We start from the raw sequence: 140,129 nt of genomic DNA on the forward strand, positions 1-140,129 counted from the left end.
ACTCTCAATTATTTAGGTAAAATTTTAGCTAATTATTTATTCATAATTATAATAAAATAAACAATATGACTGAACATTAAAAAATAAAAGATATTTTCAACTTTTTTTTTTTTTTTTTTTTTTTTTTTTTGAATAGAGATATTTTCAACTTCAATAAACGAAATTGATGGGGAAACCATAAAAACGTACACACTCCTATTTCCCCTCCAAACTTCATCTCTAACCCTAATCTAACTAATATTACATTACCACTTGGCAAGGAATTAATCAAACTAAATACCACATTATTATCAAAATATAATTGAAATAATTTTAGATCTTCCAATTCTTAATTTTCCTTGAAATATGGATCTTACATCAACAATTTAGCACCATTTGTAAAGAGCACATTGCACAAAAGTATCAACCACTCACTCAATCATCAAACATAACTATAAATACACTCCTGTTCTGAAAAAACAAATCATCAACACTCGAGTTTTTCACAAGTAACAAATCAAGAAAATCTTTATCTTCTCAAAAACAAAACATAGAAAATGGACTCACAAAACATTAACTACCACGCTGGTCAGGCCAAGGCCCAAACCGAGGTAAGAACATATGTTAAACTCTTCAACGTTGTGTTACGCCTCTAATTCTTTGAATTCCACTTATCTTAGGTTTTCTTTGAAGATGTATTAAACACCCATATTTGATAATACTATGATTAAATATATTTTTTTATTCTTTGTTACTATCACGCCGTGTCTTAATATTCACGTTTCAATTTTTAAACATGTACGTACTAGGGCTAATTCTTGTTGCGTGTTGTTGTCTCACAGGAGAAGGCTAGCAACTTGACAGACAAGGCTAGCTCCGCTGCCCAATCAACCAAGGAATCCATTCAAGAGGTCCGTTGCTATCTTTTTCTTATTTTAAATTAGGTTTTGTGTGAGACGGTTGTATAATAAGACATGTGCTTTGATTATGAAAATTACTCGTAAATAATACTTTTAAAGGTGGCATTTTATTTTTTAATACGAGCCATAATTTGGTTACATGTAGGCTGGAGCACAAATGCAAGCTAAGGCACGAGACACAATGGATTCAGTGAAGGAAGCCACCGGAATGAACAAATGAAGCACCTAACTTTATTTGAAGTCTTGGCTACTTTTTATGAATCTAGCTTTTTTAATAAGTGGGGTGAAGCTTGAGCTTCTAAGCCATTTTTTTTCTAGTACTGTGTTTTGGTGTTTTTAGGGTTTATTTTAATTTCATCCTAAAAAGAGATGATTTTTATCCTCTAGATGTCCAATGTAATATCGTACTACTACTAGTTCTTCGAACTTTTCATATAATATGAAGTGAAATATTATTTGCCTCAATTATGTCGATTTCTTTTGGCACTTTATGTTTTGTTTATTTTCACTAACATCTTGTCTTATTATACTCCGAACATATAAATAAATAATGAGAATTAAATATTGTATGCTCGTATTATTTCTTCCTTCTCAATGAATAAAATTAAACTTATAAAAGTATACAACATTATTCCTTTAATTTCACTAGCTTAAGAAGTCGTGATGGGTTGAGGTTCATTTATGAGTATCCTCCTTATCATAGAAGAGAAGTTAATAAATATAATACTCGTAGTATGTAAATGAAAAAAATACTTATATTGATTCTTCAAATAAGGTAATAACATAGTTTGCGCCATTAAGACTGACATTCAAATATTTTAGTTTATATCGATAATCTTCACTTAAGAGTTGTTTTCATTAAAAATGAAAGAAAACAAAACATATATGTTGGATGGATCATTTGCATGTATTCAAAAATGAACAAATGAGACGTATATTTAACAATGCAAAGATTGAACCATTAGCACATTCCTCAAATTATTTGGGTTCCATAAAATACTTCGATGTTGTCACCCTCCGTAAAATTGAACCTAATTTAACAATGCAAAGATTGAACCATTAGCACATTCCATAAAGAAGAATTTGGGACTAATTATAAACCTAATTTAAGTTTTATATTGGCTAGGTATGAAGAGTGAGAACAGATAATTTTTTGGGTTTTTAAAGAGATAGAGTTTCAACTAGACTAGTTTTAGTTTTTGTTCCGAAGACTCTACTAGACTAGTTTGTACTTCATATCTATTACGGAGTACCCCTAGAAACTTTTATAATGTATTGATGGATGAGAAAAACCAATTTAATGTTTTCTTGGCCTAGTGTAAATAAAATATTTCTCAATTTGTTAAAGTACAAATATCAATTAATAATACTCGTACTACTTTTTACACATTATTAAAGATGTGCTAAACAAGGAATGGGAAATGTATATTATAGTGTAATGAAATGTGCATGCAATGTTTGGTTTTTAATATTGCACTTACATGTTCAACCGTGTATGTCTTTAAATATTAACTCATAGTTGATTATGTTTACCAGTTCTTTAATTAAAATTTTGATAATTTAAAAAATACATTAAACAAATCCAACAAAATTAGAAGTTAATATTGTCTTTCACTAATCCACTAAATGTAACTCGATCGCACCAATTACTAAATCTATGAAACAGTCAAAGTATAGATTAAAAAATTATGGATGTTCTGAAATTATGGATCATACAACAACCTTTTAATACTCAATTTGTGAGGAGAGCATTTCACAAAAGTATCAACCACTCATTTAATTTACAAACATACCTATAAATTCATTCCTTTTCTATTCAATAAATCATTCATACTTGAGTTTTTCACAAGGGTTAGAAACAAACCAAAATATAAAAATATTTTCCATTCTCAAATACTTAATATAAAATGGACTCACAAAACGCTAGCTATCAAGCCGGTCAGGCCAAGGCCCAAACCGAGGTGAGTATATTTTTTTTTCCCAAACATTTTGTATTTTTGATTTTAATTTTCATCTTATTTTTCATTTTTAATTTTCTTATTATGTACTTCGTATTTAATATTCTACCTCCGTTACACATTATATGCAATGATTTGACATAATAAAGTAGAGAAGGAAAATGTCTAATCGTTGCAAATAATATGTAACGGAGGTAATATTTTGATCATAATAATCGGGTTTCTTATAAAATGTTGTGATTTCATAGGAGAAGGCAAGTAACATGGCGGACAAGGCTTGTTGTGCCGGCCAAGCAGCTAAGGAAACCGTTAAGGAGGTGATTTCCATTTGCCCTCTACGTACTTTTTATTTGATTTTACATTTCATTTATACTTCTGAAATCATCTCATGAATAAATTTAAATTACACCGCTTATAATAAATTATCACATAGTTCTCGTTATTAATTTATGATCACTAGGAAATACGACTACTTTATCCTAAGATGTATGCAACAATATCGATCTGTTTAATTTGTCGTGTATTTATAGTTTGTGGTATTATTATGGATGCGTAGGGTGGATCACAAATGCAAGCCAAGGCAACTAGCGCTATGGATTCAGTGAAGGAAGCCACCGGGATGAACAAATGAAGAACTTAATAGTTAACTTTGAATCATGAATTATTTTGTTAATAAGTGGGTAAAGCTCGCATAATGCATATACACATATATATATATGCATGTATGGCAGTGCTAAGCTTTCCTAGTACGTAGTATCACATTTTGATAATTTTTAGGTTTTTTTTTTAAATTTTTATTTTTTATTTTTTTCATCTTTAAAAGAGGCTTCAATCCTCAAGATGCTCAATGTAAAATGCTATGGAGTGATTCTCCACTCATTGCAGCTTATATGAAGTCAAATAGTAATTTTATTGGCCTTGATAAATTGATTATCTATCTCGAGCAAATCTCTATTGATCAAATATCAATTTTATTGGTCTTGTTAAGTTGATTACCTCAATGTAAATTATGAGTTTTGTTTGATTAGAGTGGCTTAGCCAAATAAACACAATATGATTCATCAAAAAAAAAAAAATTCTTAGGATTCAAATGTGCGCATTTAAATTAAAGTATCGTGATTAAGCTATCCATAATAAGAATGTGTCAAAGTGGTATGTAAAAATGCAAAAGTCAAATTTGTATTTTTTGGTTTTTCTTAAGTAGATGAAGTATTATATACAAAGTATCAACTTAGGTTTAAATGTTGATCTAAGTAAAAAAAAACCGATAAGGATTGTCAAAGTTCAAACTATAACTAAACTAAGGTTTAATAAAATCAAGGTCGTTCAAATTTTATCAATTGAATTAAGACAAATTTAAATAAGTGAAATTAAGCAAAGTAATAAACCTAATAAAGATAACTAAATGAGTAAACATAATCCCTATTTACGAAATTACGACACGTTACCCATTCACTCACATTTTAATTTCAAGCCCAATATCAATTACTAGCGCGAACCCTAAAAAAAATTGAAACTAGTTTTAGAAAAAAGCCCATTATATATTGGCCAATTGATCCGAGAAATAAGCCAGTCCATAAAAATTAATTGAATTTAAAATTCACACGTATACACAGAATAGAATCAATTCCAATTTCCATGGCTTCCCACTTTAGAAAAATAAAGTGAAACAATTTCTCATAAGATTTGATTTAAGTTAAGGTTCTTCACAATCTGAGCTTTAGTTTTGTAGTTTCGATTTTAAAGATTATATTTTTACTGGTAAGTTTGGATTTCAATACATCAAGTCTTAATTTTGTTGTTCATTTTTGGAAATTTTGTCTTTGAAATAGACATTGTGGATTAATATTGATAATTAGATTATTTTGTTCTGTTTCTAGGATCTGATGTTTGATTAATTCGATCGTTTTTAATGGGTTTGATGGAATTTGGATTAATGATGGAAAATTGAGACTTTCTGATTGTGATTGTGGTAATTGTAACTGGGTTTTGCCATTTTCCTGAAAAATTATAATCATTATGTGATTTTTGACTTGAATTCTGGAATTGTTGAAGAATTTTCTAGTTTTAATTCGTGCATGCAGATCCTAATCGAATATAATTTGAGAATTTTCTTGTATAGGGTTTAATTTTGAGTTGCATAGTTATGGAACAGTGTATCCGTATTGGATTTAGTTGTCGCGTTACTAGTTCAAATTATACTATCAATGCGACTATTGTTATCTACTAGAAGGGATGGAGGGAGTATGTTTTGGGGTGTTGGTATATTGTGAACTTGGTTAATATTAGCATTTTGTTTAGTTGAATAGTGTAAGATGATTAGCTTAATCTTGATACTCTTTTGCTGGAAATTAGAATATAAATGAAACCCTATAGTTAATTAGTTCGGTGTGATTGATCATATGTTCAGGGACTTTTAAAAGAGATAACCTGAGATAGAAGTATGGCTCCAGCTGAGAATCCTAAGAGAAGAGTAGCATTTGTGCTGACTGATGGCTTAGGTGATGTATCTATCCCAAAATTCGGGTTTAAGACCCCGTTAGAAGTGGCTAGAGTGCCCAATCTGGATGCCTTGGCTTCAGCTGGAGTTAATGGGCTTATGGACCCTGTTGAACCTGGCTTAGGTTGTGGGAGTGACACTGCCCATCTTTCTTTGTTGGGTTATAATCCAAGGGTGTATTACCGCGGACGAGGTGCATTTGAGTCCATGGGTGCTGGGTTGGCCATGTCACCAGGGGATATTGCATTTAAGGTAGTAATCCTCTTATTTTATTTAAATTTTGTCGCTATGCTCACATTTTATTAAGTTGTTTCTGTCACAGTTTGATAAGATTATAGGAGTAATCGCCAATGTTCTGTTGTAAAATTACTGAATTGTCTGAATACTGTACTTGATGTGGAGTATATGCATGGCATGGGCATATTTATACTTTCTATGTGTATTGGTGTTTTTGTAATGCCATTTTGTTTTGATTCAGTCAAATTTTGCAACCTTGGATGAGAAAACTGGCATCGTAATTAGTAGAAGGGCTGATCGGCATTTTGAAGAAGAGGGGCCTATTCTCTGTGCTTCTCTAGATGGGATGAAATTGCCATCCTATCCTGAGTATGAAGTTAGAGTCAGGTGCATATGCTTCTCATTCAGTTCAATCTTATATTAGTCTCAGGGTTTCATCCGCTTTGTGAATGATATCATTTTATGGACCTATACTGCATGAAATCATAAATCAGTTGATCAACTATGTGAAGCCATGTTATTCACTGAACATTTACTGTTTTAGCTACTTGATTTTAAAACTTGAAAATTCCCATGTATTGCTGTGATTAATATTCACAGTTGTAGTATATCATGTTGACGGTATATAAACTTTGCAATATTCGGTGTTGTTTTGTGTAGGTATGCCACAGAGCATAGATGTGGAGTGGTAGTGAAGGGACCTAAGTTAAGCGGGAATATTTCAGGAACTGACCCCTTAAAGGATAACCGCTTACTTCTACAAGCCAAGCCCTTGGATGATACCGAAGAAGCAAAACACACAGCTGCAGTTGTGAATGAATTATCCAAGGAGATATCACGTATACTTGTGTCACACCCTGTGAATGAAAAGAGAGTAGCGCAGGGAAAGAGCATTGCTAATCTTGTCCTGTTACGAGGTTGTGGTATCCGAATCGAGGTCTGTTCTTCCTTAATCCACATCCTAGACTATCATTTTGTTCATGTGTGCCTCATAGAGAAAAGGTTGATGTGATTATTTTTATATGGACCGGACTTATTTTGTGATCCTTGGGAAATGGGTTCCTCTCCCTACTTGAGTTACCAATCTTGGACAGTTAAACCTTGTTTAATTAGCTAATTGCATGATCAATTTATTGCTTTATGCCATATCTGGTTTTAACTATGATCCATGCCTTTTCAGTAATTTGTCATGTTAGTCTGTGAGGTATAAGCCATCTGCCATATAACCTGTCATGTGGTGTGATCTAGTTTTGTAGTTTATTGAAATTTAAATTCAAACTACTAGAAGAAAAGAAATGTAGAATTTAAAAAAAGTTCAAAAATTGCCTCATCGAAAAAGATGATATTAGTCGATTTCTTTAGTGAGTTGGATATTTTGGCTTTGGATGTTATTTTGTTCGTTTTTTTGTTTATTGTTTCTGTTTTTATCCATTGTCTTTTCTTAGACATCGCTTATTGCAGGTGCCACCATTTGAAAAGCAACACAACCTACGACCATGCATGGTTGCTCCTACTAAGATCATTGCTGGTCTTGGGATGTCTCTTGGCATTGATATCCTTGAAGCTCCTGGAGCAACAGGAGACTATCGAACCTTGCTAACTTCCAAAGCGACTGCAATAGCCAGGGCCCTTTCAGCTCCTTTAAACTCTTGCCCGAATGTTTTTGTTCCTGGGGAGGATGAGCACAAGCCTGGTCATTCTGATGGATACGATTTTGGGTTTCTGCACATCAAGGTATTCAACTTTCCTCTATTTAACCGTTGATATATTCCCTACTTTGATACTTAGTACCTTTAATTTCTACCAAACCTGGTTCCCTCACTTGGACACCTGGATACAATGTAAACTTTGGACTCTTTGGACACTTCAAACTGGAGCAAGGGCAAGAGGAACTCCTTGTATTCAGTTCTTTTGAATCAGTTCCACCATTTGAGATAGTATAATGTATTTGATGGTTTGATCATATTCATGACAACTTTTTCCAAGTCCATTTTTCATATTCTCTTGTGATGTCAAATTGATTTATTCTTGCAGGCAATAGATGATGCAGGCCATGATAAAGCAAGTATTTTAAAAGTCAAAGGATTAGAAGCTGTTGATAGAGCAGTAAGGCAGCTAGCTAAACTCCTTTGGCAAGCTGAATCGACAGGAAAGTTTGAATACTTCCTCTGTCTAACGGGCGACCACTCTACACCAGTTGAATATGGGGACCACAGCTTTGAACCTGTTCCTTTTGCACTATGTCGATTGAGAGACTTTGTGGGTGCAATAGGCGGCGAATCAATCCTGATGGAAACTTCCCTTGAACCTTTTCCTCTTCCAACTGTGACTGCTGGGGAAGATCTAGCGGAAGAGTGCATATGTGATGATGAAATTAGAGCCTCAGTGAAGGCTTTCTGTGGTGATTCGGTTTCTGAATTGAGTGAGATTGCTGCTGCAAGGGGTTGTCTGGGCCGTTTTCCAGGGAGTGAGATGATGGGAATCATTAAAACATTTCTCAAGCTGAAATTTTAATCTTCTCACAGGAAAAGGAAGGTAACTGACTGATTTCAGGGCACTGATTGAATTCACTGACTCTCATGATTTTGGCTGAATTACTCTCAGTATAAACTTTATGATATCATGTTCTGCTATCAAATTTCTTGCTGCTGATGTTGTTGTATCTACTGCATTCACATTCTGATGGTTCAGATACTGACCGAAGTTTTGATATGTACATACTGCATTCACTTTCTGAGAATTAAGATACTTTTATCATTCCAGAAGATTTTGTCATTAGAATCTGATTCTCTTGTACCTCTTTTATAAAAGAGTGAAGACTTCATGTTATTACTTTCTTAGTTTTTAATAATTACAAGTAATACATGTTTCTCAAAATGGCATTACATCGGAATTTTTCGCCTGCTAGCCCTTCTTCATTAGCATGTGTTACATCTTTAACACTTCTACTTTCAGCCAGAGTTCGAGGTGTTATTATAAAGTAAAATCCTACCCCCTCTATCTAGAATTAATTGTCATGTTATCTTAACGGCTTAAGCAATGAATACTAAAACCAAAGAAATTTAACGATTAAAGTCAAATGTGGCTAATTATTTTAAAATTTTTAATTTCAGCTTTTTTCGAGGAAGAAACTAATTGGTCACTACAGGATATGCATGCAGATTTTTGGGTTTGTCTTATTTTGCTTTCTTTACACCACTCTATATCAAAGCTTAGTACTAAAATATAGTATGACCCACTAAGGTACATAAAAGAAAAAACAATGACTGCTTTCAGCTTTAAAGATGCACTATCTTTATATCTTCATTTGTAAGGAATAATACTTCATTCACCTAAAATTTTAACAAATTCAATAATTGAAATCACTTTGCATGAAAAACAGAGTAAAGCTCCACATCATTCTACATTAAAGCACTAAAAAACCACCACTCAATTTAAAGTTGATATGACACTTAAAAAATGTGGACTATACTTGTATATATATATGCATAAACCCATATACAATAATATTAAGAATCATTTTCACAACTCACAAAGAAATCAAAGTTGTTAAGAGTATATTTGATCATAGCAAAGATAATGTATGTTACAAGGGGTCTGTCATTATACAGGAAAGACCCAAGCTCCTTGTCAATTAGGCCACCAGATTATGCACCAAATACTGGTGTGTTAGTTATTACTGATGATTTAACAGATGAGCAGGATACTTACTGTTGGGGTGCTTGTGATTATAAGAGGGTTAAGACTTTACCCTTTCCTCAGAACAAGATGCTGTCGATTGTTCATTCGTCAGACATCAGAGATCCTACTGTCACTAAGGTTTGGTTCCTCCCGGTTGTTGGTGAGCCACTGTCTGCTCATAGGTACTACATTATACGTGCTAAAGGCCATCACAAAGGGTACTCTCTCTAACTCTTTCTTTTTGAGGCTAAGTTATATGATATTGAATTTGAATTGGATTATACATAGTTTATCTTATAAAAGCATCAATGATTCCCTAAGTTATTAAACTATTTGATCATGTTATAGTACAAAGTTGAACTTAAATCATGTGAAGGTGATCCTATATTGGTACTTTGGAGCAAATCCTTGTATATTCTTTCTTCTAATATAATAATTTTCCTAATTCCTTCATTGTTTATTAGGAAAGCATGCACAAGTTCAAAAAAGTCAGACATATGCTCATGCTGCTGCTACTCTGACTTTATAAACGATATAAAACCGAGGCCATTTGATTACAGAGACATCTACCAACAGTTTGAGATACGCCGTTACCATGGTGGTGGTTTCTATGCTAAGTCTGTTGCTTATGATGGAGTTCCTCCACGATTCTTACGAAAGAAAGGGTGGGAGGTAAGAGTTTATCGTTCTATTCGAGGAAAAATACACGATGCATTAGGCCTTGATGAGTCTGTCCAAGCATCTCTTCCTCCACCTCCATCTTATCCTCTTCCGCCTCAGAATCAACATGCTGCAGTCATTGTAGGACGATGGTATAGCCCCTTCTTGTTTCTTAGGTAAGCAACAAACACTAAGCTTATTTTGGGTCTTTATAGTTTTGGACCTCATTTTTATGTTTAAAGTAATGTTGTACATGTTATTGTCACTTTAATGTAGGGAAGAGGCAAAGTTGTGGCGACATATGAAGAAATCGATGTTCTATGAGATCACCCTCGAGCAATATTGGGAAGAGATATACTCGCGACCAAATAGGGGCAATGAAGAGGATGACACCATTGTCATTGACGCGATGGTTAAAAGAGAAGAGGCATTAGTCTATGGCTCGGAAGCCACGATAGAAGTGAAACCTATGCTAGGATTTGTGTGTTTCACCGTGCCTAACAATTCGGGCAATGGAAATAAGGTGAGGTTGGGGATGGGATTGGCGGTGTTCGAGGCCATGAGAGGAATACAAATGGAAAGAGGATGGATGGAAAATCAAGAAGATGATGTGAGAGTGGAGAGAGTTGAAGAGATTGGAAGGAGGAGAAGAGAGAATATGAAATGGAAAAGATTTGGGTGTTATGTTTTGGTGGAGAGCTTCTTGGTTAGGAGGATTGATGGGATTTTGATAATGAAGTATAACTTCAAGCATACACATAAGATTCAATGCAAATGGGATTGACTTGTAATCTTTTGTACTGTAAAAATGTCAAAACTGTGCATAAAGTTTGGTTAATAATTTATACACAAACATGTACGTGTGATGTTATAAACTATCTCTCATACTTTGTTACTTTTCAGCTCATAATAAACTTTATTTTACCTTCGATACTAAAACTTATTTTCCAATATAAATTTGACTTATCATCAAAATAAAATTTAAAAGTATTTAACCCTCTAAATCCGCAAATTATACTTCGTATTAAAATAGAGGTGATTAAAAATCGTGAGAATTCTAGTGAAGGCAAAGAGTATCACTAGAACCAACTAACAAGGCGTCACACCGGTATCTTAAACCCAACAATTCATTTATGATGTGGGCACATTTCATTATGGGCTGCACTTAAATATTGTATTGCATTTGTAGTTATCTACCAAGACCACATGAATGAATCATTTAAAAGTCCAACAATTCTTATTTAATGCAAACGAATCGACTTAGATTTCTTTCCTTTATTGTTTATAATAATGTGGATTAATTGATTTTATATTATAAACTTGTACAAACTTTATTTCAAGTTTTACTGCTTTCAGTAAACTCAACTAAAATTATGGCAACTCAAGCTCTTCTTTCTTCTTCTTTGACTGTTTGCCCAAGCTTCAACTTCAAGGGTAATTTAATCTTGCTTCTTTCTTGTATTTTTACTAATTTTCTAATATATTTAGTGCTATCTTTATGTTCACTGATTGTTTTTGGGGTTTTCTGGGTTTGGATCATTTACTACCATTTTTGTTTTTACTGTGTTAGTTGAAGTTTTCTGATAGGCCTAATAGTACTCCCTTAGTCTCTAAAAGTTATTCCTACTTTGACGGTGATTGTTTCAAAAAGTTAGAACAACATTTAGAGACGGAAGAAGTATCACACAACATGATGTTGGATCAAATTATCTAGATTTGGGCAATTTAATCTTACTGTTAATGTTAGTTTGCACCATTACAATAAGAAAGTCAAACTATTGGATGGTTTTCATACTTAAATGGTTTGTTTTTTATGGGCCATGGGGTAGGCCTAACCCTTTCCTCTTGTGATCTTGGTTAATTGTAGAAATTTCTAGATCATAAATGTTACAATACCCTATTAAATTGAAAATAAATTGAAGTAAGAGACTTTTTTTTTTTTTTTTTTTTTTTTTTTCTGGGTTGAATCTAGATCATTATTGTGGTTTTGAATATAAAATTTGATAGTTTGTAGCAATAATTGAAAACCATTTCATGCAGAATTGTTTTAGTTAGATTCTGACATTATACTGTTCTAGGCAGTAAGGACTAAATTAAACTGAATACATTTTGTTTAGGTGATGTGAATGGCTTAAGGTATTCATCATTACATACTAAGCAATTACAAATTGGGAAAATTTCTACTGGGTTTAAAGTAAGAGCACAAGCTGCTGCCTTTGCTGATTCGAGAGGAATCGAAATCCCAAAACATTGGTACAATATAACTGCTGATCTTTCTGTTAAACCCGCCCCACCCCTGAATCCTCGGACTTTTGAGCCTGTCAAACCGGAAGATTTGGAACCTCTTTTCCCTGAAGAGTTGATCAAACAGGAAGTGAGCAATGAAAGATACATTGAAATACCTGATGAGGTTATTGATGTTTATAGTCTATGGAGACCAACTCCTCTGATCAGGTTCTGATTGTTCTTAGTAATATGTTTCTATTGCATAAAAGTTTTCAAGTCTTATTAATGCAAAAGTAAAACTTGTTTTAATGCTTGTAAGAAGGGATGTTAAATTAAGTTTATACATGTATATAGAGCCAAGAGATTGGAGAAGCTCCTTGGAACTCCTGCAAGGATTTATTACAAGTATGAAGGTGTTAGCCCTGCAGGATCACATAAACCTAACAGTTCCGTACCACAAGCTTGGTACAACGCGCAGGCAGGTGTCAAAAAGATTGTGACTGAAACTGGAGCTGGGCAATGGGGTAGTGCCCTTGCCTTTGCTTGCAGCATATTCAACCTAGATTGCGAAGTAAGAGTTATTTGATTGTGCATTATTTCGATTTATATTTCACATATTTGGTCTGATCTCTTTGATTGAGCTTTCTTTTACCAAGAAGAACCAATAATTATTTGCATAATTTAGGTCATTCTCAGCATTTATATAACAGGCTGCACATTTTTTTCTTGAAAATCATCTAGGGTCTCATTGCCTTTTGAGAGCTTTGTTACTTTCTTTTTCATGACATGAACCTCAGTTTTGGTGCATATGAGTTATTTCAGTCAGAGCTTTGTTAAAGCTAAAGATATGCACCCAGAGATACTAGGACTGGCTTTAATGTACAAGTGTTTCTTGATGGTGTTCATTGATTTCGTTGTAAGCCTTTCGTGATTTCTACTGAACTATACATAATGCAGAGAACTTGAGTTAAATGCATTGATGAATGGGCGTATACAGTAAACAAAAGGGCCTAAGTGTAAAGCTTTCCCTGCATACAAGTACTTTGCATGTTTCTTATTCATGTGTGTATTTTCACTGAACTATACATAAAGCAGAAAACTTGGGCAAATAGAGAAAACAAGAGGGCCCAAGTGTAAAGATTTTCCTGCATATGACTATATGAGTACCTTTTCCGGTTTGCATATGACTAATGTGTATTATTTCACAATGATTCTATTCTGTGCTGAATGCTGATAATTTTGCAGGTGTGGCAAGTTCGTGCCTCATATGATCAGAAACCTTATAGGAAACTGATGATGCAGACTTGGGGTGCCAAGGTTCATCCATCACCATCTGATTTAACTGAGGCAGGCCGGAAAATCCTTCAATTAGATCCATTGAGCCCCGGCAGTCTAGGAATTGCAATTTCAGAAGCCGTAGAGATTGCTGCAACAAATCCTGATACAAAATACTGTCTAGGAAGTGTGCTTAATCATGTCCTGTTACATCAGACTATTATAGGCGAGGAATGTATAAAACAGATGGAAGCATTTGGTGAGACCCCTGACGTGATAATTGGGTGTACTGGTGGAGGGTCCAATTTTGGAGGACTATGTTTCCCTTTTATCAGGGAAAAACTGAGTGGTAAAATGAATCCTCTCATAAGAGCTGTTGAGCCTGCCGCTTGCCCTTCCTTGACCAAAGGGGTGTTCACTTATGATTACGGTGATACTGCTGGGATGACTCCGTTGCTGAAGATGCACACTCTTGGTCATGACTTCATTCCAGACCCTATCCATTCCGGTATTCTCTCATTGTTCCTTATCTATATACTTCAGAAATCCCATGTTAACCACGGCATTGTTATGATGTTGGTATGATTGTGTAGGTGGGCTGCGTTACCATGGTATGGCACCATTGATTTCACATGCATATGAATTGGGTTTGATGGAAGCAGTGGCTATTCCACAAACAGAATGTTTCCAAGGTAATCTTCAAGCTTCTACTTCTGATAATCTTCCTGTTAATTTGCTAACATACAATGGCTTAGCAAGAAGCCATGATTGTGAATTTGTTTGGCTCAACTGAATGAAACTTTAGTATGATCTGAACCTACTTTGATATACATCAGGTGCTATACAATTTGCGAGGTCTGAAGGACTGATCCCTGCACCAGAGCCAACCCATGCCTTAGCCGCTGTTATCAGGGAGGCTCTCCAATGCAAAGAAACGGGAGAATCTAAAGTGATTCTAATGGCAATGTGTGGACATGGCCACTTTGACTTGCCAGCCTATGACAGCTTTTTGCAAGGAAATTTGGTCGATCTGTCCTTTTCCGAGGAGAAGATACGGGAGTCACTTGCCAAAATCCCCCAACGTGTGTCTTGAAGAGCTGAACCCTAAAATGGTATGCATGCTCCGGGCTTTTTTCCTTTCAGTAATATATTTTCGGGAAGATTTTGTTGCTTTGGGAGCTTAAAAGAATGTTATTATTAGCCTATTTGGTGTTTGTGATCAATGTTTTCAGATTGAAGTAAATCATCTTAAGAAATTCTTATCAGTTCATCAATTTTTAGGTAGGAGTTGTATGAGTGTGATTAAATTATTAAGGAGGAAGGTAACCTCATACATGTCATGGTTTATGAAACCAAATTTTCTACAAAATAACATTCTTTCATTTGGCTTCTAGACTTGTGTAAAACTCCCCTTGCTCTGTGATGTTCATGCAAGATTTGCGTAATCTGAGATGATGGATTGATATTTGATAATCTTGAATTTCTGTTTGTTTTGATTATGCATTTGCGCTGAGAAAATCTGAACATGTAATGCCATAATATTGTGGATTTTGTTTTTGACATTACTTACCAAAAATGGGTTAAATAGGAGTTTGTCATTAAATAGAATAAACAATTATGTTATTGCTAAATACAGAATTCTATTTTACAGCCTATTTTTTCAATGGGGCAGGGTTGGTTGAGTGTTGTCATTACATTAACTAAATTCGGATGGCTACTATATTGTTATCCCTAAAACAAATTAACAAGGAAATATGCGAATTCATTGCTTAAATTCATGAATTTGTAATGAAAACATCTAATATTCCATGCAATGACAGATTCCTTCCTAGCTTAATATACATTTCTCCAGCTCCAGCTTGAACATAATAAAGGTACCGCCTTTTTTTTTTTTGCTAAACATCTACAAAACCTCGATTTCCTTCCCCAAACCTTTTTAACTTCCATTTCTTTCCGGCCATTGGATTTTTTTATTCAAGAGATCCCTTGAAATGGCACGTCAAAGCAATGGCATCACAGCCTGCATAAATTTGATAACTCTCCTGATTGGATTCTTTCTTCTATTCCTTCGGATATTCTTGGCCACCCATGAGGACATGACCTGCTTTGCTCTCATAAGTTCGCCTTGCCTTAGAATAGGTATCCTGCTTGTGGTCATATCATTCTTAGGACTAATTGGGAGTTGCTGCCGCTCCCCTTTCATTATGTGGCTCTACTTGCTCGTCTATTTGGTCCTCATTTTGGTGGTGGCGATTACTGTTCTGCTTTGGATTGTTGTTATCGCCAAAGGTGCTGTCCGTCTTGATGTTGGGAAGCCTCACAAGCTTAATGACTTCACTTTCTGGTTCCAAGATCAGGCTATGGGTATAGCTGACTGGTCCGTAGTCAGGAAGTGCTTGATCCGCAAGGATATTTGTTGTCATGGCCTAAAGGATAACTTCTTCTTTTCAAACAATCTTAAGGTTTGTTACACTATATTTTTAACGTTCATAGGATGTGAAAACAATATGAACTTATTTTTACCCTGCCCCTAAATATTGTAGTACTTCGTAGTTGATTAAAAAAAAATCTTGTTTGATAACGTATGTATAAACTTAAGCATATAAAAACTCTTGTCTCAGACCTTTTGCATTAGGATCCTTTGGTGTGTGTTGGTAACATTCATGATTATAACACATCTACATCATTGTCGTTTGTGACTCCTTATAACAAACCTGACAAAATTTTGTTTATGTATTTCACAGCAAGGTTGCTGCCGCCAACCTGCCAACTGCACTGTGAACTTTTTGACGAAACATGACTGTGATGTTTGGAATAGGGACACCAAAACAATGTGCTACTACTGCAGTACTTGTGCAGAGGGGTTTGTTAGCCAACTCGCCGTATTGTGGAAAAGGTTGTTTCCGGGGATTGTTGTACTGCTCGTTGTCCTCGTTATTGTTTTTAGTATTGGATGCCGGGCTTTCAGGCAGAATAAGGCTGATCATTATAGAAGACTCCATCAAAGTGATCAAACTGCTGCTAGGACTTGAGCTTCAACTCAGATAATTGTAGAGTTGTAGGATACCTTTGGATACTCTCATTTGGAAGTGCATTTTACCTTAGAATTTAGAAACACAATGTAATTTTGGGTGTTTAAAATTGCCCCTTTCAGGTGTTATAATTATATTGGCTGCTAGCAGCAATGTTTTACATCTATGTGTATTTTGTATTGATGAAATCCTTCTTCAAAAACGAAAAATGTCTTATAATTTGCATATTTGAGCTTTGAGGTTTAAGTAAAAATTAAAAATGTTGCGCTAGAAGGAGGGGTCGAACCTCCGACCTTGTGGTTAACAGCCACACGCTCTAACCAACTGAGCTATTCCAGCTTGGTTGTTTAATTTTAGAAAAAAAATTATTAGTATTAAGATTCTCACCTATAAATTAGATCAAGAAGTTAAAATTATGGTGAAGTACATATGGTCTTTGACACTTAACTATTTGCTGAATTTGCTCTAACTATTGAATTTGCAAAAGAGTGAAGGATTAATCGCGACACAGCAATGAGCAAATGCCATGATCAAGGGATTCAGGGAAATTCTGCATTTGCAGATACTTCATATCCATGTGTATGTGTAAAATTGCGGGTAATCTTGCTCTTAAGCAGTTTATTAAATTTGGCTTCATATGATCTCGAAATAAAAAAAAAAAAAAAAAATCTTTTAACTTGTTTACAAATTTGGCTTCATTCAACCTCGAAATAAACATTTGTCAACCATTGTTCTCTGATTACTAAGCTTGAGACTAGTAATTGTTCAATAGCAGGCAACATGGTATAACTTGAATGAACATCAAAAACGTTAAAAAAATAACAAGTCGCTAGAAGGAGGGTTCGAACCTCCGACCTTGTGGTTAACAGCCACACGCTCTAACCAGCTGAGCTATTCCAGCTTTGTTGTTCTTTCATTAATACTTTGTAAATATAATCTTTCCATACATGTAGATTGTTGCTTTAACCTTGCATTCTAGTTGCTGAAAAATGAAAATACCCAAATTCATGAAAAAACGAGACAAATTTACCAAGTTTCTTCACTAGAATATTAGTACATAGAAATTAGATTTAACAACCTATTCAAAAGTCAATACACTATCCGCTACCACCAAACAAGGCCATAGCCTAAAATGGCTTAGTGGTAGCAAAAACTAATACAAGAGCTCAATAGACTTAAACAAGCAAAGACTAACAAGAGCTCAACCCAACTTGTACTTACAAAAAACCAAGAGTACCTTACGGCATTAAATTAAGCCGCTAATTACCAAACAAGACCATACATAGTCTAAAAAGGTTTGGTAACAAAAACTAGTACTAGAGCTCAATAAACTAAACAAGCAAAGAACACTACAAGAGCTCAAGCAACTAACATTGCACAAAACTAGGGAAGTTCAGCATTAAGCCATTAACAACGACTTGAAATCAGCAGCAACAGGTGCAAAACCAACAATCCTTCGCTTCCTTCTTACACCAAGAACACACATTCTTCTTCCCAAGTCTACTATGAACCCACCACAACATATTCGAAAGCGAATTTCCTTCATGAAAACCTTTCAAATCCCTTATCTTTTTCAATGCACTCTTGTGATCATAAATTGCTTCCAATGCATAAACAAAACCCTTCCAATTATCAGTAGCTTCCTTCCTCGCCAAAGACGGCGACGCCCACTCAACAACATCCCTAACAACCCAACATCAGAAAATAAAATCTCTGATAACACAGGCATTATAGGAAGAACCTGAATGCCAACCCTACACTCCTTATTCTCAGCTGCAGTAAACCACAGCTTAACTTCTCTCTTATACTCCCAGCATATACCAACCATCTTATTTTTCTTACAAAACTCCCCATTGTACACACCACCCTCCTTAACATGCAACCAGGTCTTAGCAGCCTCGATCTCGAACGAGGCTAGTGTCGATCCAACACTCACTAGATGACCATCACCATACACCAAACCCAAAAGCGAAGCCGAGTAATAAGCATTGATTGAAGCACTCGGATTCTCGGAATTCCGAGTATGCTCATCATGTAAATGATTAGTCCATGAATGTAACTTATAAGGATCAAATGACCTAAGTTTTGTATACTTAGATTTCTCCTTATTCTTCCCTAAACTCATATAAGATGCAACCAATGCATATGCATGACCTTTGAACTTCATACCCCATTCATCATCAAATTTTGCCAAAACAGCAATACTAAACACAAAATAACCCAATGTAAAATGATGATTATTGTACCTACCAAACCCGTAATCGGCTAACGGGTCCGAACAACCCGATTTACAAACAATACCACCCCATTTTTCATCATACAAAAACCCATTTTTCTCAAAATTACCCACTAACCAAGGTTCAATATATTCCCTTAAAAACATCTTAATTGCTGGGATTAACTCCTTGCAATTAATTTCCTCCGCAATTAAACCCAATCTAGCAATTTTAGCAACCTGCATTGCATAATGATAAGAATGGGTGGTTGAAATTGGGGATGAATTTAAACCACCAACATCTTTCCAAAGTGCACTAACAATTTCTGGGTAATTTTCTTCAGAAATTCCGCGATTAGAGTGCCATGAAATTGGAACATTGTTAGCCCTAAAACTCCATTGATTTCCAATTACAGCAACTAAATCTCCATCAATTGAATTATACATAAAATTATCAAGAACCCTAATCCCAGAATTATAAGCAGAAATCAGCTTAAGATGTAATGGATGAGCTAGCATCAACAATTGATCTCCCCACCCTTTTTTCTCCCATTTATACTCCAACTTAAATGGGGTTTCAAAAATTGCTTCGCCATTAACAGGGTAACAAGTATTGTAAAAATCGAGAATTTCTTCATTTTTCTGGGTTTTTTCATCTGGTAAAATCGCAATTCTAACAACCCCAGAAAACAATTCTGAACTAACAAAATGGGTATCATCTTTTTTCTCAAGATTCAAATCAGAAGAAGAGTAAATTACCCAGATTTGCTTGTTTTGAAGCTCGACTCTCTGTTTTCTGGGGGTTGAAGAAGAGAGAGAATTAATGGCGGATTTGGTGGAAAAAGAGAGGGGTAAAGTTCTAGAAACTTCTAAAGTAATGTAGGGACAACCTCTAGCTAAGATGAATCGAAAATCAGAAGAGGGGAAATCTAGGGTTACAGTGAGGTCATTGAAGGAAGAGACAAAATGGCGGGAAGATTGAGGGGTTGAGATGGTGAGATCAGGGGAGAAAGAGTGGGAGATAGAAGAGGGAGATAAGTTAATTGATGGGTAGGAGAGAGAAAATGAGGAGGGAGAGAGTTTTATAAGATATGGATGGATTAGCGACGGTTGATCGCCGTTTCCGACGATGAAGTTAGTGAAAAATGATGTGGTCGGAAGTGGTGAGGATAGGAGGGGTGTAGAGAAGTATTTAGATGGGTCGGGAATGTGGTTTGAGTTTGATGTTGGGAATAGAAATTGCGATGTTGTTGTTGTCGTCGTCGTCGTCGTTGTTGTTGTTGTTGAGTTTTCGAGTTTGACTATGGTCATTGTTGTTGTTGTTATGGAGTTTGAATGTAGGATGGTGCAACAAAGTTTATGGAAATTTGAGTGATGAAGGAATGTAAGAAGATGGGGAAAGTGGGGAGTTGATTTGGGTTTAAAAGAGTGAATGAAGGGTTTAAGCATGATGATGATTATGGGTGTTGGGAAGATAAATATGCGACATTTTTTAGATAAATGGTGGTAATTTGGGGGTTCATGCATGCTGAGCTTGGTTCCATGCAAAAAGAAGGTACTCCGTATAACAAGTAATTGACACTTGTTAGATTGTGTGTTTTCTTACTTGTTGTGTGTAGTTGAGCACCATCAAAATTGGCAACTCGTATTACAGTTTAGCCGGTATTGTTGTATGGATGGTATTTGTTGTATTTAATGTTTACTACAGAGTAGGAGTACTATGTAATTGATAGTACTCCGTATATTTTAATTTTTTACTACCTCAGCTCCATCTCCGAAAGAACGACACAATTAGCCTAATTTTAGTCCAAAAAAAAAAATATCCATCTGCATTAAAACACCCACCAATTTGCAACAATATTTGTGCAAAATTAGCTTCCCCATATAAAAATTTGATTTTTCATGTAATTTTATTACTTTCTCTCTCTATTTTTTTACAAACCCCATGTAAATTTATCTTTTCAATATACTTTTACTTCTTTTTATTTAATTTTCTTAATACCCGCGTAAACAACCCAAATGGGTTGTTCTTTCGGGGACGGAGAGAGTATTTTTACTTTTTTGAAAGCAAGAAATCACGGGCATAATATTAATTAAAACAAATTAATTTCCGCTAAAGCATTTTTTTTTTTTTAAACCATACCCGTATCCCACCTTGCTACACTATGAGCAACAGTATTACATGATCAAGTTTTACCAAGCTTACAAGCCTAATTGTAGTTGTATGATCAAGTTTAATTTATGTGAGTAAAAGAATAAATATCATTGAAAAAATTCATACTCCGTAGTCCATACTACATACTGTCAAATTAAACAAAACTTGGCTCATATCCGATTTGGTTCCGAATCTTGCTATGTGAAGTTCTTAGGCCATCGGTATTCTAACACAACACCATGTCACCAGACTCACCACATCCAAATTCTCAACTGGACTATGCATTATATAGGCCCAAAGATAAAACCATATAAAAGGCCCAATTTAACTGGTATAGATATTGATCTTCTCCAAAGGGCTATCCGATCCGCATAGGACCCATCATTCATGGAGTATGAATTGACTACTGTACTATATATATTAGAAAACATAATCAAAGTGTTACATGTATTATTTGGTGTTTCATTTAATTTAAATCATCCTTTTATGCCTGCATTAATATTAAACATATACTAGTACAAGTATTAACTCGTCATCATTTTTAATAAGTCATTAAATGAGAAACTAATGTATTTAGTACGTACATTCAACAAGCTATCATGACATCCTATCATATTTAAATCACTAGTCTATTTCAATTATTTAACCTATACGAATATGACTTCACACAAAAAATTGAAATTCGTGATGAGCAAATGACCAAGTGTGTGAACTATAAGTAATACGGAGTAATTGTTAATCTATAAGTACTTAATAGTTCTAGTATATTACGAATTGTTTCCTATATAAGCTAAGTACGGAGTACTAGTGAGATCAATATAAACTTTCCAACAACTATACCAACAAAAGAATTAGTGAAATTGTACCCTTTGTAGTTGTAGGACAACAATATTCATAACGCAATTGTAATGTTTATACTTACTGGCTTATGCTACTTGTCTATGGCTGTATTTGGAATCATTTAGGTAGCTTTTAGTCGTAAATTTTTATCTTCAGATCAATAATACTAGCTAAAAGATAAAAATAGGAAGCTCCTATAAGTTACTACATATATACGTATAATTAAATTATTAGTTAGGTTAAAAGTCACTTTTCTGTTAAAGTCATCAGTAATAAGATAAAAACAAAACTTTGTTCAAGTAGAAACAGAAAGCATGCACAACAAAAACCACAATGCGATCATAATACACAAATTAAACGTTACCATAAAAATTCATAGAAATTGTAGCAATTTTTTTTTTTTTTTTGGAAAAATACAAAGATGATGAAGGTTTATTAAAATTTAAAACCATACATTTAAATTATTAGTACATACTCCTTATAAATTAAATAGCCTCTCTTAGTAGAAAAGCCGGTGTACTCTAGTCTTAATCTTGAATGTGATCATCGAATGAGGTTAAATAATCAACTACACAATTTGATTCCATGTAGATGTTGTGCATGACTATCCCAAATTGTAAATAAACGACCTTGATTTTATGTCAAATGGAAATACTTCTCTTAGTAGGAGAATCGGCAACTTTGAGAGTCTCTTCAATCAACTTTCGTGCTTTTTTACTTCTTATCTCTATTCTCATACTTTCACTCTTCTCAATCTCATCATATTCATAGAGCTTTTTCCCCTTGAAAGACCTAGCCAACTTTGTCTTCAATGTCTCCATCAATCTCTCCAACCCCATTGTCACCATTGTAATCTTTTGGACGACCCTGCAAGATATACATTCAAATGAACATTATCATTCGATAATCAAACCCCAAACATATACATTTTATAACGATTTCATGATGAAAGACTCTACAACTCTTTAAGGGTCGTCGATTAATTTAGGCCCTTGATAGGCGACTAAGAGATTGTTGATCGAGGGATATCCTCGAGAACCCTTAGGATAAAATTTGATCGTGCAGTGTAACCTTAAGATCATGGAAGTGAAAACATATGAACGGAAATAAAATTAGAGTAACATACCTGAGAGAATAATGAGTAATGACTATATTTGTATAAACCTTTAATTGCTATATACAAGCAAGTAGTTGATAATATAATGTATGAAATGGTGAGAAAGAGAGGAAACAAGTATGAGAGATGATGTATATATGAATTGAAATAAGCAGTTGAAAGGTCACGATAAAGACATTTAATAGGAAGGGCAAAAATGGGTTACGTGTAGAAGGACGACCACACAATTGTGGTAACATTTACAATTTACAAATACAATATAGATTATTGCAGGACCATACAATGCATCCTTAACTTGTAGCTTATTTAATTATTCATGATTGTAATGTGCTCGATTATTAGATTTGTTAATGTTAACTACGTAGTATTAATTTCTCAATATGTATATTTATGATGTCAAAATATAATTATTGATCGAATTTATTGCAATTGTATAGAGTACCATGCAACCCTTTCTCATCAAATTGATTTTTCATTTATAAATATTATGAATAGTTTCTTACTTCTAATCAAACAACCACTTAAACATATTTATCGGGTCCCATACTATCAAGCATTTTGTAGTTCTGTAGTTAGTGGGGTTTGAACTCGTTACCTCAAAGTCATTAGGTAGGTTCCCCATCAACTCCATCAAACTTTACTTGATTTCTCATCATATAAATTGGATTATTAAATTAAATTACGTAAGCTAAATACACGTACGCACTAATTAATTAGTTCTCATGCTGTTAAACGCGGGTCTGGGCCGCACCCGCAAACCAAGAGAGAGAGTCCACTTCACAAGATCAAAGGAGGTTCCATCCCAAAACCATATGGCAATAGGAGGAGTAGCCCCTTAGCCTTATAAAGTGTTTAACTCTTTCTTCTTTAATCAATGTGGGACTCTTACATGTGTTACTTGGTGGGATTTACTAGGGGTGAGCAAACCGGGTACCCGGTCAAAATTTTAGGACCCGGACTTGGAATTGGTTGGAACCGGGTCCTAAAATTCGGAACCGGAATTGGAATTGGTTTAACTGGGTCCTAAAGTTTAGGAATTGGAATTGGAACCACCGGGTACCGGTTCCGGTTCCGGGTACCCACTTATGTATGTAATTGTTAAAATATAATACAAATTACAATTCTTATTTTAATTAGGTTCATTTTTAGCATTTGATACTTATATTTATGTATGCATTAAGCTATTTGTATTTATGTTAGGTATTAACAATACTTTTTTATTTTACAAATTATATGCATTCAACATATTTTAATTATTTAAAATTTATTTAGTTTATAATATATTGGGTAACCGGGTACCCAACCGGTTCCGGTTCCAAAAAGTTGAGAATTGGAATTGGTTATAACCGGGTCCTTAATTTACTACCCGGAATTGGAACCACCGGGTCCAATTTCAGTTCCGGACCCGCCAGTTCTTAACCGGTTCCAATTCCAATTCCGGGTACCCGGAATTTTTGCTCACCCCTAGGATTTACTTCAACACTCCCCCTCACATGTAAGGTCCCTTTTTAACTCAAGGATCATTTGATCCAATTCAATTTGGCCCAGAATACTTATGTCATTAAAGGTCCCAAACTTGGGCCTGACAATATACTCAAGCCATTAGAGGTCCCAAACCGTGGGCCTGGCTCTGATACCATGTTAAACGCGGGTCTGGGCCGCACCCGCAAACCAAGAGAGAGAGTCCACTTCACAATATCAAAGGAGGTTCCATCCCAAAACCATGTGGCAATAGGAGGAGTAGCCCCTTAGCCTTATAAAGTGTTTAACTCTCTCTTCATTCTTTAATCAATGTGGGACTCTTACATGTGTTACTAGGTGGGATTTACTTCAACACATGCGACAATTAGAGAGTGTATTACCCCTAATTAAGAAGTGGGCTACACACATTAGATCCCACTAATAATTTAAGGCGTCATTAACAATTACTCCGTATTATTGGCGTATGATGGATGTGACTAAGACTAGAGTCCACTAAACAATTTTCACTCACTTTAATTCTGATGTATATGATTTCCAACTCTAATTCCACTGTATTAAACCACATGTTTTATGACGGTAGAATAGTTACATGACTAAAAGGAAATTAAATTAATCGCAAATAAAATCATGTAAATTTAGGCATTCACCTATCGACTATCTGATTTATAATAAACTAGATGAAACTCGTGCGATACACGGGTTGTTTATTTTATTTATTTATTTATTTGTATTTATGAGCTAAGATTTGTTAGCTATTTAGATAAATTTTCTAATATTAAAAGATAATATTTTATATTTAATTATTTTAAACTTAAAAATTTCATTCGCCAATTTTTCTTACGCATTTGAATTATTTAATTCTAAAAGAAATTAATATTTCTCTTATTTAATTGGCTACTACTAAGATCTATAATCCTACATGGCGAGCTGAGAAAATTAGATCCTACGTGGCTCTCTAAAAACTCGGGAAAAAACTCCCCTTTAAATATATATTAGATTTATTATAAATAGAATTGGATCGTAGTAATGAGTTCAGTAAATAATGAGATGGATGTAAGTAAAGCTCCATATTTCAATCTGAAATAGGTTCTAATTTCGCCCTAATTAGTTGGAACACAAATTAAATTAGAAGGTGATCCCTCTCATGCTAAAGAGTCCAGAGAATCCGACCCCTCCCTAGTTAGACTCTTTACCATTTCAGTTCTATAGGACCACCCATTTATGCCATTTAGTAGGGTTGGGCAGATTAATTATAGATTTTTGTTTTAATTTTTTTGGACATTTTATGGTTGGATTTAATATAGAGATCGAAAATGGGACAATTTTTTCCATTAAATTTAGATTTGTTTTCCTTTTAGTTAATTATTTTAGAATTAGTTTTTCATTTCCATTAAGAAAAAATTATAGTGGACACATTCATAAAAAATAAGTACTAAGTAGTTAGATTAATTAATTCAATGTTAGAGGAAATTAAATAGAAATTATCATACTTATCACTCATACAGTGATACAATATACCAATAATTTAATTTTTCTTGTTCAAAGAGCCATATACATAATAATACTCGTAACTAATATAATGAACGAAACTTAATTGTGCATGTTTTAGATACGTACGTATCGCCTTTAAAGATATAACATGATCTACTTTTATACTCGATCACTAAACCCACTTTTATTTGTACATTTACATACATTTGCTAAGCAAATTATAAAATGTGAAAATGCATGCACAAATCAACACTCATCCCCATACATGCTGCCATGCATCACCCATCCATCCATCTACTCCCCATCTCTCTCGATCGATCTCTCATGTGTTATGTTTAATTTGTGGACCATTACGTACATGGTACTACATGCATGCATATATTTATATAATATGAATTATATGACATAATTAAAAAATAATGTTAAAACAGAATCCAACTTAAAACATCACCTTCTGTTTTAACAGCTTTTCTACAACTGAATGAAATTAAAGAAGATGATGCATGCATATTACAAACTTCCCCAAGTGTTGTTATTTTTGCTCCACTCAAAAAACATGAATTGTCATTTTATATACAAGTATATATTTTTTATATATATTCTAATTAGAGGTCTACAAAAAAAGGATATTTATCTTTTTATTACTTTGGAGAAAGTGACAATCTAATTGATGTCGTATTTCTTTTGAGATTAACATATTTGGTTTTTAGTTCTTGGATATATTATTCATTATTCACTTATTTAGATTCCCATAACAGATACTTGTAATAATATGTGGCAATAGTCGTTATATGTTACCAATCACGACTCTTCACTTATCTGGAAATGCTTTTATATTGTCCTTTCAATTCAAGAATTTTCAAGGGAAAAAAAGCCTAAAAATCTAAGTACTAGTTTTATGATATTGTTACAAAAGTAAAACATACTCAATGTAATTCTCAAGCCATTGTATTTCACCCACAACAACTAGTCCGCGTGGTTCTCTTTGTTACGGAGTAATAAAAATAAATATAGAATACTCAATCTGATATATTGAGTTTGGAAATATCGAATCTTTTAATGTGTAGTTTCTTCATATGACGGGATAAGATATTACTCCGTAATTGGTACTCCCACTGTTTTTTTATATGCATCAGTTTGACCGGCATATTTACCGATATATTACTTTGGCCATTGATATCTTTAATTGTGCATTAGTAAAAATTGTAACTAAATTATATTATGAAACTAGACATTATGACAAATTTAATGATATATTATATAATACAGAGTAACATTTATTTATGTTTTAGAGGTGAAAAAATTAAGTCAGTCATGATATGTGAATAGTGCAATTGTCAAAGTGATGCATATAAAAAAACGAAGGGAGTAATACTTGGAGTACTCTGTATTTAAAATAAAATGGAGTCACAAGTGTAATGTGGGATGGTAGTACACGTTGTTGGCTCAGCATTCCCTGGAAGATTGAGCTTCTATCCACGAATGAATGGTATGATAGAATTGGAGTTGGGCCGTCATTAATCTTAGTCTTCGTGATATGGGCCTTCTCTATTTTTGGCCCACACTTTTGTTGGGCCGATTGCCCTAGCAAGACCCACTGCCTTAAGATCTAAAAGACTAAAATCAACACGCTCGAGTTGAGAATTGTTTTATTGTTTTAGAAAGTTAACTACAATTTCATAGTTGTGGCCATAACAATTAACAAGAACACAAATATGGTTAGTGGAGGTGATGCACATTACAGATTGCAAGAAGCTATTAAAAGATGGAAGATGGTTAGTGGAGGTGATGCATATTTATCGCCAAGGAAATAAAACAGCCGATTGGCTTGCTAATCAAGGAGTTTTACATAACAACAAAGTGGAGTTGGTTCTGTTCCCTATTCCACCTCAGTTTTTTTTTTTATTTATGTGTTTTATTTTTGTAGGCTTAGCCCCTTCGCACACCTAAAAAAAAATAAAAAAAATAAACATAACTCTATACCTGTGATGAATTTAGATGAATGGGTTGTCTGTGGCAAATGGAGTTATTTTCTAAATAAAGTATCAAATTTCAAAGACTCATTTAAATTGTCGAATTTACCCTATGATAAATTTTTTAAATCTCACACAAAATGCTGTCTAGACCGCATTGAGTTTCAATAATCAAATACTCAAAATAAATCTCATATTGAATATCAAATACGCTATGAGTTTCAATGATCAAATACTCAAAATAATGTTGGAAAGACAAAAGAAATCTCATAGCATATAAAATCAAAACACAAGATGATGTTGGAGTGGTTATATTCTCCGAAAGACTGATTGCTGATACCTAATGATGAATGTAACCACGTGATCAAGTACCTAACTTTATTAGACAAATGGTATATCAATACTTAATCAGATTGCTCCAATACAAAAACCATCTAAAATTGCGCATCTAACAAGGAAAGTATGTCAGATGTTTTGCATATTAAAATACGTTTTTATGTACAAAAAAAACCCTTATAAATTAAATCATATTACTAAATTATAATTGAGGTCATACATTAGATCTACCCAATGCAATAATACGAACTACTAGGATATTATATATGTACAAATACTCCGTTATTTACGCATAATATACTTCGATTTGATGACAATTCTGTAATCTATAGTTGACCAATTTGGCACTCTTAAATGCATTATTACAATTTTTTAAACATACCAATATTGCATAGATTAAGAATCATACCAATCGGGAAATGATCAGTATCTGATGATTAAAAATTAAGAGATAAAAATTTTCGTTTTATAACATAATATGCGTATTGATTATTACTGTTTACTGAGTATACAACAGACTACACACTCTATACATGATGTTGCTTGCATATAGTGCTGTCAAATTTCAAACCGAAATCGTTTAATTGCCCGAAACCGACCGACCCAAATGAGAACCGAACCGATTAAAAACCGATTTTTTTGAAACCGACCCGAACCGTATTTTAGTAAACCCGAAACCGAATCGACCCGAATAATGTTAAACCGAATAAAAACCGAACCCGTTATCAAACCGAACCAAATATAAACCGAACTGAAAGAAAACCGAACCGAAAAAGAACCGAACCGTATCTAACTCGAAACCGGTTCCAACCCGAAACCGTTTAAACTGGAAAAAAAACCGCTTACACCGAACTGTTAGCAAACTGCTACCTGTTTGCACCGAACCATTTAAAAACCGTACTGATTGTAAACCAAACTGGTTATAAACCGAACCGTTTATGAACCAAACCGCTTCTAAATCGAACCATTTACAAACTTTTTTATATAATTAAATGGATTTTTTTTTTTTTTTGACGGGAATATAATTAAATCGAACTGTTTACAAACTTTTTTTTTGACGGGAATATAACTAGTAAGATCAGTATGACTAAACTTGAAACAGAACATAATATGTATTTATAAAATCAATGAGAATTTGTTTATAATATGATGCCTAAATATGAAATGATTCGCGACTTTATATAAAACTTTTGAACGCAAAAGGTTAGCAAGTACTATCAAATTTCAAACCAAAACCATTTAACTGCCCGAATCCAAACAACTCGATAAACAATTTATTTTTTGTAACCGAAAACCGACCCGAACCGTAATTTAGTAAACTTGAAATGGAACCGATATGAATAACGTTAAAGTGGTTAAACACTTAAACCATCGAAGAACCGAACCAGTTATAAACTGAACCGAACCAGTTAAAAACTGTACCGAAAAAAAACCGAACCAGTTATAAACTAAACAAAAAAAGAACCGAACTGTTTCTAACCCGAAACCGTTTCCAACCCGAAACTGTTTGAAGCTGGATAAAAACCGTTTACACCGCACCGTTAACAAACCGCAACCCGTCTGCACCGAACCGTTTACTACCCGGACTGTTTACAACCCGAACCGGATTAAAACCGCTTAAGAATAAACCGAAACCGAATCGAACCGATAACTATTTAAACCGAACCAAAACCGACCCGTGAGACAATTAAACCGATTCCAAACCGACCCGATTAAATACCGAACCGATTTCAAACCGAACCGAAACCGAACTGTCAAACCGTTTTGACAGTACTACTTGCATATATTGACTGAATGGATGTCTTTTTTATATGTGTGTGTGTGTGTTAGATTAAGATATACGAATACAGCCAATACTCCATCAAATTAATGATACATGTACACTAATTTGTAAAAGAAAACGATGGCCTTGCCATATGTTAAACATGATTACAGGACGAAGATGCGTTAAGATATATATGACCATAGACCATTCACCATTGCTAATCATTTTGTTATCAGAAAATTTAAAGTACACATTGAGATAAATATAACAAGATCTCATAAATGTGCATCTCGGTGAAAAGTAGAACAAAAAATAAATGTAGGGAGTAGTTATTTACAAATTGTTTAAACTTATTATTTCATTTCATTTCATTCTCAATTAACATTTGTGTGGAAAAAGAATATATAAATTGTATATATATATAAAACACAACGAGGTACCAATGCAAATTTCCAATTCATAATCAACTTAATATAACGTTTTCTTTATTTTCTTTTACACCACGTAATATAGCTAAATTGCTCTTAATTAAAGTGTTATTATAAGTTTATAACCATAAGTACAACTATAACATAATAACAACTACACATAAATGATAGCCCTCTTTTTGAGAAAAAAAAATGATAAAACATTGGGTCATACTCATACTCATATAATACCACCAAATCCAACAATTATTTTAACAACTCCATTCCTTCATCACAAAATCCCAAACAACTCTCTTAGAAACTTTCAAACTTTTCTCATTCACTCACTTTAGCTTATTTTTCTCCTTCTATTTCTTTCTCTTTCTCTCTCATCTATCCCTCTTTCCTCTCACTAATTACACAAAACATGGAAAACTCCTCACCAAAAAACCAAAAACTTAAACTCAACCTAAAACTATTCCTACAAATAGTTTTCCCATTAATCCTATTAACCATTATTCCCCTACAATTAGCCAAGAACATTTATTTTAAGAGTGCACCTAAACCGGTTAGTACTCCTAAACTATACATTAACAATGAAGATGATCATAACCCAATTCGCGCTCCTCCTAAGCATGGATCATTGCCTCCTACAACAAGGAAATGTGATATCTTTTCGGGCGAATGGGTTCCGAATCCGGAGGGTCCATATTACACAAACACAACATGTTGGGCTATACATGAACATCAAAATTGTATGAAGTATGGTAGACCGGATAGTGAGTTCATGAAATGGAAGTGGAAACCGGATGGTTGTGACTTACCAATTTTTAACCCTAGACAATTTTTTGAGATTGTTAGAGGTAAATCTTTGGCTTTTATTGGTGATTCTGTTGCAAGAAATCAAATGCAATCCTTGATATGCCTCTTATCTCGGGTAAGTTTATTTAATTATGTTATTCTTGATTATATATCTAAGTTTTTATATTATATCATAGTTTGAATCTTATATTATAAAGTATTCTGTTATTTTGATGCCTGAAAAAAATGCATGGGTTACGTAGCATATACAAAAGTTGGTTAGTGTTTTGTCTTCTTTTATGGCATGTTTTAGAATTCTTGACAAGTTTGCATATATGGTGTGTGATTCATAACATTTGTCATAAAACTAATTATATATATAAGTAAATTCCTTTTTTTTTTCTTATACGGTAATTAAAAAACATACTACATCCGGTCCAAATTACTCGCAACTTTGGAATATTTTATATCTCACAAATAATATCCCAAAGTTGCGAGTAATTTGAACCTGAGGTACTATATCATGTCAATATGTCATCTATTGAATTTAACGAACTCTTTCCTTACCATGAAAATTCAACACCATAAAATACGAAGTATTATTTAATAAGTATATTACTTATAACGACGTTAGCTTAGCTAGCATAAGCTGTTTGTATCTTACAACGTATAAGAGTAGAGTGCTCGTGGAGTCGTAGCACATAGGAAAGATTCTTTTGGAAACATGTACGTCTGTCCTTTTCAGTTCAATTTACGTTTTAAAATGTTAAATGCTGGCAGTGTTTAAGTTCAAGGATTAAATCTTGGCTATATCACTACAACGTGTGATTGACTATTCATACAAGAAAAAAAAAATGCTTACTAATAAATTAAATCACACTATTATTAGTTTCACACTTTGGATCACATCATATATCAAACTTCAATCTAAAGTTAATTTGATGTGCATTGATGTTATAAGTGAAAAAATAATAAAGGATAGAATTGATAAGATGTTTCAAAAATAATTGCAAATTCTAAGGTGTCAACGTGAATCATTTAAAAAAAGTTAAGTGAGGTCCTACTTAAAGACTTGACTTGTACGTTATGGTAAGATACATAAACTTTTAGAGATTAGTGTGAGTTTTAATTTGTACATCTCGGAGTAAGTATCAATAATAGCGTAAAATAAGATTGATGCAATAATTTGTAGATCTTGGCTAGTCAAAAATACATATAAATAATTTGTAGATCTAAGAAATTTTGGTCCAAGATGATGAGATTAGTTCAACTAATACAAAATTGTAGAAAGTTTAGGTAAAATGTGTCAGAATAAGATATTAAATGCATTGACTGTTAGAAAAATAGTAAGAGTAGAAAAAAGAGTGTTGGGGGGTAAAGAAAATTAAAGGGTGATAAAGCATACATTGCTTTACTGTTAGAGTGTAAGGTATAGTTTGCCGACTCTGCTCTCTAATTTTAATTACAGTATAAAATACTCCATACTCCGTAAAATAATAATCGTACAAAACTACAAATTATTGACCTTCGATTAGTCTATAGTAGATAATAATACAAATAGAATAATATTTTATATTGATTATGGAGTACATTATATTGAAATCGGCTTACTTGGTAGGTTATAGTGTTATACGGAGTATTAGAATTTACTAACTCTAGCAATTACAAAAGTTGGCGGAATTACAATGTGGTTTTTAAAAATTATAAGTATTGTGTCGGTATCTTAAGATAATCATCTAATGATTACTAAATTAAGCTAATTTATCTTTTAAAATAAGTTTAATATTCGGAAAGGTTATGCTGTCACTCTTGGAATAAACTTTTGGAAAGGAAAAAAGCAAGAAAATAGGATTTCATGAGTAATTTTTTTTAATAAAAAGTGGTAACAGTGTTGCTAAAATAAAACATTCGATCATTTTATGCCCCAAAAAAAAAAAAGAAAAGAAAAAACATTCGATGGGCCATTGTTATGTAATATGGGCCTTCAACTTCACAAGCTCGGATTTCATGATAATGCTAATGTCATACATACTCACATGCTCTCCTTAACAATCGTCTCCATATAATTATTTTTTTTGTTGTAATTTTTCCCACTTAATTTGTCACATTCACACACTTCAAGAAAATAGGTTATTGTACTATTTTGGAGTCATGTATGACTGTATCACTGTATGACAGTATGAGTAAGAAACTAAGAGCTCAAAAAAAAAAAAAAAAAAAAACAAATAAATATATAAAAATAAAAAGAAAAAAGAAAAACTCCATAGATAGTTTTTGTGCGGTAATTTTCTATGCACAACCAAGTAAACCATACTACGTACAAGTACAACTTAAGGTTATTAACTTATTTTTATTTTAACAATCACAAATTACTTTATAAAATACATCATAATATCCCTATCTACTAGGAATAATACTCGTAACAATAAGGACCTGTTTACTTTAGCTTAATTTTAGTTCAGTTCAGTTCAGCTCCTAATTTCCTTCTTTCATAAAATATTTATTTCAGCTCTATTTAGTCCAGTTCAGTCCAGTTCAGTTCAGTTCAGTTCAACTTAGTTCAGTAAATGTGAATAGGCCCTAATTGATGACACGTTATTTTGGATACAACAAAACTGTGAGACTACAAGCTAAGAGCATGTTCTCTTCAGTTTAATTTGAGTTATGTTCAATATATTTCTTACTTTTCTTCTTATATAAACAGTTCAATTTAGCTCAACTTAGCTTAATAAATCAGAAAATGTTGTTTAAAATTCCCAAGTCACATGCGGCGTGTTAGTTTATAGTGCACCGTTAAAGTCGAACGCAAAAGGTCTTCAATTTCCAAGGCTAGAAAAGTAGAAAGTATGTGTACTTCCATTAATTTTCCATTTTATCCACCTTATATAGTTATATATGTCATCTAGATATAACCTTATTTTATCCAAAATATTTTTACTTTATATATTGAAAATAATTATATACACCTGAGTAATAGTGCAGCAGTTTATTTACTCATTTGATGATCAAAATGAGTAATAATCAATCCAAATAAACAAAAATACTTTGAACTCTGAACTTTTTGAGTGTATCGTACATCGGGTATTTAGAACAATTTCTACCATATCTCAAAATATTTTAAATAAATATACGAAGTATCTGGTATTAATTTTCAACTAGAGTAAGGTGAATTTCAATATTTAGATTTTTTGAGGTTAACAAAGTCTTTCTATATTTATACCTTATTATGTGTACAAATGGTGTATTGATGGATCTTAAAAGTGTAATATGATTAAATCATATCAAACTACACTTTCTATATTAAGAATTGATTTGAGATCCAAAAGATATGGTTGATTTTTTAAGCATTATTTTTAAATTAGCAAAGCATCTAAATTGATCTTCTTTTTACACATCACCCCTTTCAAAAAATTCTTAATTTTTTTATATATATTTGGGGAGTTGAAATTAAATTAAATCAAATTAAATTAAGTCACATAAAAGATACCTTCTATGTGTATAGATTTGTACATAAACTAGAAACGTTGTAATTTAGTGTATATAGGGGCTAAAGATCTACACACTTCCATGTGGAGTGTTTGGTTAAAATGGTCTTTTTCTCCATAATTTTGTAACTAGGCTCCATTTTTATCTAGTCGTATTACTCGTCGTTTTATGTTTTGTTCATTAGTAGAACTTGTGTTGTTTTCCTCATCTTTCCAACTCATGAATAGCTAGCTATTCACGAGTTTGATATACAAGAGTCCAATCACTAAAATGTCCTCTCTTTGCCATTTGCCAAGTCTTATTCATGATACATAAATGATCGAAAGATAAGACACCGTGAGGTGTCGTGCAATTTCCTCGAATTAGTTTTGTTTTGGTTAGTAGATTCGTAAGTGGATTCAAATGTGATTTTGAAGAAGTGTGTATCAACGCACAAATACATGCAAAACATTATAATTTAGGTCAGTTTATGAGAAACACGGTCTAATGAGTTTTTAAGTAATACGAGTAGTTACATAATCAACAAAGTCTTAGATCAATGTTAAATAGATAAAAAGTTAAGTCTTTTAGTGATTAATGAAGGAAAAAAAAAGAGTACAAACTTATAATGGAAAAAGGCTAACTAGATCGAGTATGACATGATACCAAGAATATAGAAAAGAAGGCAAAATTCTAGATATGATTGTTGCTTGTTACCTAATTTGCGTTATTGACAATTTTAAAATATGACTAGGGTCCTTAATTTGATGATAATCGTGTACAAATAGCAAGTAGCTGATATCCTTTCACATCCTAATTAATTATTAAAAGGATAATTTAGAAAAATTGAGCAATTCAAGTACAATTAGTTGAAACTTATGTCTTAACTAAGCTTAATCATACGAAAATATGGGATTGGAACATTTTGCCACATTTGTGGGACATTTTAGTATATCACACTCTTATTTATTTTTTGCATGGAGTCACATCACTATATTTCTTTGCATATATTCTCCATTATTTGCTTTGATTTGCATTATAGCTGTCTTCTTAACTTTTAGTTGATCAAATTTCAGCTAGCCAATAATGTTTATATAAATTCACAAATACCTTAATTATCTTTGTTTTTAATATTGTTTCTTTTTTTTTTTTTTTTTTTTTTTTCTAATTATATTTTACGCTTTGATCATTTCATAGGTGGAATATCCTTACGATGTCTCCTACACTAAAGATGAACACTTTAAACGTTGGCACTACAATAACTACAATTTTACAGTAGCGATGTTCACGAGTACATTCTTGGTCAAAGCCCAAGAGAACGACCCAAATGGTCCAAATGGAAATGGTTTGTTTGGTCTTTTCCTCGACGAGCCAGATGAGACTTGGACAACCAAAATCGACGAGTTTGATTACATTATCCTATCAGCGGGTCATTGGTTCTTCCGACCCCTTATGTACTACGAGAAAGGTACTCTCACGGGGTGTCGATTTTGCCAACTTCCAAACGTGACAGACTATACCATGGCTTATGGTTATCGGAAGGCATTCCACACCGCGTTTAAGGCCATTTTGGAGAGGGAAAGCTTCAAGGGAGTAGTCTATTTGAGGACCTTTGCCCCTTCACATTTTGAAGGGGGGGAGTGGAACAAAGGTGGGAATTGCTTGAGGCAAAAGCCCTACAAAAGTAGTGAAATTAGTTTGCAAGGGGTTGATTTGGACTTGTATATGGCCCAATTAGGAGAATTCAAAGTGGCCCAAAAGTTGGGCCGACAACGTGGGCTAGGGTTCAGGCTCATGGATATGACACAACCCATATTGATGAGGCCCGATGGGCACCCAAGTAGGTATGGGCATTGGCCCAATGAAAATGTGACTTTATACAATGATTGTGTCCATTGGTGCTTGCCTGGGCCCATTGACACTTGGAATGATTTTCTACTTGAGATGATAAAGAGTGAAGGTGTTAGGGCTAAAGAAGATATGGTTCTTCATTCAAAGGAGAGAAAATTGAAGAGTTAAACAATGATTTGATTAATTTTGGAATTATATATATTTATATAGTTTAATTTATTATTTATGGGGTTTAGCATATGCATTTGTCAAGATATTTGTATTTGTATAGTATGAGGGTTCCCTAATTAAGGGGTCAAATAATTGAGGTTTTTCAATATTTGATACATCATATTCATTTTTCTCAGCTTTTCTACCTCTTGATGTTTTTAGCTCAGCTCCAAAGTCAAAGATAGACAACTGTTGTTCCAAAGAGTAGTTTAGGGAAATCAAAGTACATTTTTTTTTATCCCACTATAAAGCGTCGTTTATAATGAGGGGTTAGACTAATGTGATATCTATTATGTAATATCATGTATTCATGTTGAGTAATATATTTCTATTTGCAATGAAGTTGAGATAGCAAGAATACTTAGGAAGTCGATTAGGATGCTGCAATGAGATTGAATTAGTTATATTAAGGCAAAGTTCAATTGTGTCTAATTAGTTGATGGAAAAACAAAAACTTATTTTGTTTAAATTCCTAGTGTGGACTGCTCGATATCTTACATGTCTTACACAAATACCATTTATTTTTTAAAATGCGTTAAGAAAGCAATTATGCAACCAAGTATGGAGTACAATATTTTAACTTTTAAGTATCTTTTTGTGAAAAAAGAATGCAAATAAAATAGCATAATTGTTACTTTTTCTGTTTGTAACCTTTTATTTTTTAAAGGGATTTGATTAGCTGAATATGCTTCAGTTTTAAGATTAGTAGACTTTTGTTCTGTTTGATTTACAATTACGTCGCATAAAGTCGGTGTTCCCAAATTTTGTAATTTGTCAGTAGTTTTAATTTGATTCTCAAATCTGAATTGAAATTAAAAACAAAAAATGAATCTTTATATCATCATTATTAGCTGGAATATTGGAAGTAAGCAGATATCCCAGAAACTTCATTCGACAATTCTATTCTTAGTAGCTCACATGTAGTGATGTACTACAACTTTTTATATAGGAAAATATTGCCACTAATTTACCATTATTGGCACCGGTTGATATATTCCAAATTGGCAACTATGAAGTATGTATATGTCAACAAATTCAATTATAATTGTAAATTGGATCTCCTATCTTTCAATTATTACGGGACGTGCTATGTTGATAGATTTGAACGTGGTAGTGATAAATAATCATTTAAATCGGCTTTAGTTCAGCTTAATATGAGTTAAATTTAACTGAGGGTATTTTGTCCTACTGGTTAAGATCTAAATACCATGTAAGTCTGAAAGTTTGATGCATTTAATAAAAAGGAAAAAAAAAATTCCTTGATTTTAAAGTTAAGCAAGTTGAATTTTCAAGAACAATTTGTATGAAAGTGATGTGAGACAATTAAAGCTCCACTTTAGTTAAAGTTGCAAAATTGATTTATTTATTTGGCTTTGGTTAAAGTTGCAAAATTGATTTCAATTACTTTAGTTATCAATTCATCATAGTCTAATCTGAATCTGGTTAATTTCAACTACTGAACTACATCAAAATCAAACTAGCACGTTAGTTTTTTACATCATTAATTAATCAAGTAAAAGTCAATTTATTAAATTAGATCATTTAAATATTGCACCACTAATCCGTATTAATCATTTCCATCTCCAATAATATTCTAAATCAAGCTAATTAATTAGTAACATGCTACTAATTATAAATAAACAATTATAAGGACTACTTAGCATGATACTCATTATTTTTTAATTTTGTTGACAAAATTTAACATGCACATTCTTTCCACCCATCACATCAAAACTCCATAGAAACACCCAAAAAACTCAAACTTTTTCTTTCTCTCTCCTCCATGGAAATGCCTATACACAAAATTCCAAAACGTAATTACAAGTCTAAACTTGTGTTACAAATTTCATTACCAATAATCTTATTTACTATAATCACATTACAATTATCCAAGAACATTTCTTTCAAGAAATCTCCTACTAATCGTACTTCATTAGAGTCATTACACACTAATAACGATGAATTATTACAAACTTTACCTCAAAATGAATCATTACCTACTACTAATGATGATGATCAAGTTGTGATCGAATCCAGACACTATGAAGCAAGCCCTAAACCTAGCCCGGTTACAAAATGTGATCTTTTTTCGGGCGAATGGGTCCCGAATATGGAGGCTCCGTATTATACAAATTATACTTGTAGGGTGATCCAAGAACATCAAAATTGTATGAAATATGGTAGACCCGATACCGAGTTTATGAAGTGGAAATGGAAGCCAAACGGGTGTGAATTACCCGTTTTTAACCCGAATGAGTTCTTGGATATTGTTAAGGGCAAGTCTTTGGCTTTTGTTGGTGATTCTGTGGCTAGGAATCATATGCAATCTTTGATTTGCCTCTTATCGCAGGTAATTAATCATTAATTTTTGCTTACTACATAAGATTTTTTAATTTATAATTTGCAATATATGTAAAATTGCATTGTATTAAGTATTACTAAATTAAAATTTACGAGTACGTATTTTTTTTGTTGAATTTAAATTTGAGCAGAGAACGACATCTAGTGGTCAAATAAGGTAAGATAAAAGTGAGAACGCAAAAGTGGAGCATAAAAGTCAACGGAATTTATGTGGTTAGAGTGCAATTAAATTTCCCATATGATTGTTCTTGATGATCAGATTGACTCCATAATGAATAAAAAGTATAATTAGCTTGTAGATATAGAAGAATCCTACATAAAGGTTAATTTAACCTACTTCATTCGAAATTAGTTATTACATTGGATATGATCACCAACTATATTGACTTAATATGCGTAGTGTACTACGAGGTTAGATTGACCATTTGACCTGAAATTCTGGTTCATTAAATATTAATTATAAGTTCAAAGTATACTATGAGGTGGAATAACCTCATTACATCATACATATATATCCACAGATTGCAATATGATATACACTGAATTTTGTATATGTATGTTGGAATGTCTTGACAAAAAGCAAAACAATAGATGCAAAAGTTCTGGTAAAAAGACAAGGTTAGTTGAACTAACACACTCTTCTAATAAAGCATCCAAGGAAATGCATAATTAGGTAATTGTGTCAAAATCATTTAATAATATGATGTACTATATCATAATCTGATTTAGTTTACTATGTTGAGCCAAAAGAATAATGGTGACAATGTTTCAATTAAGGTTGTTTGTTCAATGTTTTGTTTATTTTATTACAGGTAGAACATCCTTTGGATATTTCTCCTACAAAAGATGATAATTTTAAACGTTGGTACTTCCCATCTTCCAACTTCACACTTGCTATATTTTGGAGCCCATTCTTAGTCAAGACCCAAGAAAATGACCAAAATGGCAAACCTGGAAAGACCTTTACTGGGCTCTACCTCGACGAGGCCAATGATGTTTGGACGACCCAAATCGATGAATTTAACTATGTTATCATATCCGCGGGGCATTGGTTTTTCCGGCCCCTTATTTATTATGAGAAGGGTAACTTTATGGGATGTCGTTACTGTGAGATAGATAATCTCAAGGAATATTCCCTCTCCTATGGGTATCGAAACGCGTTTCAAACCTCGTTTCGGGCCATTTTGGAGAGGGAAAATTTTAAAGGAAAGGTGTTTTTGAGAACCTTTGCTCCCTCCCACTTTGAAGGAGCAGATTGGGATCATGGAGGGGACTGCAAAAGGACTAGTCCCATAAAAAGCTATGAATTGCCTTTGGATGGACAAAATATGGAGGTGTATACAGCCCAAATGGAAGCTTTCAAGGAGGCCCAAAGTGTGGCCCAACAACGTGGGCTTAAGTTCGAACTCATCGATATGACCCGGCTCATGTTGGTGAGGCCCGACGGGCACCCGAGTGTGTATGGGCGTCCGGCCAAGATGAATGGAATATGGCCCAGTGATTGTGTCCATTGGTGCTTGCCTGGGCCCATTGATAGTTGGAATGATTTTTTGCTTGAGATGTTAAAGAGTGAAGAGAAGAATCTTCACTAAGATTAGATTAAAAGGGGGTTATATTACTTATATACTGTTAATCATGATGCATGAAGAAGTTTAGCAATTGGTATAATTTGTTTAATTGTATAAAAAGGACCAATTTGTTTCAAAAGAGGTTGATACATGATCAATTCATCATACAAGATTCATTTTTCTTTTCTCCATTTTGTTGCACTATAATCTACTCGTATTCGTTACAAATGAGGTTACATCAAAGAGGAACTGATTTGTTACAAGATAGTATATTATTAAATAGAGTATTATTCACCGACTTGGAAAAAAAAGAACGTTGTCTTGTTTTTCATTTGTTGTAAACAATATTTTCTTCTTTCTATTTTGAATTATGTTTATAATTAGCTTGTATAGATAGACATTTTAATAGCGAGTCTTTGTTTTATCGCCTTTTTCAAAACTAATGCTTTAACTTATTCTTAGAAAATTATCCGGAGCTAGGTGCACTCAAGAGTCAAGACTACGCCTCTAACGGCATAAAACACAAAGAGGCAAAGAAATTTCCACAACATACTCACCATTTCACCATTTGCATTTGCTTCACTTTGTCCCATTTCACTATCACTATCACTATCATAGACTATCCAAAAAAAAGTAAAATCTACTGCCACATGTCAGATGATTAAGGGTGCACTGAATACATCACAGATAAGAGGTAATAAAAAAAAAAAAAAAAAAAAAAAAAAAAACCATATATAAATAAATAAAAAGGGGAAACTAAATCACTCAACTTTCTTAAAAAAAAAAAAAAAATCATGGAACCAATACACTTAACCAAAACTCAATATCGTAGCTTCAACAAAAAAGTAGTATTCCAAATAACACTTCCAATAATTCTTTTTACAATAATAACTTTACAATTAGTCAAAAATATATCAATCAAAACACCTTCAAATCCAATTATTTCATCTTCTTACATAAACAATGAAGAACAAGGAGCTCCACCGACAGAAAGTGGCAATACTATTCAAAAATGTGATCTTTATTCGGGTGATTGGATCCCAAATATGGATGCTCCATATTATACAAATGAAACTTGTTGGGTAATTCAAGAACATCAAAATTGTATGAAGTATGGTAGACCCGATTCCGAGTTTATGAAGTGGAGGTGGAAGCCTAATGATTGTGAGTTACCCGTTTTCGACCCGATTAAGTTTTTTGAAATTGTTAAGAATAAGTCTATGGCTTTTGTTGGTGATTCTGTTGCTAGGAATCAAATGCAATCCTTGATCTGCCTCTTGTCTCGGGTAAGTTTAATTTTGCTCGTGTTCGCCTTTTGTTTTACGAGTAGATGTCAACTAGCTTAGTTTAATTGATAAAGTTTGAATCGAACTTGTTTAGTGTTCTTGGTTAGAAACTTGTTTGAATTCATATGAGATTTTGATGTATTTTTGTCCATGTTAGCTAGTTTAATGGGTAAATTAGAAGATTAGTAATTTTGTATTGTTGATTTAATAATTCGAGTATTAGAATATGTTGCCGACAGTGTTATCAGTGACAAACTATACTTAGACTATTTAAATGGTATTGTACTGAGTAGCATACTTTTCGCTATTTTACCACTTTACTGTCTAATAATGTCTCAATTATTTATATAATTTGACTGCCAGTAACAGACATTCAATGATCACATACATTGGTAAAGTTATTTGATTGTGTAAATATACATCAAAGTATACTACGAGTAGTATCTTTTCTTTAGTTTACATTGTGCATGTATTTCCGTGACAACTAATTTTAAACGAATGGAGTATTTGAGATCATTTATGCTTATAGTAACATTAGATTTAGATTTATATGAGAAATAATCAAGCTAACAACTAAAATCATCGTTCGGGATATAGACATTATCAATCAATGGAATGTTTTACGTAAGTAAAAAGTCATTAATTAAGGGTTTTGACAAATTTATCATATTAGTGGTAGAAGTTGGGTAAGAGTGTCATAATCAGGAGTAATGAAGAATAGAACATGGTCCTTTCCCCAAATTGATGACAATGGTGCATGTAATGTTGTGCAGTTGCACATTTTATTTCACTGTCAGACTGACAGCAAGAATCCTCATTTATCATGTGGTTCGTCACCCACCACTCTTTATCTATTGATAGTTTATTATACCAGTGTAATTTTTGAGAAATTATAGAAAAATACTTACTGTAAATCATTTTTCAACTTGTATGTGTATTTAAAATTTACAGGTTGAACACCCTTTAGATGTCTCGACTAGCAAAGATGATAATTTCAAACGCTGGTACTATCAATCGTACAACTTCACATTAGTTATACTATGGAGTCCATACCTTGTGAAAACGATCGAAAAAGATCCCAATGGGCGAACAGGAAAGACCTTCTGGGGACTTCATCTCGACGAGGCTGATGATGTTTGGAAGGATGAAATTGACAAGTATGAGTATGTTATTGTATCTGCAGGACAATGGTTCTTCCGACCTCTTATATACTACGAAAAAGGACAATTTATGGGTTGTCGTTATTGTGAGATTGATAACCTAACAGAATATTCCCTTTCGTTTGGGTTCCGGAATGCGTTTCGGACAGCATTCAAGGCCATTTTGGAGAGGGAAAGTTTCAAGGGCAAAGTGTACATGAGAACTTTTGTTCCCGGTCACTTTGAAGGGGGTGAGTGGGATCATGGAGGAGATTGCTTGAGGAAAAGACCCTATAAAAGTAATGAGGTCAAGGTAGAAGGAGAGACTTTGGAGCTGTACACGGCCCAAATGGAGGAATTCAGGGAGGGCCAAAGATTGGCCCAGCAGCGCGGGCTGAGTTTACAACTCCTTGATATGACCCAGATTATGTTGTTGCGGCCTGATGGACACCCGAGTACATACGGGCGCCCGGCCAATCTGACCTGGCCCAGTGATTGTGTCCACTGGTGCTTGCCAGGGCCGATTGACAGTTGGAGTGATTTCCTGCTGCAGATGCTAGACTGAAGGGATGATGTTCAGCAGAAAATGAGGGAAACTGTATTTTTATTACTCAAGGTTTTGACAGTTGCTAGAATATTTTTTAGGGAAAATTTGCAGTCAGAGTTCAAGTAATACTATGTATTCTAGCTATCAATATCATTACATTGGTGATACTACAAATCAGGCATATTACTCATACATGGTATTCACTATTCGTCAATTATTCTATGCACAACGTGATCCTCATATTAAAACTCGAATTTCCTAAGAAGTAAGAACAGCATTCTCAAATGAATGAAATTCTGATGAAGACTATTATGTGCAGCAAAAAGACATAAAGCACAAAGGAAGACCTTAAAATCCTGAGCCTCTGCCGGTATTCAGAACGACCACCAGAGTAATACGGGAGGTTGTTTTGACCATCGAGGTCAGCGTCAGTTTCATAACCATAGGTTGGACCACTTTTTGCAAAGCGATTCCTAGCAGCAGTAGCTTCCTTGGTATTCTCAACTCTTCTCCACAATGTGTTCAATCTTTCAAGCTCCTTCTCCTTGATGTGGATCTCATTTATAAGAGCCTCTGCTTGAGCCTAGAAAAACAATCTTAGATCAGACATCAACACAAGTAGAGCAGTAGAACATCAAAGACGAGTGATTTTTTTATTTTTTTAAATTCTCAGATAACATATCAAAACTAATGCCTCAGCTAATACAGACAACTAACCTGCTTTGCAGCCAGTTGCTCCATCAAGCTATGAAGCTGCTTGTCCAATGCCTTTTCTCTCTGAGCTGTAGAACATCAATTTCACCAAAATGTGAGGTACTCAAGGATATGTCGATAGCAAAAACTTAATAATATCAAGTATGTAATTTTATTAAGCTAAGATAAAACGTTAAAGCATCAGCTTTAAAACCTCGGAGAAAATGTTACACAGACAGCAATCAGAGAACTCATGTAGCTGGCTAGCTGGTTAAAGAGTTATAGTTTTAAACTTCTAATGTACAGACCTGGAGAAGGTTGCTTAAGTGCCTTTTCTTGAACATCTGCCCACTTCTTCTCCAACATTTGAATCTTCTCTTCCGTTAATTGCTGTAAGAATTACGAGGTAGGGAAGATAGGAAATTAATAACAGTCAAATGAACATGCAGGAAATGTACATAAAACTGCAATTTGAATCCTTTGTCCTATCTTCCATCAAATAAAAAATGCTTGCCTTTTTCAACCCTTTCTGTAGCTTTGTTCTCTATATTCTAATTTTAGTGGTATAAGTGTTTAGCAATTTAGCATATCGGAAGAAGAAGCAAGCATTACCATTTCTTTCTTCTGGTTCTCCAATTTCTCAAGTAAAGCAGTTCGGGAAGCATCTTCTTCAGCTTCGGTGTCCACTTCTTTTTCATGTTGAACAACAGATTTCTCAGACTGACTGGCACTTGAAGCTGCTTGAACTTTTTGCAACTCAGTTTTCACATTTTCCTCAATTGAGTCCAACTCCTGTCATAACAGCAGAAGGAAAGGATTTAGCAATTAAATTAGCCAATGGAAAGCAGCAGATATGGGTAAAGACTAGTTTGGGTAAACCTTAACTTGGATAAGAGTACCAAACTTTAGATCAATGACCAACTCCAAGACAATTAGAAGAATTTGTATCTTCCAAGTTTTCATCTGATATTATTTATGAAAACATGGTATTCATAATCTTATTGTGACTAATTTTAACAGATCGATGGGCATAACAGGAAACTAGTTGTCAGAAAAATTTACTACTTCAGTCAAGCAATGGTAAATGAAGCTAATTCTCCACATCATATGCTTGCTCACTACCCTTAACAATAGCGTGGGCAGTGACAGGTCAGATAAAGACTCTCACTCTCTCTTGACTTGTTTCCACATAAGCAATATGTATAAAACCATATACTTGAATAATCAAGCCTACCTTCAACTTCTGCTGGAACTGTTCTGCCTCCTGCAACTTCTCTTGAATCTTAGCTTCACATTTTGTGATTTCTTTTTCATAAGCAGCATTTTCTTCCAGCAATTTAGCTTCCCTTTGTTGTGCCTGATCAGCAAAGTCAATCACACAATGAAGCCGTGAAGAAAGCTTCTACGATTACCCATAATTCTTTCATGAAACTTTGCACAGATTACTGGTCATAAGTCATATTTGTCCTTTCGGATATCACATCCCTGATTTAGCAAACAGGAAATCACCATCAAAGACATTTAGTTACTGAAAAGGAAATACCCCCCGATTCCAATAACAAAGATGGATCAGATTATCAAGAACTGTATTAGTGTTTAAATAGCAAAAGGGATGACATGGTACCCCCATATAAACTTAAAATTCCTTCATCAAGCAATCAACTGAATTCAGGAGTTCAATAATGGAAAAAAAATTAAGTACAATCAAACCTAAGATCACAAAGTTGCCAACACAGATCAGATGCACAAGAAGAATGCATGAGTTATTGTAATATTTAAACAAAGCCTACCAAATCGAATCATTTGTATCAAAAAGCTCCAAAATCCTAGAAGCTGATATGAGCAATTTGCGGCGAAGCAGCACATCATAAACTATCAAAATGTACTTAAGGGAGTGTGATGTCTAGGTTCAAAAAAATAAGTTCATGGTTTTAGGTGAGAATAACACAGCCTAAGCATCAAGCTGCAAAGCACCGACTCAATCGACCAAATGACCTCAATCCCCAACATTGAATCAACCATACTCACTAGGAAAAATTCAGACATAAAACCAGATATCAATATGGTCATGCTAATGCAGCATTGAAAAGGGTAAAATTAAAATAACAGTAATAGATTGCAGTAACCATGGAAATTTCAGATACAAAGATGATCAAACTTCAACATTTGAATAGCAGATCAGAAAATTTACAAAATTGCAACAAAACTCACATCCCCAGAAACTCGCGGATAACAATTATAAGCGCAATAACCACAAATCACCGCAAAAATTAAAATGAATACGGCAATTAAACTAAAACCCCTAGGAAAAAAAAAAAAAATTCAAAATTTCCCAAGAAAAAACCCTATTAACAACCAAAAATCAAACACCCAGAAATTAAATCAAACAATTAACCCAAAAATAAGCACCCCCATTTAAAAATTAAGCAATACACCAATTCCAAATCATAAAATAAAGGGAAAAATCGAAGAAATTACCTGCTCACGAGTGAAAGAATGGGAGTTCAATTGAAGAGTAAGAGCAGCATTAGAAGCGAGGGAATGAGCATGAAGATGAGGGAGACGTTGTGCGATGTCAGAGGGAGGGAGTCTAAGCCGTAGATCTTGGATCGAACGGGTAAGAGAAGCTGATTTCTGGTTCAATTCATTGAGATATTGCTGTTGTTGTGGGGTTAGAATGAGGGGAATCGAACTGGGGTCGTCGGAAACATCGGAACCACTTTCATTTGCGCCTACTACATCGGCTGCCCATGCTAGCAGTCCTGCCATCTCTGTGATTCTCACTTTCTGTGTTTGTCTGTTTCTATCGAAGGATGTTGTATTGTTGGTGAAATTCAGTGACAGTTGAGTTTGTTAGGATCTGGATATTTTTGTCCCAGGTTGAGTTGATCACCAATGGCTCGACCCAATTTAGGTAATCTGCTTTTGGTTCGATCGTTTAGGCTATATGGTTCGGCCACTATGTCATTAGACCATTTTAGACTTTAGTTGCTCAAGGCAGCTCAACCCAATATGGCCTAGTTTGATTTTATTCCGTACTATACGAGTTACTGTGTACTCGGTATGTTTTTTTTCTTCTTACAAAATACTGGTATATTAGTTGTACTCATAATATGTTACAATGCTACATCATACTTCCTTTGATTATTTTTAAATGTAGCATTTTACAACAAAATTGATCATTTTGTGAAATTGTGAATGCTTAAACTTTAGTCCTTTGGGTTTTGGCCATTGGGAACTAGGAATCTATGATGACTTAATATTGTAATTGTTTTCATGCTTATATAAAAAGCATGGTTTGCCATTAAAACACATCTTTTTATAATTTAATTTAACTACAATTTTGTACTTATGTAAGTATGAAAACAATTTACTGTATGTATTAAGTCATCATAGTTGTCAATGGCCACAAGGACTAAAGTTTAAGCATTGACAATTTGGCATTGGCTTAAAATATTAGTTGAACAAACCAAATTGCAATGGATTATCAATTACGTATACTTAGTTATAAGGGTTTCCTATATCAAATGTTGGAATATTTCCAAGAAGTTTAATCTAATATTGGGATCTTATTATCATTTTATACGTACAATTTATTATGTTAATCTTACCTACTTGTATTTATTTATGTAAAGTGGGGCAAAAAGTGACATAAAAGTTACAACGCTCTATTTTGAATAGCATCTTGTAAAATTTTAAAAATAGGTAATTTGATTTTCTTTATTGCTAAATTTCCCTTTTTTCAGTAAAATTGCCCCCAAGTCATTGGGCACTTGACTCAATTATACCCTTACCATTGAAAATAAGCATTATCTCCTCTAGTTCTCCCTAATTCCCTCGCTTAGTAGCTAGTAGCTCAATAGCTCAATTAAAGACCACAACCACATTGCCATAGCCATAGCCATTAGCGACATCAAATAATCCAACACAACCACTAAAAGCTACCTACCCTTCACCATCAACCAGTCAACCACCACTACATACAATCCCTCCCTCTCACAAATCTTCATCTATCTCCCTATTGACGATAGACCTTCATACTTTGTTAGCCACCCCAAAGGCCCAACCTTCTCCCATCCCAATAACTGACCGTAATCCTTTCTAATAGGTGGTTGAATATTCAACTTTTCATTATTATTAATAACAATGTAGATATTAAAGATAAAGAATTGCGAAATTTTACATGAGCTATTACTGCAAATATAAGGTAAAAGATCAACGATAAGTCATCATATGAATCCTATGCTAAATGTCAACCTTAACCATACTACAAGAATATCCAATCCCTTAACATTGCTTCCAAGGTATTTCACTTTTTTCCACCATCCCTTGCTTCACACTTTCAAACTCTCAAAAGTAAAACACCCTTTACATGATTCCACAAATACACACACATATCACATCAACATTCCCATAATCAAACTCTATCATTCTCCCCACATACCTTGGAATCCAACCTTCTTTCAATCATGCCATTTTCTTTCTCTCCCTCCACCCCTATAATACAAAGTTAGAAACTTCCCTCAATTGTTGGATCAACTTCCCATTTTTCCATCTCTTACCGCTTAAGTAATACCTAATCATTTACTTTGTATTTTTTATCAATAATCAGAAAACGTCTTATCGGACCGAAACCTATAAACAATTCCCACATGGTACTTAAGAAAGCTTCAAGGAAGATAAAATCAATGATCACCAAACCCTTTAAAAACCCCCCAAAACCATCATTTTCATTTGCACCACCTCCCTTTCTCTTTCCTCCTCAACAACCCGTACAACCTTCATCATCTTCAACAATGGCGATTTTTCACAGAAATCAACCATTTCTATTCCCAAAAACAGAGTCCTCTGTTCTTCCAGACCCTTCCACTTTCTTCTCCTCTGAACTTCTCTCCTCCCCTCTTCCCACAAACTCTTTCTTCCAAAACTTCGTCCTCAAAAATGGCGATCAACCTGAATACATCCATCCTTACCTCATTCGTCTCTCTCTCTCCTCACTTTCTCTCTCATACCCTTCTCGATTCGCCAACAACTCCTTCCTTTACCAGGTTTTCAACGCAGATTTCACAATCTCTGCAGCAAATAACCCAGATTCAAATACCCCACATAAAATTTCATCGTTTAGTGATCTTAGTGTAACTGTGGATTTCCCCTCTTCAAATCTCAGGTTTTTCCTTGTTCGAGGAAGCCCTTTTGTTACTTGTTCTGTTTCAGGAGGTATATCTCTTAAATTCTCCACAATTCATGCGATTTTATCGTTTAATTCGTATAATTCTAATACTAAGTTTGCTGTTAAGCTTAATAATAATCAAACTTGGGTGATTTACTCTTCTTCGCCTATTAATTTAACCCATGATTTGTCTAATATAACATCTGATTCGTTTTCGGGTATTATCCGGTTTGCTGCTTTACCCGATTTGGACCCGAAATTCGAGTCGATTCTTGATAGGTTTAGTTCTTGTTATCCTGTTAGTGGTGATGCTGTGTTGAATGAACCATTTTGTGTGAATTATAGATGGGAAAAAAGAGGGAGGGGTGATTTGTTAATGCTTGCTCATCCTTTGCATCTTAAGTTGTTAAATAGGGATAATGTTGTTGTTTTGGATGATTTGAAGTATAAGAGTATTGATGGAGATCTTGTTGGTGTTGTTGGGGATTCATGGTTGATGAGGACTCAACCGGTATCGGTTACTTGGCATTCGATTAAGGGTGTTAAGGAGGAGTCATATGATGAGATTATCTCAGCTCTTTCCAATGATGTTAGTAGTTTGAATTCGAGCTCAATTTCGACAACTTCCTCGTATTTTTATGGGAAATTGGTTGCTCGAGCTGCTAGGATGGCTTTGATTGCTGAGGAAGTTTGTTATCCTGATGCAATTCCTGTGGTTAGGAAGTACTTGAAGGAAACAATTGAGCCTTGGTTAGAAGGGACTTTTAATGGGAATGGGTTTCTGTATGATGGAAAATGGGGTGGGATGGTTACTAAACAAGGGTCAACTGATTCTGGGGCAGATTTCGGGTTTGGAATTTTTAATGATCATCATTACCATTTGGGGTACTTTATTTATGGAATTGCTGTTCTTGCTAAGATTGATCCTGTTTGGGGGAGGAAGTACCGGCCTCAGGCTTATTCAATGGTGGCTGATTTTATGAATTTGAGTAGACGAGCAAACTCACAATATACTCGCTTGAGATGTTTTGACTTGTATAAGCTGCATTCTTGGGCTGGTGGGCTGACAGAATTTGCTGATGGGAGGAATCAGGAAAGCACAAGTGAGGCAGTGAATGCCTACTATTCTGCAGCTTTGATGGGGTTGGCTTATGGCGATGCCCATCTTGTTTCTGTCGGTTCATCTCTTGTAGCAATGGAGATGCAAGCTGCACAAACATGGTGGCATGTAAGAGAAGGAGAAGGAATATATGAGGACATCTTTTGCAGTGAGAATAAGGTGGTGGGTGTTCTGTGGGCTAATAAGAGGGACAGCGGACTTTGGTTTGCACCACCTGCATGGAAGGAATGTAGACTCGGAATCCAAGTCCTTCCAATATTACCTATTACTGAGGCTTTGTTTCCTGATGTGAGCTTTGTGAAAGATCTTGTGAACTGGACATTGCCAGCTTTGGAAAGGGACGGAGTGGGAGAAGGATGGAAGGGGTTTGTGTATACTTTGGAAGGGCTATACAACAAGGAGAGCGCCTTAGAGAAAATAAGAAATTTGCAAGGTTTCGATGATGGCAACTCCCTCTCCAATCTTCTCTGGTGGATTCACAGCAGGGGTGATGATGAAGATGGGTACCTTGGAATGGGCAGTCATTGTTGGTTTGGCCACTATTATCACTAATTATGTTATATCAGGTCTGTTTAAACTGCATATCTATTAGTTATGATGGATTGCTTCATCTGCTGGTTGTTTACATCTTATATATACTTGAGCAATGGTGATATGTTGGTAGCAATGTAGCATAGTGTTCTGTTGAATCCATAATAATGTATCATTTTAGGCTTGATCACCAGGCATACCGCTCTTGAAACTTGTTGCCGTGTATTTGCTGAGCCTGTGAGCCATTTGCAGTTTCTTATTATCTGTGCTTTGAATGTATTGTACAGTTATACACATTAGAAAATATACGAAGTTTTTTATTGTATCCAATATTTGCACACTGTAATACATGTCCTGGTATTTTTACCCAATTCTCATTGTTTGCTACGGAGTAATTGCTAAGAAAACACAAAATATTGATATTGATACTTTAAAATCTTTCTCATATGCTCGATGAAGACGATGATACTATGAATATTCTGCTAAATTTTTTGCTTCACTTGGGGAATTTTGGAAATGTGCTCTCAGAGCATATTGTACTACAGTCTACAGATATCTGTCTGAGACAAGTTTACTATATGTAGGCCTAAACTGCAGAATCTGAAATGAATTTAGAATCCAAACTTAAATCTTCTCAGCAGAAGGAGATGAATATTAATAACAGAGTTAGTACTTCGTACATATACATATGACTAAAATCAAAGAGAGATCTCTTCGTGACCTAGCATTACGTGATTTGGTTAATAGTAAAACCAAGTAGAGCAAAATCATGACAATATTCATATACATCTAGATGTACCATTCATTTGTATGTAACGTATGCATGGTATCGGCATCTTGATGCATGACCGCAGAGTTATGGACTAAAAAACTACACAAAAAAATAATGTGAATGTAGTGTTGTGTGAGTGGTACGCCTAAATGTATAATAGACCACGTCAGTCAACCTAGGCCAAAACTCATAAGTCATTATACCCTGTAATTGATTTCAAGCGATGACAAACCAAAGTCTTAGAAAATGGGAAGAACAGAGCACATGAACATGGGTGATGAAATTGAGCATCATAATCTTCGTCAACTTGAAGACATTCCTACACCAGCTAACACGGGGTAATGTATATATTTTTCTTATACTATGATTCTGTAATCATATAATTTATCGTCCTAACATTATCTTAATTAATAACTAATTATATTTATATTCTCTCTCCTAACACTCATGAAGTTGCTCCCACGTTTGTTAGCGCTAATTTTGGCTAATCAATTTAATTTCTATCATTCAGAATGCTCCTTTCTATTGGGAATTTTGAAAATATACATCTGTATTTACTCTGCATTTTCTCAATTTAGAAACCCTCTAAATAAAGAACAAGGTAATTATTTCTTTTGTATTTTTTTCTGAGTATCTTAATTTTGTTGTTTGGCCTATTTTTTCAATTAAAGTTGGCTTCTTTTTTTTTTTTGTTTTTGGGAATTTAGTTTCATGCAAATCAAGTTCTGCTGGGAAAATTATAATGTTGGTAACTGGGTGTTGTCCTATGATTATGGTTTGCTATATTTTGGGGTAATATTTCTCTGTTTGGTGATCCGGGTTTTTCTCATTTTGAGCAATTTCTGCTAATATTGGATTTTTGTGTTTTTTCTTTGAAGAAAAAAAAAAGAAAAAAAAGAAAAAAAAGTTGATCTTGTTGATTTTGTATGATTGAATTTGAATTATAAAGGGTTTTTAATTGGTTGAATTGAATTTCTTGCTGCTGAATTTTTTTTTTTTTTTTTCCAGTTTTTGTGGCTGAGTGAATTTTTAAATTTTTTGGGGTTCCTGAGGATCTTGACAATTTGATTAATGCATGAGAATTCTGGGTTTTTGCAGTGCATTAGGTTTCACATAAAATTGGTAATTTTGGTGGGAATTTGAAGGAGAATATTGGAGGTTTGTAAAGTTTGGCAAAATTGGGGATGTTTGTATGAATTTATATGCTTACATGTTGTAGGGAAGGAGTAATCTAGGAAAAGATAGATGGCTTCATCCCCAGATTCTCAACCTGAAAGCCCTCCATCTACTACACTAACTCCTGTCCTTACAAAATTATTACCTCCTGTTGAATCACCTCCGAATGTTGTTCCATCTGCTCCCCCTCCTGTCAATAATCCTCCACCACCATCGCCGCCAACTTCCCCTCCTCCGGTTGCCACTACACCGCCACGCTCACCACCCCCTGCCCCAGGCTCACCGCCTTTGTCTCCACCACCATCTTCTCCCCCGCCCTCATCAGCACCTGTTAACTCTTCTCCACCGGCCTCTTCCCCACCTCCTATTGTAACGCCTGCACAGTCTCCCCCGGTTGCTCTCCAACCACCACCTTCTCCATCCCCCCCAGCTCCTCCTACACCGCCAGACTCTTCTCCACCAGATACTTTTGTTCCTCCTCCTCCTGTGGACTCTTCATCTCCTCCAGTGCCACCCGAGTCCACTCTTTCCCCTCCAGTATCTCCAAGTGACTCTTCTACGCCTTCTAGATCAGTACCAAGACCAGCAACAGAATCTGGAAGTACTGCCTCGATTTCACCCGTGAATTCCTCTGCTAGTCCCTCTCCTGATAATGATGCAACAGTTAAGACAGGAATAGCCATTGGGATTGTGGCAGCTGTTTTCATCATAGGCTTTTTTATGGCCATTGTGTGCTTGCGAAGGCGGAAGAAAAGACACATACGACATAATTCAGTGTACATGTTGCCATCCCCATATGCCTCTTCACAAACATCAGGTAACACTTATGTAGTTATGTTTACCATTGTATTCTGGTTATAATCATAAACTTGGCTGCATAGAATTTTTTAAATTGATAACATTAAGCCAAATATGAATAACTTTTTATAGTTGGTCGCCTGCTCTGGTTTATGCAATTTACCAACTTCATTCATACAGATACTGCATGTAGCAATCCTGATAATGGAGGTCTAAGTTCTGGTATGATTACTGACATACAAATTTAAACCCCCTGCCCAATTACATAACCTGAAAATTGGCGTACTGGGCACTCAAAAAACTCGATTTTATTTGGTGTTTTGTCAATATCGACTGTTCTCATCTAGCCGTAGAGGTGAGGATGAATGATACACTGTGACAGGGCTAAAATTACAGACTAATCCAGACGATGAAGATAAAATGAGGAAAATACAATCAGATAATTTTGTTTCATAACACCATATATGCTAAATTTTAGCCTGCATGTGCATACATAATGAACAGCTTACTTTGTGTTTCCAGGCACCTCTTTTATGAAACCAAGTGATGGTGGTGGTGGTGATTATATAAATTCATCACCAGATACTGGTGGAATAGGCAACTCAAAAACCTGGTTTTCTTACGAGGAATTGCATGCTGCCTCGAATGGCTTTGCTGCACAAAATATTTTGGGGGCTGGTGGATTTGGATGTGTCTATAAAGGTTGTTTGCAAGATGGCACAGAAGTAGCTATAAAGAAGTTGAAAGATAACAGTGGGCAAGGAGATCGTGAGTTTAAAGCAGAGGTTGAGATTATCAGCCGTGTGCACCATCGCTATTTGGTTTCTCTTGTGGGTTATTGCATAACTGATTTTCAAAGATTGCTTGTCTATGAATTTGTTGCAAATGGCACCCTTCATTACCACCTCCACAGTAAGTTTATTATTAAGAATTGTGACGCTTTGCTCTATTAATGTAATACACATGCCAATGTGTCTTGACTGTCACTCATTCCTTGTCTGCCTGTCAAGTATACATTGGTAGTGGGTAAAACGTCACAGAAGCTAATAAGACACTAGAAAATCATGTCTGCAGTTTCATGCTTAACTCCGTCAATCTCTTAAATAAAGACCGTTAATTGAAATCTGCTTGCTTATGACTTTTCCAGATTCTAATAAACCATTCATGCCATGGGGCCTCCGAGTCAGGGTTGCTTGTGGTTCTGCTAAGGGAATTGCATATCTCCATGAAGATTGTAATGCATGGAAATCCTTTTTTGTTTTGACTTGTTCTTATATCTTTATTCTTGATCTTTCTGATGCAATCTCTTACATTTCCCTTGTCTTGTGTCACCAGGTCATCCACGGATCATTCACAGGGATATTAAAACTGCTAACATCCTTATAGACAACAACTTTGATGCTAAGGTACACCCTTTCATGTGTAATGACTGTCTCATTCGAAGACTGTGACTTACAGTTACACTAATGTATTTACTACATATTTAATCAATTAAGATTAACATAGGCTGATATTCTTACATTGAAGGCCTCATCTGATACTCAAATTGTTGGTTCAAATATAATCCTTGACTTTGACAGTGGTTTACTGCTGCAAACAGGTAGCTGATTTTGGGCTGGCAAAAATTGCACAAGAGTTGGAATGCAACACACATGTATCTACACGAGTCATGGGAACTTTTGGGTGGGTAGTTTTTCAGTTTGTTCTGTTTTTGCCATGGTAGCAAGTCAGTAGTTTCCGTAAGACCAGTTTTACTCTATATTCTGCTCTATATATAAGTTGAAACATTGCAATTATCATCTGGCAATATATTAGGGCTTTGTACATGTCTAATTGTTTGTCATATATGGCTTCTTTGCAGCTACATGGCACCTGAATATGCATCGAGTGGCAAGTTGACTGAAAAGTCTGATGTATTCTCATTCGGAGTAGTGCTTCTAGAGATTATAACGGGACGCAAGCCTGTTGATGAAACCAGGCCCCTAGGAGATGAGAGCTTAGTTGAATGGGTGAGTTGGGGTACTAATCTTGTAGTAAGAGTAAGAAATCCCTCTTCGTGTTAGTCTCTGTTCTGATAAATGTTTGACATGCTGTGAATGTGACCATATAGGCTCGACCTTTGATGACTGAGGCGTTGGACAACCAAAACTTTGATGAACTTGCTGACCCAAGATTGCAAGGAAACTATGATAGAGGTGAGATGTTTCGGATGATTGAAGCAGCAGCTGCATGTGTACGGCATTCAGCTGTAAAGAGGCCAAAAATGAGCCAGGTAAAGATTCAAGGAAACATGCCAAAAAGGATACCTTTTTTTTTTTTTTTTTTTCCCCCTTAGATAACTGATTTTGTTTATTTTGCCTTGTTAATAAATAAGGTGGTGAGAGCATTGGATACAATGAACGAACTATCAGATATATCGAATGGCATGAAACCAGGCCAAAGTGGGATATATGATTCACGAGAGCAATCAGCACAAATCAGAATGTTCCAAAGGATGGCATTCGGAAGCCAAGAATTCAGTTCAGAACAGAATAACAGCCACAGTAGCCGTTCAAGTGGAGGGAGAAGTGGAATAGCTAGGGGCAGAAGTGGACAGGTCTAAATTACAAATGTGAGATTGTTTAGTTTTATGAATCATCTCATATCTGGTGGAGATAGGTACTTGATCCATGCTTACAAGGAACAACGAGTCTATCCCCTTGAACTCGATAACATATGGAGAGCGAAAGGATGCTTAAAGATTGCCAAAGGGGCTTGTAGACTTAGTTCTTTGGCTCGGTCGAATAGACTCTATAAAGGCTCAGTAAAGATCTTTTACGTTTCCATACCATAAGTGTAAAGTATCACTCAATTTTTTCCTTATGTGGATAAGCTATGTCTTTGGCTATAATATAATTTGAGGTTGTTTTAGGGCGTGCTAGTTAATACCAATTCTAATTTCACATCTTCCTCTATCTTCTATATCCTTGCTCTTTGGTCAATAATTTTGTACTGTAATTTATACAACTTTAAATATATACTTGTATTAATTAAAGATGTTAGTCCAGGCACACTATTATTAAGGTGAGCAAAGTTTTTTAAATTATAACCTCACAATATAGTATATATTTCTTAATCATTAAATTTGTCACCTTCTAATATTGAGGAAAGAACTCTCATGTTTGTCATTACTATTGTACGGAATATTTTGTATTATATTTAGTTATTGACAAGAACATTACATTACTTTTAACATTAAAATAATTTCATTAATAACACATCATAAAGAGTTTACACATTATCTTGGCCCAAATACAGGGAAATCGAGCCTATGGGTTAGAAATACTAAACTGAAATAACAAGAAATTAAACCACTGACAATTAACCGGATGTCATCAATATCCTTTTTGACATCCATGTTGACACTAGGGAGAGCATAGAAAAGTACAAATCAAGGATAAAAACAATACGAGTACATAATACTAGGGAGATGAAAGAGAGCCAAAGATATTCTGAGTACTATTGATTACTATTGTAACTTAGTAAAGAGTACTATACTACTATGTACTATATACGGAGTAGCTTTCATTGAAAATGGAGTAGCTTTCATTGAAAATATGTAGTGCTATCAATGTTTATGACAATTCAGTTACATCCAATAATTACTTATTGTACTTTGTATAATACTGACAAATATATTGACAAATAACCTTCATTGGATATACATAGCGCTATTGATGTTTTTTTAGTAAAAGGTAGCACGTGCATATTATTAAGTTAATTAAAATACTGTAGTAGTATTAACTTGATGTCCGTCAAAGCTGTGATGATTTGAGAGAACAATCCATTCATACAGAAAAATGAGTAACAGAACGACAAATTTTTATTTTTCTAGTTTTAATAAAGAAATATACATTTTAGTGGAATGATTTAATCAACTAAATAGACCGTATATATCAAATAATACAATACACATGTATGGTTCAAATGTGATTACAATGGCTACATTATTATTGTAGACATTACAAAATTATCCTAAAATGATAGATCTTCATCAATTTGCACATTTTAATTTCTCAAAATTAGTAAATGATTATAAAAATTAGATAGATGATTTATAATTAATTTTGACATTAAAATATGAATCAAAATCATACAATAGAGGATTAGTATAATGATAATTATTTTAATGACAACTACCATAGAATCATCCCATTATAAAGGAGTTTTTATGATGTATCTTGGAGAAATTAAAGTAGAGCGACTCCCAAGAGTCCAACTGCATACAAATGCCAATCACCATCAATGTCTTTCCTTACATATAATGTTGTGGTGTTGACATTAGGAGGGATACGATACAGAGTATAAGAAACAAAGTACGAAATACATATTTTTTTGGATACTCGTAAGAAAGTACGGAGTACATATTGTTGGTTGTAATGTAATGTGCATTTTTGTTGTTGTCAGACAATGAATTACTGATGTGTTCGTTTGAGTAATTATTGATGCTCTACTCTGCAAGCGCTGTGTAAAATTTACAAGCTGATCACCTATTGCAGTTTCATGTGATCCTTACAGTATTGAGAAGAGGGATAGCTCACTTTCAAGAGATTATGATGGGACCGATTCTCACACCCACCCTTTGTGGCTCTCTAAACACCAAGAAATCATGGGATTGATTCTCACCCTCATCCTTTGTGGCTCTCTAAACACCAAAAAAAAGTACTTACAGTATTAGTTATCCTTCTCAACTAATCGCAACATTAGGTTGTGCAAAATAATTTTAGAGAATTTATAGGGAGGACTAAAGTGAATTTTTTATAGTATTATAAAATAGGATAAATAAGAGAGAAATATAGCGTAAATGGGGTTGATATAAAAGATGAAGATAAAATTTTTGTAAAAGTAAAGTTAACGCTTGTTCACATTTACTAAATTGAATGGAATCGAACTGAATTAAAGTAAAGATAAACTTCTCACGTTTCTTTCTTAATTATCAAATTCATTACGGAGTATTATTTACATAATTTCATAATCCTTATTCTTTAAGGACTTTCCTAATCTTAAACATGTAAGATTAATTAATTTATTTTTATTTAAGTATAGAGTAATAATTACTCGTATGATAAATTTTATGGAGTATTTCTTTCTAAATTTCAGTTTCCATCCACGGTTAATCTATTACTCCGTAATATATATTTAGTCAACTAATCAATGTCTATGATATTGCTACATCAGTATGTCACACAATATACTTGCTTAATTTTTTTTTACCTCAACCTCAACCAAAATAATTAGATACTAGTAAATTAAAATAAGCCCTTGTTAAACAGAATTTGTTCATCATTAATTTGCTAACTCTGCTGCAATATCAAAATCTAAACCACACATTTACATGTCATTAGTGACCTTAGACACTAATGCAACATATTACATATGCCATAGAACAATTACTATGATTGCATGTTCCAAGAGAGCACAAGCTAATATATGTGCAGAAATCATTAACGATATCATCTTTCATGCCTTAATTAATGAAAAGCTTTGCTTCACGTCAAAAAAAAAAAAAAAAAAAAAAAAAAAAAAAAAAAAAAAAAGGTCATCATCCAATATTTAGGAAAGAACTCTCATTTATTTGTTGCAGAGTATTTCTTATCCACATTCAATTATTGTTTACTATTGTAAGAACTAAGAAGTACTATCTACTACAGAGTATGACGTATGTACTATATTGACATATAAACAGTATGTAGCTTTCATTGAAACTACATAGTGCTTTTAATGTCTATGACAATTCAGTTTCATCCAAATACTTTATGTACTTAGTACAAGTAGTTTGTACTATACTGAAATATCCAAGTAACTTTCATTGGATATACATAATGCTATTAATGTTCAAAAACACATAATTCATACAAAACAATGAGTAATAGAGTACAACATATTTTTATTTTTCCAGTGTGTACCCCGGGCAATATGATGCCTGGATCGCTAGTTTGTGACTTTGTGTACTTCTTTAATTTAATTATATTGTTCGACTATTTAATTTGTGTATGATAAATTGATAATATATAGGGTTCTTAGAATAACAATCTATTTAGGCTTGTAACAAAATTAGTTACTTATTATCCTAGCTGGCAGTTAGTTGGTAGAACTGAGCTTCTTTGTATATAAATAAATACTCTTCGTTCCCTCTGTAATTTACTCTTGGACTTTCTCATTCAATAAGATGCTATACAAAAAAAAAAAAAAAAAAAAAAAAAAAAAAAAAAAAAAAAACTTAATAAAAATAATTTAATTTTAGCTAAAGATAATTTCAATTTATCAACAATAATAATAATAGAGGGAAGAGATAGAGTAGGGCCTTATGCTATGGTGATCTCCACGTACCCCAAACCTAGAAATCCAAGATTGTCAAAGATATAATATAAAATCAATATGGAGAAATATATTTGTGATATATTTTCTAATAATAAGAAAATAATATATTTCGAATTATTTATGTTAAAATATAATATAGTAATTATATCTTAATGATTTTTTTATTTTATTGACAAATAATAAAAGTTATACATTTTTTATCTTTTTGTTATATAATACGGAGTAAAAGTTTTTATCTTTTTGTTTTTATTATAATAAAAGTTATACTACCTTCAACTTTTCTTAGTTGCAACTTAGGAATATTAATTGGAGGTAGTAATAAAAGTTATATTGTTTTTGCCTTACATAATAGCCGCGTCAATTATGGTTCTTGCCTCTAAAACGTAACACTAAAAAAATACTAACAAAGTTATTACTATTTGATAGTATTTTTTTTTTTTTTTTTAAAGTACTAGGCTACTAGCTGTCTAGCTATTGCAATTTGCAATATGTTTAAAATTTACTAGAAAAACTTCTCACGTTTCTTTCTTAATTAGCTATAATCATCAATACCTGTATAATAATAAATAATATAAAATCAATCGTTTACATAAGTTGAAATATCACAGTCCTTCTTCTCTAAGGACTTTCCTAAGCTTAAACATGTAAGATTAATTTATTTCTATTAAGATGATTTTTTTTCTTTCTTAATTTCAGTTTCCATCACTGCTTATTTATTTATATACTTCGTATATGTATAGTCAACTAATCAATTTCTACTCCACAAATTTGCATTGTTTAGTGAAAGCTTTATTTTAAAGGTTTATTTGGGTTCATATTTGTACGTTTTTTGCCTGCGGGTATAAATCTTGATGTTTTTTTTGGGTTGTTCTTAATTACACAAGTTTCACTAATCAATTCGATTAATTTTGCTTTTACGCAGCAATTTATATGGAGAAAAAAACTTGCTCAGCCTTTAACGCTTCCAATTACCAGGTTTAACTCTTGCTCCTAATTAAGCTAATAATAATATTTACACTGTTTCTTTTATTGGTTACGTTTTGATTTTTTTATATCATCATCTTGCTCCTAATCATGGTTACGTTTTGATTTTTTTTTATATTAATAAAAATATTAATGGTCATATAAAATACATTGTCAAACGTGTAAAAAGGAGCGAACGGAAGTAATAAATTTCTTTTATACGGATTACAATCCCAAATAATTTAGGACTAAGGGCCGGTTCACATTTACTTAATTTCAGTTCAGTTCAGTTCAGTTCAGCTCCAATCAGTTCAGTTCAGCTCCAATCAGTTCAATTCAGTTCAGCTCTTAATTTCCCTCTCACATAAAATATTCATTTCAGCTCAATTCAGTTCAGTTCAGTTCAGTTCCAATCAGTTCAGTTCAGTTCAGCTCCAATCAGTTCAGTTCAGTTCAGCTCAGTTCAGTAAATATGAACAGGCCCTAAGGCTTGTTGTTTGAATTTTATTTATTGACACTGCTTAATTAGGGTGATGATGCGGCAAGGGGTGATGATGAAGTGAATGATAGATTGATGGAATTACTTAACGATGACATATTACTGTCAATATTATCCCTTTTCACTACGAAGGAAATTGTACGATAGTGTCTTGTTTCGAAGAAATGGAAAAACCGATTACTTGGACGTTTTCCTAGGTTAATTTTCGAAGATTCACCAGCAATGACAACAATCAGACATAATTATTCAAAGGTTTTTGAAGAAAGAACCAAATTTGTTAGGTGGGTTGATCATGTCGTGGATCAACATCGGGGTGCAACAATGGATGAATTCAAAATTATTTTTGATTTGAACGATAGTTTCCAATCTCATATTGATAAATGGGTAGATTTTGCAATAGCCAAACGAGCCAAGATTTTTGAATTACAATTGAGTTCATCAGGCCCTTTATATCTAGAAGAAGAGCATTATTATACTTTTCCATTTGAACATTGTAAGCCGATTGGGTTAAAGCACGCTATTGTGTCACTTTGTCTTACTTTCGTCAATGTAAGTGCAGAAGTGATAGAAAATCTTTTTATTTCATGTCCGTTTCTTGAGAACTTACGCATTGAATATGCACCATATTTAGCCGGCATTAGGGCTTCTTCTTCATCTCTAATGTTGAGACATTTAACAGTGTCGCATTGTTTTAAAATGCAATTCATTGATATATCTACTCCAAAGCTCATGTCCTTTACATATTTGGGTCCGCCAATAATGATGGATATAAGAGATGCTTCCTCACTCTCCAAGTTGTCAGTAGGTGTGTTTTTTGGTGAAATTGCTTTTGCATTTTCACTTGCCAAATACTTTTCACAGTTGGAGTATCTATGTTTAAAAATGCTGGACCACGTAAGTTGCTTTAATTTGTACCAAGTAATATCTATTGTTGAGGTAAAGTTTGCTGTATATGTGTGCAATTATGATGGAATGACTTTTCTATTGCAGTACAATTTAGGGAATTGCCTTCACCGTTATCTAAACTCAAGTATTTGGAATTTTTTGTTACGTTTGATTATGGTCAAAGCTTCATTAAATGGATCCCCTTACTCGAGGCATGTCCGCTCTTGGAGAAACTAAGATTTAAGGCAAGATATCCCTTTTGATCCCTCTTTTCTTTTGAATTATTGTATATATCCTAATACTTATAGAGATTTAAAGGTGTAGTCGTAGGAAAGAAAAATTCAAAATTAAGAGAAAATAATAAAAATGAGATTCTTAAACATGTGACTTTCTATTTTATAATACTTGTGTAACCATTATGATGTATGCTATTAATGTGTTGTAAGATGAGTTAAAACATTTTAATGTATTGTTAGTAAAAAGTGATAAAATGAGAGACTTAAACAAGTTAGAGCTTTAAAACAACACCAGATTAGAGAGAGAATGATATAAATTAGAGCCTTAACACAAGTGGCTTTCAACTTTAAAATAAATGCACTTTAGTGTAACGTGATATAACATGACTTCATTTTATAATTTTATCTAATATTTCTTGTATGTCAAGGGATATGTTTTGTATACTAATTTATCCTCTCATTTTGTAGTTTATTGGTCTAGATTATAAAATCCCATTTAAGAGAGAAATTGTGAACCAAAGTGGACGTCGTTTCAAGTGCTTGAAAACATTGGAGCTCGATAGCTATTGTGGACGTGGTTTTGACCAAGAGATTGCCATTTATGTACTTGAGAATTCAATAAAACTTGAATATGTATTTGTTGCTTTCCGTACTCCATATACTCGTGAAGTTGATGATAGATTAGAATGCGCTGAGAAACTCAAAGCAAAATTACCACTAGGTACAAGGTTTGATTATATTTTTAAGGACTATTAGAGTCGGAGGTAGCGAGGATTGGATATTTCGGTTGGTTAAGTTTTCCAACTACATTAATTTGTAGTATATATAAAAATGAATGGTTTTTTTTTTTTTTTTTTTTTTTTTTTTTTTTTTTTTTTTCTTTTGAGCATTAAGGATACAATTTTTTGATTTACCATCATTTAATTTTTTTTACTAATAAGATCAAGGCAAATCTGCTTGGACATTAAACCTAGCCTGTAATCAATATGGAGTATAATGTTTCGATTATTAAATTTTTTCACCATCATATATTGAGGTAAGAGCTCTTATATTTGCTATATTCAATTATTAATTACTATTGTACTATACTAGCATATGACATATAAGTAGCTTTTAATGTAAATAGTTACAATGGATGACAACATTTTTTTTTTTTTTTTATTATTATTGAAGTTATTTCGAAATTGTCTCAAAATCAAATCCGTAGATCAGATTGTCAATTTGCATATAGTGCTATTCAATCCCAAAAGCTACTTTATAATTTTTGGAAAAATTAACACAAATAATAATTCATACTATAAATTGTACTCCCATTCTAATCCTAACTAAGGTTTAAATTAGAATAATCTTAACTATTAGTTATCCTTCTCAAATTAGTCTCACTTACTCATAACCTGTGATACCGGTTATTTTTTATTTTTTTTGTTTATTAGAGAATTAGCTATTTAATTATTGTGAGTTTGTCGTAAAAAAAAAAACCACCACTCAGATCACCTACAACCTGAGCCCCTTTCCATAGCCTAAACCACCACCCCCAAAACTCGCAACCACTTTGATCAAAATCAGAACCACATGTACATACGATAATGCTTGTTGTTGTATCGAAAACATGTCATCTTGCATTTGATCACTGACGGCTTCGATCTCTTACATGATAATGTTATAGGACCACAGATTTATTACTATTGCTAACAACCTTTGAACCAATTAACTTTTCTTGAATAGCATTATTATCTACTATACGTAACCAAGTTTAAACTCCGGCGGAACAACCAACTTTAACAAGAACGGCACACTACTTTTTAACATAAAGATAATAATTTCATTAACACATCATAAAGAGTTGGTACATTATCATTAGCATAAGAATATACAACTCAAGGATAAAAACAACACGGCATACTCAAAAGCTAAATTTAAACAAACTTAACATATATAATACGAGTACTGGCATACAAAACAACTCCATTAATTAGTAACACTACACTAACACAATTAGATGTCTATAACTATAAAAGAACTATCTTTAGAAGCTTCTATGATTTGATCTTTCATAGTCGCAGAAGTACCGGGAGTAAACCTAATCAGGGTCTCACTGTTGCTTCCTAGTACACCAGCTACGTACTCATACTCCTCCACTGTAGCCACAAAAACAATACTAGAGCTCTTGATTTTTTCATTTACAGCCTCAATTTCATTTTTGAACTGCTGTTTATACTTTTCCTTTGCGTATAAATACCTATATATTTTAGACTAATTGCTTCACTCGCTAATGATAGGTTTTGATTGTTACTGGATTGATTCACCACTCATTTTTTTCCCTTGTGTTCGAGTTGTTGAATGTTGAAGATGAAGGGGAAATATTGAAGAACTCTAGACTTATATAGAAAAAGAGGAGACGGAATATGTACATTAGGGGTCCACTTGATCTTCTACGTTTTTATTAGGGGAAAACAAAAAAAACCTTTGCATCAAAAAAATAAATAAATAAATAAAACCTTAAATTTGGATTGGTGTTGTGTCAAAAAAATAAAAAATAAAAACACCAAAATGAGTACTGTAATTAACAGCACATTATTAATACCGCTTATGGGAAACATTGTTATTATTATCTTTGCATAATTTGTGAGTAAGAATCTGTGTTCACATTTGTTGAACTGAACTAAACTAAACTAAATAAAGCTGAAATAAATATTTTATGAAAGAAGAAAATTAGGAGCTGAACTAAACTGAACTGAATCGAATTGAAATTAAGCTGAAGTGAACATGCCCTAAGTCTTTTCATTATTAAAAAGAGTTATATATACTCGTTTGTTCAAAAAAAAAATATTTATAGTTATACTCGTAAGTAGTAAGAGTATTAGTTTTAATTAAATACTCGTATTTTAGCACAAGATCATCAATTAATCAAATTACTGAACTAGTATTGTAGATTTAATTTGTAGGATATTTAATGATCTAACGATTAGTCTACGTATATGTACTTTCCCAAAGTCTTACTTGTATCTTATACTCCGTACCCTTATTTTTTTTAAGAAAATCTTAGGGCATATATGTTCTCATATGATTATTTTATAAGTTCAATTCAGTTCAGCTTCTAATTTCCTTCTCTTATAAAATATTCATTTCAGTTCAGTTCAGCTCTAATAAGTTCAGTCAGTTCAATTCAGTTCAGTTTAGCTCTAATAAGTTCAGTTAAGTTCAGTTCAATTCAGTTAAGTTAAGTTCAGTTCAGTCAATGAGAACATGCCCTTATACCCTTTTTAAACGAATTTGATATAACTCTTTTTTGTGATTTCTGTTGTGCAATGTATGTAGATGTTTAATCCTATATAGCTTAACTATAATATGATTATATATGGTATTATTATTAGATAAAGTTGAATTGCCATCACTTTGATCGATTAATTATGTTAGCTAATAATTTTTAGGACGAAGTGGTTTTTCTGATTGGATTATATATGTTGGTTGACGGTTGTAACTAAATCATTTCACATGATTGAAGCTAGTGCGGAATTATTTTATATTACAAACATATGCCTTACAACGTGCTATGACTATTATGTCTCAATCACTTGTGTTTGATCAACAATTTATGGCTCAATAATAAGCTTCTATCATCTAAAACTATAGCTCAAGCTTAATTGTACTTAGCTTGATTATGGTTATTGGGACTTATATGCACCAAGGACTTTCCTAATCTTAAACATGTAAGATTAATTTATTTATTTTTATTTAAGTACAGAGTAATAATTATGATAAATTTTATGGAGTATTGCTTTCTAAATTGCAGTTTCCATCCACGGTTAATTTAGTACTCCATAATACGAGTATATATTTAGTCAACTAATCAATTTCTATTGCACAAAATTGTTCATCAGCAAAGTTTATTTAAGGTTATTCATTCACACACCACCATCATACGTCATACCAATAATCATATGCCGACGGCCCGACGTTAATCTTGTTCATGATATTCTACACTAGTACGTCACACAATATACTTGCTACATTTTTTTTTTTTTTTTTTACCTCAACCTCGACCAAAATAATTAGATACTAGTAAATTAAAATAAGCCTTTTTTAAACATAATTTGTTCATCATTAATTTGCTAACTCTGCTGCAATATCAAAATCTAAACCACACATTTACATGTCATTAGTGACCTTAGACACTAATGCAACATATGCCATAGAAGTGATAAAACAATTACTATGATTGCCTGTTCCAAGAGAGCACAAGCTGATTGCCTAAATTAATGAAAAACTTTGCTTCACATCAAAAAATAAATAAATAAATAAATAAATAAATAAATAAATAAATAAATAAATAAATAAATAAATAAATAAAAAATTTTCACCATCCAATATTTAGGAAAGAACTCTCATTTATTTGTTGCAGATTAGTTCTTATCCACATTAAATTATTGTTTACTACTCCCTTCGTCCCCTTTTGATAGTCTCTTATGGACAAATTTTAGTCCCAAAATGTTTACCCATTTGCTTTTTTCAACAACCATTAATATTAAATTTTTACTAAAATTCCCTCCAATTTGCCACAATATTTGTGCAAGTTTAAATTTTCCATGTAAATTTTGTTTTTCCATGTACTTTTATTACTTTCTCTCTTAACTTTTTTGCATACCCAATGTCAATTTACTTTTTCAATGTACTTTAACTATTCTTATTTGTATTTATTAATTCCCGTAAAAAATGTCTACAGGGGACTATCAAAAGGGGACGGAGGTTGTATTATAAGAACTAAGAAGTACTATCTACAATCTACTACAGAGTATGACGTATGTACTATATGACATATACACAGTATGTAGCTTTCATTGAAACTACATAGTGCTTTTAATGTCTATGACAATTCAGTTTCATCTAATTACTTTATGTACTTAGTATTGTACGAAGTAGTTTGTACTATACTGAAATATAACTTTCAATGGATATACATAATGCTATTAATGTTCAAAAACACACAATTCATACAAAACAATGAGTAATAGAGTACAGCATATTTTTATTTTTCCGGTTTAAAAGAAAAACTAGTGTGTACCCGGGTGATATGATGCCCAAGTTCGCTAGTTTGTGTACTTCTTTAGTTTAATAATTTTTGTTCGACTATTTAATTTGTGTATGATAATTTGTAGTATATAGGGTTCTTTAGTTCTTAGAATAACAACCTATTTAGGCTTGTAACACAATTAGTTATGATAAATACTCTTTGTTCCCTCTGTAATTTACTCTCCGACTTTCTCGTTAGTATTGTTTTTTTTTCTTGAAAACTACTGTTGGGTAGTTAAGTTGATTTTATCATTAATATTGTTTTTTTTTGTTTGAGGAAATTAATTTTTTGAATTAATTTAATTGATAATGAGTTGAATTTCAATAGCCACTATTTTCATAGTCAATAACTGATTTCATCTCTCCTGAAACACACGCACACACAAAAATTTACCCATCACTCCATAATATAGATTCATCGTTGGTTCTTTTGCCTATTAAACAAATTTTATGAATGGAGTTGCCGCGTTGAGGACTAGAAGACAACGGTTGGATATAAATTGTAGTTTGCCGCCAATATTATGAAAGTTCAAGATTGAATGTTAAAAATAAATGGTCTAAATCTAAATGAGAGGTAATTACAACACTTTTGTTGTAGCTATTGTAAAATTATCCGGTTATAGACGTTATAGTATTGGTTGATGATTGTCGTAACATGTTACCTGTAGGCGTACCAATTATTTTCTTTGTTTCTGGGCTCAAACCTATGAGCCTATATCTTTGGCAAGCATAGTGTGTTAATAGCCATAAAGATGTATAGGCAGTATAGCAGTAAGTATAGAGTATATATCGACCATCAGTATTATGTTGAACTTGGATCATGAAATATAACTATACTCGAATTTACAAAATTTCGTTATATGATCATTATATGTTACCTGTAACGTCCGTGGTAGGCTTGATTTTACGAAATCACTACAAGTTGTAAACGGGTAAAATGACCGTTTAGAGGCATATTAAATGGTTCCACCGACCCAATTTGACTCTCGGAGCATATAAGGAGCCATGGTAAACATCTCGGCAATTTTTATTTTTGGGCGAGAAAAGGTCAAAAAATCATAAAATCAAAGGCTATAATCCACGTTTTTTGAGGAAATTTTAAGGTTTTGGGGCAAGGTGGCGAAAAGCCTTGAGACCATAAGGGATACATCTCGGGGTCATATAATTCCATTTGAAACCACATATGATCATTATATGTTGTCATAAACATCCATGGTAGGCTTGATTTTACGAAACCACTTCAAGTTGTGAACGGTTAAAATGACCATTTAAGGGCATATTGGATGGTTCCTCCGACCCAATTTGACACATGTAGGATATTAGGGACCATGGTAAACATCTATGTAATTTTTTTTTTCCGAGCGAAAAAAGGTCAAAAAATTACAAAATCGAAGGCTATAATCCACGTGTTTTGTGGAAATTTTGAGGTTTCACGGCTCGGTGGCGAAAATCCTTGAGACCCTAAGGGATATATCTCGGGTTACATAATTCCGTTTGAAACCATATTTGATCATTATATGTTGTTTATCACGTCCATGGCAGACTTGATTTTACGAAATCACTTCAAATTGTGAACGGGTAAAATGACCATTAAAGGGCATATTGGATGGTTCCACCGACCCAATTGGACTCCCGGAGGATGTTAGGGACCATGGTAAGCATCTCGGTAATTTTTTTTCGGGACGAAAAGAGGATTAAAAATTACAAAATTGAATGCTATAATTCACGCTTTTTGAGGAAATTTTGAGGTTTCGGGGCCCGGTGGCGAAAAGCCTTGAGACCCTAACGGATACGTCTCGGGGTCATATAATTCCGTTTGAAACCACATATGATCATTATATGTTGTCTTAAATGTCCGTGGTAGGCTTGAGTTTACGAAATCACTATAAGTTGTGAACGGGTAAAATGACCGTTTAATGGCATATTGAATTGTTCCGCCAACCCAATTGGACTCTTGGAGGGTGTTAAGGACCATGGTAAATATCTCGGTAATATTTATTTTCGGGCCAAAAAAGGTCAAAATATTTGAAGGCTATAATCCACTCTTTTTGAGGAAATTTTGAGGTTTTGGGGCACGGTGGCGAAAAGCCTTGAAACCCTAAGGGATACATCTCAGGGTCATATAATGTCGTTTGAAACGTCATATGATCATTACATATTGTCATAAACGTCCGTGGTAGGCTTGAGTTTATGAAATCACTACAAGTTGTGAAAGAGTAAAATGGCCGTTTAAGGGCATATTGGATGGTTCTACTAACCCAATTGTACTTCCGGAGGGAATTAGGGACCATGGTATACATCTTGGCATTTTTTAGTTCCGGGCGAAAGAAGGTGAAAAAATTACAAAATTTTGAAGGCTATAATCCACGCTTTTTGAGGAAATTTTGAGTTTTCGGGTGCCGGTTGCGAAAAGTTTTGAGACCGTAAGGGATACATCTCGGGGTCATATAATTCTGTTTGAAACCACATATGATCATTATATGTTGACATAAACGTCCGTGTTAGACTTGAGTTTACGAAATCACTATAAGTTGTGAACGGATAAAATGACCGTTTAAGGGCATATTGGACTGTTCCACCAACCCAATTTGACTCCCAGAGGATATTAGGGACCATGGTAAATATCTCGGCAATTTTTATTTTCGGGCGATGAAAGGTCCAAAAATTACAAATCGAAGATATAATCTACGCTTTTTGAGGAAATTTTGAGGTTTCGCGGCCCGGTGGCAAAATGACTTGAGACCCTAAGGGATATATCTCAGGGTCATATAATTATGTTTGAAACCACATATGATCATTATATGTTGTTATAAACGTCCGTGGTAGGCTTGATTTTACGAAATCATTCAAGCTGTGAACGGGTAAAATGACCGTTTAAGGGCATATAGGATGGTTCCACTGACCTTGGAGGGTATTAGGGACCATGGTAAACAACTTGGCAATTTTTAATTTCAAAGCGAAAAAAGGTCAAAAAAATTACAAAATTAAAGACTATAATCCACGCTTTTTAAGGAAATTTAGAGGTTTTGGGGCCTGGTGGCGAAATTATAAAGACTGATGCCATTCAGAATGCTGCTCAAGCTGCCAATAGGAACTTTCAACGCTAGCTACATACTTTAATTAAATGCTTTCTATTAATAATAATTAGGAAATCTAAATATCTAATATCTTAGCTTAACTATATATGTTTTTTTTTTTTAACCAGCTTAACTATATATGTTACTTTGTTCTATGTTGCTTATAAATATAGTTAAGTAATGTCTAGCCTAACTGTGTTAGTTTGTTCTACTTCCTTGTCTATTGTTAGTTGGTCTCATGTGTTGATCACTGCCTTCGATCCGTGAGGTCCAACCTTATGTATTGGCTGATTTATTACTATTCAATAATACTAGCTCGCTACTTGGTTTCAAAAAAAAAAATGTATTGATCACTCTTTATAATTATGTAAAAATTGATTTGTAAAGCATATTAAATTAATACAAGGACCTTCTTCTCCTGAACAACCATGCTTTTTCACCCCTACTTTGAACCTTGTTCACATCATGGAAAGAGTCATCATGAAAGCGTCTAGACCCTAAACTTGTTCTTGAAGAGCTGTCATACGAGTCTTCCCATTCACTGTTATCTTCACTAGAGCTTATTTCATTTGCTTTATCTGCCTTTGCTTTCCCCTTCAGATCTTTAGCAGCCAATTCTATTTCAGTATGCAAATCATGCTCGGAATTTGTTTCTTGACCACTTTCTTCACCTGAAGTACTGCTATATGTGTGAAAGATAGTAACATTCTCGGTCTTTAACCCTTGAAAAGAATAGCTTCTTGCTTTCTTATCATATATTGGAAGTGCAGGTTTTGACAGTGAACTTGTGCTGTCTTTTCCTAAGCTGTAAGTTGTTGAGAGTTTCCTTTCGATGCCTTCTCTTTCTCGTACTAGATTGCTCAAATTTTCCAAAAAGTTGCTGGTTGTTGCCTCCTTGGCTGCCTTCTGCTCTAGCTCTGAAATCGTCTGATCATACTCTTTCTTTTTAAGCCGCAGTGATTGCTAGAGAAAAATAAAACAGCATGTCAGAATTCCACTGCATATTCATATTTCCAGGATTTAATCTTGTAGTTCTGAAATTGGCTAATAGTAATAGAACCAGGGTATTACTAATACTAGACTTACTCGTTTATCAAGGAATTTTCCAAGATCTTGACTTCGGAGCTTCTGCTTATGCCAAAATATCCAACAGAATCGTACACTTATAGCCAACGCAACCAAGATAATGGTTTCAAACAGCAAGAATAAAAGTATGGCTCTTTCGTTTCCTAGGAAAAGAGAGAAAAGCATCCCGATTAATGTTAAACACTAATCAATTTCCAGTCTTAAGACTCCTAATACATACTGAATGAAATATAACTGATCTACCTGTATAAACACTGATGCTCTTGGGCCTCAGCTCGGAGCAACTAAATGCAAGCCTCAGATCTGCAACCAGAAACATAAACCAGTTATGTTGGAAATATGCAATTTGAAGGCATAAAGAATGAGTGTCTCAGATGAAATACTGGTGCTCCTGCATGGAAGTGGGTTTCCGATCTCTGCATCACAATATAAAAGTGCAACCAATCACTCAAGAGTATTCTAGGATTTCTAGCAGAATCTGAAGTAGAACAGGCAGCATGAGAGCTTTAGTATGTATATCAACTCGAGGCCATTAATTAATTTTGTGCAACAATTCTTTTAAGCAAAAGAATGACTATGATCCTTACTTGCTGCAGCAATAAAAGCAAGGACAGTCTCCTCGTTCAGATTAAACTTTTTCAGGTCACTTCGTGAAAGGTTTGATGCAAATTCACCTGCGTTAATTGATGTACACAGTGATTTAAAGATCGGAAAAGAGTTCTCAAAATGCAAGTTCTAAAGTGAAAACCTTACTAGGATACATGTCCGACCAATAGAAAGCTTCAGTGGCAGGAACCAACAATGAAAAAACAACATTCTTGGGTTTCATTGCAGAAACAAATGTGTAATTATCGATCACACGGCTGCTTTTACCCTCCATTTCTGTCTGTGATATATACACTGCATAGCCAGAGCAATCAAGAACAGGACTGACTTGAATCACGGAGTTCACTGGAGACGCCTTAGAGAACTTTTTTTGGATCCCTGTTGGTGAGATGGAGTAAAGGAATCCATCAAGTGAACCGATAGATACCCACCCTACAATGTTTTCAAAAGAACACATACTACAGAAATCAAATACAAAAAATAATCAATTGTTAGAAACAAATTTTATGACAAATTAAATTACCATTGGCATCAACTACAGGTAAATGCTCTGCAGAACTTAGCGGTCCAATATTAATCTCCCATGAAATATCACCTGTAAAAGCATCTAAGCCGAGTACAATGGCCTTAGCAGGAACTGTAACATACAGGAAGCCATTGTTTCCTGGAGTGGCAGTAAATACTTTGTCAAATGAACTCAAATTCTGAATCCACTTAAAATGAGGACTACGAGCTGATATAGAATAGAGTTCTCCCTCATTATTTGAAATCTGCACACCAAATCCAACACAAAAACTTAACAAAAACTTGTCAATGACATAACTGTGTAAGACTGATCTGAGATTACTTACATATACACTGCCCTCACAACTATCAATAATGGGAGGTGATGTGAAATAACAGTCTGTAACTTTATTCTTGCAACCTTGAAAATACCCGAACTGATTAATCACCGGTACAGCACTCCAACGCAGCCTCCCTCTCAACGAATATGCAAAGAGTCCTTTATTTCTTATGTTAATGTAAACAGAAGATGTTAGCATACTTGCAGAAAGTCCAAGGATTTCATCTGATCTTTCTCCTGTTGATTCATTACCAAAGAAAAGTTCAACTGTTGGATCAGAAGTCCCAGCAGTCAAAGTACTGATCTTTAACACTTTGTTTTCTGCAATGATGTACACCTACAAACAATTTGACAAGTTTGGGTTATTGCAAGTCATCAATTCATAAAACCCTTGCATATTCACTAAAAAAGGCTGATAAAATTTACCTTCCCTTTTCCACCATAAACCGGAGCAATGCCGCCATTGCACGTATAATTCAAGTGTACACTCGAAACCATAGACCCATTGCTTTTAAAAGCATACAAAAATTTCTCAGAACAAGAATATACAATTCCATCATCTACAATCAGAGGTTTCCCTAGTCTAGAAGTAAAACTTTTCCATGGTTCGGCTGCAACAAAGAAAGAATGCACATTTCTCAGAAAATTCTTAGTAAATCCACTTAATTATAAAGGATACATATACATATAGCAACTAACACTTTGCATATACTACATCTAATACTAACTCCATCCAGACTTTTTTTGTTACGTTACTAGTTCAAGTTACAATATCAACGCGAGAACATGGCAATTAATTTGGGATGGGGTGTCGTACCATACCTTGAATGAAACCAGGCAGAAGTAGAAGCAAGACAAAACAAGGAAGTACAAGTAGTCTAGTAATCCAATAGCAGCCCACCTTGCACATATTATCAACGAGTAAAACAGAAGTTATTGACAATCAGTCATAAGAATATTATTGCTTACACAAATGCCAAAGAGAATGAAGATTGAATGCAAAAGTAAAAATGAACAAGGAAATAAACAGTTACAAGTTGAAGTATTGTTTTTTTTCTTGAAAACTAAATGTTGGGTAGTTAACTTGATTTTATCATTAATAATATTTTTTTTGAGGAAATTAATTTTTTGAATTAATTAATTGATAATGAGTTGATTTTCAATAACCACTATTTTCATAGTCAATAACTGATTTCATTTCTTCTCTCTCTCTCTCTCACACACACACACACACACAAAAAATTAAAAATTAAAAAAACAATCATCTTTACCCATCACTCCATAATAATAGATTCACCGTTGGTTCTTTTGCCTATTAAACAAATTTTATGAATGGAGTTGCCGCGTTGAGGACTAGAAGACAACGGTTGGATATAAATTATAGTTTGCCGCCAATATTTTGAAGGTTAAAAATAAACGGTCTAAATCTAAACGAGAGGTAATTACAACACTTTTATTGTAGCTATTGTAAAATTATCTGGTTATAGACGTTATAGTATTGGTTGATGATTGTCGTAACATGTTACCTGTAGGCGTACCAATTATTAAGTTTCTTTGTTCCCGGGCTCAAACCTATGAGCCTATATCTTTGGCAAGCATAGTGTGTTAATACCCATAAAGATGTATAGGCAGTATAGCAGTATAGAGTATATATCGACCATCAGTATTATGTTGAACTTGGATCATGAAATATAATTATACTCGAATTTACAAAATTTCGTTAAACTAACAAATAATTGTCAACTACATTACCAATAAATGATGGACTAAATAAAGAATGCAATAAGCTCCTAATCCTATACAGAAGAAATTATAACGACAGTAACAAAGAATGGGTATGAGGCACACCAATAAGCCATGGAAGTAGATGCCTGATTTGCGAACAATAATGTCTAGAAAGGGCTTATTTGCCCGGCTAACTTCACCAATATCTCAGGGACTAGGCGTCTCATGGGTGGAGCATTTGCATCCCTCATCAGAGCTTCCTCATCATCTGCGTGTATGACAGAAACCAAATGCTCAAACAACTCATCTTTACCGCCTCTTAATGGATCCTGCATCATTAATAGTATCGTGTTAAGGAATCACATGGTTCCTTAAAACTCACACACACACTTATAAAGTATTTCTTTGTGACTAACCATAGGTTCTGTTACTATGCTTTTTGTTTAAAGCTATACAGGATTTCTGGAATTTATTGAGAAACAGAGAACACACTGAAAGATGGGGGAAAAAGTGATTTGTTGTTGATGCAAGTGCATCAATAGGCCGGATTTGGGTCAGGTACACTGAATAGAATGGGCTTATTCTTCAGAAAAAGCTTCAAGTTATTCATACTAGTGTTCATTAAAGTTAAGTCGTATAAGTATGACTGGTATAAACCAGGGGATAAGTATAAGCCATGCACAGAGTGGACTCATACATCCACATCCACTCTGCGCCAATTTTACCCCAAAAATGCCCTCCAATTTGGATAGGGAAATGCCATGTACTTGGAAAAAATGTGCCAGTACATTAAGTATGACAAACAAAAGGAGTAAAAGTTTCAACCTGAACAAACATATCAGTGTGAGTTTTCCCTTCATATAAAATCAGATCAGCATGACCACCAGCATTTTTGAGAGCATCTGCAAAATTTTCACTGCACACAAAGATGATCAATAGCGAAGAGTCAATGTACAATTGTACAGTCGTCAACAACAAATCACACTAATAATGCTTGAAGATATTATAGACCTGGCTATTGAAGGAATGGACTTGTCTTCAGTTCCATGAAAAAAAAGGAAAGGGGGCAACAATGAAACGGCCTTTGCAATGCTTTTATCCTGTACCCGAAGCTCAGGAGAATACTTCTTCAGAGAACTTTCTCCTTCCATAATGCTGAAAGGGCATCCAGTATCCATTACATTATGATGTCAAACAGAAACAGAAAAATAAATTAAATAAAATATAGAAAGCTTAAATAAGAAATACCTCAAAAATATGGATCGATAGAGACCTCGATTGTTAAAGTGATCAACCAGATTCACCAAGTTAAACCTACTCCCAAGATTCAGAGGAGATTTTTAGATAAAATGTAAGACATTCATATTATCTGTAGGAAAAAATGAATCTATGATTCTATGAAAATAAAAGAATTATATCACCACAATTTTTATTCCTAACCACATTAACAGGTAGGCATACTCTAGTAGTCTACTGTGAATCCAACTAGTTGCTTAAAAATTAAAACTAAGGAATTAATAGAGTTCAAAATGTCATGTAATAGACCAGATTTCTCTACCTGAAATTAAGCACAAATAACAGTAAATTAAGGCTGAAAGCTTGAATGTTTGATTGCTAATGGTTGAACGATTATAAATGGTAGTAGCTTGAGGCTACAAATCTCCTAGCAACTTGAGGTTGCAACTCTCTGAAGTTTCCTCACTTCATCGGTTCCTGTTTCTTGACTGTAGACCTACGGTTTGTCAACCTACTGATGTACACTTGGATGGGTTGGGCCGTATGGTGATCTATAACATGCCATTAGTGCCCTTAGTCAATAACCTTGTTTTTATTTAGAAAATAAGACGAGGATTACTCAATTGTATTATTACTGTTGTAATTTAGGACATTTTGCTGGAATTTATTGCTTAGCTAGCAACAAGTAAGGACAGCCCCTTTGGGCACTTTCTACTACGAAGTTTACAATTACATAAAACAGTGATATCATGATATGTACTTTAATCAGAAATGCATGTGAAGTATTTTCAGTGATCTAGAATCGTCATATTTAAAAATTTGCAATAATGCAACATATTCACTAAAACAATTCCATTGAGCTAGTTAGAACAATCACTATGGGATAACACAACTTCAATAAAATGTAATCAGCATTTAGGAAGCAGAACATTTTTTATTTTTTTTTTATTTTTTTTTTGACACATAGGAAGCAGAACATAAGAAGCATTAAAGTGACTTGAAAATGATAAGAAATGACCACTAAATTGAAAAATTTTAGATCAGTGCATACCCGCCAGATAAAGAAAAATAAGTTTTTATCTGTGAAACACTCCAAGAACAGCTCTCTCCTTGTGACTCCCTGATTGCCTGTTCCAACAGAGCACAAGCTGATATATGTGCACCAGCTGATTGCCCAACGAGATAAATTCTGTGTCCACAAAAGGCAGAAATAATTAACGATATGACAAGAAGCAAAACTTGAAATTTTTTAAATAGAATTTTAACTCAAATACCTATCAGGATCACCTCCAACAGCGGCAATATTATTACAAACAAATGAGATGCCCTGGGAAACATCTTTAATCATGTCACTGATGGTTCCTTGAGGGAAATTTCTGCATAATAAGTTTGGTAGTATGAATATCTCATAATCATCAATCATGTTAGAAACATCTATAAATAAATGAAAAAAGACACGCACGCACAAATTTAACACATAAGAGCAAAAGGCTATAGCCTATTGTTCCCACTTCTCTTTAATGTAAGTGATCTTAGTAAGATGTATAGCTGAATCAAAACAACAAGTCGGTTAAACAAATTGGAAGGATAAATTAATGTTTGTCATCGCACAGCATATATACAGTTACAAATAAAATCCTTACCTATAATCAAGGCAGGCCACTATGATGTCTCTTTCTGCCAATTGTAATCCAAGAAGGGAGCCCCACGCTTTGTACCTAAATCGGTAAGAAGTGGAAGAGATTAAAGAATGATTAAGGAAGCACATGTGAAATATCCCAACCAGTAATTACTTTAGACAAGCTTGAATGATTAGAACAACATTATAATTTTTTGAAAAACTAAATAAAATTTGTAGCAGAGTCTCAATGTTCCATCTCATGAAATTGGATAGTAATAGAGCTTGTACACATGAAGTTCTTCTAAGATCCATTTGTTTGTTAGACGAAAACACAAGAGCAATAAGAGCATAAATCATGAGCCTTCTACAAATTCGATTCAAACCTTTACTGATACAGACACATGAACTAATGTTACCAAAACAACAGAGAATTTCCTCTTCCAACAAAAAATAATTATAACAATAATGATATAGCTCAAAGTGAGTTCTAGACAAATTACTCACCCAATAATCCATGCTCCCCCAGTGACAAATATCACAACTGGTTTCTTTCCATCAGGACCCATTGGTAAATAAAGATCTAGCCTGCATTATGACAATCACATCCATATGACAACAAACTAACAAAGTAGTAAGAACTAGTAGTAAGAACTAATACATATATAGGTGAATAAAAAAGGAATTTAATTAGGATAAAGAGTAAAGCACAGTCCTAAGCTTCATTTATTTGAGATGACCTCTACTGTACTTACAGAACAAAATGATTCCTAATGCTGTTGGCACGTGTCTTACAAGAGTCACAAGTCACAACCAAAGACAAACAACAACATAAAGTGAAGAGACTGAAGACATACCTATTTCTTGGTTGATCTCCATAAATAATACTACGATGTACTTGGTTCGAAAAGTAGTAACTATATGCCACTGCAAAAAAGAATGATTGAAGTTCATTATAATAATATTACACAAATATAATAAGTAATGTTAAGTGTAAACACTTGCAATTTACTAGAAATAACCTGATTGCTGCATTTACTCATAACAATCAACTTACCTTGAAGAAAACCAGGTAAAAGTAGCATGGCATAACAGAGAAGAGCAAGTAGTCTAGTGATCCAGCGGTAGCCTACCCTGAACGAGCAAATGATTAGACACCAAAATTACTACTCAAGTATTTTTTAATAATAATAAATAAAAAAAAAATTAAAAAAAAAGAGAGAGAGCTCAAAATTCAATTCAAACATGCATATCAATATCATGAAAGTCATACCAAGTACAAGATAGTAACAACGAAACAACAAATCAAGCCCAAATAAGAAGGCATCCTCTCGAGAAGTTTATTTATAATTGAACTATTTTTTTATATTCCATATCCAATACTCATGACAATCAAGCACCATTGTTTGACTTTCAAATTCTAAAGTTATAATTGTTTCTAAGTGGAATACCACACCATTTAAAAAGCCTTTCTATATCGAAAAGGAAAAAAAGTCACACATTGGTAGTGAATTAGTGATCAACTAAACATACCTCTAAATGAAAATTTTCCATTATCACACATCTTTTCTCCACTCAGTTGTACACTACCTTCACTACATGTACCAACTTTCTTATTTCCCGATTTCTCCAAAGCACGACGAATTATCCAAAGAACCCCAAGATGTCTATTCACTTAAAATACCTATGTTAGCTCATAACCATGGCCTTAGGTATCTCTTCCATTCACCAACTTCACACCAATACATGTTTACTGATACATACTCATAGGCACATCACATAGCCTTATTTACCAGTATGAAAACCATAATTCTCTTGTTGTCTCAATACACAACCAAATATTTAACCCACTTCACAGGAAGTACCCCCAAATCAATCATATATTCACAAAATTACCCAACAATCCAATTGAAAAGTCTGTTGAGCAAGAGTAGTCCAAGACCCACATACAAAATAACATGTTACATACTTACATGGTCACAATCCATCATAAAATCACAACTAACACTGAATAACAGAATAAGTGAATATAATGGCAACATTATAAATGAAGCACTCCTTAGACTTAGGCTCCCATCATTCAAAACACGTGACAACTTTTTCCGGACATTACAAGATAGTACGAGTAAGACATAATCTAACAGAATCCCATTAAATAATATACAGAAATCAAACAATTCATCAAAATCAATAAATTTAAAAAAATAGAAAAAATACCCAAGATAGCGAAGAAGCTTGAAACTAAGTCCGGTAATCAGGTAAGTCTCAGCAGCAGCATGCTCAAAATCCTTCCGAAACGATGACTGCCTTGACAATGATTTGTTCCCAATACCGGAAATTTTCCGGTCAATTACCGGTTCCCGGTCACCCATTTCTCTCTCCTCTGTTTTTTCGAAGGTGGTTGTTTTGTTATTGCTAAAAATGGAAACTTTTTCAGACCCATCAAACGACGCCGTATCAGACTCCATTTTCGAAATTTAGCAGAGAAATGAAACCCAAGAAAATGGATCGATATTAAAAAGAAAATAAAGGACGAATCTTGTTTGAGCGAATCAATAGCTGTATTTTTTGTGGTGATTTCTGTTGAAAAAAAAAGATAAAATAAAAATATTCTTCGTATGTTTTTGATTGAGGCCTTTGAGGGTTTTTGTGTGGGGCACGTGGAGGTGGGGCCATTGTGTGGAGACGTGTATTTATTTTGTGACCCCAAAATAAAAAAATAATAAAAAAAAAATAAATAAAATCATGAAAGCAAAAGCAAAATTGTTGAAGGCAATTCTAGAGAAGTTGAGGGTGTGATCTATTCATACACCACTTTCATAAAGTTTTTGAATCTTGAAGATTTGTTTGTGGCCAAGTTTTATAAAGTTTTTAAGTTTTTAAAATGGAATTATGGCCAAGTTAAATAAACTTGTTAACAAAAATAATAATAATAAAGCTTGCACATTTGCATGTGTTTACGTTGATTGCATTGCACGTGTACGGTATACGATTGAGCTTGTAACTATGTTGACAATATATCCTTACCGAACAAAGGAGTTCCTTTTTTATAAAATGTAAACCTGAATGGGTACTCATTGAGCATGTGATTCGTTTACCCTTTGCTCTCACTCTCAAAGGATCTTGTCTGTTAATCTGAATTGGATTGACCTATGACTCCTAAATCTATATTATTTCATTTTAATAAAAAAAAAACAAGAATTATAAAAGTAACTTTTACTTTCATTAAAAAAAGGATTATTTAAAGTAATTTTATAATAAGCCTTTTAATTTACAAAACTTAGAAAGTGATCTATTATTTGAAGCGAACCTAAATCAATAAATTTTTAGAAGGGGCACGAAGTTAAATCAGTGGGGTTGCCACCTTTGGGCTTTGGTTGGTGACTCGAAGGATGCTTAGATTTTTAAAAAATAAAAAAAAAAATAATCAAAATTATTTAGGCCTTGTTTGGCATCATTATTGGTTTTCAGTTTTCTGTTTTTTTGAAAACCAAAAACAGGAAACAAGAAAAAGGTGTTTCCACTTTTTTGTTGTCAGTTTTCAAAATTATCATGATTTTAATAAGTCTATATATTTTTTGATTCATTATGTGACATATATAATATACTTTTAAAAAACAAAAAACCAAAAAACAGAAAACCACAACGATGCCAAACGAACCCTTAGAAAGTATTTTTTTTACAAAAAAAACAAAATGGAAAAATGGAGTGAAGTTAAATAAGTATGACAACGAATGTTCCAATGTAGCATGCTTCCATAATAAAACTCATGCAGATCTACTGAAAAGGAGTTAAGGAGGAGTGATCAGACGACTGACGCCACCCACTATATATCCCACCGCTCCATGTCCATTTCTTGTTTTAGTTGAGTAACTCATTGATTTGTAATACGAAGTATTGGAATTTGTTGTTGAAGCTACTAAAAAGTCTATAATTGAAAAGTAATTTACGGATGTTTATATACAATAAGTTAATGAAATCAATCAATATATATATTAAAACTCATGACAAGACATGATGTTTTGCCATGTATCAACAATTTTGCCATTTGGCATATGATGTGTCGTCGCCAAATCATACCATAGCATTAATTGTTGAAAAACTCTATGCATTAACTTTCATGTATTAATATTAAATTTAATTGATAAACTCTTCATATGCATGGCATGACAATTTCCCTTGAATTGGACTATAACTCCTTAATAATTACATAATAATAAAGTTTGTAAGAAATTAAACATTACTCCATTTTTATTTTGTGCATTAACTCATAAAATTGTAATCATAGAGTAAAAGATTTTTGTGCATTATGGAGTCGTATATATTTTGACATCAAATTTATAAAGATTTGATTTATAATATTTTTATGATTATTTTAATGTAAAAAAATTATTCTTATAATCAAACCAACTCATACAAGCAACAAACTAATTAAGCTATCATATTAAATAAAAAAATAAAAAAAAAACCACCACTTAATCTCTCAATGACAAACAAGCCAAAATATATATAGATCGATTAAAGTAATAAATTTATAATGACCCGGGGCATCGCCCGGGCCAATAACTAGTTGGTTTCTAAAATGCATAATGGTATGGTAGTTAGTGGTCTATACTCTTAAGTCAGGCAGCCAACTTTGAAGTTCATCTAATTCGTGAGTGTAACATGGTACCTTGATGCATGCTACGATCTATACTCTAAGTCAAGTGCGATATTGTTAGACTTAGGGTTCCTGGGTGATTTGAAGCTCTAATTAGAGCCCAATTAAATATTCCAATTTTTAGAGTACTTGGAGGTAAGTATTGATAGAGACTGTAGAAAATTGGTTATCGAATTTGCTCATCAGAAGCTATTTTATGTTGGCTCGACTCATGTCCAACTCTATAAGTAATCAAAATTTAATGGCCGTTCAAACTCAAAAAAGAAGAAACACACATTCTACTCATACATAAATTTAAGGGATCAAATAAGATAATGTGGTAAATCTAATGTCAGTATATATGTTAAAGGTTTTTAGGAAACAAATTTAGAAAGATGTTCAAACACGTACTAATTAACACATGGATGTCAACAAAGGTATAATGAAAGAAATTTTGTTTATTACTATAATTACTTGCTACCTATATCGTATATTGAAATACCGCCTTTTATTAACTTTGTTCTAGACATGTCAAAAAAACACAATGAGCATAGAAAAAAGGTCTTTCACTCCTGAATTATTGGACTCCACCTAATCCTAAAAATTTTAGATCTTTACACAATAAGAATTGTTTAATTTTTAGTGAGAGAAATCCAAACTCGAAATCATCATAATCAAATACTATAAAAAATACGTCATTTAATCCCAAAATTTTTAACTCCATCTATACCCGAAAGTTTAAGATCTTTATAAAAATATTGTTTACAATAATATTTATTGTAAAAAAATATTCGAACTCGAAATCATCGTAATCAAACCGGACCAACCCGTTTGACAATCCTAATAACCTAGTAATCACACCATGAACGGATCAACCATTGAACCCCCTCCATGAATCCATGAGTCCAACCCCTCAAGCCCATCGAAGTTGCTCAAAGTCCAAATTTCAGATTCAGTTTCCTTCTTTTCTATCCATCTCTTCTCTTCCCTTGACTCAGAAGAGAGAGAGGCCGCGAGTCAACTGCGAACAGCAATAAAATCACTCGTTCACCACAATTTCTAGTAGAATCTCAAATTTTGTGGGAAATTAATAAAAATGGGAGAGAAAGATGAAGGTGTTGATGCGCAAAAGATGAAAAGAATCGCAGCAGCTTCATACGATTATGAGAGAGACCCCAGATGGGCTGATTATTGGTCCAACATTCTCATCCCCCCTAATATGGCTTCGCGTTCTGATGTTGTTGATCATTTCAAGCGCAAATTCTACCAGCGTTACATCGTATATACTTATACCCCTTTTCAATTTTAATCAAATTATTCAATTTTTATGTTTTTGATTCTTTATACTGTGTTTAATTTTCAATTAGATTAGTTTTTAGTTTGTGGGTATTGTACAATTTGATGTTTTGGGTGATGGGTTTGCTTTATTTAAAGGGTTTTGTTTCATATACTGGCTTTTGGTTGCTGGAGTTTCATAATTTGATGGTTTTATGGTTAAAGTTTGTGCCTTTGTTTGGATTTGGATTGCTATTGTGTACTGTAATTTGATTTTGGTTTATTGGTAATCCCTAATTTTTTGGGGCGTTTGTGGTTTGCGTGCTGATTTTTTTTTTTTTTTTTTTTTCTTTTTTAACTATTTTTGGATGCTGATCGTACTCAAAAATCAATTGGTTGAAGTTGGCAGAATCATGGGTTTTTAGTGAACCTTTGAATTTCAGCTTGTATAATTGGCTTGAGTTTAATCATGTAAGGGGTTAAAGATGGCATAGATGTGTTCATTTACTCATAATTGTCCTTCTATTGTTCATAGCAAACTTCGAAATCGACTTGTGAGTTGCTTTTGATGAAACTACTTGCGTAATTCTCAATTTGTATCCTTTCTTGTGAGCTAGTTTATTGGTGTATGACCTCTTTTATACTTAAATGACATTCTTTTTTTTGTTTGGATGTTCCAATAAAGCACTTGATGATAACGTCATATTCAATTGGAAAATTACTGGTGATCATGGAGGTCAAGAGGTCAAATGTTTTCAATTATTCGTGGGATTCATGTCTTGACTAGAAATTGTTGGCATAGCCATGAACAATGGGCTTAAAGAGTGGTATTAATTTTGGGGGTCAAAAGGTCAAATGTTGTATTTATATCTTGACTTGAACTTGTTGGCATAGCCATGAACAATGGGCTTAGAGAGTGGGATTAATATTAAAGCTTTCTCAACAATTGTCAAAGTTGCCTAATGAAGAAAAATTAAAGGAAATATATACGAGGAGCCTCCCAGTGAATAAGGCATAGCAAGAAAAATTATAGAATTGCTGTTTAGGTTGTCTTATTCTATCATGCCATATCTTAGTTACATTGTCGAGTATACTTTGGGCCATTAAAATATTTAGGCAGTTTATCTATTTTTTGTCTTTGCTTTTGGGCTTGACATTGGTTAAGTATATGAATTCTTTCTTTGTGCTATGATGGGTCCTACTAATAAGGAGGTATATGAATTACATAATGTAGAGTTGTTGTACTAACAATATAGGATAAGCTTGATGAGTTTTTTTGCTATCTGTGGTGCTTTGTCTTATAGAAAAATAACTTTTGCTTTAAATAAATATGAAGAACTTAATTTTTTCTTTCTGCTGCTGCTATGTACACTGTATCTGTTATATACATGAAAAATCTGTCATATTCCTGCATCTTGCGTATAGGTTTTATTATTCTTTAGTCACCTATTGTTGTCCAATCTTGATGTTGTTTGGATGCTAATGCATTGCCAGGATCCTGGTCTTATTGTTGAGCCAATGTCTTCAACTGGTTCATCTCAGCCAGTGAAACCATCATCTTCATCATCAGCATCAACACCTACAAGCGATCAAGTGAGATCTCGGAGCTCTGGTATGCTATGAAAGAAGTACCGGTAGATACTTTACATCCATCTAAAGTCATGTACATACACTGATAGTTCCTTTCATTTTCAGGCACTAGTACGAGAACCTCTGGATCTGGAACATCAACAACTCCCAATCCTGGTCCAGCTCCAACTGCAATGCGCTGGGATAAGCAAACCATACAATTTTCTGTGAATGCCTGGGTATGCAAATTACTCAAAGGTCATTAAAATGTGTGTATCTTGTGTACAGACACATCAGGCTACTTCATGTTGCCAATATGTTAATTATCTTCCCTTCTGAAGTCAGAATTATAAAAGGGATCAGCTATATACGTTCACTTAGATGATTTTTTGGTTATCTTGTTCCATATCTGCTTCTCTTATTATATGCTGGTCCTTAATGCTAGAAATAAAAGTTAGCATGTTACTTTATACATTGCAAATTTTGAAAAAAATCAAATATTGCCTGACATTTGAAACCATGGAGGCATCTATATTTGAGAAAGATTACTTTACAGTATTACAGTGCTTTTATTTTCTGACATGAAGCTTAACTATTTTTAATTGCAGTGTCTATTTGGTAATATTATATACATTTTGCCCTTTCTTTGCAGGTGTTTGTCTTAGCCTTACTTTCAACCCTTCCCCTTATTCCTGCAAATCTTTCAAACAGGGCTTTTCGCCTATCTTTACTGGGCACTGCATGTTCATCATTATATTCTTTGTACTCACTATATGGGGTAAGCATATTTCAGTTTCCTCTCCTTTACTATATCTGTTTAATTACTCTATCTAAATCTCTGTTTGACTACTCTGCAGACCCCCAGGGCATGGAATATGCAGGCTGTTCAAATGTGGTTGCAGTCAATACTTGCAACGAAGGACTTTATTTACTTCATTTACTCCCTCATGTTTGTTACATCAAATTATTGCCTTCGGTGTGAGTGTCTGTTTATTGTTTGTTCATTAATGCACACATGTATGTTGCTATTACAGTTTCACCTGATGTGCTAATGTCAAAATATCTCGCAGTTGCTTTAATTCCCATTCTCTGCCGATCGCTAGAACATGTTGCCAAGTTTCTCAGGCGTAATTTCAGCAGTTCTACTTTATACAGGTAGGGAATTTTCCACTGGATTCATTGAATGTGTGCTAGTTTATCTGAATTGTATGGCTTAAGATTGGGTACAACCAAGCAGCTTGAGTTATATTGACACTTAATCTTGCTGATAAAGATTCAGAGCCTCAGAGGTTATAGTTAAGTCTACGTTTGATTCATGCATTCATGTTATTGGATTTCACTAAAGGATGCTAGACCAAAAACAAAGCAATAGGTCATCTGATCTGTGGATGGTTTGGTGGTTTTATACATTTTAATATTTTATTGTTTGATACTTTGAGCCCTTATTTGAGGAAAAGCATGATTTTATATGTTTATGCTGAAGTGCAATTGAGGTTATGGTCAAAGTGTTAGTTTTTGCCTTCTTAGATGTGGTGCAAGGCTTTCTCTTGTAGCATTGTTACATACAAATTATATTTGTGGGGTCTTGACAAGTTTTTATTGCTTAAGCTTTTGTGATTGCTGCTTGACAAGCGATAACACCTCATTGAAATTTATCTAAATCACTAAAATAGCCTACATAGAAGTAACTTTATCATTAGCTTGATTTTATAGGTTATGTATTATGTTCGATCTAACTTACTTTAGATGGATCATTACTGCTTTTCAAGTATTCCTGGACCAAATCATAATCATTTGTAGATTGTGGTGGTTCTTGAGTGTAAGAGTTGAATTGATTGTTTTTTGGATGAACTTTTCTCATTTAGATTTGTTGTTTCTTAACAGAAAATACTTGGAAGAGCTTTGCGTATGGGTGGAATCTAATGTAACCACCCTCAGCATATTGTCCTCACATGCTGAGGTTGGACTTGGTTTCCTTCTCATCATCACCCTATTCTCGTGAGTTAGCTTTTCTTTTCATCACTTCCCCCCTTGTCAATTTCTCCATTCTCTCTCTCATTCCTATTCTATTAATCAATAACCTTGCTTATATCCTTGCAGATGGCAGCGCAACTTCATCCAAATTTTCATGTACTGGCAGGTATGTTACATTTGTAATTGTACTAGGCATAACAATTTAACACTTATATTTGTGGGTGGGGAGCCATGCTTAGCTTGCCTCCGCAAACTTGTAAATTTGTAATGGAAGCTAACAATGTGCCTGAATTCTTGCTTGATGCAGCTGTTGAAGCTCATGTATCATGCCCCTGTTACCGCTGGTTATCACCAAAGTGTATGGACAAAGATAGGAAGGAGCGTCTCCCCTGCCATTCATCGCTATGCTCCATTCCTTGACACACCCATTTCTGTCATTCAAAGATGGTGGCTCAGGTAGACCTTATGATTGTTGATCGTATATCGTCTAAAGATTTCAAGTTCTTCTAGAGGCTTGATGACATGCAAGGATGAGGAGTGAAGGAGCCAACCTAGTTAAATGGTGTGGAGGATTTTTTTTTTTTAAAACCTGAGGGATCAATGGCTAGAATTTCTCTTTCTTAACACTACATTATCCTACCTTGATTGACTGACTTTAGATGTACTATTTTTGGGTAAGTTTTGGAATATGAGTACTAGTCTTCGTTGAGAAATTTGACATACAGAATAGTCTTGAGATTTTACGACTTTGATTGAAGCAATTTGTTGGTTTCACCTTGCATTAATTTTTTGTAACCTATATGTTTCTACAATGGCTGTAAAGTCTAACAGAAGATGTTCATGCAATAATCCATTCCTGTCAGATAGAACGATATTTCTATAGAATTTGAGCTTTGATAATCTAGTCAATCTCAACCCAAAATGGAAAATAATTCACAAAAATCCCACACAAGACTTCCCAAGTGCTTTACAAACTACAATTTGTAGCTACGCATCATATTCTTCTAACCAGTACAACTAAGATTAGTGTGATCAAATGAACGACCATATCTAGTCAATATTGGAACGCTTTATAACAAGTTTTGCACCATTTGGAAATTTATCTTCGAGCTTCCTAGCACGAATGGCGCATCTTCATTCGGCTCCATAAGCCACAATGAGGTCACTTCCAAAATTACTTCACTGAGAATAACAGCATTTGCCAACACATATGTGATAAGTTCATCATCAAGTCGACTTCCGTAGTAGCCAAAAACCTCTAAAGTCTTCAAGCATCGGAGAGGGCGTCCTTCACACTTATCAAATTCCAATGAGGGCCGACCTTTGAGTTTAAAGACAAGACAGCATAACAAAAGGTGGCTCTGATCACAAGCATATCCACAGCCGGAAGGTAGTACTCCATTTGTCTCTTAATGAACTTTGTTACTTTGATGATCACATTCGTTTGACAAGGTGTTAGGAAAAGGTGAAGGTCTGAAGGAACCTTTTTGTCAAGGGTGGTCCGAAGTCAAAATTAACCAACATCACAAATTAACATATGAAAGAACCTAACCACATAGGATAACTATTGGAACACATTTTATAGGCAAGTGTTCAAACGTAGACGAATAAAGGGACTAATTTCATTAAAAAAGGAGAAAGATCATATTCGATGGGTGGTGAACAACATAATAATGACAGCAATGAAAGTAAAGATTTGCGACTATTGCTCAAGGTAATACAATGGATAATAATTAAACTCTTAACATCACTAACCAAAAGCATGAGCAAAGGGAAGGGTGACTTCCCTTCAGAGTCAGTTTCTGTAGGATAGGACAAGCCTTAATCAGAGGGATCCATCTGAGGAGGGATTTGTCAAAATCAGCCAAAACATACACCTCAAGATGCTTAAGATTTGGGAAGGTAGGTGAGTGCTCAATCGCTAGATTATTCTGTATAAAAAGAAGTCAACAGTAAGCATGCACATAAACACGGAAACTGCAATAGCAAAAAAACATGTTGAACAGAATAACAAAGCTAACCCCATGAATAAAGCGCAGCTACAGTTGTAGAAGGTTCAAACGCATAGGCTACTTTGACACGTGTATCACCGCCAACAGATAGCTCCAAAAGTGAGGAGACATTCCGAATATTGAACTCAATAGGATCACCAAAATATGTCAATGACAAGAGCTTTGGGGCAGATATATCAATTGTTTGCATATTAAAGCAGCAAGAAACATTTAAATGTTTCAAGGGTAGTGACAAGGAAGCAGAGCTTACACTAGTTAAAATTTCTGAAAACTCAAGACACAGATTCTCAAGGAGCTGACAGGAATCCAGAAGATGCTTTATTAGCAACATTAACATAGTTTAAACGTAAAGATTTTAGGGTAGCCTTGAAGTCAAGTGCGTAATGATTTTAGATACAATCCAAAAAATAAGTTTGTTATATAATATTTGAAAGATGAAAAAATAATAATATAATTAACAATTGATTTTTTAATATATATAAAGTGATATAAAATTATGATTAATTAATCTATCAGTACTAGTAAATATATGGGTAAACAATGTGCAATATAATCTAATATATATATATAAGGGGGAGTTTTTTCCCGCGTTTTTATAGAGTCACGTAGGATTTTGTTATTTTAAAAAAATTATAGAGCGCCACATAAATGTGCAATGAAGGATTGGAATTTAATGTATGCCACATAGGTTTAAAAATATTAAAATTATAAAAGTTAGGATGAAAAATAACAATCCAATTCATCAAATTGATCCTACATGCATATTAATGTTTATCATAATTAAAAAAAGTAAACTTAAATTATCAAACATAACACACATTGACACATACTATACCACTTTTTGCGTCAACACTTGGAAACTTCCTTATTGTGGAAAGTTGTTATTTACATAAATTACTCACTTCGTTGCATGTATTAGATTGCTAGAGCGCATGTAAGTGTAGTTGACTATGTTTCATCCATTATTATTTCATATTTATATAATTATCTCTTAAATAATTGCCATCTAATGCTGATTCCATGCGTTTAACAAGCAAATTACTCCATATTATTCTTTATGTAAATAAATAGTGTATTTTCTTAAATAAATAAAGAAATAAAAGTATTGATAATTATCATCTATCTTTATGTACTCAAAAAAAAAAAAAAAAAAAAAAAAAAAAAAAAAAAAAACTTAAAAAATTAATCCTTTTCACCTACATGCATATGATTGTTATTTCTAAGGGAAAAAAAATTAATTAGGAAAAAGATAATAATGATTTCAATTTAAGTTAGGAAAAAGATATGAATTGTTTTTAATTAGCTTATGATTTGTTATTATTATAAATAGGCATTAATTTAATCCACGCACTACCAAAGAATCACACAATACTTCATACAAAGCAATTTACGACTTTATATTGTGGTTTAAGAAAATGTGCGTCTAATTCCTTAAACTCAATTTTTTTTATGAATTAACAATGAATATGATGAGGTTGCATGGGGAAGTAAGGTCGTGGGATGAAAAAAGCATCACTACACTTTTTTAAGTCTTCTGTTTTTATCACCATTGTTATTGTCATCCAAGATTTACTATTTTATTGTATGTTGTAACAGTTGCTATTTATCAATGTTTTTCACCTAGCCTATATGTTTATTGATAGTAAATTAGGTCTATAGATCACAACCTAATGTTTGATTAATGTTGTACCACTGCCTTTTCAATTACTTCTAGATCAAAATAGAGATGCATTGTAATGTGAAGTTTAAAAAGAGAGGCGTGCTTTCCTTATTCGTATCATCCTATGTGTTTTTCTTTTGGGGTCAACTATGTTATTTGATTAAGAAATAAGAAGTTAAAATAATTGTAAAAATGTGTTCTCAAACCATTCTTATTACCAATACAGTGCAAGATGGGTGTATTCACAAATAATATTATTTTTAACTACTCCGTATTTTTCCTTTCAAAAAAAAAAAAAAAAAAAAAAAAACTACTCCGTATTTTTTTTTCATTGCATTGTTTTCTTAGGTCTACTTCGTTGATTCGAGAACGAACTTAATTCTTCCAAAAATGATTGGAAAATTAAAGTACGCGTATCAAGGCTTTTTGATATATTGAACTTTCGGAAACATAATAGTTTGATTAGTTTTGACATGGTTTTAATTGACGAAGAGGTATGCCTTTAATTTTATTTTTAATAATAATATATAATTGTTTTTTGAAAATTTATTGTGTAACTTACCATATTATTTTAACTTACAATATTTTTTGCATATGTAGGGTGATTATGTCCATGCTTCAATCAAAGGAAAATTTGTCCTACAATTCCCTTTGATTATATATTTTTATTAGTTAGATAAGTTCCGTAGTAATGCTACACTCCTCGATATATATTTTTACAGATTTTCTATTTTTATTTAAAAAAAATTTCTATAGTGTTATCTTTTGTTTAACTATTTTTTTTAATTATTTTTTTTTGTTTCGTACATCACTTTGTCCTACAAGATGTGGTTGGCATGGTTGTTAACGAAATTGGAGATTCAATTAAAATAGAAGATAAATAGTAATTATTATTTTAATATATTTGTATATATTATTATTATTATTATTATTATTATTATTATTATTATTATTATTATCAATTACGATTTACTAAGATTTATGGAGGTATGTTATTTCAATAATTTTATTTTTTTTTATAATATTCTTTCTATATAAGTATTAAGATTGGACCCGAAGAAATCAACTCTAAAGAAGTTGATATTTTAACGCTTGTAAAACAGATGTAAATTAAAGCATTCTTTCCTCTTAACAAATTTCATATTTGCAATCCAAATCCAAAATGAACACAAAACACAACTCTTACCAACTATTATATTGTCTTCTAATCTTTTTTTTATTATTAGTATTTAATAAGACACAAATCTTAAATAATCTTAAAAATAAACCCGTGCGTCGCACGGGCTTCACACCTAGTATATACGTAGTTTCATGTAATTTGTTAATTTATAAATAACTTTAATAAAATTTATTTAATTTTGATTTAATTTGGACTCATCTATATAAATTGCTAGATTCGCCCTTTGTTTTTACCCGAAGAACTCAACATAATTTCCAGCGAGTCTATCTGCGTAATGATACTCATCAACGTTGCCCACAATAATCGTCGTGAATGAACTGGTCAAGCTGTAACTTTATGCCCAATGGAAAGTCTGACTGCACACTAGCATTCTAAATGAACGTATTGTTTTCATTCCATAATAGCCCGACTGCACACTAGCATTCTGAATGAAGGTATTGTTTTCATTCCATAGTAGTTCTGTCTTCACGGCCTCCTCGAGTAGAAATGGGGGCGGTATGTCAGAAAGATGATATAATCTAATATCAACTATGTAATACACCTAATTATATAGGTAGTTTCACGTAATTTATTAATTTATAAATAATTTTTATTTAATTTATTTATTATATTTGAAATCACTTATAAAAATTATTGTTAGCCATTTTGCTAGTAGTCTAATAATTCAATAGCAGCACACCTAAGATTGAATTCGATTTAAAATAACATAACCTAATAACACATAGACTAGTAAAACAAACATTATTCGATTTGCCTATTTTGGAACTCCTAAAAAAAATCTTAATGGTCAGAAATTAGATAATAATAGTCAGATATTAGATTATTACGGTCAGAAATTAGATTATAATGGTCAGGTATTAGATTATAAATATCATATACTATATTACAATTGTCAGAAAATAGGTTATATATATTAGAAAATAGAATAAAAATATCAGAAAATAGGTTATATATATATCAGATTATAGGTTAAATATGTCAGAAATTAGATTATAATGGTCAGGTATTAAAACCCCTCCTTCCTTCCTCTCTTTCTCTCTCCTCAACAACCCACCATTCACATTTTCTCTCTCCTCTATGAAAATGGCGAGACCTCAATCCTACCACAACCACCATCAAATCGCCATCAAACCAAATCGCTACATACATCTAAAGCACAACCAAATCGAACCATCAACTCCTTCAAATCGAACCATTAAATCGCAGCCATCAAAGTGCAGCCAAATCGCAGCACGTCGACGGTGGGTTTAGCGTTTAGCGTTTGATGACGGTGGTGTTTAATTGCTGCGATTTGAGGAAGGTGGGTTGTTAATTGCTGCGTTTCTAGGTTGAGGAGGATGGAGGAGGGTCGGTTGGGCTCTTTTGGGTCGGTGGTGGTGGAGTTGTGGCTATGCTTCATCAATTGACGACTGTAAAATCGTGTTTGTTGGGGCTCTTTTGGGTCAGTGGTGGGGGAGGGTCGTCGGCACCGGGGGTTGGGAGGGAGAAGGTCGCCGGCTGCCGACAGGGGCTGGCAGTGACAGTGGGTAGGAGATGGGAGTATGCAATAAAAACCAGACTCACGTGAAACGGACTCACACTAAACCTTCTCTTCCCAACATGATCCTATCCGTGTCCAGGTTGAACTGGTCGAACTGCAAACTTATTTCTACGGCGTAGTCCGCATGTACCCGAGCTGTCTCGAAAAAGCTGTTGTTTTCCTCTTACAATAGCTCAATCAAGTAAAAATGGAGGTGGTATGTCGAAAATGAGGTCCTCTATTTTTTAAGGTGAGAATGATAGAGCATATTCGACCATGACACGACTATAGTGAGTGACGAGAGGGATGAGAGAAAATAGTCAAGTACACCGACTTTGAATATTAGGCTTGCAATCGAATTTTTGTTTGGGTTGTTTTCGTTTGGGTCATTTTATTTTTGGGCCAAATTCTTTTTTAATCGACCTACTTTTTGGCCTAATTTATGAGTTCAATTTGGTTTTTTTTTTTTTTTTTTTTTTTTTTTTTTTTTTTTTTTTTTTTTTTTTTTTTAAATTTACTTTTTGACCCAACAAATAAGAATGGTCAAAATAGCATATGATGATTTTTTTTTTTTTTTACAATAACGAAATAGCATATGATGTTGACCTTTCTTTACTAACGACATCTTTTTATACTATATATTTTTTTGTTTAATGCTTGTAACATTGAAGTTGGAAAAGTTGTAAAGGCTTCTTTGAGTAGTTTACCAAACTAAATTCATAGTTTATAACTTTGTATTTATAATTATCGTATAATAAGCTTATCTCAAAAAAATTTGCATAGTATGGAGATTTGGAAATAAATCACTCGTAATAATATAAACATCGAGTTGTGAAACACATTGCATACATAAAACATCACTCCTAATTAGTACAGGATTAGGACTTTATCCTTTTGAACAATCATGTCTTTTCAGTCCTAATTTATCTGAACCTTGTTCACGTTATGGAAAAAAGTCGTAAAAGTATCCAAACCCTAAACTTGCTCCAAAGGTACTATCATACGAGTCTTCGAGATCACTGTTATATTCACTATAACTTTTACATCCAATTCTTTATCTCCATGAAAATCATGCTCATAAATGGTTTGAAGTAATATCACCCTTTGAACCTTGAAAAGAATAGCTTTTAAGGTTTTGATAATGAACTATATCCTAAAATTGGGAGGGGAGCTATAACTAGGTATCTAGAATTTACATATAGGATATGCATAAAATTAATCACTCAAATCCAAATTTCATTAGGCTATTTTAGTTAAATATGAGATTAAAAATATAACAAAGGAAATAACATAGACTAGAATGTTTGAGCCAAAGGTGTATTTAGATTCGAACAATAGACTACACTACCTTCCACAACTACGAGTAAGAGTCAATAACTAGATTAAAAACACTAATATCTTTGCCTAAAGTTTAAATAAAAATTTAGAGCTATGCACTTGCATACCCACTGTGTGAGTTGTATCCGCCCCTAGCTCTAACCATTTGAGTTATTCTTCATTGTCAATAATGTTGTCTTTTTATAAGATGAAAAAAAAAGTAGTGTAGTACTTAATAGAGAAAAATAGTTAAAGACTATTTCCCCAAGACAATGACACATACAAAATGACATTTTATCAAACAATGACATTTTATAGTACATTCATTAACAATTTGCCTTCAAAGTTACTATTCTTTAGAAGGCACCAAATTCATGTAAGAGTTTGTGTTGCACATTTTTACCACTTTTGTCCTTTTTTACCAATAAATAACTAAATTCTCCTATCCAAAGAGTAAAGTGCAATTTGCCAAATTGTATAAATGAATAATGAATGATGGCCCTCAAATAAAAAAACTATACTCGTAGTATATTAATTAAATAATTAATTAAATGGATAGTAAAAGTGATTCTTATCCTCATAAAGTCATTCACATCTTCATTTCCCAAAGTTTAAACCTTCCTTTAATTTTTTTTTTTTTTTTAAAATTTAATAATTTTCATATAATGCTACATAACAGCCCGTCAACACCGTGGCATTTCAATTTCGTATATTCTTTCTTTATCATTCCGTCATCTCAAATGACTAAAATGCCCTTAACACCCTTAACACTAATAAGATGGATGAGGGTATTTTCGACAATTCATCACTTCACCCCAAGCAACCCATGTTCAGTCCAAAAAAGCAGACCGTTAAACTTCCCAAATTACCCCTAAATATAATGCTACAACTCCAAACACTCAAGGGTAAAAATGTCTTTTTCACAGCACAAAATTGCTGTCGGAATCTTTATGGTTTTTTTTTATACTGTACTCGTATTTTTTTATTTACAATAAAAAATTATAAAAAAAAAGAAATAAATAACACGAACGTGACTGATCCCCGCGCTCCACGAAAGGTGGCTAAGTAGGAGAGAGAATAAAGTATTCTTCTAGAGAGAGAAACTTTTTAGAGAGAGAAAGTGTTCGTTGGGAGAGACGTTATCGGATTTCAAACGTCTTTCTTCTTCGTTTCGCCGGTGAATTTGATTCTCAACTTTCAAGTCCGGCGTTTTCTGGGGGTTTTATTGTCTTATCCTTTGATTTTTTCGCCTGATTTCGAAATTCTAGGGTTAGGGTTTTTGGTTGGTTTTCAAGATATTCAAATCTTGATTTGCTTTAATCAAAATTCTTCATCTTTTTTGATGAAGTTGAGTTACTGGGTTGAATTCTGCTGCTGTAAATCGGTTCAATTGTAGTTTGAAGCAATGTTTACACCCCAGAAGAAGGTTTTTTCGGGTTGGTCTTTGTCGCCGAGGAGAGAGAATCAGAAAACTCCAGTGCCGAATTCGAATTCTAGCGCGCGAATTTCTGAAAATGGAGGTGCGATTGTTGTTAGGGATGGAGACGATGTCGAAGATTTGGATGAAAGAACTGCTAAGCTTGAAAATGAGGTGGGTTTATTTGCTAATTATCTCTGTTTTATCTTAATTACTTAATTTCCCTGTTTTTTTCATGAATTATGAGTTTTTGCTCACCTGGGTTTCTCTGTTTTTACTTTATTTTTGTGGGTCTTACTTTTTTTTTTTTTTAATCCATCAATTTTTGTATTTTGTGCTCTGATTTGTGTAGATTTGTAGTTTTGCTTAACGATATAAGTACTCCTTATTGTTTGAAGTATAATATTAATGAATGTTGGGTCTACTTGAGTAAGGTTGAGAATTAGTTGTTTTTTGCCATATTTTAATTGGAATTCCCCACTCAATAAAAGAAGAAGCTTGAAGCTGTGTATGTATTGTAGTCAGTGAAGTAATAGGTGTAGCGGATGTGAGGTGCATTGGGTTGATTGCTTCTTCCGTTGTACCAAAATGTCGATCGACCTTGAATTGTTAAGGTATGGTGAATGTAAGGTGGTGTGATTTGTGGTCTTTTTCGGCGAAAATTTAGGAACTTTGGATATTATTTATAATTAAAAACCTACTTCATCTAAGGGATAGTGATAATATCCCATTTTTAGGAGTTTTAGATCCTATTGTAGCTCCATTGCCTTGTTTAGTTGTTTTTATGGGCTATAATTGGATTTACAAAGCTGGTTTGTTGCTTGAATTGATGGTCATTGATTTAGGGAGCTGCTAGTTTTGGGGTAGATTCCTGCCAACATTATTCTTGTAAGCCTATCTTCTTTTTTAGTCGCTCATTTTACTCGTCTGTTATCTTCTTCTCCCGTCTCATTTTCTCCAGAAGAACCAATATAGTCCAGGGACCACTTCCCCATTAACCGCTTTCAACTCATCTCTAATTGGACCAAGGAAAATCCACCTGAATGAGCCCAATTAGTTTCTTGTTTTGAAAATCTCCTGTCTTGGCTACAGAAAAGTAAAGGTTTCCAGGATCAGTTGAACTTTGTCATTCAATTTATATGAATAGTCATATTCTGCAAAATTGGTTGTTGGGAGAAAATTCAGGGGAGCATAAGTTAACGCTATCTGCCTGGCTTGTTATTAGAGAAGCATTTTGGCTCGCTTGTTAGTTTATGTGAAGTTGTCTAAAATCTGGTTATTAGTTCTGTGTGGCAACACTTATGCATGCTAAGTTCTGTGTAGAGTTTTTGTCTGCATGTTTTTGATCATGTGATTTTTTCTTACAGTTATTTGAATACCAATACAACATGGGACTTCTCTTGATTGAGAAGAAGGAATGGAGTTCTAAGTTTGAAGATCTCCAGCATGCATTAGCTGAGCAGAAGGATGCACTTAAACGAGAGCAGGCAGCTCATCTGATTGCAATATCTGATCTTGAGAAGAGGGAGGAAGATCTAAGGAAGGCACTGGGTGTGGAGAAACAGTGTGTTAAAGATGTAAGATTATTTACCTCCTTTCTTGAGATTTTCACTCAATTACTCATTTACTCCTTTACTCATTTTTACCCTTAGAAGACGAGCTTATGCATTGATTGTCCGTTTGTATTTCAGAAATCAATTTGCTTTCTGCTTTTTGTGCTAAATATGCTCTATTGTTCACGTAGTTTATACTTGCATTATGAATTATCACTTAGAGCTCTAATGGCATATATCAAAGTATCAAACTAGTCATTCTTCAGATTTGTGTGTGTGCTTCTGAGTTTATGACTCCTGTAATTACTTTGGTGTTAGTGGCTGCATTTTTACGACTCTCTTATTGTCAGTGTTTCATAGACAAACATATTCATACATTTGGTGGCCATCTTATGTATTTAGTTTGTACAATAGGAAGCATGCTTCTATTAATTTTAAATTTAAACTTGTATTATTATTGGATTCTGGGATGCATTATTGGCTAAAATTGTCAATTGTTGGTTATTGTAGCTGGAGAAGGCCTTGCGGGAGATGCGGTCAGAATATGCTGAAATTAAATTTACTGCTGATTCAAAATTGGCCAAAGCCAATTCTCTGGCAGCTAACATTGAAGAAAAATCTTTAGAAGTTGAAGCAAAATTGCGTGCGGCTGACGTTAAGTATGCAGAGGCAAGCAGAAAGAGCTCTGAGATAGAGAGAAAAATGCAAGATTTAGAAAGTCGAGAAAGTGCTCTTCGAAGGGAGCGATTGTCTTTTAACTCAGAGTATGTGATAGACTTGTGTTATATCTCTTATATAAATGTCCATGCTAATTATTTGTGCTCAATATAACCTAACAAATATATTATTGTTTTTTTCAATAGGAAAGACGCACATGATGCTACTTTGTCTAAACAAAGAGAAGACTTGCTAGAATGGGAGAGGAAGTTACAAGAAGGAGAAGAGAGATTATGTGAGGCTCGGAGAATTCTTAATCAAAGGGAAGAGAGAGCCAATGAAATCGATAAGGGCTGCAAGCAGAAAGAGTTAGAACTGGCAGAGGTACAAAAGAAGATAGATAAAGCTAATATGGATTTGAAGAAGAAAGAGGAGGATATAAGCCAGAGGCTATCTAGCTTGACTGTAAAAGAGAAGGTGAATTTACTAAATAAACTTGCCTATCTAAAGTTTAGTTTGTAATAGTTGCTGATCTGATTGTTTTTGAGTTTGCAGGAAATTGATGCTATGAAATTGAGAATTGAAGGAAAAGAGAAAGAGTTATCTGTTCGGGAAGAACAACTTAATGAGAGAGAAAAGGTGAACTTTCAATTATTTGGTGATATATATTCGTGTCCGAACGTTTTTGCCTTTTCATGCCAGAGGCATTTGTAACTGCTCAATGTGTAGTGAGTCTGTGTATAAACAAGCTGTTAAATTGTTGTAGCATTGACTTTTAACTTGATGTTTTTCTGACCTCCTGCAGAATGAGCTCCAACGTCTTCTTGATGAGCACAATGCTCAGTTAGATGTTAAGAAGCAGGAATTTGAGTTTGAGATGGATAAGAAGAGGAGATCTGTTGATGAAGAATTGAAAGGTAAGGTCATTGAATTGGAGAAAAAGGAAGCTGATATCAGTCATGCGGAAGAAAAAATCGCAAAGCGTGAACAGGCTCTGGACAAGAAATTGGAGAAGTGCAAGGAGAAAGAGAAGGACTTAGAATCAAAAACCAAAGCATTGAAGGAAAAAGAAAAGATTGCTAGGGAAGAGAATAAACAATTAGAGAAGGAAAAGAAGCAGATACTGATTGACTCTGAAAACTTACTTAAGCTCAAGGAAGAACTGGAAAATATCAAAGCTGCCAACGAGAAACAGATGTTGCGTATACAACAAGAGAAGGAAGAGCTTAGAGTGACTGAAGAAGAGAAATCAGAGCATGTGCGTCTCCAGTCTGAATTAAAGCGAGAGATAGATGAATGCAGATCACAGAAGGAAGTACTTTTGAAAGAAGCTGCTGAGTTGAAACAGGAAAGAATGGCATTTGAGCAAGATTGGGAGTCGCTGGATGAGAAGAAGGCAGAAGTTGAACAGGAGCTGAAAAAGTTAACAGAAGAGAAAGAGAAATGGGAAAAATGGAGACATTTGGAAGAGGAAAGATTGAGAAACGAGAGTATGGCTTCTGAGAAGAAGTTGGAAAGTGAGCTTAAAGCTTTTGAATTGGAAAAGGATTCATTTGCAGCTCATATGGAGTATCAGAAGTCACTGTTGTCAGAGAGAGAAGAGACCGAGAAGAGAAAGATGATTGATGATCTTGAACGGAAGAAAAGAGACCTCGAGATTGAAATGCGGAAGGTGATTGAAGAGAAGGAAATAAATCTTTCTGAAAGAGAGCATTTGTTTGAGGAAGAGAGAGAAAAGGAGCAGAATAACCTAAATTACTTGCGAGAAATAGCTGAAAGGGGAATGGCGGACTTGAAAGAAGAGCAAAGGAGGATTGCAAAGCAAACAGAAGAAGTGTCTGCTAGTAAGAAAGACTTGGAAGGGCGTAGACTTGAAATTCAGAAGGATGTTGATGAGCTTTTTGCTCTTAGCAACAAATTAAAGGAACAGAGAGAGCAGCTTGTAAAGGAGAGGGAGAGGTTCGTTGCATTTGTCCAGAGATTTAAGAGTTGTGAACAATGTGGTGAAGTAACCCGTGAATTTATGCTTTCTGATCTTCAATTTTTAAATGATATGGAGAATCGGGAGATTCTTCCTCTGCCAAAGCTGGCTGAAGATTATATCCGAAACAGCTTTAAAGAGAATCTCCATTCACCTGAGTCCCCTGTTCGTGGAAATGTGGAGTCATTTACCCCAGGGAAAACCGTGTCTTGGTTGCGGAAATGCACACAGAAGATACTGAACTTATCACCTATCAAAAGAGAAGAGCCAGCTGCAACGGATGGCTCCCCAGTAGACCAGGATGCTAATGCAGGACTTGCTTCTGATAAACATGATAATGTTGAAGAAGTGCAAGAATTGTCATTTAGGATGGCTAGTGATTCATTAGATGTGCAGGCAGCGGTTGATGAGAATGTCAGGGAGGTAGAAGGTGATCAAGATCCTTCGGTTGGAGCGTGGGGTAATAATGACAGTGGTAAGGAGCCTGAACCTTCCCAGAACTCAGGTCAACACAGAGCTGGAAAGAGAGAAAGACTCAGAGTCAGGACACGCTCAGTGAAGGACGTAATTAAAGATGCTAAGGACATTGTTGGTGATTCAATTGAGCCAAGTGTTAGTGAGCATCCAAATGGTGATGCTGAAGACTCTACTCATATGGATGGTGGGAGTCGGGAGGTTTCTAGTCTTGCAGACAAAGAAAATAGAAAAAAGGGAAGAAAACGTGGTCGTGCTCTTACTTCACAAGCTACTGCAAGTGAGCAGGATGATGGGGAAAGTGAAGGGCGTTCCGATAGTGTTGCTGCTGGAGGTCCTAGGACGAGGCGACGAAAAGTCTCTGCGGGTGTGCAAGCGCCTGCTGAAAGACGATATAATCTCCGGAGGCCAAAGAAGTAAGTATTATTATGAATTTTATTCTATTTTCGTCTGTTTAATGATGTCAGGGGTTTTAACCTTTTCTTCTGCCCCAACTATAAACGATTGAGAAGCATATTAAAACAAATAATAAACAAGTGAGAAGGCAACTACAAAATGCTTGGATCTTATTAATGATGTATCCTAACCTTTCAGCTGTGGTTCATATGCTTAAGCTAACTTTCTATCTTTTGACTAATTTTGTTTTACCTGTCCATATATTTGCAATTTGTTCAGAGAAGGAAATCTACACCTCTTATCTCGTGTTGTATTGTGTATTTTGTTTGGTTTATTGAGTTTTGGGTGGTCAAGCATTTGAACTAGATGTTTATGTGATGGAAACACTGCTCTAAATCTGCAAAACTAGTTAATTATCAGCAAAAATTTTGGTTTAATGAGTTTTGGGTGGAAACACTGCTCTAAATCTGCAAAAATTTTGTGTTTGTTTTTTTACTAATTATTATTATTTTTTTTAACAAAAATGTTTTGGTATTTCCTTAAAAATATGATGAATTGGTTTGAAGTCAGAGATGGTTTGTCAGTGTGATTATGCATCATGTGAAGGTTTGATTCTTACCTGGGGTTTATGTTGGTTTTAGAGTTGCCACAGGTGCAGCTGTAAACATAGCATCTGATGCAAGTAAAGGTAATGATGAAGATGCACAAAGGGAGATTTTAGATGGAAATTCAAAACCTGGGCCCTCACATTCAGCCGGAGTTGCTAGTGAAGATGGTGCAACGAGTATAAACTTGATGGAGGTGAGGACTATTGTGTGCAGTCTTGTATTGTTGCTTATTTCTAAGCAAAACTCTTTTATAAGTAGTCAAAGAATATTTATCTTGTACCATCTTGGTGATTTTTTTTTTTCATCATCACTGACAGGTTCAGGTTGAGGAGACAAACATATACACTACTCCTGTACCTAAAAGGAAGGTCAAAAGCATTATGCAGAGTGAAGAGGTAAATGGAACTCCTGATAGACATGGTGAGTATGGTGATGAAGATGGTAGTGTTGCGGAGGAAGAGGATGATGATGACGATGATGATGAAGAGGCTGAGCATCCAGGTGAAGCTTCAATAGGAAAGAAGCTGTGGAAATTCTTGACTACATGATGGCACGTATAGAAGCATCAATTATCAGCTGATTAAGCGTTTGTTCTTCAATTTCGTCACCATTGATTATTATCCCCTTAATTCTTCCATTTGGGAATGTCCATGTACTTGTGTATTAGCATATTGAACCTAGAGTTGTGAGCCACAGAATCTCTATACAAAGTTTTAGGAAGAGTTCCGTTTAGTCTGTGTCTGGTGCTTTCTGGTAGGAGTAATGGGGTGTCTTCTGTCTATTATTTACAGGAGCTTAGATGAGTGTAGTCGTGGGCCTGTGCGTTTTTTTTACGCAGGACTTAGCTTACCACATTTTTTAGTGAATGTCAAATTTGTTTGTATCATTGGTTTGGAGATGATTGAAATCTTTTGCTCATTTTGTATTCTCTTGCATAATTCTCCTTATGTGAGGACTTTTGCTCTAATTGTCGATACCTTACCTGTGTTCAATCATCTTTACGAGTTATTAAGGTTTGGAGTTTGATGTTATTGAGTTTTAAGTAGGAAAATTTTGAAAATTGAAAATTTTACGTATTCGAGGAAATGCTGGTTAAATTAATACAAGTATGAAGTAAAATCAATGACCATGATAACATGACACTAAAATTTAAGTTAATGTAATAATAATGATAACATTATTACTCCATTGTTGATTAATTCCCAAAATGGCAAAATGTATAAAAAAAACAATCAATGAAGTTGACTTTAGTAATTGTGATTTATGGTTATATAAATCAGAATAATACAGATTTATGCTGTAACCCAAACAGCTTACCAAAGGCCACTTCTTCACCACAGTTGACATTCTGATCTCATAATCATTTTCATTTGCTTGATTTGAGCAGCTATTGATCGTCGAAGAATCAAACATGGAGACCGGAGATATATTTGTCGCGGCATCTGTTCAACTAGTTATTGAAAAACTGGCATCTGTAGGGGTGAGTCAGTTTGTTGTTGAGGGAGGGATAAAACAACTCAACAGACTGCTTTCAAGAATGGGAGAAAATACTAATGATGATCGAACCGCTGTTAAGTGAAGCTGAGCAGAGGCAATGTCAAAACAAGCTTATCAAGGTATGGTTAGAACATTTAAAAGACTTGGCTTACAATTTGGAGGGTATTTTGGATGACTTTGTTGCTCAAACTCAAGAACTTCATGAAATGAACAAGGATATTGGATGTAATAATATTCTTGGGTCAATTAGAAAAAAGGTGTGTATTGATCTATCTCAGCTTTCTTCTTTCTTTCTTTCTTCCTTTCTTTTATCCTCGTATTTATATAGATCTGATTTGTTTGTATTCATAAATGAAATTTACTAAGAATCATATTAGTTGCTGAACTTCAGCCATTAATAAAAAAAAGAAAGAAAGAGAACCTAAAATGGGGTGCAAAGAAATAGACCATCTTCACAAACAAAAGGTTTTCTTGAGCTTATTTGAGCAGATTGGTACCTATTTCAGTAACATGAGTAGTCGAGTAGGCTGTGTGTTCGTGTTCCACACACACTACCTCGATCATGTAAGCTCAAGTTTCTCGTTGTGATCCTTATTGATTTGTGATAGCCTTAAACATCCTCTTGTTTACCACAGTTCTATGTACAAGCTATCACAACTGTAGTCTTGTAGAGTGTAAAATATGATCCGGGTTAATGGCATTTTATCATACTTCATACCTGTATGTTCTTTTATCATTATACTACGTACTTGTATTATGTACAAAGCCATTATGTATAATAGCTCATGAAATTCTTCCTTTAACAACTAATTATATATGCCTCACTTTTCTGTTTCTTTGATAAGTTGAAGAGCGTTTCAGCTGGTGACTCTAGAGATGTGCAACACTTTCAACATTTAGGCGGAGACCTTTCATCATCCAGGATTGAAGAGATGAGCAGCCGCATGCAAGATATTCAGACCCAAGCTAGCGACTTGGGTCTTTCCGACTGTATCATCTTTAGTGTTGAGGTTGAGGGCAACACCAAAAAAGGTATGAAGTGGCGGCAGCCTCACAATTGCATGAAAGTCTGTGAGTTTAAAGGATGCAAGCAGGGCTTAGCATTCCCTGCTTGCTTAGGAAACAGATTTTTCAAATGCATGGTTCGCGTAATTTTGATGGATTGTGTGAGCTGTGAAAGCTTGCCACCACTAGGATTGCTACCCTCTTTAAAGGAGCTTCGAGTTGAAAGAATGGACAATATAAAGAAGGTTGGTCCTGAATTCTATGGACAGTCTTTAAATCCTTTTCCGGCGTTGACAACTCTAGCATTCTCTCATATGAGTTCCTGGAAGAAGTGGTTGCACTCAGCATCAGTTGACAGCACTAGTATGGTGGCATTCCCACACCTCGAGCAGCATAGTATGGTGGCATTCCCACACCTCGAGCAGCTTTCACTTTCGCATTGTGAATCACTGCAGGGGTGTTTACCTCCCTCTCTCCTTTCATTAAAAAAGATTTCAGTCTCATATTGCCATCAGTTAAATGTCACACTTACAAGCCTCCCTCTGCTCGAGAACCTGTCCATAATTAAATGTAAAGCATTGCAGATGTCTACTGCATCTAGTATCATTTGTTCAGAATCAATGGACCTTCCTGATGTCACAGAAGTCACAGGCTTTGCTTTGCCAAATTCTTGTCAGACTGTCTTCATATCAGATTGTCACTCCCTTTTGAAATTACATCAGATACCTGCCACACTTACCCGGTTGCAGATTTATAATTGTGATGACATACAGTCTGTGGAACTCAACAAATCATCTTCCGCGACCTCTAATGTACAAAACATCTACATCTCTGATTGTAAGTCTCTGACAACTCTTGATATTCCGGAGAAGATTAGTTGGTTGAAGATACACAATTGCGAATCTCTCAAGTCTCTGATGATTAACAGGATTGACAAAAACCTTGAAACTCCCTTGAAACTTGCTCATCTAGCTGTATTAAGAATAGCAGAATGTCCTAAACTTCTGTCATTGCCAGAGGATCTAATTCTTCCTACTATAAAAAAGCTTATGATCAAAGACAATGCTAATTTTAGTGGCCTTCCCAATCAGATACAAAATTTTACCTCTCTAAAATACTTGAGCCTTGAAAAGTGTCCCAACATCCAGTCTTTTCCAGGAGGGGGTCTTCCTAGGTCCCTTGAAGAACTTCACATCGAACACATGAGCATAAAGCAGCCACTCGAGGAGTGGGGATTAGGCCTCCTCGATTCCCTCCAAGATCTTAGACTTCGCGATACAGGCTTCTCATCAGCTTTAGTGGAGTGCATTCCTAGTTCAGATCTTCAGCTACCCTCATCCTTGTCTATGTTGGAAATCAGTCATTTCCAATCTCTGAAATCCATATCCTGGAACCTCCTCCCCAACTTGACTGAACTTTATGTTAAGCATTGTCCGAAGCTCGAATCCTTGGGAGATGAAAGCTGCTTACCTTCCAAGCTTAAGGATGTGTTGATACAGAATTGTCAGGAACATGTGTGTGAAATTGGCAACAAGCTCCTCAAGAAACTTAATCCCTACAATGAAAGTAGATTTGACAGTTGGGCTTATATGCCTAGGTGAATGTCTAACAATTTTAATAATTATTTCAAAATTAACACTATAAAGTTTATTTGCCAAAACAGCATTTTAAAAATATGCATTTGATTATATATTATATTATGGAAGGACACATCAAATCTTTTATTTATGTTAAAAACCATTATTTATTATTTATTTATTTCTGTTCCTCATAAAACTACGTAAGATTTCCATATTTTTTTAAGGATAAGTCATGAATCTTGGAGCAATTTTTTTAATTAATAGATAGACATATTTGAATAATTGAATGGAATTATTAGGATAGTTAGGAGAGTATTAGTCATTATATTTTGTTTCCTTGTTTAGCTTAAGGGCCCTACTTCTTTTTAGCCTGCACTCTTGTATATAGAGCTGTCAAAAACTGCCTCAACTCAAAAACTCGATCCGAACCGGCAATGATTTGAACCCAACCTGCACCCGGACAGTGGGGTGAAACTAGTGACCTGTAAGGCTGTAATCCGTCCTAAACCTGACCATATGTTAACTGAAAACCGATTTGATCCAATACTTTTTGACCTGAACCCAAACCTGCTCCCGACCTGAGAGTAACCGTCAACCGATTCAATCCGACCCAACAACAATTTGTACCTGAACTAGTTCCTGACCAAATTAGAACCTGTACCCGAGTCATGGAAGATTTAATAAAATTCATATGCCTTTTGTTCAACTTATATACTGGTACATATCTATAAAACCACAATCTGATTTAGCTTGTATGTCTTTTGTTCTCTATTACTCATATATAGGTTTAATAAAATCTTGATAAAGCTGATCAAATTATGGAAGGCGTAATTATATAGGTTCAACTTGAGCACATCGATATTTAATTTATTGGAATTGAACTTGAACCAAAACTCAACTCAACACTAACTCGAACCCGAATGTACCATCTATTAACCCACACAAACCTGACTCACACACAACCCGAACCTGAAATTGAATGCGATCTGAATTTGGCTCGAATTGAACCCGTCATATATCCGAGAAGGTGAACAACCCAGAATAAACTCAACCGAATTGACTCCACCAGAACTTGAACCTAATATGAGGCTAGATTGACCCGACATAACCAGACCCTAAATTAACCCGAGACATGATTTGACCCAACCCAAATATGACTTGAATACCCGAATCGACAACTCTACTATAATACACGAAATAGGAGCGATTTAGGAGGTGTCGGGAGCTGGTGTTGGAATTCCACGAAACACTACGGGATGAATTCCGGGATCATATAATATTGTGTGGACTCATATATGACCATTATACGGCAACGTAAAGGCCACGTGAGAGCTTATAGCCAATACAAGAGGCATGTACGAAAATAGGTAAAATGACCATTTAAAGGCAAATTGGATGGTTCCACCCACCCAGTTAAACTCTCGGAGGGTATTAAGGACCATGGTAAACATCTCGGCAATTTTTATTTCTGGGCGAAAAAAAAGTCAAAAAATTACAAAATTAAAGGCTATATTTGAGGAATCTTTGAAGTTTCTGGGCCCGGTGGCGAAAAGTATTGAGACCCTAAAGTTGTCAAAAACTAACCTGACCTGAATACTCGACCTTAACCGACAATGATCAGAAACCATCATGAAGTCGAACAATGGGGTGGATTATAGCCTTCAATTTTGCCACATTTCGCCACTGGGCCCCAAAACCTCAAAAATCCTTAAAAACATGGATTACAGCTTTCAATTTTGTAATTTTTTGAACTTTTTTCGCCCGAAAATAAAAATTGTCGAGATGTTTACCATGGTCCCTAATACCCTTCAAGAGTCCAATAGGGTCGGTTGAACCATCCAATATGCCATTAAACGGTCATTTTACCCGTTCACAACTTGAAGTGATTTCGTAAAATCAAGCCTACCACGAACGTTTATAACAACATATAATGATCATATGTGGTTTCAAATGGAAATATATGACCTCGAGATGTATCCCTTAGGGTCTCAAGGCTTTTCGCCATCGGGCCCCGAAACCTCCAAATTTCCTCAAAAAGCGTGGATTATAGGCTTCAATATTGTATTTTTTTGACCTTCTTTCGCCCGAAACTAAAAATTGCCAAGATGTTTAGGTCCCTAATATCCTCCGGGAATACAATTGGGTCGATGGAACCATCCAATATGCCCTTAAACGGTCATTTTACCCGTTCTTAATTTGCAGTGATTTCGTAAACTCAAGCCTACCACGAACGTTTATGACAACATATAATAGTCATATATGGTTTCAAACGGCATTATATGACCCCGAGATGTATCCCTTAGGGTTTCAAGGTTTTTTGCCACCGGGCCCCGAAACCTCAAATTTTCCACAAAAAGCGTGGATTATATAGCCTTCAATTTTGTAATTTTTTGACCTTTTTTCGCCCGTAAATAAAAATTGCCGAGATGTTAACCATGGTCCCTAATACCCTCCAAGAGTCTAATTGGGTCAGTGGAACCATCCAATATGCCCTTAAACGGTCATTTTACCCATTCACAACTTGAAGTGATTTTGTAAACTCGGGCCTACCACAACCGTTTATAACAACATATAATGATCATATGTGGTTTTAAACGGCATTATATGACCATGAGATGAATCCCTTAGGGTCTCAAGGTTGTTTGCCACCGGGCACCGAAACCTCAAAATTCCTCAAAAAACATGGATTATAGCCTTCAATTTTGTAATTTTTGACCTTTTTTAGCCCGTAAATAAAAATTGCCGAGATGTATACTATGGTCCCTAATATCCTCCGGGAGTCAAATTGGGTCGGAGGAACCATCTAATATGCCCTTAAACGGTCATTTTACCCGTTCACAATTTGCAGTGATTTCGTAAACTCAAGCCTACGACGGACGTTTATGACAACCTATAATGATCATATATGGTTTGAAACGACATTATATGACCCCGAGATGTATCCCTTAGGGTTTCAAGGCTTTTCGCCACCGGGCTCCGAAACCTCAAATTTTCCTCAAAAAGCGTGGATTATAGACTTCAATTTTGTACTTTTTTTTACCTTTTTTCGCCCGGAAATAAAAATTTTCGAGATGTTTACCATGATCCCTAATATCCTCCGGGAGTCAAATTGGGTCGGTGGAACCATCCAATATGCCCTTAAACGGTCATTTTACCCGTTCACAACTTGTAGTGATTTCGTAAACTCAAGCCTAGCTACCACAGACGTTTATGAAAATATATAATGAACATATATGGTTTCAAACGGCATTATATAACCCCGAGATGTATCCCTTAGTGTTTCAAGGCTTTTTGCCACCGGGCCCTGTAACCTCAAAATTTCTTAAAAAACCGTGGATTATAGTCTTTAATTTTGTAATTTTTTTTTACCTTTTTTCGCCCAGAAATAAAAATTGTTGAGATATTTACCATGGTCCATAATACCCTCCAAGAGTCCAATTGGGTCGGTGGAACCAACCAATATGCCCTTAAACTGTCATTTTACGCGTTCGCACCTTACGCTGATTTTGTAAACTCAAGCCTACCACAGACGTTTATGACAACATATAATGATCATATATGGTTTGAAACGACATTATATGACCCCGAGATGTATCCCTTAGGGTCTTAAGGATTTTCGCCACAGACCCAAAACCTCAAAATTTCCTAAAAAAACGTGGATTATAGCCTTCAATATTGTAATTTTTTAACCTTTTTTCGCTCGAAAATATAAATTGTCGAGATGTTTACCATGGTCCTTTATATCCTTCGGGAGTCAAATTGGGTTGGTGGAATCGTCCAATATGCCCATAAACGGTCATTTTACCCGTTCACAACTTGCAGCGATTTCGTAAACTCAAGTTTATCACGTACGTTTATGACAACATATAATGATCATATATGGTTTCAAACGGCATTATATGACCCCGAGATATATCACCTATCTCAACACTTTTTGCCACCGGGCCCAAAACCTCAAAATTTCCTCAAAAAGTGTGGATTATAGCTAGAGTTGTCAAAAATTGACCCGATCCGAGAACCTGACCTTAACGGAGAAAGATCTTAACCCAGCCCTGTACTCGAACAATGGGGTGAAACTAGTGACTTGTAACCTGATTTGAACCTGACCTGATCTTAACCGAATACCCATTTGATCCAATACTTTATGACCTGAACCCGATTTTCCCTCGACCTTATAGTAACCGTCAACCGATTTAATCCGACCCAAAAACAATCCGAACCTGAACTAGTTACTGACCCAATTAAAACATGAACTCGAGTCATGGAAGGTTTAATAAAATTTTACATACCTTTTATTCAGTTTATATACTGGTATAATTCTGTAAACCCTCAATGTGATTTAATAAAATCTTTTGTTCAACTTATATAACTTTTGTGGAAACTTTTGTTCTCTATTACTCATACATAGGTTCAATAAAATCTTGATGGTGCTTGATCAAATTATGGAAGGCGTAATTATATAATTCAACTTGGCCACATCGATATTTATTAGAGTTGAACTTGAACTAGAACCAGACTCAAGCACTCAACACTAAGTCGAACCCGAACCCGAATGTACCATCTTGTTGACCCATCCTAACCCGACTCAACACAACCCGAACCTGGAATTGAACCAGATCTGATTTTAACTCGAATTGAACCCGCCTATATTCGAAAAGGTGAACGACCCGTTATAACTTGAAATGAAATTGGCCCAACCTGAACCTGATCTGTAGCTAGATTGACCCGACATAATCTGATCCTGATTTAACCCGAGACCTAATTTGACTCGACCCAAACCCGACTTGAATGCCCAAATTGACAGCTCTACTTGTATATACTAGTTGTATCCATTTGATGCAACACCCAGAAATACAGAAGTGCATTCTCTTCTCAATTTCTCATATTTTTCTTGATTCTCGCAATAATAAGGGAAATTTAATAATACCAATATTTATTTTCTTCAATTTTTTTTTTTTTTTTTCATTGCAGAGCTACATTAAGAATCTTAAGCACTAATCATATATATCTTGGTAAAGAGAATATTCAAATAAAATATATATACTATATTACTTTGCATATTTTATTTCTAAAATAATAACTTTCATTGTAAAATATATAGATTACTTAGTAGAATCAGATTATATTATAAGATTTGTAATGTCTATGGAGATAATAGATTTCATCTATCATATCTTGGAAAAAAAAATTCTAATACTATATATACTTTTTTTTTTTTTTTTTTTTTTTTTTTTTGAGTTGAGTACAATATACACTGCCTTATTGTAATAATTTACTGATTAGGAAATTTTTAATAATCAATATTTATTTCTGTTAAGGTAAAATAATATACTCAGTGTGTCTTTTAATACGAAGTATATTTATTGTAATAATTTACTGATTAGGAAATTTTTAATAATCAATATTTATTTCTGTTAAGGTAAAATAATATACTCAGTGTGTCTTTTAATACGAAGTATATAGTTATTGATTAATTTTGGTCCGAAACTCAATAGTCAATAGACCAGTGTGTGGTTTCTACGGGCGTGGTTACCTTGCATCGTACAGCCGTTTCACAGATAGAACATATTATACACATGTAAAGAACATATCGTTGTATCACTTGTATGATGTTAAGACAAGGAATCATAAAAGACAAGTTCTGGCTTTTATATGATGTTAGAGAGAATTACATAGATTCCAAGAGACTTAAAAAAAGAAACAAACAGTTCGTCGCTAACACAGCAGTCTCAACTCTCTTCGATTCAGGTTTTAATTTTTTTTTTGGTTGAGTTCAGTTGTAATATTGTTCATTGAACCTGTGAAATTGTTCATTGAATTATCGATTAAAGTTGTTAATTTGTTGATTAATGTTTCGAAATTGTGAAATTGTTGGTTAAAATTGTAAAACTGTTAAAATTGTTGTTCATTGCATTATCCTTGTAAACTACACTGTTGTAGATTTACATTTAAGTAGTGTTATTACCAAGGGATTTTATAGTTGAGTTAGCACTTACTGATATGTTGACATTGATGTGGATTAGTACGAGGGGGAAGGCCAGAGGGAGAGAGCTGTGGATTAGTACGACATATGTTGACATTGATGTACATTTGGTGACGACTACTATCACTGTTAGGCTTTTTTTTCCACATAACTGTCAATATTACTTTTTTTTTTTTTTTTTTTATCTTCAGGCTTTGCAAGACTGTAGAGAAGCTTTATTGTCATTTGATGGTGGAAACACTGAGCTTCAGCATGCGAGCACAAGTGGACAGTCTGAGGCTTCAGTTCAAATGAAAGATTTTTGACAGTTTTTTCGTTAATGTTTATCTAATGCTATTTTCAATAACTCCCTGTGTGATTTATGGATGTAAATTTTAATTTTCTGATTTCAGAAAATGGAAGGTAAACAAAAATTGTTAGCTGCCAAGTCTCTAATTGAGTTGGAGGAGGCAGTCAGGAAGATTTTAGATATTCTTGGGCTGCTCTCTCCGGAGCCTTATTCTGAGGTATGACATTTTCCATATTTATACGACGTTTTATCTTTATTCCATCATTCCCCTCTTTAGCCTGCTGCAGAGTGTCAACATGGTTGCTTTTGAAGCAGGTTTTGTTGCAGTTGAAGGAAAAAGCTTTAATCAGAGCTGAAATGACTGAAGAAGAATTGTTTAGTCTGATTGAAGAAAGGCGCATAGCAAAGATGAACAAGGATTATGATAAAAGTGACCTTATCAGAGATGAATTAGTTTCCAAGGGTATAAGCTTGATGGATATAACAGCTACAGATGTACCTATTAACAAATTGTGGATGCCATCTCGACTCGACCACCAGGACTAATTGAGTAAACCAAATTATACATTGTTGCTAACAGTCTAACACTAGCCTATAACAGATTATGTTCAGAAATTAATTTATTTGCCTATTTTAAAACAAACTAGTTAGGGTAGCTTGGTAGATTTTATGAATTGGTGCATTCTGAGTGCAGCTGTATTATTGAACTAAATTAGAAGTAGTTGAAGGATAGAATAAAATAATGGCGTTTTTTTAATGGCATCTCTCTAATTAGAGCTCAAACCCAGAATTCTCAAATGTTGACAAAATTCTCATAATTCAACAGTCGACTAATTCTTAGTTGATCAAAATGTTGACTTTTTTTTTAGCAAACTGGGAAAATATTGACTTATTTTTGACAAAATTATCAATGAACAGTTTTTTGCGCTTTATAAGAGATATTCAATATTACTTTACGGCATTGTCAATTGTGGATTCCAATTAAATAGACGATCAAAATAAAGTAATTATTAGCATGTTTTGAAGTTTGATGAAAGACAAGTTCTAACTTCTAGAGGATAATTTTATTAAAAAACTTCTCAAAGATAATTCTGTTAAAAAACTTCTCGAATATAATACACCATAGTTTCTTGTTATTATGTAATTACCCAAGTAATTTCATCTTAATTTACCATTTCAATAAACATGAACGTCGAACAACTTACTTATCTCCGTGTCAACTAAAAAAATCCACCTCGAAACTCGAAAACCGGGATACCTTTAAAAAATGAAAAAAGTAGTTAAATCCAAACTTCAAAATAACGAGCAGTCAATCATCTTCTACATTATGATATGGCCAAACTTCAACCACACACCAATTTCAGACCACCAATGACAACTCCCATTAGAGCTCCAACTTGGTTCTCCACTAGAAGGCAACTCGAACTCAAAGTTTCTGAACTTCACAAATGCTCAAATTTATCACATTTGAAACAAATTCATGCTCAAATATTCAAAGCTAATCTTCATAATGACCCTTTTATAGCACCTAAATTAATCTCTGCTTTCTCTCTCTGCCATCAATTGGGTTTAGCAATCAATGTTTTTAATCAAGTTCGATTTCCCAATGTTCATTTGTATAATTCTCTAATTAGAGCTCATACCCAGAATTCTCAATCTTCTCAAGCTTTCATTACTTTTCTTGATATGCTTAATAATGGCGTTTTCCCTGATAATTTTACATACCCATTTCTTCTTAAGGCTTGTAGTGGATCCTGTTCATTGCAATTGGTTCAAATGGTTCATACCCAGATGATAAAATTAGGTTTTTTTGGTGATATTTTTGTACCCAATTCGTTGATTGATAGTTACTGTAAGTGTGGGGTGATTGGTGTTAGTTCTGCTAGGAAGTTGTTTATGTTCATGGAGGATAGAGATACTGTTTCTTGGAATTCACTGATTAGTGGGTTGGTTAAAGGGGGTGAATTGAATGATGCTCGCCAACTGTTTGATGAAATGCCTGATAGAGATGCTGTGAGCTGGAATATAATGTTAGATGGGTATGTTAAAGCAAAAGACATGGATGCTGCGTTTCAATTGTTTGAGAAGATGCCTGAGAGAAATGTTGTATCTTGGTCTACCATGGTTTCGGGTTATACGAAAGCAGGGGATCTAGACATGGCTAGGTTACTCTTTGATAAGATGCCTGTCAAGAATTTGGTGTCCTGGACAATAATAATTTCTGGGTATGCTGGAAATGGATTCACAAAGGAGGCTATATCTTTGTATAATGAAATGGAAAGTTTAGGATTGAAATTTGATGATGGGACCATTATTAGTATCCTAGCTGCTTGCGCCGAGTCTGGTTTGCTCACACTTGGGAAGAGAGTTCGTTCCTCAATTGTGGCAGCTGGTTTTAGATGTAGCGTCGCAGTGAATAATGCATTGATTGATATGTATGCCAAGTGCGGATGTGCAGAAAAAGCATTAGCTGTATTCCAGGGGATGTCTGAAAGAGATTTAGTTTCCTGGAACACAATTATCCAAGGTTTAGCTATGCGTGGAGATGGAGTGACAGCACTCAAGCTTTTCTCTAGGATGAAACAAAATGGTTTTCGACCTGATAAATTCACTTTCATTGGTATCTTGTGTGCTTGCACTCACATGGGTTTTGTTGACAGGGGTCTTGATTATTTTTATTCTATGGAAAGGGATTATGACATTGTCCCCCAAATAGAGCATTATGGCTGCTTGGTTGATCTATTAGGTCGGGGTGGGCGTCTAAAGGAAGCATTGGAGGTTGTGCAGAACATGCCAATGGAACCAAATGCTGTCATTTGGGGTACGCTCTTAGGAGCATGCCGGTTGCATTACCCTGTGGAAATTGCACAGGAGGTTTTGAAGCATTTGGTCAAAGTTGATCCAACAGAAGCCGGAAATTTCTCTATATTGTCTAATATATATGCTGCTGCAGGGGATTGGGGTAATGTTGCAAATGTTAGACGAACTATGAAGAATATAGGAGTGCAAAAACCTTCTGGGGCTAGTACTCTTGACCTGGATGGTGAGGTTCATGAATTTACTGTATTTGACAATTCTCACCCAAATTCAGACGGTATATATCAGATGATTCATTTATTACGTCCACAACTTAAGGAATCCGGCTGTGCCCCAAGGACTACATATTGTTAAATAACCGGATACTGGTTTCGTAGTTGTTTGTACAATGGTGGTAGACTGGCAGGGTACCATACATGAGGTCAAAGTTGATCGACTGTGGAGCAGATGATGTACTGATATTACGGTAATTTCATGATGGTGTTTCTGATAATGAACTGTTTTTCATCCCTCAAAGTTAAGGGATGGCTACCCTAGTTCTGTACAGAAGTTAATCAATACAAGTATATAATTATGGTCTCCCAAGTTTCTGTTAAGTAAATCTGGAGGTAATGCTGGAGAAGCAAAGAAATCGTCACTAACATCCGTAGTATGTGACTGTGTTGTGATTTAAGCACGTAGAATGATCGATAGTTATTCATAGATGTACAATACTTTGCCAGAATGAGTAATAAAAAGACTGATTACAGATTTACAGGGAAGTACGCTGTGCATCACACTAGCGTTCCAAATACTCCGTCATTGAATATTGTACAGACTACAGAGTAACTTTTTTGACATCAATGAGACCAAGGCATACCATAAAGAACCTATTTTCTCCCTATTTCAACACATCAAAAAAAAAAAAAGTTTGTCAAGATTAGACTAGAATTTCTTATCCCTGTTAACACTAAATTTAACTTTTTGACACTAATTACATATCAATAAAATTACAAAAATTAGATACGGAGTAATTGGAAAATACACATTAACAATTTAACATGAATTTATAGTATATTAGACCATATAATTCCCGATCAAACCATAGTACTCCGTAATATAAAACCATAACATCTTCACATCTTATTCCAGATGATAACATATCCCAAGTCATCTAAAGATTACACAAAGGATCGATTGAGTAAGAATAGGTATTGATTTTAGAGTCAGTCAGTAAATGACTGGCAGATGTGAATTCTTATCAAAATTAACCATATTAATTAAAAAATATTAATAAAATAGAAATAACGCCATACATTTTAGTACACAAAAATGCTGGAGCCTCACAAGAATAATAGCAATCAAATGAAATTTACTCAGAAAACCATGATATATAACACAATAAATACTCATTAATGTAAATCTTACAACTGTAGTTACCAAAATGCTAATCTTCTCTCAACCAAAAAGAATTTCTAAGCTATAACAAAATCACTTCTAAAATTTAAGCTTGGGATTTTATTATAGCACCACAAAAGGGACTTGCTACACCAAGCATGGGAATAACACTAAAATCATAAATAATTTTTTTTTTTTTTTTATCCTATACAAAGCTTCCCATCCTAGGATCAGGAATAATTTCGCCCCGGAATTCTCATTATTTCTGAAAAACTATGTAAGTTTGATTATGAAAGACTCCTACTATCTACCTGTACAATTGCCTCTCAATGAAAGAATCTACAACCAGTTTTCTGCTCTGACGACAAATCTAAGAAAGGTGCTGTACATGAAAATTATAGTCAGCTTATAACACTGACTGGGAGACACGTTATGATTCAAGCATTTTTGCATGATTCTTCAAATCCCTGAAACAGCAATCAAAACATTGTTTTACTTCAGAAATGCTAGTTCAAAAGAAATTTATAACAAAGAACAACTGAAGTGAAACATACATGCATCTTGGGATGCTGCAACTCAGATCTTTACACCTTCGAGAATGCATCAACAGAATAAACCATGTCTTCTTACAATGCCGACACCCACCAGCTATTCGAATATTACATGCATGAGCATGGGAAAAGAGTCTCCTAAGAATCGAGCAATTTGGATAAGAACAGGGAAGATTCATTGTAGTATGACACTGAGATGCATGCAGTAGAACATCAAGCAGCTGTTTGACCTGCATTGCCGGTTTGCAGTGTCAGCATATAGTTGGAAAACTTGTTACCAAGAGATTCAATGAAATGAACAAAAACTTGTTACCAAGAGATTCATAACCAAATTCAGGTCCTAGTGAAGATTGATCTATAACATGTATATTCAACAAGTAAAACTTTACAGCACAACATAAAACAAATGAAACCAACTGGCTGCCCATCTACTGGAAATATAGGACAAAAATAATACAAGTGAGCACTTCTTACCAAACAATTAATCAACGTATGATTGTGACAATTAGCACCATGTCTATCATAGCATGAGCTACAAACACTAAATTCAGGGCATGTCTCACACACCCATCTCTGATCAGCACCTGTCTCCTTGAGGCATAAAGTGCAGGAAGTCCCAGCAATAGACCCATTCGGATAGTGGAGATAATACAGAATCATCATAGAGGAGTGCTTTGCACGACGAAGTGAGTCAAACTGATAGTGATTTCCTTGACAGAAACTCAAAAGAGCATGTCTGTTTTCTAAAAAACAATTGTCCATTATGGCATCATTGTCTTCTGTATCAGCTGGTACATCATTCACCACTTCCTGAAAAACAAAAAGTTATAACATTTACACAGTTGCCTAAAGCTTTAATTTTCACTTCAGATGACTGTTTTCTAGTAAGACTCAATGCGTAATTCTCTTTTTTCTTTAAAATTGGATTGAATTGTTGGAAAGGGTATAGGCCTAGAGGGTAGGAGATGAACCAAAATAACACCTGAGAAAGAGCATGTCTCTGACCACCACTAGATATGTGTGTGTCTCCTGGTCCAACTAATTCAGTCAAGTCATGGCATCTGCTAATCAAAAATTAAGATAAGTAAAATGTACCACAGTTCTAATAGCTTAAAGTCCAACAGAAAATAGGTAGCCCATTTTCTAACTCAATTAGCAAGTCAAAGAAGGGAGGGGTGTCCATGTCATAATCTCAGCATGAAAATTCCATCTATATATTGCATATTTTATCCAAACTTTACGATAATTACCTTTCACATAGCTGGTAATTTTTGCACTGATTACAAAACCACCTTTGCCCTGATAATATGATTTCATGGCAGTTCGTACAGACAGATTGCAAGTACACAATAATGAAGTCTTCCTTTGCTGATGATATAATATGTCCGAGCTGTCATAAAATAGCAAACAGAATTCATTTTAGGACAGTAGAAGAAGCTGATAAACAACAGTAAAAATTCATTTATTTAACAAGAACATCAATTCAGTCTCTCAACACATCCTCACCCACATAATTTCTGAAAGTTACACAAGACATATGGCTACTGTCCTCCCCCTTCACCGCTGATTTAGAAAGCTACATTCACATAAAATTACAAATTTGAGAGAGCAAACTTACTGCTTGCATCAGCAAGACGTCTTTCACATCATTAGCCGAAGGGTTACTGTGCCCAAAAGCTTTCACGCTCCTCCACTTCTTTTTGAGCTGCTTTTCAGGGTCTCCTCCGCTATCTAATTCAATCTTCTTAATCATACTCTCAACAACACTAGACCAATAATCACCATCAAAGTAAGGCAACCTGGCTGCTGTAACTTTGGTCTTCCTTTCCCCGGTAGGCACAAAGAACTTCTCATATAAATTTGAAAAATTCACTACAATCTTTTCTTCTGTTGCTTTCTTTAGCATTGACTGATACCTGATTTGGTTTAAACAAATCAATTCAATAAGTACCCATAACTATGATCAAGGTAAGTGAAAAAAAAGAAGAAATACAAGTAAACAATAGTTAAACCAACCCAAAAACAGCACAAGAATTGTATGAACATGTAAGAATATAATAAAATTTAATGAAAAAATAAACATTCATGAATTTTATAAGTAGAGGAACATATATATATATATATATATATATATATATATATATATATATATATATAAAGGTATACCATAGCCGCAGCTTGTCAGGTTTGGGGGTTTTTTGCGTCTCTGGATGACAGTATAGAATGTAGTCTTCTCCCTTCACAGGTGGACAAGCCCATATATAGCAGGTGGCAAATCCTCGTTTCTTGCAATAATCAAGGTATCCAATCTAAGAAAAGAAAAGACAGTGCCAGATAATTATGAATTATGAAATTATCTCCAGTTATTATTTTCTTTAGATTATAACAAAGACAACAAGATTAGAAAGTATAAAAAAAAATCAGGCGTAGAAATTATACCAAAATTTCATGATAAACAAAAGTTCGAAGAGCTTCTCCTTTCACAGTTTTTGTCTCAGGCCTAAAATACTTGACAGAATCAAGATATGATATATAGACGCATCTTTGATTTGGTAGGCTGCAGGCTGATCCAAACTCTTGGACATACATGGAAAAAAGGCACACATCTACACCTTCAATCCTTTGAAATAAAAGAATAACCTGGGATGGAAATTTTATAAAAATCACACATGATTCAAAGAATAAACTTAGAGAGCTGGAAAGAGCCACTTCACACTTGAAACTCATTAAAAGCTCAGAGTCATGACTGCACATACATAACATAAACAATCCTTCAAACTCTAAATTGTTCTCAGAGCTAACAATAATTTCCAAAAGTAGTATCTACCTGAAGAAAGTTCACTCGTCACTCCTATAAAACAGATAAAAAGATGCAATTAAGCTTACTTTTGATCTGTAAGGAAACTCTGCAGGGTAACCATTTTCAGGAAATATGTCCAAAAATTGTTGCTTCACTTTCAGTCTTTTGTCAACAGATGATACCACCCGTACAACAAGATCAGCAGGACATGGTACCTATCATATAAATTACAGAAGTTGACAGTTAATTTTATATATATAAAGAGTGGAACACATGAAAAAAAGGCAGAACCCATCACATAAGACAAACAGCACACTTAAATTGTCTGATACGAAGCCTAACATCTTACCTCTTCAGGATTCTTTCCTGCAGCTTTTGCCCTGTTTACTCTCTCTTGCTTAAGACGTCCAAAGAGTCGTTGCTCAAGATGATCACTAAGCAAAGTTTGAGGAAGTTGATGTGCATCCAAAGAAGAAGAGCGTGGCAAAGGCATTAGCCCCCCAAATTCTAGGTCTTCTAAGTAACACTTTGGACAAAGATACTCAGAATCACCCCCGAAGTCTTTTTTATCATTAAAGAGGGCACATATCTGGTGTTGCCATCCTTCACATCTATCACATTGAACCCACTACAAGATTGAAGCCATATGCATGAGTTGCAAACAAAAAAAAAAAAAAAAAAAGGGGGGGGGGGGTTTTAACATAATAAAGCAGTATATCTCACCGATTCCACAGTCACCAAATCATTCTTTAGGGTCTTCAGATTGGACTTAGAAATAGACAACCCATATAATGTGAAAGTACCACGGTGACACTTGTTATAGCATGTGGTGCAAAAGCATAATTGATCAGAGGTTTTATCAACAGTGGCGTAATATGTTGCATGGTTCTTTATACGTGCCCCGCAGAATAAACAATACAGTGGCATTGGTGAAAATGCAAGCTGAGGCAAGGCACACAGCTGGCAGAAATTTTCACTGAGTGAACAGCTTGCTCCATTTTCAGCCATTTTTCCAGCTATGCCCTACAAAATAAGTACATCATCAGCTGGCAAAGTCATAATGGAAAGAGAAGAAAAAACCTTGAAGAGGTAACAAAATATAAAGAGAAAAGAGGAAAGTTAAATGACATCAAATTTTATGGGGATGGGATTCCTATTAACTCCAATACTCATCCAGTCGAGCACCCCATTGCATAAAGAAAAAAAGAGGAATCAGAATTGTACGGAAAGAACCATACACGGCAACATGTGATTATTAATGTCCATGAAATCATAAACTTCAATATTATGGGAAACAGATCAAAATAGAATCTTTTAGCACTCCAATCATCAGTCATACACATGAGCATCTTTATCCTAAAAGAAATTTTCAAGATAAATTACAGAACCACTAGAAACAGTGTAGAAGTGTAGAACATCATAGAATTTTAAACTGGTTCCAGTATGGGATGACAAAAACCTTTGTTTAAACAACATTAACCAAAAACTTTTCAATCCATATTGTAATTGCCGAGCCTGGAGAAGCATTACAAACAAATTAGTCCAAAGATTAAGGACTATAATTGCAAATTACTGTGCTACACCTAATACATTGAAACAAAGGACTTGGATATTAAGAAAATAATAAATAAATACCATCAATTAAATAACACCAGCAAAACCTCTTGAAGGTACAAGAAATTTGCCCCTATGAGAATATTTTTTTTTCAAAAAGGTTTTAACAGATAGAGACAACCTGGATTACACTATAATGACTACTTTGGTAATAGATTTAATGAATAAAGGGAATAACCTGATCATCTCTCTGCTTGAGACTAGACAAATGTCGTTTGATTTCCTCAGGCGTGAAGAAGTCAATTAAACTGATGCCATCCACCTTTTGTTTTTCTGACTTCATCCGAGTCCTAGAACCAGCTATCTGATGAATTTCTTCTGAATCACTCCGCGGTATAAACTCTACCTTTTGAGAAATAGACTTGTCTTCAAACAGGTTAGGAACATAATCAGATGGCACATCACAACCAGGGTCAGAAACTGTATCTTTGAGTTCATTGACTACAGGTTCAATCTCCTTCTGACAGGAATCGGTAGATGGATCGTCAGCAAAATTGGTAGCATCTTTAGAGTTACTTCCACAAGTATCATACAAGGCAAGGGCGTCATTGCCTTGTTGACTAATTCTTGCAGCATCATCAATATGACAAGAGACTCTTTCAAACTTCTGCGAACAATCAGAAAACGGGCCTTCAGTAGGAATGATAGCATCCCCAGATTTAAATCCCTTCATCTGAGTCTTGGAACCAGCTATCTGATGAATTTCTTCTGAATCACTCCATGGTATAAACTCTACCTTTTGAGCAATAGACTTTTCTTCAAACAGGTTTGGAACATCATCAGCTGGCAAATCACAACCAGGTCCAGGAACTGTATCTTTGAGTTCATTGACTACAGGTTCAATCTCCTTCTGACAGGAATCAGCAGATGGATCATCGGCGAAATTGGTAGCATCATCAGTGTTACTTCCATGAGTATCATAAAAGGCAATGGCGCCATTGCCTTGTAGACTTATTCTTGCAGCATCATCAATATGACAAGAGACTCTTTCAACCTTCTGCAAACAATCAAAAGACGGGCCTTCAGAAGGAATGGTAGCATCCTCAGATTTAAATCCCAGAGCATTGTCCAGATGACCGTTGTCAGATTCACTAATTCTTAAAACGTCATCAGCATGACTAGTGGTAATACCAACATTTTCCCCTGGGTAAATGGGAGTAGCCATTACTGGGGATTTAGACAGTTGTTCAAAGTTCAAAGGTCCTGAAGGACTGAATGGCTCCTCACTTAACGCAGAAACATCACATGGTGAATCACGTCTAGGAGATGAATCCAACTTCCTTAATTTTCTAGAGTATATGAAGTCTTCAGAAGTGTTAGCGCGGACTCTCTTGCCAGAATCATTACCATGTGTCAGCCTAACAAAGCCATTTCCTTGATTTCTTAATCCAGGTTGTGTAAAACCCTTTGCAGCAGATCCACAAGTATCACAGTCAGCAGAGCCACAATTGTCATAATGTGTAAGCAACCCCCTATATGTCTCACATTCACAGACATCTTTGCACTTCTGTGAATGTATGTATTCCAAAAAGGGAACTTTATGCCCATCTTTTTTGTACATAATATAACTGTATAGGATGTTGAGATTCTCCGTCTGCTTAGAATGCTGCTGTGTATCTCTAGGGGATGATGTGGCACACGGAGAGGTATACAGATTTCTATTTTGCACTGGTAAGCTTCCTACAGTTTTAATCTCCGTAAAGCGTCCATCACAATGTATGAACTGTTGATTAAACTGCAGGGGTCCCAGAACTGGCTGTCGCATATGCAAACCATCAGAGACAGTGGACACTTCAAATTTCAAGTTCTCCCTCACCATAGCAGGTGAATACAAAGAAGGATCATTCTGGTCACTGAAGATGTTGAAATATGTTTCACCTTATAAACCAAAGAGACAAGTCAGACAAAGAAAAACCAATTTCATTATCATAACATACAAAGGAACAGAGTTCTTCCCATAGTTCCTATGCTCATTATCTTATCCTCGATGAAGCATGCGAGCAAGATCAATTCACAACTTGGAAAAGAGTAAAGCTAAAACTCTATGACAAGAATTGTCTAGAAAAAACACCCAGCATGGTGGTAAGAATGAAGATACCAACATGCTGAAAGATTTCAAAATCACCTCAAACAATACCATATCAATGCAGCCAAAAAATGAAGATGTTCAGTTCAGCCTATCAATAGATCAAGCTAAAGAACACTGATGCTATATCACTTTTAAACAAAAATATAGAAACCAAAAGCCAAAGAACTCATCACTTTCTTCGTAGTATAACAAAGTGACTACTTCAGCAAGAGAGACCGGGAGGCGGGAACAATTAATAAAGTTGTTGTGGGTAGTGAAGACAACGATCAATATGAAAAGCCCCGTTATAAAAGATTGCAAGCGACAGAGAGGATTATTTACAGCTACTAAGGTAGATACGTAAACTAAATAAATAAATAAGAGAGGGGGAAAAAAAAAGGAAGCACACCTTTAGCAGAGTTCTGGTATTTGTTGCAATGACTCTCAAAGGATGCCTCAGAATCATACTGCAACCCACTTCCAGAATAGGTAATTTCACTATCACCAGAATATCCCATCCCAGAAGAATAATTATTAGGTAGCACCAGCTCAGGTTGCCACACATTGGCATCCAATATACATTTTTGTGATCCTGCAAAAAACACATGCCCAACACTAAGTCATGAAAGAAATAATATTATTATTTTTTTAAAATATACAGCAAATAGATTCATTACCATATATACTACTCCTGGGTACATCAGCTAAAAGCTTTGGTGCATGATCCAATTTACAGCAAGCATCATCACTAACATATTGATCACGGTGTGGCTTATCAATTTTTTTGCAAAAAAAACTTTTCGTTGAAAGGGTTGAAGCAGAAACATATGTTGGTAGTGATGTAGTGGCATGCATTGCTTCACACTGATCGGACTCCCAACTCCGTTTAATTACCTTCATAAGGCGATCAATAAAATTCTGTTGATCCAGATAGTCATTCTGAAACAAATAAATGTTACTCTTAATAAACTACAATGGAAGGGAAAAATCAATACATTTTCATTAAAAGACAGGCACTCTGATTTAATCCACTAAAACCAATTTCCAAATGCAGTAAAATTCTCATATCAATACATAAGAACACTTTTGGGCTAGAAAAATAAAGCACAAGCTATCCTCAGTTCACAAATGCAAAGATTATTAAATCTCATGAAAAAAGTAGTGCAAAACTGAAAATACTACAATACGAGTCAATCAATACAGTAAACTCAAGAGTTAATTGAAAGTTACAGAAAATAAAAGAAATAAGAAAGATAAAGACAGTAAACCTCGGAAAGAGCATCCATGAAGATTTGATTTTCCAGATTGGCAGCAAGAAAAGGGATTTGCAACGCATACTGCTGAAATGCATATTGGGCAAGAAACACCTGGCTTTAAAAATGAAAAAAAATAATATTAATAGAAATATTTGAAAGCCCTGATTAAAAGGAAAGGTAAAGCTCTCAAAGATGATCGAGTTATTCCAAATACACCATATATACTACTTTTAGTACTCTGTATGTGATAATTCAAGTTTTAAGATCAATTACCTCAGTGCTAAAAACTACTTGTATGACCCATTTGGTAGCCGTTTGTAAACAGCGGTAGTGGAAATAGGATTACGTGTAATTATGCCAGCAAGATTAATCCTAATTTCCATAGTAATGTAATCACATATCCAAACTTGTGTTTTACTTCAAAGATGTCCAATACCATCCTTAAATGGTAAAAGAAATTTGTGAAGAACAAAATAATAAGTGGTGATCTATCATTACCATGAGAGTGGACATGATTCATTCCCATTACCACCGTTTATTACCATTTACCAAATAGGCCAATAGCACTCTATACACGATGATTCGAGTTCGGCAATCAATTACCTCAATGCTAACATTTAGTTAAGATTCCTTAAACAACAGATACCCACGATGATTCGAGTTTGGCAATCAATTACCCTGAAGCTAACATTTAGTTAAGATTCCTTAAACAAATCACCCTACTAGAACACTGAAAATAGTACCACCCCATCCCCAAAAAAGCATATCTTCAAAAGGAAAATTTCCCGCCCAAATCCCAGAAACATGCCATCTAACATCTTAACACAAAAACAACCCCTTTACAAAAAATTAATTAATTAATTAATAGTGTAATTCAATCACTTTCATTAATTCAAAATATTAAAAAAGACCCAGTTGATCTCCAATGTGCTTATATATAATCATATTATAACTATGATCTTAAATGAAATTCAACAATAATAATAATACCTAAATTGGAGTTAAAATTATAGCAAAAAAATTGTAATGGAAAAAAGAAAAAAAGGGAAACATCACCGACATTCTGTTTCTAACGAGTTCGCGATATGAAGCAATATTCGGATTGTTGCGCCAATTGAATTGGGGATCCGATTCGGGGTGACGAAACCCTAATTTTCCGTCTTCCGACAAATTGAAAGCGGGAGAATAGTGAATGCTCGCCATGATCACATAACGCAAATCACAGCGAAAAATCAAATTGGTATAAAATTTTCAATTCATGAAAGAATTAAGAAAAGCGATAAGAAATTAAAATCAAGAAGAAATTTTTGAAACCTAAGTTTTGAGGAATTGGGGGAAATTCTAGGGCAAATAGATATTGCACCAAATAAGACCGCCAAATCTAAAGTTATACGGAGTACTTGTACAAGTACTTGTAGTACAGGTATATTTTTTTTACTCCGTATTTTTATAAAAAAATATAAATATTAGGAAACCCTCGTAATGCGGTAGTACTGGTATATATTGACCTAACAACAAGTGGTTACAAGTACAAAATACAGTACAAAATAATCTAAATGCAGAAAAAATTAAAAATATGTAAATTAAAAAAGACAAAAATATCCTCTTCGAAATCAATTCCTCTGTTTCAAAGTTTCAATATTGACTCTTCACTCTTCCCCTAATCAGCCTAATGTAATCCTTCGTATTTTAATTAATTATTTTGTACTGTACTTCACTTTCTGGACACGGTGTTATCCTTATCCCACCTTGTAAAAAATATAAATTTTGGTTGGACAGAATAAAAAGTACAAAATTACTTGACTAGTGTGTTGTTAATTGTTGTACATCCTTTAAAATGTGTATTTACATGTTTACTATGGAGTACATAAAATTTAGTGTTTTACTATACCTGTCAAAAAAAGTGTATTACTCGTAGTTTTTATTTTATCTTTATTAATATTAATTGTCTTTTTTTTTATTACTATAAGTGTTAATTGTTTTTGCTTTTAAAACTATTTAGAATAATAGTGTGCAACTGTACATTTATACCCCTGAAAATATTTATTTTCATATTTTTCCCCCATTAAATGTAACCAACAACTGAATAAACTCTGCAAACATAGCTCTGGCGCGTAGCCACCCTGGTCAAAGGAATAATAGGAAATCATTGACCAATAAGTAGCGAGTATTAAAGTGTGGTAGGTTAAAAACTACGAAAAATCTGGAAAAACAAAAGTAAGTATAAGTAGCAAGGAAACATAATATAAAAAGTACATAATAATAATACATTATATGAGGGGCTATCTTTTTTTTTAAAAAAAAAAACAATTATATGAGGGGCTATCTAATGGATAAGAAAATAGTAAAATATTGTTAAAAGTTTCAAAAAAAGAGAATTGAACAATTGTTTAAATACGAAAAGAAACGTAAAACAGTTAATTACGGGTGGAGTATTAAAGTATAAATTAAGATAAATTTTGTAAAAAACTTAAAATTTTATGTACGAAGTAGATTTTGTAATACTTCGTAAGAGATATACAAGACTACGAGTATTCCTTTTATGATTCAAAATTAATATGGACTCAAAAAACTTCTTAATCGTAATATGGTTTTTGGTCATTCACAACTACTTTCCAGCAAAACCATCATAACTTCATATTTCTCCTTTTTGTTTCCCATCCACCATGCCCGCCATCCCTAGCCTTGTCCCACCACCATTTAAAAGCTATACCACCACTAACCACCCTTTTTACCACCTAACCATCAACATCAATCTCGATCAAGCCATCACAAAAACGCCACAACTCACACAAACACCTTACCATAATGCTTACATACTCCCGAAACTACCATAAGTCCATAACCCCTCCATACATGAGCATTATAACTCTCTTGTTAGTCTTGTATCACGATTGCTTTTCCTTTCTTTGCTATCACGTACTCTCCCTCTTGTGCTATATTCTCTATTATTTCTACCACATAAACCTAGTAAGGACAACACCCCAAGTCCCAAACAACCCTCTTCATCGCTTCCCCCTTCTATTTCCTTGTGCATGGTGTTAAGTAAAATGGTGATGGGAATATGAGATGGTAGTGAGATGGTAATATGGTGGTTGGAAAGGAGAAAGGGAGACAATCAAGATATTTGATAAACACATGTTTTGCACGTAAACGTCAAAAAGTGAGTCAATGGTCGTATATCCGAAACTGTCATTTTTATAAAAACGTATTTTCTCCTACAATAACATGCATGAAACGTTCTTTTCCAATAAATTTTCTTACAAATTTCGACATAGTTGTAATAAAAAAAACCGTCTAATTTCTTTTTTAAAAAACCGTCTAATAATAATTAAGAAAAAAAATCCTATTATCCATACAATTATTAATTTTAAAAAGTCAAGAAAATCCTTATAAAATGAATCTTGAACCCAAAGAAGAAATAGTCTTTCATTTTCCAAACATCGAAAGAGACATATAGGGTTTGTCTCCCTCATCCCATTTTTCTCTGCAAAACAAAATTCACAAATCCAGAAAATCAAACAAATTAATTCAATCAATCAATCAACGATCTTTTTCTCTCACTCTCTCTCTCCTCGCTTCGAGTGTTCGATAGAAGCGAACAACAATGGCGGCCGAAGCTTCTAGATCTGCTGCTACTGGCTCCGCAGATTCTTACCTCGGAAGTTTGATTAGCTTAACTTCCAAGTCTGAAATCCGATACGAAGGCATTCTCTTCAATATCAATACCGATGAAGCTAGCATCGGTCTTCGCAATGGTATTAAACTCTTATTTCTTGCGATATTTTTCGATTTTTTAGGTTTTTTTTTGGCTTTGATTTTCATTTTGTTTTTATTGAATTGATTGATTGTAAGTTCGTTAGGTTTTGTTTATTTGATTTTAGGGTTGAGGATGAGTATTTTGATATTGAGGTTGAATACTAGGATTTGATGAAATGTTGTAGGAAATGAGTTCTTTGTACTTGGAGAAATTTGAAGGTGTAGATTTTTATTTTTGATTGTTGTGTTTCTGTTCTTTGTTTAGATTTTCAAGTGTTAAATGTGACGATTAAATATCTTGGAAAGTATAATTATTTGGATTTGTTGTTTGATGTTTGTGCCTCTAACTTGAAGGATTAATTTCTTTTGCTATAAGGTCCGAGCCTCCGAGGCTTAGTTGAGAGGTATTCCAACTATTCCAGCCTGATATGGCGTTCACTTTACTAGTGGTTTAGGTTGAACCTTTGACAGAGCTTAGCTTAACAGGTTCATATTTGGATTTGGATTAAAAAGATTATAGATTAGAAATGAAAGTAAGAGGAGGCGAGGGAAATATAGGAATTAAGAAGAGAAGTTGGTTGGTCAGTTTGAAAGGAGAATAAGGAGGAGAGATAAATGGAAGGGAGGTAGCGATGTTAGTTGGTTAAAATGGTTGGAATTGGAAGAATTTGAAGGAAATGAAGTGAATTTAAGTTATTAGCTTTCTTTCCATAAGAAAATGCATCAGTTTGGGAAGAAATTGAAGTTATATTAAAGATTGCCTGTTTGCCGCTCTCTTACTTTCATCTTGCTCCACACAATTGATGAAATGATCTAGAGGCTGCTCTTTACACAAGTTGTTTAGTTAGCACCTTTGAAAGGCTTGTGAATTGCTCTGTTACTGAATCTAGGATGGTGCTTTCTCCTAGGTTTGTTTCCATTTCAAAATTAATTATGACCTGACACTAAAATTTCCAATTTTTTTGATTAAGGGTTTTTCACTACTTTATCGTGATTTTAGATTTCCTGAGCTTTTTGCTGTTTGTATCTTTGGTTTGACAGAGTAGTTAGCTGCTTCTGCATCATTTATCGGAAATTTGCGCTCCGTTGCTTTTTTGTCTTCTCACTTCTCATTTCCGTTATAATAACCTATTGGCCCAGTAGGGTTGTTACCTAGTAGAGTTGTAGATCATGTGTTGGTTAAAGTTTGCGATATATTGTAGGCTTATGCTTTAAATTAAACAATTTATTTCTCTTAACATGCTTCGAAGTTGATGCTTCTTTAAAGGTAATGCAGTGTGATTATAGACTTGAATGATTTATTTAATTGGATGACTCTGGTGATTATTAAAAGTAATAATTTCTCTTTGAGATGTCAAGCAAAAGAGTGATGTCATGTGACTGTCCATGTCCACCTGATGATTTATTTAATTGGATGACTCTGGTGATTATTAAAAGTAATAAATTCTCTTTGAGATGTCAAGCAAAAGAGTGATGTCATGTGACTGTCCATGTCCACCTGTTTTCATCGTTGGTTATATATCTGTTTTCTCTGGGATTGTGTAAAGCTACCTAAGTCTTGTAGTTGGAGATTTTTTTATGCAGCATTATGATTCTTTTTAGTTACCAAACGAAACATGATTTAGTGAAGTATATTGGTGGAAGGAGTTGGAGTTTAGATTTTAATGCATACAAGTAACCTTGTTAAGTTAAATTATTGTCAAATATGGACATTTTTCTCGTGTCTCTCAGCGGCAATGCCTGCAAATTGCAACTTGTTAAATTAAAGTTGCTCAACTTGTTGAGTTGTCTTCAATAAATAGACAGATATTTTTGCAGAATGTGCTTCATCTTTGTATGTTATTCATGAATTTGGTACGGTTTCTTTTCCAAAAATTTGTTCAATGCATAGTTGGAGTTCATTTTAGAATGTAGTTATTTCTTTCTCACCTTCTACTCTGAAGAGTATACTTGCTTCTTAGTGCTTAAGAGAAATTTATTATTGCTTGAAAAGTTAAGATCCTGATAATGATTTTTTTTGCAGTTCGGTCTTTTGGAACAGAAGGTCGCAGAAAGGATGGTCAACAAGTTCCTGCGAGTGACAAAGTTTATGAATATATAGTATTTAGAGGAAGTGATATCAAGGTAGACTTAACCTTGTAACTTTTGGACGGGAAACTTTTCTATTATCTTGTAAAGAACAAGTTTCAACTTAATTATTGTCTTTCAGCCTCACAGTATGCTATTTACTGTGTTATTTTTTGCTGCTTTCTGAGTGTCTTGAGTTTGTAATTTGTATGATATATCGATATGTGCCATCTTATAGTCATGATCCATTGACTATATTGCACTTCATTTAACTTCAACTTGTATTGCAAAGGTTTTTCCTTTTTGGTGCCTGGCATTAAGTAACACATACGTTAAGTTGTCTTTTATAGAATGGAAACAGTGTATAGTTATTCTCCAATGTTGTACTCTTTTAACACATTTTGGCACCTTAATTTTCCCTCAGTTCATTGTCCTTTGCACCATACAATTTGTAAAATTGCACTGCTTTTTAATATTGTTGAAATATTGGAAAGATTTCCGAAGATATTATTCTAAAGCTGAATAAATTTACAATTTTTTTTCTTAATGTACAGGACTTGCAAGTCAAATCTTCCCCACCCGTACAGACAGCCCCGCCAGTTCATAGTGATCCAGCTATCATACAGGTAATTGGTCAATACATTCTTGTAGAACTCCATGCACAAGTTATCTCAGTTCATATTTTGATGAAGTAGAAACTATGTCAAGATATCCCTTTATAAGCTTTAATCAAGTATTGTGTTCTAGATTAAGAAGACGAGTATGTTGGAATATTGATTGACATTTATTTGTGAATCTTCTTGTCTCTTAATACTAAGTTAACGCTATTTTTGCTTGTTTTTTCAGTTTTGTCTAATTAGATATCTTCACAGTAGATATATTATGTATTTTGTGCAATATTGTAGTTTCCTGTGGGCTATGTTTCCTTAAGTGATCTGCTGAAAGGTCTTCCTTGGTATCTGAATCTTTTTTGGATTGTCTTGATATCCGTTCTTCATCCTGCTGTCAGTTGATTAAAGCTGAGATTCCTGTTAAATATGAGAATTATTTCTGGAGGACATCACACTTTGCACCTTTTGATCTTTTATTGCTGTATTCAAAATTTGCATGGCTGTCAAATGATGGTACTACATTGACATCTACTCCATGCAATTCAATTGAAAAATAGATATTTCCTTATTCTGAAATTTGAGCATGCACATACTTAAATTGCTAGTTCCATGCAATTCAAGTGAAAACTAGATATTTCCTTGTACTGAAATTTGAGCATGCACATACTTAAAATGGCACACACTATGAATAATATTTTCTTCATTTTCTTCCTTGGGGCAGTCTCACTATACCACACCAACTGCATCTTCAAGTATACCTACTGCTTCTGTTCCTTCTGCTGCTGGATCCTTGTCAGATTTTAGTAACCAAATGTCACAGCCTGGAGTTCCAATAACTACTTATCAGAACAGTGCCCCCATGTATCCACCTGGAGGGATTTTGGCTCAATGGAATCCTTCAACTCCACCCACAACTAATGTTAATGGTATTTCTGTACCGATGTATTATCAAGGATATTATGGACCCTCAGGCTCCCAACAGGCACAACAACAGCCATTGCTTCGACCTGTTCAAGGTTTTTCAATGCCACCCTCAATGCAGCCTCTACCCGCAGGAGCTCAACAACCCGGTCAGTATCCGACCATGAATTCATCTCTACCCACTGGAGCTTCCAATATCCCAGTTTCGCAATCCGTGGACTTTCCCCCTCCATTGCTACAGCCTATTGTTAGCAGCACTCTGTCTATGCAATCCAATGTGCTTCCTGATCAGTCTTCTGCGGTAGCTCAAGACTCCTCAACTAATAGGATGCCCTCCTTGGTTCCTGCTCAAGCTGTATCATCCCAGAGTACTAACTCACCTCTGGTGCCACCTGTCATATCTAATGTGTTGGATAAAAGCACTGTTGGACCGTTGATCCCTAATCAGGCAAAACCTATGTCTACTACTACTATGCCTTTCAACAGCTTTTCTGAATCCCTATCTGCTGCTGGGGGAAAGTCCACTTCACCTGCGCTGGTGACTCCAGGTCAATTTTTACAGCCTGGTCCCACCGTATCCCAGAGTGCACAAACAGAGCAGAAGGATGTTGAAGTGGTTCAGGTACCTGCTTTGGTGTCATCACCACAACCATCTACAATTTCATCAACAGCAGTGAATGCTTCAGGAACAGTAGAAGCTCAGGCACCTCTTTTGCCGCTACCCTCACCATCAAATTCGAAGGTACGTTTTTGATGTTCTGTTTCTCTCACCGCTGTTATATAATTTCAGTTCACATCAGGTTCATAATTTTCTTTTGCTTGTTTCGTTCTTATCATTAGCTGCAGAGTATTCTTTATATGGCTTAAAAAGGGCATGTGATTTGTATGCAAACTTGCTAATGCTTTAGCTGCTCAATGCCTCTTTTTCTATAGATAAATGGGTTTCCTTCTCAAACTCGTTATGTCAATCGCGGTGGCCGTGGAGGAAGAAGAGGAGGAAATGAGGTACTGCTTACCTCTTACAACCCTTCACCTTTTGTCTTTAGAGAAATAGAAATATGAATGTAAAGTTTGGAAATTATACTTCCTCCAATTTATTAGATGCATCACTTTCTATAAATGGAAGTTCAGGAAGATTTTCAACTACTGTTGCTGTGCTGTGTGCCTTCCGCTTTAAATTCTTGTGATGTGCCTTAGGCTATGTTTAGTACACCTATGACCTCTGGATTTGACTTGACCTTATATATGCCTTAATCCGTAACATTAAATATTATCTAATGAGATGTCATTAGGTTTGTATTCATGTGTACTTTCCAAATATGTGAAGCTTGATGATTTATTAATTCCACTGGTCTGATTATTTCTTAATTAAGCAAATATTTGCCAAAAGATACAGAATTGAATATAGCCTTGGCTGTAAATTGTTAGTGTAACTCCATTGTCGGGATGGCTCAGTCAGAAAGTTAAATTTAGGAAAGATTAACTGGAATATTCCCCCATGATTTGCCATCAAATCATATTAAACCCAACTATTAATGTGTACTTGTTAAATGACTTTAATTCCAGTTTTGTTCTTTTTTAGCCAGTGCAGTTGGATTTATCCTGTATGCTTTTAGTAGTTACATTTATTAATTTATAATCATGTGATGGTTCAGTGGAAAGATTATCTTGTAAATTTTTCTCTGAAGTAATTGAAAAGCATGGCTATTACTAAGTTTTTGGGCACTATTGATTTTTATAGTTGATGTATGGTCTTTTTGCTTTGAAATCTTCTTTCTCCCCTCATCCCATGTATGTTAATTCTTTACTAATATTATCATGCCTTCCCTAGCTTCTATACCCTATTAAAGGTGAGAAAAGCAAGCAAGATAGCTAGTTATTCAAAAGCTTAGTAAACTGACTGCCATATTTTGCCTGCTCTTGCAGTTTTCTCGTCCTGTGGCCAACTTTACTGAAGACTTTGATTTTGAGGCAATGAATGAGAAATTTAAGAAAGATGAGGTATGGGGGCATCTGGGTAAGAATAAAGCCAGGGCTGATGATGGGTTAGAGTATCAAGACGAAGATGATGTTGATGTGCTACAAAATGATTCAAAGGTGCTTTATCTCCCAATGTTGTATTCTATTTTGTTTTCCTTCTATGACTAATATCAAGTTCTGATGTCTTGACTGATTTTTGTGATGTAGCCTGTTTATAAGAAGGACGATTTCTTTGACACCTTGTCTTGCAATGCCCTTGATCGCGAATCTCGTAATGGAAGGACTCGGTTTTCTGATCAAATGAGGCTAGATACTGAGGTATGGATCTTGCCCTCCTTGTTTATAGTCGTACAATGATCATATTGCTGAGTACAGTTATGTGAAACATGAGGGGTGGCATGGTGGGGTGTATATGATCTATATTGTATAGTCAGTATTGGTTGGGGCTTGTAGGGAAGCATATGTCTGGACCTTCCCAAACCTTGGCAGATCATTGTTGGGTGGTGTTAGTCCTTTGGATGCTTCACAGCTTTTTAAATTGCTGTATAAATGTATACTTCATATGCTTGTGGTCCCCCTTCCCTGATGCAGAGTTCTACGTCTAATTTGAATCTTGGTGTTCATCCATGCAGACATTTGGCAATTTCCCAAGAAACAGGGGATTTCGAGGAGGCCGAGGACCCGTTGGTGGAAGATCACGAGGTGGTTATTACGGGAGGGGTTATGGCTATGGTTATGTTGGAAGGGGGCGGGGGCAGGGGCAGGGGCAGGGATATGGGAATAATGTGTACCGTGCCATGTAGTTGGCACATTGACAATATCCTAACGATGCAAAAGCTAGGTTTGCTGATCTCGTTTGTGGTCATGGAGGTTTGGCTTGTTTATAGAGAGACCCCAAGACCAAGATTTAGAGGTCTGGCAGTAGGTCGTAATTATGGTGATGTTTGGCAGATTGAAGAATACTTGCCTTGGTTGGTGATGTTCTGGCATAGGATTCACAATCTCTTGCTTCAATAGGATAATGAGCTGAGCAATTATGGGCACATATCGCTCACATCCCTATGTATTCTGTGGTAGATTCTATGTAACTCCTGGCAAAAGTTGGCGGTGGCTTTAGCAGCAGATGATATTAGTATCTGCTGCAGTAGAATAAAGCTAAGTTATGCATTTATGCTGGCAATGAATTATGTTACTTTGTACTCTGTAATTTGCAGTTGTCATTGACATGTACTTGGAGTGAATTGAGTAATTGTGAACTAGATCTCGAGTACAATAGTTGAGGGAGCAATTTGATGACCATTGCTTTGGTATTATGTTTCTGTGTTTCAAACAAGTTTGCATTTATCAGTGTTTTATGAGTTTCCCTTTTATCAGTTTTGGTGGTGGCTAGTGTCAAAGACAATTCAATAATCCAATATATATCACCGTGTTTCCTATTTTTGAGGTTCATAACGTTCTTTCTCTTCATCGTTTGGACCTTTGAAATTCAAACTCTTCTTTATCTGTATTGTTCATTAACATGTATTCAACTTCATTGAGCTAGTAAATTATGTGGGTGTTACATATTATTATCACCAATGGGTAAGTAAGAAGGCAAGGTTTGAAGACTTTGAATTATAAGCATTGTAGATTTGTAGTGATTAAATAAGGGTGCAAAATGAAGTTAAGTTTGTTTAAAAGGATGACGTTGAATACACATGAATTTTTTATGCGATAAATACTCCCTCCGTCCCAAAAAGAATGACCCATTTGGGTTGATTACGCGGGTATTAAGGAAGTTAAGTAAAAAGAAGTAAAAGTATATTGGAAAGATAAATTTACATGGGGTTTGTAAAAAAATATAGAGATAAAGTAATAAAATAACATGGAAAATCAAATTTTTATATGGGGAAGCTAATTTTACACAAATATTGTAGTAAATTGGTGGGTGTTTTAATGCAAATGGGTCATTCTTTTTGGGACAAAGTTTTGGCCAAATAAGTCATTCTTTTTGAGACGGAGGGAGTAAGAAATCAACAAGCAAGAAAGTATGGTAGAGATCTAATTTGAACATTTAAATATTAATCAACTTATAATATTATACTTCGTATGAATTATGACTTGGTAGTTTCAAGCTTTTGAAGGGTTAAACATTTTCACTTTCGATGGAAAGAACAAAATGATATACTAGAACATTAATGAAATGAAATAGCAAAATTTTGTTGAAGTCTTTTCCTATACCAATTTTGACCAACACTTTGTTTAATTATTTGGGTTTGTGCCTATAATTCACACTTTTTGAGGAAATTTTGAGGTTTCAGGGCCTGGTGAAAAAAGGTATTGGGACTCTAGGGGATATATCTCGGGGTTTTGAGGTTTCGGGGCTCGGTGGCAAACAACCTTGAGACCCTAAGGGAATCAACTCAAGGTCATATAATGCCGTCTGAAACCACATATGATCATTATATGTTGTCTTAAACGTCCGTGGTAGACTTGAGTTTACGAAATCACTACAAATTGTGAACGGGTAAAATGACCGTTTAAAGGCATATGAGATGGTTTCACCGACCCAATTGGACTTTCGGAGGCTATAAGGGACCATGGTAAACATCTCGACAATTTTTATTTGCGGGCTAAAAAGAGTCAAAAAATTACAAAATTGAAGGTTATAATCCACGGTTTTTTAGGAAATTTCGAGTTTTCGGGGCCCGGTGGCAAACAACCTAAAGACCCTAAGGGAATCATCTCATTGTCATATAATACCGTTTGAAACCACATATGATTATTGTATGTTCTCATAAACGTCCATGGTATGCTTAAGTTTACGAAATCACTACAAGTTGTGAACGGATAAAATGACGTATAAGGGCATATTGGATGGTTTCGCCGACCCAATTGGACTCCCGGAAGCTATAAGGGACCATGGTAAACATCTCGGCAATTTTTATTTTTGGGCTAAAGAGAGTCAAAAATTACAAAATAGTAGGCTATAATCCACGATTTTTAGGAAATTTCGAGGTTTCGGGGCCTGGTGGCAAACAACCTTGAGACCATGATGGATACATCTCATGGTCATATAATGCCGTTTGAAACCACATATGATCATTATATGTTGTCGTAACGTCCGTGGTAGGCTTGATTTACAAAATCACTTCAAGTTGTGAACGGATAAAATGACCGTTTAAGGGCATATTGGATGGTTCCGTCAACCCAATTAGACTCCCGGAGGCTATAAGTGACCATGATAAACATCTCGGAAATTTTTATTTCCGAGCTAAAAAGAGTAAAAAAAATTACAAAATTGAAGGCTATAATCCACGGTTTTTTAAGAAATTTGGAGGTTTCGGGGCCCGGTAGCAAACAACCTTGAGACCTTAAGGGATTCATCTCATGGTTGTATAATGTTGTTTGAAACCACATATGATCATTATATGATGTCATAAACGTCCGTGGTAGGCTTGGGTTTACGAAATCACTACATGTTGTGAACGGGTAAAATGACCGTTTAAGGGCATATTGGATGGTTTCGCCGACCCAATTGGACTCTCGGAGGCTATAAGGGACCATGGTAAACATCTCGACAATTTTTATTTCCGGGCTAAAAACAGTCAAAAAATTACAAATTTGAAGGCTATATAATCCACGGTTTGTTTAGAAAATTTCGAGGTTTCGGGGCCTGGTGGCAAACAGATTTGGGACCCTAAGGGAATCATCTCATGGTCATATAATGCCGTTTGAAACCACATATGATCATTATGTATTGTCATAAACGTCCGTGTTAGGCTTGAGTTTACGAAATCACTTCAAGTTGTGAACGGGTAAAATGACCGTTTAAGGGCATATTGGATGGTTTTGCCGACCCAATTGGACTCCCGGAGGCTATAAGGGACCATGTTAAACATCTCGGCAACTTTTATTTCCGGGCTAAAAAGAGTCAAAAAATTACAAAATTGAAGGTTATAATCCACGGTTTTTTTAGGAAATTTCGAGGTTTCGGGGCCTGGTGGCAAACAACCTTGGGACCCTAAGGGAATCATCTTATGGTCATATAATGTTGTTTGAAACCACATATGCTCATTATATGTTGTCATAAACGTCCGTGGTAGGCTTGAGTTTACGAAATCACTTCAAGTTGTGAAAGGGTAAAATGACCGTTCAAAGGCATATTGGATGGTTTTGCCGAACTAATTGGACTCCCAAAGGCTATTAGGGACCATGGTAAAAATCTCGGCAATTTTTATTTCCGCGCTATAAAGAGTCAAAAAATTACAAAATTGAAGGCTATAATCCAAGGTTTTTAAGGAAATTTCGAGGTTTCGGGACCCGGTGGCAAACAGCTTTGGAACTCTAAGGGAATCATCTCATGGTTGTATAATGTTGTTTGAAACCACATATGATCATTATATGTTGTCATAAACGTTCGAGGTAGGCTTGGGTTTACGAAATCACTTCAAGTTCTTAACGGGTAAAATGACCGTTTAAGGGTAGATTGGATGGTTCCGCCAACCCAATTAGACTCCCGGAGGCTATAAGGGACCATGACAAACATCTCGGCAATTTTTATTTCCGGGCTAAAAAGAGTCAAAAAATTACAAAATTGAAGGCTATAATCCACGGTTTTTTAGGAAATTTCGAGGTTTCGGGGCCCGGTGGCAAACAACCTTGAGACCCTAAGGGAATCATCTTATGGTCATATAATTTTGTTTGAAACCACTTATGATTATTATATGTTTTCATAAACATTCGTGGGAGGCTTGAGTTTACGAAATCACTTCAAGTTGTGAACGGTTAAAATGACCGTTTAAGGGCATATTGGATGGTTTTGACGACCCAATTGGACTCCAGGAGGTTATAAGGGACCACGGTAAACATCTCGGAAATTTTTATTTCCGAGCTAAAAGGAGTTAAAAAAATAACAAAATTGAAGGCTATAATCCGCGGTTTTTTAAGAAATTTCGAGGTTTCGGGGTCCGGTGGCAAACAGCCTTGAGACCCTAAGGGAATCATCTCATGGTTGTATAATGTTGTTTAAAACCACATATGATCATTATATGTTGTCATAAACGTCCGTGGTAGGCTTGGGTTTACGAAATCACCACAAGCTGATTGTGAACGGATAAAATGACCGTTTAAAGGAAATTGGATGGTTCCCCTGACCCAATTGGACTCCTGGAAGCTTTAAGGGATCATGGTAAACATCTCGGCAATTTTTATTTCCGGGCTAAAAAGAGTATGTAAAAATATTAAAAAATTGAAGGCTATATTCCACGGTTTTTTAGGAAATTTCTAATTTTCGGGGCCCGGTGGCAAACAACCTTGAGACCCTAAGAAATACATCTCATGGTCATATAATACCGTTTGAAACCAAATATGATCATTATATGTTGTCATAAACGTCCGTGGTAGGTTTGAGTTTACGAAATCACTTCAATTTGTGAACGGGTAAAATGACCGTTTATGGGCATATTAGATGGTTCCACCAACCCAATTGGACTGCCAGAGGTTAATAGGGACCATGGTAAACGACTCGGAAATTTTTATTTTCAGGCGAAAAAAAGTAAAAAAATTACAAAATCGAAAGCTATAACTTACGTTTTTTTAAGAAATTTCGAGGTTTCGGGGCCCGGTGGCAAACGACCTTGAGACCCTAATGGATACATCTCATGGTCATATAATGCTGTTTGAAACCACATATGATCATTATATGTTGTCATAAACGTCCGTGTTAGGCTTGAGTTTACGAAATCATTTCAAGTTGTGAACGGGTAAAATGACCGTTTAAGGGCATATTGGATGGTTTTG

The 140,129-nt window shown here is 34.4% G+C and overlaps 21 protein-coding genes, 1 long non-coding RNA gene and 2 other non-coding genes across 24 annotated transcripts; 16 read left to right on the top strand and 8 right to left on the bottom strand.

The window, feature by feature from the left end:
* Positions 1-523: 523 nt before the first annotated feature.
* Positions 524-3,752, top strand: LOC145595832 (uncharacterized). Its single transcript, XM_081652263.1, has 3 exons — positions 524-590; positions 822-890; positions 3,414-3,752. Exons 1-3 carry the CDS (start codon positions 537-539, stop codon positions 3,486-3,488), a joined length of 198 nt encoding a protein of 65 aa, XP_081508389.1. The 5' UTR covers positions 524-536; the 3' UTR covers positions 3,489-3,752.
* Positions 3,753-5,291: 1,539 nt separating this feature from the next.
* On the top strand, positions 5,292-8,427 carry LOC145594951 (uncharacterized). The gene is made up of 5 exons (XM_081651300.1): positions 5,292-5,609; positions 5,836-5,981; positions 6,255-6,531; positions 7,056-7,328; positions 7,629-8,427. Exons 1-5 carry the CDS (start codon positions 5,301-5,303, stop codon positions 8,106-8,108), a joined length of 1,485 nt encoding a protein of 494 aa, XP_081507426.1. The 5' UTR covers positions 5,292-5,300; the 3' UTR covers positions 8,109-8,427.
* A 671-nt stretch (positions 8,428-9,098) lies between these two features.
* Positions 9,099-10,866, top strand: LOC145594997 (uncharacterized). Its single transcript, XM_081651351.1, has 3 exons — positions 9,099-9,493; positions 9,740-10,111; positions 10,212-10,866. Exons 1-3 carry the CDS (start codon positions 9,174-9,176, stop codon positions 10,717-10,719), a joined length of 1,200 nt encoding a protein of 399 aa, XP_081507477.1. The 5' UTR covers positions 9,099-9,173; the 3' UTR covers positions 10,720-10,866.
* Positions 10,867-11,236: 370 nt separating this feature from the next.
* On the top strand, positions 11,237-16,563 carry LOC145595018 (uncharacterized). The gene is made up of 7 exons (XM_081651369.1): positions 11,237-11,369; positions 12,053-12,389; positions 12,516-12,732; positions 13,407-13,944; positions 14,030-14,128; positions 14,273-14,548; positions 16,181-16,563. Exons 1-6 carry the CDS (start codon positions 11,309-11,311, stop codon positions 14,527-14,529), a joined length of 1,509 nt encoding a protein of 502 aa, XP_081507495.1. The 5' UTR covers positions 11,237-11,308; the 3' UTR covers positions 14,530-14,548; positions 16,181-16,563.
* On the top strand, positions 15,428-16,468 carry LOC145596161 (tetraspanin-9-like). Its single transcript, XM_081652583.1, has 2 exons — positions 15,428-15,898; positions 16,181-16,468. Exons 1-2 carry the CDS (start codon positions 15,428-15,430, stop codon positions 16,466-16,468), a joined length of 759 nt encoding a protein of 252 aa, XP_081508709.1.
* A 170-nt stretch (positions 16,564-16,733) lies between the features above and the next one.
* On the bottom strand, positions 16,734-16,807 carry TRNAN-GUU (transfer RNA asparagine (anticodon GUU)). The gene has a single exon. It is a non-coding gene; the product is annotated as a tRNA-Asn (tRNA).
* A 488-nt stretch (positions 16,808-17,295) lies between these two features.
* TRNAN-GUU (transfer RNA asparagine (anticodon GUU)) lies at positions 17,296-17,369 on the bottom strand. Its single transcript has one exon. It is a non-coding gene; the product is annotated as a tRNA-Asn (tRNA).
* A 498-nt stretch (positions 17,370-17,867) lies between these two features.
* On the bottom strand, positions 17,868-19,994 carry LOC145596163 (glucan endo-1,3-beta-D-glucosidase-like). Its single transcript, XM_081652584.1, has 2 exons — positions 18,090-19,994; positions 17,868-18,008 (listed from the first exon to the last, which is right to left on the bottom strand). Exons 1-2 carry the CDS (start codon positions 19,992-19,994, stop codon positions 17,868-17,870), a joined length of 2,046 nt encoding a protein of 681 aa, XP_081508710.1.
* A 2,026-nt stretch (positions 19,995-22,020) lies between these two features.
* On the bottom strand, positions 22,021-22,996 carry LOC145595439 (uncharacterized). Its single transcript, XR_014102949.1, has 2 exons — positions 22,805-22,996; positions 22,021-22,545 (listed from the first exon to the last, which is right to left on the bottom strand). It is a non-coding gene; the product is annotated as an uncharacterized LOC145595439 (long non-coding RNA).
* Positions 22,997-30,529: 7,533 nt separating this feature from the next.
* Positions 30,530-36,697, top strand: LOC145595186 (protein trichome birefringence-like 19). The gene is made up of 2 exons (XM_081651566.1): positions 30,530-31,186; positions 35,713-36,697. Exons 1-2 carry the CDS (start codon positions 30,677-30,679, stop codon positions 36,532-36,534), a joined length of 1,332 nt encoding a protein of 443 aa, XP_081507692.1. The 5' UTR covers positions 30,530-30,676; the 3' UTR covers positions 36,535-36,697.
* Positions 36,698-38,359: 1,662 nt separating this feature from the next.
* Positions 38,360-40,547, top strand: LOC145595634 (protein trichome birefringence-like 19). The gene is made up of 3 exons (XM_081652051.1): positions 38,360-38,501; positions 38,598-38,926; positions 39,750-40,547. The coding sequence occupies exons 1-3, from the start codon at positions 38,360-38,362 to the stop codon at positions 40,527-40,529; spliced, it is 1,251 nt and encodes a 416-aa protein (XP_081508177.1). The 3' UTR covers positions 40,530-40,547.
* A 752-nt stretch (positions 40,548-41,299) lies between these two features.
* LOC145595187 (protein trichome birefringence-like 19) lies at positions 41,300-43,706 on the top strand. The gene is made up of 2 exons (XM_081651567.1): positions 41,300-41,791; positions 42,743-43,706. The coding sequence occupies exons 1-2, from the start codon at positions 41,300-41,302 to the stop codon at positions 43,493-43,495; spliced, it is 1,245 nt and encodes a 414-aa protein (XP_081507693.1). The 3' UTR covers positions 43,496-43,706.
* On the bottom strand, positions 43,598-47,010 carry LOC145595188 (uncharacterized). The gene is made up of 6 exons (XM_081651568.1): positions 46,649-47,010; positions 45,405-45,527; positions 44,783-44,962; positions 44,479-44,560; positions 44,195-44,259; positions 43,598-44,060 (listed from the first exon to the last, which is right to left on the bottom strand). The coding sequence occupies exons 1-6, from the start codon at positions 46,937-46,939 to the stop codon at positions 43,758-43,760; spliced, it is 1,044 nt and encodes a 347-aa protein (XP_081507694.1). The 5' UTR covers positions 46,940-47,010; the 3' UTR covers positions 43,598-43,757.
* A 1,599-nt stretch (positions 47,011-48,609) lies between these two features.
* LOC145593827 (glucan endo-1,3-beta-D-glucosidase-like) lies at positions 48,610-51,316 on the top strand. Its single transcript, XM_081650195.1, has one exon. The coding sequence runs from the start codon at positions 48,823-48,825 to the stop codon at positions 51,010-51,012; it is 2,190 nt and encodes a 729-aa protein (XP_081506321.1). The 5' UTR covers positions 48,610-48,822; the 3' UTR covers positions 51,013-51,316.
* A 1,507-nt stretch (positions 51,317-52,823) lies between these two features.
* On the top strand, positions 52,824-56,700 carry LOC145594519 (proline-rich receptor-like protein kinase PERK8). The gene is made up of 8 exons (XM_081650828.1): positions 52,824-53,756; positions 54,260-54,649; positions 54,885-54,971; positions 55,073-55,143; positions 55,338-55,420; positions 55,599-55,746; positions 55,848-56,009; positions 56,112-56,700. Exons 1-8 carry the CDS (start codon positions 53,009-53,011, stop codon positions 56,337-56,339), a joined length of 1,917 nt encoding a protein of 638 aa, XP_081506954.1. The 5' UTR covers positions 52,824-53,008; the 3' UTR covers positions 56,340-56,700.
* A 5,081-nt stretch (positions 56,701-61,781) lies between these two features.
* On the top strand, positions 61,782-63,436 carry LOC145593833 (uncharacterized). The gene is made up of 2 exons (XM_081650202.1): positions 61,782-62,453; positions 63,149-63,436. Exons 1-2 carry the CDS (start codon positions 61,782-61,784, stop codon positions 63,434-63,436), a joined length of 960 nt encoding a protein of 319 aa, XP_081506328.1.
* A 7,772-nt stretch (positions 63,437-71,208) lies between these two features.
* On the bottom strand, positions 71,209-80,523 carry LOC145593835 (uncharacterized). The gene is made up of 21 exons (XM_081650204.1): positions 80,160-80,523; positions 79,000-79,076; positions 78,800-78,869; positions 78,450-78,530; positions 77,968-78,042; positions 77,599-77,700; positions 77,376-77,513; positions 76,337-76,402; positions 76,100-76,243; positions 75,914-76,004; positions 75,259-75,417; positions 74,186-74,282; positions 73,790-73,974; positions 73,371-73,700; positions 73,043-73,289; positions 72,667-72,951; positions 72,501-72,587; positions 72,297-72,329; positions 72,157-72,216; positions 71,914-72,056; positions 71,209-71,790 (listed from the first exon to the last, which is right to left on the bottom strand). Exons 1-21 carry the CDS (start codon positions 80,408-80,410, stop codon positions 71,224-71,226), a joined length of 3,288 nt encoding a protein of 1,095 aa, XP_081506330.1. The 5' UTR covers positions 80,411-80,523; the 3' UTR covers positions 71,209-71,223.
* Positions 80,524-83,539: 3,016 nt separating this feature from the next.
* LOC145594617 (uncharacterized) lies at positions 83,540-88,184 on the top strand. The gene is made up of 9 exons (XM_081650943.1): positions 83,540-83,860; positions 85,351-85,468; positions 85,552-85,664; positions 86,078-86,203; positions 86,283-86,403; positions 86,496-86,580; positions 87,310-87,423; positions 87,526-87,565; positions 87,707-88,184. The coding sequence occupies exons 1-9, from the start codon at positions 83,678-83,680 to the stop codon at positions 87,857-87,859; spliced, it is 1,053 nt and encodes a 350-aa protein (XP_081507069.1). The 5' UTR covers positions 83,540-83,677; the 3' UTR covers positions 87,860-88,184.
* Positions 88,185-88,469: 285 nt separating this feature from the next.
* On the bottom strand, positions 88,470-89,748 carry LOC145593836 (uncharacterized). Its single transcript, XM_081650205.1, has 3 exons — positions 89,443-89,748; positions 89,183-89,330; positions 88,470-88,720 (listed from the first exon to the last, which is right to left on the bottom strand). Exons 1-3 carry the CDS (start codon positions 89,746-89,748, stop codon positions 88,470-88,472), a joined length of 705 nt encoding a protein of 234 aa, XP_081506331.1.
* A 6,396-nt stretch (positions 89,749-96,144) lies between these two features.
* Positions 96,145-103,105, top strand: LOC145595189 (nuclear matrix constituent protein 1-like). The gene is made up of 8 exons (XM_081651569.1): positions 96,145-96,678; positions 97,872-98,081; positions 98,568-98,821; positions 98,921-99,191; positions 99,270-99,353; positions 99,520-101,585; positions 102,207-102,366; positions 102,491-103,105. Exons 1-8 carry the CDS (start codon positions 96,493-96,495, stop codon positions 102,719-102,721), a joined length of 3,462 nt encoding a protein of 1,153 aa, XP_081507695.1. The 5' UTR covers positions 96,145-96,492; the 3' UTR covers positions 102,722-103,105.
* Positions 103,106-104,096: 991 nt separating this feature from the next.
* Positions 104,097-106,276, top strand: LOC145593837 (putative disease resistance protein At3g14460). Its single transcript, XM_081650206.1, has 2 exons — positions 104,097-104,234; positions 104,516-106,276. The coding sequence occupies exons 1-2, from the start codon at positions 104,097-104,099 to the stop codon at positions 106,274-106,276; spliced, it is 1,899 nt and encodes a 632-aa protein (XP_081506332.1).
* Positions 106,277-113,835: 7,559 nt separating this feature from the next.
* Positions 113,836-116,091, top strand: LOC145595007 (pentatricopeptide repeat-containing protein At3g29230-like). Its single transcript, XM_081651359.1, has one exon. The coding sequence runs from the start codon at positions 113,860-113,862 to the stop codon at positions 115,696-115,698; it is 1,839 nt and encodes a 612-aa protein (XP_081507485.1). The 5' UTR covers positions 113,836-113,859; the 3' UTR covers positions 115,699-116,091.
* An 877-nt stretch (positions 116,092-116,968) lies between these two features.
* LOC145593838 (uncharacterized) lies at positions 116,969-126,372 on the bottom strand. The gene is made up of 16 exons (XM_081650207.1): positions 126,071-126,372; positions 125,023-125,125; positions 124,432-124,693; positions 124,164-124,346; positions 121,865-123,564; positions 120,796-121,095; positions 120,422-120,700; positions 120,159-120,287; positions 119,712-119,912; positions 119,439-119,581; positions 118,891-119,188; positions 118,523-118,662; positions 118,255-118,333; positions 117,747-118,082; positions 117,276-117,502; positions 116,969-117,188 (listed from the first exon to the last, which is right to left on the bottom strand). Exons 1-16 carry the CDS (start codon positions 126,211-126,213, stop codon positions 117,152-117,154), a joined length of 4,560 nt encoding a protein of 1,519 aa, XP_081506333.1. The 5' UTR covers positions 126,214-126,372; the 3' UTR covers positions 116,969-117,151.
* A 2,077-nt stretch (positions 126,373-128,449) lies between these two features.
* LOC145594526 (protein decapping 5-like) lies at positions 128,450-135,721 on the top strand. Its single transcript, XM_081650838.1, has 8 exons — positions 128,450-128,768; positions 130,793-130,893; positions 131,391-131,462; positions 132,169-133,110; positions 133,302-133,373; positions 134,295-134,465; positions 134,556-134,666; positions 134,981-135,721. The coding sequence occupies exons 1-8, from the start codon at positions 128,618-128,620 to the stop codon at positions 135,149-135,151; spliced, it is 1,791 nt and encodes a 596-aa protein (XP_081506964.1). The 5' UTR covers positions 128,450-128,617; the 3' UTR covers positions 135,152-135,721.
* Positions 135,722-140,129: the final 4,408 nt, after the last annotated feature.

Source organism: Chenopodium album, chromosome 19, assembly GCF_948465745.1.
Source record: "Chenopodium album chromosome 19, dcCheAlbu1.1, whole genome shotgun sequence".
Lineage (NCBI taxonomy): Eukaryota > Viridiplantae > Streptophyta > Magnoliopsida > Caryophyllales > Amaranthaceae > Chenopodium > Chenopodium album.

Bases quoted from the DNA above. Each gene is read 5' to 3' on its own strand.
- LOC145595832 (XM_081652263.1), top strand. From the start codon at position 537: ATGGACTCACAAAACATTAACTACCACGCTGGTCAGGCCAAGGCCCAA. The intron at 591-821 runs GTAAGAACATAT...GTTGTCTCACAG, and splicing joins AGGCCAAGGCCCAAACCGAG to GAGAAGGCTAGCAACTTGAC. The intron at 891-3,413 runs GTCCGTTGCTAT...ATGGATGCGTAG, and splicing joins CCAAGGAATCCATTCAAGAG to GGTGGATCACAAATGCAAGC.
- LOC145594951 (XM_081651300.1), top strand. From the start codon at position 5,301: ATGGCTCCAGCTGAGAATCCTAAGAGAAGAGTAGCATTTGTGCTGACT. The intron at 5,610-5,835 runs GTAGTAATCCTC...GTTTTGATTCAG, and splicing joins CAGGGGATATTGCATTTAAG to TCAAATTTTGCAACCTTGGA. The intron at 7,329-7,628 runs GTATTCAACTTT...TTATTCTTGCAG, and splicing joins TTGGGTTTCTGCACATCAAG to GCAATAGATGATGCAGGCCA.
- LOC145594997 (XM_081651351.1), top strand. From the start codon at position 9,174: ATGTATGTTACAAGGGGTCTGTCATTATACAGGAAAGACCCAAGCTCC. The intron at 9,494-9,739 runs GTACTCTCTCTA...ATTGTTTATTAG, and splicing joins GCTAAAGGCCATCACAAAGG to GAAAGCATGCACAAGTTCAA. The intron at 10,112-10,211 runs GTAAGCAACAAA...ACTTTAATGTAG, and splicing joins AGCCCCTTCTTGTTTCTTAG to GGAAGAGGCAAAGTTGTGGC.
- LOC145595018 (XM_081651369.1), top strand. From the start codon at position 11,309: ATGGCAACTCAAGCTCTTCTTTCTTCTTCTTTGACTGTTTGCCCAAGC. The intron at 12,733-13,406 runs GTAAGAGTTATT...ATAATTTTGCAG, and splicing joins TATTCAACCTAGATTGCGAA to GTGTGGCAAGTTCGTGCCTC. The intron at 13,945-14,029 runs GTATTCTCTCAT...ATGATTGTGTAG, and splicing joins TCCAGACCCTATCCATTCCG to GTGGGCTGCGTTACCATGGT.
- LOC145596161 (XM_081652583.1), top strand. From the start codon at position 15,428: ATGGCACGTCAAAGCAATGGCATCACAGCCTGCATAAATTTGATAACT. The intron at 15,899-16,180 runs GTTTGTTACACT...TGTATTTCACAG, and splicing joins TCTTTTCAAACAATCTTAAG to CAAGGTTGCTGCCGCCAACC.
- LOC145596163 (XM_081652584.1), bottom strand. From the start codon at position 19,994: ATGACCATAGTCAAACTCGAAAACTCAACAACAACAACAACGACGACG. The intron at 18,009-18,089 runs GTTTTGTTTATG...GTTTTCATGAAG, and splicing joins AGCTACTGATAATTGGAAGG to GAAATTCGCTTTCGAATATG.
- LOC145595186 (XM_081651566.1), top strand. From the start codon at position 30,677: ATGGAAAACTCCTCACCAAAAAACCAAAAACTTAAACTCAACCTAAAA. The intron at 31,187-35,712 runs GTAAGTTTATTT...ATCATTTCATAG, and splicing joins TGATATGCCTCTTATCTCGG to GTGGAATATCCTTACGATGT.
- LOC145595634 (XM_081652051.1), top strand. From the start codon at position 38,360: ATGGAAATGCCTATACACAAAATTCCAAAACGTAATTACAAGTCTAAA. The intron at 38,502-38,597 runs GTACTTCATTAG...ATGATGATCAAG, and splicing joins CAAGAAATCTCCTACTAATC to TTGTGATCGAATCCAGACAC. The intron at 38,927-39,749 runs GTAATTAATCAT...ATTTTATTACAG, and splicing joins TGATTTGCCTCTTATCGCAG to GTAGAACATCCTTTGGATAT.
- LOC145595187 (XM_081651567.1), top strand. From the start codon at position 41,300: ATGGAACCAATACACTTAACCAAAACTCAATATCGTAGCTTCAACAAA. The intron at 41,792-42,742 runs GTAAGTTTAATT...TAAAATTTACAG, and splicing joins TGATCTGCCTCTTGTCTCGG to GTTGAACACCCTTTAGATGT.
- LOC145595188 (XM_081651568.1), bottom strand. From the start codon at position 46,939: ATGGCAGGACTGCTAGCATGGGCAGCCGATGTAGTAGGCGCAAATGAA. The intron at 44,963-45,404 runs GTAGGCTTGATT...CTGTTATGACAG, and splicing joins AGTTCCAGCAGAAGTTGAAG to GAGTTGGACTCAATTGAGGA. The intron at 44,260-44,478 runs GTCTGTACATTA...GATGTTCTACAG, and splicing joins ACTTAAGCAACCTTCTCCAG to CTCAGAGAGAAAAGGCATTG.
- LOC145593827 (XM_081650195.1), top strand. From the start codon at position 48,823: ATGGTACTTAAGAAAGCTTCAAGGAAGATAAAATCAATGATCACCAAA.
- LOC145594519 (XM_081650828.1), top strand. From the start codon at position 53,009: ATGGCTTCATCCCCAGATTCTCAACCTGAAAGCCCTCCATCTACTACA. The intron at 53,757-54,259 runs GTAACACTTATG...TTGTGTTTCCAG, and splicing joins TGCCTCTTCACAAACATCAG to GCACCTCTTTTATGAAACCA. The intron at 54,650-54,884 runs GTAAGTTTATTA...TGACTTTTCCAG, and splicing joins CCTTCATTACCACCTCCACA to ATTCTAATAAACCATTCATG.
- LOC145593833 (XM_081650202.1), top strand. From the start codon at position 61,782: ATGACAACAATCAGACATAATTATTCAAAGGTTTTTGAAGAAAGAACC. The intron at 62,454-63,148 runs GTAAGTTGCTTT...CTCATTTTGTAG, and splicing joins GTTTAAAAATGCTGGACCAC to TTTATTGGTCTAGATTATAA.
- LOC145593835 (XM_081650204.1), bottom strand. From the start codon at position 80,410: ATGGAGTCTGATACGGCGTCGTTTGATGGGTCTGAAAAAGTTTCCATT. The intron at 73,975-74,185 runs GTATGGTACGAC...TCTTTGTTGCAG, and splicing joins TCTGCCTGGTTTCATTCAAG to CCGAACCATGGAAAAGTTTT. The intron at 72,588-72,666 runs GTAAGGTTTTCA...CAATTAACGCAG, and splicing joins TTGGTCGGACATGTATCCTA to GTGAATTTGCATCAAACCTT.
- LOC145594617 (XM_081650943.1), top strand. From the start codon at position 83,678: ATGGGAGAGAAAGATGAAGGTGTTGATGCGCAAAAGATGAAAAGAATC. The intron at 85,665-86,077 runs GTATGCAAATTA...CTTTCTTTGCAG, and splicing joins AATTTTCTGTGAATGCCTGG to GTGTTTGTCTTAGCCTTACT. The intron at 86,204-86,282 runs GTAAGCATATTT...ACTACTCTGCAG, and splicing joins CTTTGTACTCACTATATGGG to ACCCCCAGGGCATGGAATAT.
- LOC145593836 (XM_081650205.1), bottom strand. From the start codon at position 89,748: ATGTTAATGTTGCTAATAAAGCATCTTCTGGATTCCTGTCAGCTCCTT. The intron at 89,331-89,442 runs GTAGCTGCGCTT...CTTTTTATACAG, and splicing joins CGTTTGAACCTTCTACAACT to AATAATCTAGCGATTGAGCA. The intron at 88,721-89,182 runs GTCACCCTTCCC...TTAAACTCAAAG, and splicing joins GAAACTGACTCTGAAGGGAA to GTCGGCCCTCATTGGAATTT.
- LOC145595189 (XM_081651569.1), top strand. From the start codon at position 96,493: ATGTTTACACCCCAGAAGAAGGTTTTTTCGGGTTGGTCTTTGTCGCCG. The intron at 98,822-98,920 runs GTATGTGATAGA...TTTTTTCAATAG, and splicing joins CGATTGTCTTTTAACTCAGA to GAAAGACGCACATGATGCTA. The intron at 101,586-102,206 runs GTAAGTATTATT...TGTTGGTTTTAG, and splicing joins AATCTCCGGAGGCCAAAGAA to AGTTGCCACAGGTGCAGCTG.
- LOC145593837 (XM_081650206.1), top strand. From the start codon at position 104,097: ATGGGGTGCAAAGAAATAGACCATCTTCACAAACAAAAGGTTTTCTTG. The intron at 104,235-104,515 runs GTAAGCTCAAGT...TTCTTTGATAAG, and splicing joins ACACACACTACCTCGATCAT to TTGAAGAGCGTTTCAGCTGG.
- LOC145595007 (XM_081651359.1), top strand. From the start codon at position 113,860: ATGGCCAAACTTCAACCACACACCAATTTCAGACCACCAATGACAACT.
- LOC145593838 (XM_081650207.1), bottom strand. From the start codon at position 126,213: ATGGCGAGCATTCACTATTCTCCCGCTTTCAATTTGTCGGAAGACGGA. The intron at 123,565-124,163 runs GTGTGCTTCCTT...TTGGTTTATAAG, and splicing joins ATACCAGAACTCTGCTAAAG to GTGAAACATATTTCAACATC. The intron at 119,582-119,711 runs GTATAATTTCTA...TTCTTTTCTTAG, and splicing joins TTGTTTATCATGAAATTTTG to ATTGGATACCTTGATTATTG.
- LOC145594526 (XM_081650838.1), top strand. From the start codon at position 128,618: ATGGCGGCCGAAGCTTCTAGATCTGCTGCTACTGGCTCCGCAGATTCT. The intron at 130,894-131,390 runs GTAGACTTAACC...CTTAATGTACAG, and splicing joins TTAGAGGAAGTGATATCAAG to GACTTGCAAGTCAAATCTTC. The intron at 131,463-132,168 runs GTAATTGGTCAA...TCCTTGGGGCAG, and splicing joins GTGATCCAGCTATCATACAG to TCTCACTATACCACACCAAC.